Source organism: Rhinatrema bivittatum, chromosome 8 (assembly GCF_901001135.1).
Source record: "Rhinatrema bivittatum chromosome 8, aRhiBiv1.1, whole genome shotgun sequence".
Lineage (NCBI taxonomy): Eukaryota > Metazoa > Chordata > Amphibia > Gymnophiona > Rhinatrematidae > Rhinatrema > Rhinatrema bivittatum.
Genome location: NC_042622.1, coordinates 154,242,603 through 154,364,498, shown reverse-complemented (window position 1 = coordinate 154,364,498; position 121,896 = coordinate 154,242,603). Strand labels below are relative to the sequence as shown.

Genomic DNA, 121,896 nt, shown 5'->3' with positions numbered 1-121,896 from the left:
TACAGATTTTATCTTAGGCATTTTCATATTTTATATACCACCAACCTTATATCCCTCCAGTACTTTAAGTTAAAAGTGCTAGAACATTCCTGCAGATCTGTTTCACGGCTATTTTCATTAGTCAACATATGTGTCAATCTTTAAAATGTATTTTATATGTTCACATCAAGTCTATGTACCTGTCAATCTATAATTTGTATGTCATGTTGTAAACCGTTGTGATCTTCATTTGGAACAATGGTGTATAAAATCATGGCTGAATGTATGAATAAATAAATTAAATAAATATTCTGAAAATCCAAGTGGCTGTGGGGTCTCCATGACAGGGTTGGGAAGCCCTGGTATAGGGAGTGTTTTTATACTGATTATACGGTATATAAATGGTATCAAAGATAGGAAGCAATGTCTCCCAATCCTTCCCTTTCTCGGGACTACATTTCCCAACAGCTCCGGCTCTCTGTAAGGTAAAAGGTGGTGGGTGCCTGGGCGCTGACGTCAGAGCGCAGGGCTCGTAGTGTGCAGTAGCTAAGGACGCCGTCGTTGCGGGTTGATGTGAGACTCCATTCTGGGAACCCGTTACGCCTACATAACACTAGGCCTCTCCCCCTTTGAGGTAAGATCCGATACTCTATGAGGCGGGACCTGGCGGCAACGTTTTTATCCCGCCCCGATCCAGAATTCACGGCTACTGCTGTTTGCTGCATCTTCACCGCTGGGTTGAGAGCTGGCTTCTACTGAGCACCGGTGAGCTGGGATCTGGGATAAGACTACAACTCCCAGTACGCAATGGGGTGTGACTCTCTACATCCCCTAACCCGCATTAGAGAAGATGGGAAGGAGAGACCACAGCTCCCAGCATGCATTAGAGAGAGAGCAGCTACAGCTTCTAGTATGCAACAGAGAAAGCATTTATATAGCCCAGTATTAAATGGGGAGGAGGGGGGGCCACAGCTTCCAGCCTGCAAAGCTTATTACCGGTGAAGGAGGAGAGAACTACTTTTCCGAGCGTGCAGAATGGGAGAGGAAAACTATATTTCCCAGTCTGCAATGGGGTGTTTACCTTCCCAGTATGGGTACCTATATCTTCCAGCATGCAATGGGAGGAAGGAAGAGTAAGACAATACCGCCCCCTCATTACTTTCCCAACCTGTAAACCTAGCAAAGGGACTTTATCGTCCAGCGTTTAGTGGGAAGAAAATGGGAAGGGGTAAGAACGGAAGGTTTCTATTATGTTACTTTAAGCTAGTCCTGGATTTACTTTTCTCTCAGCATTCTCTCTCCACCACGTGCATGCACTTTTTGTACATGTTCGGAGGCAATTCCAGGATTGACTTGGCTTGGTCTCCCAATCTCTGTTCATTTCTAGGCTGCAGCTTTTAAAGTAGGTGAAGTGACGACATGATTCCAGGTTTTCAAGAATATGTGAAGCCTGTCCTGGGTTTGTGTCATTGCATGTGTGGCCATGTATTTTCATGCTGTTATTAGACAGAACAGGGGATGGGAACCTCTACCCCCCAGGGCTACAAATTGATTGGATTTTCTAAATTTCTATAATAAATATGCAAGAGAGAAGTTTGTATGCACCCTGCCTCAATTATATGCAGATTTATCTCATGTATATTCATTGTGGATATCCTGAAAATGCAACCGGCTGTGGGATCTCCAGGACAGGTTTGGGAAGCCATCTGTATGGTTTGTTCACATCTCGCATCATTTTAATCCTTTGTTGTTTCTAAAGATTATTCATATAGTGGAAATACAACCAATTAAAAACAAAACATGTCCTGCCTATAAAGAGAAAGTCAATTCTTGTGCTTTCACATACTTGTATATGCAAATTTATCTCATGCATATTCATTGTGGATATCCTGAAAACTGGCAGTGGGGTCCCCAGGACAGGTTTGGGAAGCACTGCCATACAATGAAGAAGATCCATTGTTGAGGTGTTATGTGCATGTGACTGAGGTGTCTGAAGATATCCATTGATTGAGGTCAATAGATGCAAGGACAGAGAGCAGGCAGTAAGCAGGCAGTAGAGGAGATGTTTACTTTTCTCTTAGATAAATCTCGAATACCATCCACAAGATGGACAATTTAAGCTTCCTGAAAATTCCCCTGCGCCCAAAAACGACAAGTCTAGAACATGGTACTCCCATATTCTTTCCATGCCACCTGCTATGTAACATTTTAAACTTTATCTCGTGGTACCCCTGACAGAAAGAGACTTTAGGACCAAAAACGTCAAAGTGAAAAGAAGGCCTTTTTCCCCTGCCCTTCTCAGTCCTACCGTGTTTCTCCGATAATAAACCCTAAAGCGTAGTTCCTCGTTTAATGTAAACCGATGTGATATCCCCAATGAATGTCGGGATATAAAACTGTTAAATAACTAACTAACCCTGAAAATAAGCCCTAGCTTGATTTTCAGGATTTTTGGAGTAGGGCTTGAAAAATAAGCCCTTGTTATAGGTGTACCAGTGCGGCATGGTTGCACCCCAAGACTTGCCCGACCCCCCCCCCAAAGACTTACTGAAAGTCCCTGGGGGGGGCCCAAAACCCGGGCAGGCAGACAGGGGGGGGTATAAAAAAGCCCAAAACAAAACAGAAACCCAAACCCACCCCAACCCTCCACGGCAAAACACGTGGAAAGGGCAAAGGGCCATCGGCGCCATTTTGATTACCGGCAGCCGATGGCCTGAGAGCGGGAGATCGCTCTCGGGACCCCCGCTGGACCACCAGGGAATTTTGGCAAGTTTTGGGGGTTGCAATGAAGTAAATTTGGAGGGTTGGGGTGGGTTTGGGTTTGGTTTTTTTTAACCGTACAACCCCAGTTTTAATTAATCAAATTGGAAGGGTTGGGGCGGGTTTCAGGTATCGTTTCGGGGTGCCGGCCTGGGGGCGTGGTCGAGGCCTCCGGACCAGTCCCCGGGTCGGGTGATGGCGCGCCAGCAGCCTGCTGGTGCGCGCAGATTTACGCCTGCTGAAAGCAGGCGTAAATCTGCCAACAAAGGTAGGGGGGGTTTAGATGGGGGGGGGAGGTGAGGGGAGGCGGAAGGAAAGTTCCCTCCAAAGCCGCTCTGATTTTGGAGTGGCCTCGAAGGGAACAGGCAGAGCTCGCAGGTTGCACAAATGTGCACCCCCTTGCGTGCGCCGACCCCGGATTTTATAAGATACGCGCGGCTACGTGCGTATCTTATAAAATCCAGCGTACTTTTGTTCGCGCGTGCGTAAATTTATAAAATCTACCCCAGAGTGTTTTACATTACCTGCAGCTGTGAGCGTAATTTACTCACCCCTGATTATTCACAAAATAAAAGCTGGAATAGTTTTAAAAATTTCAGTGTTCCTTATTGTCCCCCAGATCAATCCAGATAAATATATTTTTCTCCGCTACCAGCAGATGGAGACAGAGAAGAAAAACGTTATTGTACTAGTGGTACTTAAGAGAGTATGCCATCTGCAGCGGCTTAGTATTGTCTGTCTCCAGCAGAATTTCATGTTTACAGGGCGCAGTTTAAAAGACTTCCAGAAGGGATTAAGCTTGCAGTTGTATACCTCTCTGATATCCTCTGCCCTCAGTAGCAGGGAAAACCTCACAGACTTACCAGCTTTGAGCCAACTATCTCAGGAAGAGAGGGCATTAAAATGCTATGATCTGACTTTATTTTTTTTTTTTTTTGCAATTTTCCAGGTCACTGAAAGCCCAACGTTGGCACCCAGTGGGCACAATGACCTCACCACATGGGGCACCACGGGGAACCCAGCACAGAGGGGAGGAGAAGGAGCTGACGGGTGCAGAGAGGAGGTGTGTATGCAGAGGCACTCTCATGCCAGTCCTTTAGGGAGCTGAAACATTGTCCATCATCTGTTTATTTGTATTTAGTGTTTGTATAATTCTTGTAACTATAAAAAATTAATAAAGGTGATCAGCAACATTTAAAAAAAATTAGAAAATAATTTTTTAAGTGAAAATTTCCTAATGAATCTTTAAATAAAACATTTTTGAAAACACGATATGTTCATATTGATCAGCAGTTGCAGAAAGATCACACTTGATGATAGCAACAACTTTTATCTCAAATCATCACATACTGTAAAAAAAAAAAAAGAACACTCAAAAAATACGGTTTCTGAATGTAGGACCTGGGTAATTCTGTTGGTTTTCGTAGGATTTAGGTATAGATACAGGCTTGACTTCATGTTAATTTTCTGATTTTTCTCTTGGTTGCCATACCTTTATTGGCTTTTCGTTCTTGGCCTCCCTTTATTGTGGGCTGATTGGAGATTTGGGCCCTGCTATTTTTTTCTTTTGGTTTTTTGTATTTCTGGCACATATGCTTCTATTATTGTATCTTAAGTGTATGCTTGTGACATTTTGAAATTATAATAAAAAGTTTAAAAAAAATCTTATTTAAAAAAAAAAATATGACTTTAAATTTGTCAAACAACAAAACTTAATGGGCCCAATGTGGAAAGATATTCAGTTGAGTTACAAGAGATATTCAGTGGAACTGCTAAGCCACTGAATATGTGCGTAAAAGCTGCTACTTAGCTGAATAAGTTATATCTGGTTAAATTAAACCTCCTCTATGGCAGGTCTAACTTATCCGATTAACTTAACTGGATAAGAGCGAATATTGCTACTTATCCGGTTAAGTTAATGTAACGTCGAGCCGATCATGACATTCCGATCATGGCTGTGCATCTTATCACAGCAGGCCAAATTCCGAGATGCTGCCAGCACCACCACGTGCCGCCATGCTAGCTGACTCTCTCCTTCTCTTAGGTGTCACGCACCACTGGCCAGTTGATATAGGTCCCACGTAGTAAGGAGCTCCCGGCACTGCCACCTGATGACATCGCTGCTCCTGGGCCATTTAAACCAGAACCTTCCTCTCACCCGGCACCGCAGCAGCAGGTCCCCTGCTGTGCTTTCTGGCTGCAGCACTGGTTGCTAGTTCTTTGCTTTTGCCTTGTCTGTTCTAGTCTTACCTTGCCTGTTCCAGTCCTTGCCTTGTTGGTTCCAGTTATTGTCTTGCTTGTCCTTGCCTTGCGTGTTCCAGTATTTGTCTAGTTTGCCCTTGCCTTGGCTCCTTCCTTCCTCTGTCCTCCCTGTCCTAACTTCTTGGACTGTCTTCTGGTTTCCTGACCCTTGCTCAGATACAGACTCTGCCTGATTGCCACCTATCTTGACCCCTGTTCAAATACAGATTCTGCCTTGTTCGCTGCCTGCCCTAACCTCAGCTGTCTCCAGATGCTGCTTTACCTCTCTCGTGCTGGTTTCTCACCTAAGGTCTGCTGGCCTCTTGCGGTGGGAGAGGCTGATAAAGGTGAGGCCTAGTTTCAGTCCCGGCTTGAGCTTGTCTGTCTCTTGTCGGTGTGGGCCTAGCTGGTTCGCTGGCTGGGCTGCACCAATCATGCCACAGCCAAGGGCTCGCACTCCGTGACAGTTAACCAGATAAGCTGCGCTGCCCTGATCCACCCACCAACTATCCGGCTATCTCCTTAGCCGGATAAGTGGCAGCCACTGAGCATAGCTGGCTATTCAGCGGCTGTCACTTAGCCAGATAAACTATACTTTCCAGCTAGGTAGCACCAAATGCACTTTCAGTATCGGCCTCAGTAATGTTCAGTATTTAATATCAAAGTCCAAATAACATTCATGTAACTATCCTGCTTGTATTCCCCAACAAGAGGAATATTTTCCAAACTAATATCATAAAGTATGTCACTTATCTTATACTCATAAGCAAAAATAAATCATCTTCAGCAACTGCCTGTTTGATATGCATTTGCTCCGACATTTCACATACTTGAAAGAGAGTCTTCCTGATCATCTACAACAGCTATTTAGTCATTTTACTTGCAGCACACTTTTTAAAGCAACATGTCATATCAATTTTACATTCTCATCTATAAACAGAAAAACAGATCTATCTGTAAATAGGCATTTATGCTTCTGCACAATAATCCTTTAAGCCAATAGTCATCGCTTAATTTTATATATGCACCAGTCCAGTTTACTTAGCATTCATACGGAAATCTCCTCAAGGTTCACTGCAGAGTTGTTTAAGCAGCATGTCTCCCATCTATCTAAATATATTGTCATGTGGATCATGTGAAATCCTAAAGCAAGTCACTTCCCTCTTTATGAAAAATCAGGGTATCCTTATAAAAAAAAAAAAAGAACTCCATTCAGTCTCTTGGTTTAAATCCATGAGGCTTAATGTGTTCCGAATGGAAATAAAACCTTGTTCCCATTGAGTTAATACTCAAGAAATATCACCTTTCTTCAATAATATTTGACTACTAATAAAAAAATTTGAAGTAATCATTTGTGTGTTTATGTGAATTCCACTACTGGAGCCTCTAAGTTTAAGGTTCATATGCATCTTTTATGTTCCAACATCCAGTAGCGAATGTATCATTTACTCTGTCTTATGTAGATCTTATTGCATGGACAAACGATTACATAAATTACTTGCTGAGTGTTGCAGTCATATTGTCCAGGTAATTTATAAGGAATTTTCAAAGACAGATGATGGACATCAGTGATTTTCAATACATGAGGGCATGCAGAACATTTACCATAACTACAGGGTTTTCTATTCTGCAAAGAATATGGATGAAGTAAGGCGATCCCTCAGAGTCTTCAAACTGACAGATGATGGAAAGTCAAATGTAACCAAATCCTGATTATTGTCACCTACTCCTCTTCATCCATTCAGACCAGGCCAGACCAGTGGGTTATGCACACCAACTAGCAGATGGAGACAGAGATCAACAGGCTTGCTGATGTCACTCGTATATACTGCTGCACAGACACCAGCCTGCCAGTATTCTCTGTCTCCAGCAGATGGTTGGCAAGCATTTTATGCTGTGGGATCAGTCTGACAGGCTGAACAGATGAACTCTAGTGTGCTCCTGAAGTGAAAGATGGGTTCTTCCTTCCTCTATTAGTCAGATGAGAACCTGTGAATAAGGTTACTGGGGGCGCCAGACGTGGCAGCCATTGTTCACTCCCTCTGTTGAACTGGTGAGAGCCAGGGGGGTTCCAAAGGAACTTTCCTCTCTTCTCCTGCCCTCTCCCCCATCCTCCTTGTGGTAGAATTCTTCATTCTGCCTTAATTCTTGTACCTTGATTGCTGGAAGTCTATTTAATAAAGTTAAAAAAAAAAAACAAAGCAAATGGCTACGGCTGTCTTCAGAGGACAGTTATTAGTGTCTGCCAGTGAGAGGAGAGATTTTTTTTTCAGCGTGTTTGTGTGGTGGCCACATTGTGTTCTTGGCCTGAGGGGAAGAAGATGGCACCAGCGAGGGCACTGCATGTAATTTAAGAAAGGTGCAAATCAGAGCTGCACAATTAATTTGCCACAAATGTTCCTGGGTCTGGGCAAAGCTGGTACACTGTGATTTTGAAGAGGTGAGACGGTCAACTTTCACAGGAGAGCCAGTACTTTTTAAATTTAACTTTATATTTATTTAATTTTTTCCTATTTATCAACAAAGTATCCATTTTTTGTACAGAAGCACAATGGAAATGAATCTTCATTGAAATAACAGGAAAAAAAATACAGGAAATCATACCCAACATCATTGGTCCACCATGCTTAAAAATAAAGGAGGGAAGAGAAATAGAGGGGAAACAAAGGAAGCCTAGTTAAAGAAACTACAATTACATAGTAACATAGTATTGTTGGCAGAAGAAAACCAAATGATCTATCCAGTCTGCCCAGCAAGTTTCTTGTGGTAGTAGCTGCAGCTCTGTGTCTGCTAAAGGTAGTAACTGCGAAAAACCCAGCATTATCCACACTGACCATCTAGCCATTAAGGAGGGAGCAAGTATTTAAGCTTGCAGACTCTTGGGTCTGTGATGGCAGCTTTAGATCTCATTCTGTGGGCAAGAGTGCACTTGGTTTCTTCAGAGAGCCTTGCTTTCTAGCTGGAAGTCCTAATCTTAGGACTACTCGGTGAGGTTGTTGCTCCTGGAGTTTGCAAGGCAGATCTTGCATTGGTGGCTAGAAATTGACCACTTGGGATTTGATTTGGTGACCCCCAACTGGATCATAGTGACAATAGATGCCAGTCTGGCAGACTGGGAGGTGCACTGTCAGGAGATGTATGATCAGGGTTGATGGATTCCCGAGGAAGTGGGCTGGTCCATCAACCCTGATTATACATCTCCTGACAGTGCACCTCCTAGTCTGCCAGACTGTATGTCCCTCCTCGAATCTGTATCTCGGTTAGTGGGATAGATGATCACAGTAATGTCCGACAATGCCACGACAGTGGCATACATAAATCATCAAGGGGAACTTGGAGTCCTTAAGTGTCATTGGAGTTGGACATTCTTCTCCCTTGGACCGAAATAAATCTACAGGCCTTGTTGGTGTTACACATTGCAGGTGTGGAGAGTATGCAAGTGGATTTTGTCAGCTGCAACGTCATAGATGTATTATGTTTGGCGGCTCACATGACGCCCTGTGAGCCGCTGCACTCATCCAGGACGCTAAAGGCCTCTTCCTGCAGTTCAGCTGCTGCCACTGTGGGAGTTCAGTCTATTGCGGCATGCCACACTGGGATGCTGCCATCTGCCTGCTGTCTCTCCAGGCCAGTCTAAGTGCACACGGCATTCTCTGGTACTTGAAGAGGCTGTGATGAGTAAGCCCTTGCAGTGCCCTCTGATGAGGTCACCGGCTACCTAAGACAATTCCATGATGTCTCAGCAATGGGTCTCCTGCCTAGTAGTGTGTGTTGCCAGCATTCCTAATTCCTGCTTCTAGCCTTGTCCTTCAGCCTTGTCTTGTCCAGCCTTGTCCTTCCAGCTTTACCTTGTCTCCCTTACTCGTCTCATCCAGTGGCTTCAGTGTGTCTTCGTCCACCTATGGCTTGCCTCTCCGGATCTTATTTATTTATTTATTTATTTATAGCTTTTTCTATACCGGGGTACGTAAATAACATCACCTCGGTTTACATTCAAACAGTAATTCAGCATTGCGCTTTACAATATAACATGGTAACTGAACGAATACAATATAGTATATAACTTTGTATTAATAGAATATAAGCAATATATGAGAGATTGTGGCAGTTAGGAAGAGTAGTTGAGGATTCAGATCATTGATAGTAGGCTTTTTTAAATAGCCAGGTTTTAAGGTTTTGTTTAAATTTTTTGTGACAGAGTTCCTGGCGTAATTCAGAGGGCATGGTGTTCCATATTGTTGATCCAGCAATGATGAAAGATCGTTCTTTTGTACTAGAGAGTTTAGTCAGATTGGCTGCTGGGATATTTAGTTTGGCTAAATTCTGGAATCTCGTTGGGCGGGATTGACCTGTTGGCTGCATCTGATCATGTTTGCCTTCTGCGTGGACCTGACTATTCTTCCTAGCTGCCTGCCCCAGCCTTGGCCTGTATCTGACTTTGTTAGCCTGCCGCCTGCCCTGACCCTGGTGTGTCTCGAGATTCTAGTTATCGCCACTACCCTAGGGACCCGCCTAAGACCTATGGCTGCCAGAACCCAAGGGCTCAACCTGCATGAGATGTGGCTGATGAAGCTGCAGGCTGTCCCGCAACAGGGCATGTTTGCCAGCTGCCGGATGGGTCTTAGGGGTTCGCCCTCGGGTCTCTGTCAACTACGCCGCAGCACTAAGGGCTCACGTGCCCAGATTGTAACGAAGTTGAATCCATCTGACTGGGATCGAATGGCAAACAGCTGGATGCGAATGCACGCAGATATTTCAGCCAAAAGAGAGACACTCGTTCTGCTGGGATAGATGCCCTGGTTTAGGTGTGGCCCAAGGAAGGGGATATTATATGTTTTTCCTCCTTGGCCCATGATAGACTTATTCAGAAGATTCCCAAACATCCGGGGCTAGTCCTGTTGGTGTTGCCGGACTGGTCTTGCCAACTGCAATACATGGACCTTCAGCGCCTGCTTTGCAGCAGGACCTTGTGGCTAACAGTTCACAGGGAGCTCCTTTGCCAGAATTTATTGTTTTACAAGGAACCCTGGCAAAGATTTTGTCTTATGGCTTAGCCCTTGAGAGGGCTCGATTAGTGAAGAAATGTTACTCTCAGGATGTGATGGCTACATTGCTGAAAGCTAGGAAATTCTCCCTCCTTAACTTATGCACGAGTTTATATTATTTGAGTACTGGTTCTAAGAGCATCAGTGTGCGCCTCTTCCATTGATTTTGGAATTTTTTGCAGAGAGGTCTCATTAAGGGGTTGGCTCTTAATTCTTTAAAGGTGTGGGTAGCGGCTGTCTCCTGCTATAAGCGGGTCTTATTAATAATCAACTACTCTCTTCTCATCCGGATGTTTCACGGTTCTTGTAGAGTGTTAAGCATATTAGACCTCTTCTCTGAATCCTGGTGCTGTCTTGGGATCTGAACCTTGTTTTACGTTTTCTAGCAGGACCACAATTTGCTCTTCTTAAGGCTATCTCCGTACTTATGTTGAAGACAGTTTTTCTTGTGTTTATCTGTTCTGCTCAGAGGGTGTCTAAATTGCTGGTGCTTTCTTGTAGAGAGCGTTTTCTTATTGATTACAAGGAAAGAGTCCAGATTTATGCAGTTCCCTCCTTCTTCCCAAAAGTTGTCTCAGAGTTTCATTTGATTCGGTCAATTAATTGCCTTCCTTTAGTAGGCAGGCTAACCCTGAAGACTGTTTTCTCCTTCATCCACTGGATATAAGGAGACACTTCTTGTGATACTTAAAGATCAGTAGTGCCTTGAGATACACTGATCATCTTTTTGTTCTGTATGCTGGAGGGCAGAAGAGTAAGGTGGCCTCTAGAAGGTGATTGCGTTAGTATATGTGGATGCTGCTGTTCCGTTCCCTTGCTAAAGCAAGTGCGGGCTCATTCCACTACAGCACAAGCTGTTTCTTGGGCAAGGTTGTGTTTGATATCTCCTTTGGAGATTTGTAAGGCAGCGACATGGTTGTCCTTGCATATCTTCTCTAAGCATTATCACCTTAATGTCTTGGCTCATGGAGAGGCCTCCTTTTACATTGGCGGTGTTGCGAGGAGCTGCAGCAGCATCCCGCCCTATGAAACAGGAGCTTGGGTACATTCCACTGGTCTGGCCTGGTCTGACTGGATGAAGAGGAAGCCCAAATTACTACTTACCTGATAATTTACTTTCCTTTAATATAGTCAGTTCAGGCCAGGACCTCCCTGTGCTGCTGAGGTTTACAATACTTTATGCCTTCCTGCTTACTTTGTTTGCAGGTAGGAAGGTGGAGTTGTAGATTAGATATAGTATGTTTTTAACCTTTGTGCAGATGAGTGTTTATTGTTGAGAATTCACTTTAGCTCTGTTTCCTTGTTCTTCTGGAAGTCCACTGGTTATTGGTAAGATAAAAAAATGAGGGGATATTTTTAATCTGATATTTTTGATACTGGGTGCTATTGAGTTTGTTGATAGCTTGCTACATAAATATTGGCAGGCTGGTGTCAGCTCAGAGGTATATAAGGAGTGACATCAGCAAGCCTGTTGATCTCTGTCCCCATCTGCTGGTTGGTATGAATAACCCACTGTTCTGGCCTGGTCTGACTGTATTAAAGGTTAGCAGTTATTTCACCTTATATCGTAAGTGCATATCTGATGAAGTCTTATGGCCTCTTCTCTTTCCCTTAGCAACGAATCCAATTCAAAATGGCTGGATGCACATTATGACCCCGTGGCTAACCTGTACACATTCTCCTCCTGCACGGGTAAGTCCTTAGGGGTAGGAAAGAGATTTTTCTTGCATATCTTTGCTGTTGTAAACCAATGTTTTTCACTCTCTCTCCCCCCACCACATACACACCCTTTCATGCTTTTACAGTTAAGAGAAAAGAAACTCAAGGCAGACCTAAATGAGTTGTGACATGCAGTGCCTGGGCGATTATGATGTATCTGTTGGAAATTTCCAGTTTGCCACCTACTCCCGAATCCTGACAATGTTCCATTAAAATCTGTCAGATGCAGTTGAGCTTCTTCTGCCCTTAGTTCTTGCTGACTCCGCTGTTTTTCCCAGCAGTCGGATTGGCAGAGAAGAAGGGGTGTGTGGTTTTTTTTTCCCTGTATGGAAAAGGCTCATTGTAATTTCTGCTTTGTGTTCCAGCTCTAGCAGACCTGCACAGGGATGGAGAAGCTAAGGTGAGAATTGTGTTTGTTTTGGGGCTGTCTGATCCCCAACCCTCTTGGTTGGCCGGGGGAGGTATTTGCCTGTGTTGGGCTATAGTAACCTGTCAGGAGAGGCCTAACAAAGTGGTTACAACTCAAACCTAGAAACCCCAAGTCTAAGCCCACTTCTGCCGCCAATTTACTGTTCGCAGGAGACCTCTGTTAATGTTTACCCTTCTGTTTCCCCCAGCTGGTGGTGGGGGACCTGGGGACTGGGCTGTACAACATGAAGCTGAAGGTGTACAAGGGCACAAGCCTGCTGACTGAGAATGCCTTGCTGGACTTCCCAACTGGTGTGGTCACCTTTCTCATGGACCAGAATGAGCCCCGAACTCCTGCTGTGGCCGTGGCCTCTGGCCCATACATATATGTGTACAAGAACCTGAGGCCCTACTTCAAGTTCACTTTGCCAGCCCTGGATGTCAACCTGCTGGAGCAGGATGTGTGGAACCAGGCCAAACAGGTACTGGCTGTGATAAGTGCAGCACTTGTATGGTCAGGTCATTGTGCTGAGAGTCCCCCTTGCTAAAGTCTAATGAGGTGAAAATGCTGTCTGTTTGCTGTATTTCTGGGACTGTGCTTTTAGCTTTAGAATACACACCTTGTCGGGATAATGTTTCTGGGTCCTTTCTTAGCTCCATTCTCTTTCCACTTAATTTTTTAATTTGTCTGTGTGTAAGGTCATTAATTGGCTTCAAAAGGTTCTGTTTGCATCCTCATTTCCCACGATAGGGCAGTGTGTCATCTCCTTTCCATCCCAGAGATGGTTGTGCTTTTTATGTAGTTTGAGCTGTAAAGTCACTCTCCCTGCTGGGGATATCTGGGAATGGAACAGTAAACTTTTTTGCTCTTGTTGCAGGATATGATTGATCCCGCGACTCTCAAAGAGATGCTGGAGGGGATCAGGTATGTGGTATTCAAAATCCCTCACACACAAACTCAGGGACTATTTATTTATTGATTTTTATATACTGACATTCGTCGGAACATCATGCCGGTTTACATTGTAACAAATTAACAAGAGAGAGAAATACAAAAAACAGGGAAGGGAAGGGGGGAGCAGTAATGAAGGAGGAGAGAGGACAGCAGTAGGAAGGATAGGGAAAGAGAGAAATTTGATAGGAACATTCGAAGAATATAAATTAACAATAGACAATATGTACAGGTGGGCTGGTAGGTACCAGACCAGTGATGGCAGTGAAAGGGAGAGGTGTGTGTGTGGGGGGGGGGGGGGGGGGGGGGGAATGGTAGGGTAGGCTTAAAAGTGGGGAAGGGAAACTTATCGTATTATCGTGCAGAGCTCTGTTAGATCACGAACAGCCTCAGTCTCATAAATTACTGACATTCTCAACCCACAGGGAGTGGCCTAGTGTTTAGAGCAGTGGACTGAGACCCAAGGAAGCCAGGGCTCAAATCCCACTTCTCCTACTGACACTCCATATGACTTTGGACAAATCATGTGGTCCTCCATTGCCCCAGGAACCAATTTAGATTGTAAATCCTGTCTTGTGTACCTGAATTATAATTTGCCTTGAGCATAGATTTGAAAAGGTGAGTAATTAAATCCAAATCCAAGCCCAGCAAATTACTGACACACCCAGCTTTGTAGCACTTTAGACCAGAAAATTTTACTTCCTCATCATCCTTCTAGATCAGACCAGACAAGTGGGTTTTACTCTGCCCCCCCAGTTGATGGAGACAAGCAGACACCTTTTTCTCTGTGACGTCATCACTGGTTAACGGAAGGTGCAACCTAAGCATTTGCCAGTAGTCTCTGTTTCCAGCAGATGGTGGACACGTGTGGATTGGTGCAGGATTCCAGCTTCAGAGGGCTCTTGGCCTGTGCCTCCACCTGAAGTTGAGCAGAGGCTGGACCTTCCTTCAGCAGCAGTCTTTCCCAGGGCTGATTAGGCGTGGAGGAGTAGCCTAGTGGTTAGAGTAGTGGTCTACGAACCAGGAGACCAGGGTTCAAGTCCTGCTGTTGCTCCTTGTGACCTTGGGCAAGTCACAAACTCAGATTGTAAGCCCTCTGGGGATAGGGAAATACTTACAGTACCTGAATGTAATACACTTTGAAGCACTGAAAAAATGTGAAAAGTGGAATATTCAAAAAATACAAAATTTCCCTGTTGAACAGCGTCCTCCGCTGCGGGTTCCTTGCCCGTCTTGGAATTTGAACTTGGTTCTCAAAGGCCTCAATGCGGCCCCCTTTGAGCCTCTCAGGCAGGCCTCCTTAAAGGATTTAACTCTCAAGACCGTGTTCCTAGTGGCGATCGCGTCCGCTCGTAGGGTCTCGGAGTTGCAAGCTCTTTCGTGTAGAGAACCGTTCTTGCGTATTTCAGATTCCGGTGTGTCGTTACGTACGGTTCCTTCCTTCTTACCTAAGGTGGTTTCGGCCTTTCATGTAAATCATACAGTGGAATTGCCTTCTTTCTCGGCGACAGATCTACAGTCTTCTCAAGGGTCAGATTTGAGGCGTTTGGATGTTCGTAGAGTACTCTTGCAATATTTGGAAGTCACCAATGATTTTCGGCGGTCTGATCACCTGTTTGTCTTGTGGCATGGCCCCAAGAAGGGGCTGCAGGCGTCCAAAGCAACTATTGCCCGTTGGTTGAAGGGCTCGATCGCTGCCACGTACATTGGTTGCGGTAAGGCTGTTCCTGAGGGGCTCAAGGCCCATTCACTCCGTTCTCAAGCGACTTCGTGGGCAGAAAGTCACCTGGTTTCGAGCCAAGAGATTTGCAGGGCGGCCACTTGGAAGTCGTTGCATACCTTCACTCGACATTATCGGCTTGATGTTCGAGGGCCGTCAGCTACTTCCTATGGAAGCAGTGTAATTCGAGCGGGACTCTCGGGGTCCCACCCCATTTAAGTCAGCTCGGGTACATCCCAGCAGTCTGGACTGATCCTGGTACGTACAGGGAAAGGAAAATTAGGTTCTTACCTGATAATTTTTGTTCCTGTGTACCAAGGATCAGTCCAGACGCCCGCCCAGTAACGGTGTTTCAGGAGAGTCCGCACGGAACTGTATCTTTTACACTCTTTCAGGTATTGGTAACTTGACCCGGTAAGTGATTATTCATTCCGTTGCTGTTTGGCTTTGTTTCCTTGTTTAGCTAAGTAGTGTTTAAGCGATGTTAATGCTTACTTTTGCAGAGTTTTACTACTTGATCTAGTCAGTGGCTATTTTGGCGGAAGGATGATCCATTTCTTCTGCTTTGATATCGATTATACTGAAGGATGGCAGGTGGCACACCGGTATATCTAGGGGGTGCTTTCAGTTATTCTCTCTGACTCCATCTGCTGGAGGGGAGGCATAACCCAGCAGTCTGGACTGATCCTTGGTACTACAGGAACGAAAATTATCAGGTAAGAACCTAATTTTCCTTTGAGGCTGGTATGCAGGTATGGCTCTAGGGAAGTAGCAGTTCATTACATTTTTATTTGTACAGTGATCAATGTTGTCTTTTGTGCTCTCTTTACATTCCTTTTGATTTGGTCCTCTGAAGCAGGTGTGTGGGAGTGCTGAAACATTGTCAATGTTGAGGTTTTTCTAACTGCACTCAGCTGTTGAGTTTTTGGTTATGGTGTGACAAAACAGTCTTAAGTAGAATACTTTTTCATACATTTGAGCCTTTTGTCTTAGAGATCTTTTATTATAAATGCACTAAAAAATAAAAAATATGGAATATCAGAGAGTGTGAATGAATAAATGTGATCAGTAGAATTAATGTTACTATTACATTATCATTATTAGAATCAAAGTAAAATGATTACGAAGCTTGCCATTAGAAGAGGCCTGGCCCATGCTGCTAAAAAGCTCATAGTCAGGCTGCAACATTACAAATAGGGCAGGAAGAGTTGCTATCATTGCACTTCAAGCCTTGGCTAAAATATAATGAAAAAGAAATAGAAATAAATGTTAAGGAATATAACTTGTATATGGAAACTGTTAAAATTGTAACCTGAATTATTAGAATTCATTTAAGAGTGTTTGTCTCAGTCTCTGCAGAAATGAGGAACTTGCCAGGCAGAGCGTGAAAACTACAGGAAGCTAGCCACACGGAGGGCAATGTAAAGATAGCGAACCTTCAGACACTGTCTGAAAGGTCCCTTCTTTAAAAAAAAACGCAAAAAGTCCCTGTGATAAGAAAGGCCTGAAATAAAACAGGCTAACTAAATGAGCCAATAATTTCAGCAAGTCATTCCTCTTTGCCGAGACTGCCAAAGATGATGTTATAGAGATCCTCCCGATATGTACCTAGCAAGGCTTAAAAGAAGAAGTAAATCTTGTGTGATCAAATACTGACATCTGCTGGTGTTAACTATGTTTGTATTAATATACAATGAAAGGCAGTGCAGAAAGCACTCCTCTTTACCCCCTCCCTGCTTTGTACCATAAAATTAGGGAAGTACTAAGAAAGCAACAAGTCCCCCCCCCCACACACACACCCTTTGCTTAAGAAGAAAAACAAGCTTATCAGGAGATAACAGTAAAGTAGAAGCTTGACCGCAAGGCTTAAAAAGAGGAACCAGAGGGGTATATAAGAAAATCCTCAAGCAATAGCTAGCCCGTGCCTGCTGGTCAACACGCTCTGTGTTGGCTCCGTACGTACCCACTGGCTAATGTAATAATAATAAAAGACTTTGTTTCGCTGACAGGCTTGTCTGTTCACCGTTTTGTCTTCCTGAGAAGGAAAGAAGTGATTCATACCCGTATCAATAAACAAATACAATTTGTTTTAAAATTAAACAGTTCTTATAGTTGGGAAGAGGTAAATGAGGTGACCGAGAGTGCTTTACTAATGAAATGGGTTGTAGCCCATTGCGAGTAAGACCCTGAAGATTAAAGATTTGAGGCACATCAAAATTTGATATCATTCCCAAAAACAGGTTTTTTCTGATGAAGATTAACTAAATAGCAACAGAAATTACAAATGACGCTCTGTTAGACACTTTTCTAGTTGTTTTGCATATATTAACATAGTCTCTAAAAATGTGCAATTTCGCAAATTACAATACACATTTTTCACTCGTTTTTACATTTCCCAACCTAGATCTTCTTATTCCAAAATTTCCTTATCTGAATCTTGTTTAAATTGTTCTACAGGATCAGGTATCTTACGGCATACGTTTTGGCTATATCTGGTAGCTCAAACCTTTTGATGTAAAGTGCTCTCCTTTCCTTGTACTGCTCTGGTGCTGTTCCAAGATTTTCTTCCTTCTTTTCCTGAGAGCAGGTATAACAGAATGTGGTTGGAAAAGGGAGTCTTGCTTGGCAAGAAGACTGTTCTTTACGTTTGGAGAGCCTCCCATTCCTTAAGTTTTATGGTCTGGAAGAAAGCAATTTATGCATTGCTAGTAATGGAGAAAATAGAGGACCCCTTAGACTTTCATAGGCCTAGAAGTCAGCTTTTGAATAATCTGTTAATTTGCTTTCCTTGTTATTTTTTTCACAATACTTAAATGAAATTATGCCTTGTTTATACATATGCTGATTGGAGGGATGGTGTATGATTGGCATTCTCATATATGTAATGGACATTCTTTTATTAGACATGGTGTATACAGAACCCATAATGCTGTGTCAATTTTGTCATTGTGTGGGTTGAAATTCAATAAAAATATTTAAACATACATAAAAAGGGACTAGTTCTGAAAACTGTCTTTTGAGAGCAGGAAAAAAAAAACTTGTCATGCACAATAGAGGTGCTTCTAGTATCAGCTCCATCCAGAAGAAGCCCTGTGCAGTGATGACATTGGGGGCAGGGCTAATGCTGTCCCGAGGCGGGTGGGAGATAGGCCAGCATGGGTCCAGATAGCAAGTGGCAGGCACACAGACAATCCGGCAGGCAGGTAAGCCTGCTACTGCTGGCAACAAAGCTCCAAGGGGCTCTGAACTCCAACATTGGCTTCGTCCAGAAGAAGCCCCACGCAATGATGATGTTGGAGGCAGGGCTAATGCTATTCTTGGATGGGTAGTAGATAGGCCAGTACGGGTCCAGGCAGCAAATGGCAGGCACACAGGAGACAATCCAGCAGGCAGATAAGCCTGCTACTGGTGACAACATTGCTCCAAGTTGCAGAGCAGAATTAGGCTCATATCGCAGGAGCAGAAAACATTCAGATCCACTTTCTCAGCAGAAATGTTCAGGATCCCAGCAAGTAGGAGCTCGGCCAGGAGAATTTCCAGTTAATAGTGGATCAGTGGGGCATTCTGTTTATGGACCTGATGGCAACCCACAGAAATTCCAAAGTCAACAGGTTCTTCAGTCTTCCAATGGAATGGGGCCCCATTGGAATAATGCCTTGATTTTGCCTTGGCCAGGCTTCTTTATATCTTCCCGCCTTGGCCCCTCATAAACAAAACTGTGAAAAGGATAGAGGACCACTTTTCCACAGTGATGCTGATAACTCCAGATTGGCCAAGAAGACCTTGGTAAGCAGACCTGGTAAGACTGTCCCCTCTTGGCTATCTAACAGATGCAGCCTAGTGTGGCCCAGTTCCAATGGAGGACTCATCTCCATTTTTTCTTACGGCCTGACTCTTGAGAGGGCTTGCTTGCACAGGAAGGGGTACTCCTCTTTAGTTATTTCAATAACGCTATGAGCTTGTAAGAAATTGACTTCCTTGGTATATGTTCGGGTATGGCACCTCTTTGAGAGTTTTTGTGACTTTTACCCTACAGAGCAGACATTGCAGCCATCCTTGCCTTCTTTCAGAGAAACCTAGACAAGGGACTAGCCCTCAGTTCTCTTAAAGGTGCAGGTTGCAGTCATTTCCTGTTACAGGAGTCAGGTCAAAGGTTGCTCTGTGGCTGCACTTCCATATATAGCCTGCTTCCTCTGAGGGGTTAAGCATATCTGCCTTCCTTTTCAGTCTTTGGTTCCTCAGTGGGACCTTAATTTGGTCCTTAGTGCACTATTTTAGCCTATGAAACAGGCTTCTCTACAGGATCTTTCCTTGAAGATAGTTTTTCTAGTGCCATCTGCTCTGTCAGATGTATTTCGGAGTTACAGGCTTTATCTTGCAGAGATCTTTATCTAGTGTTTTCTGCTGAAGTGGTCATCTTTCCATTCATTCCATCCTTTCTACCAAAAGTGATGATGTCCTTTCATCAGCCTTTTATGAGAGTGAATATCGCAGTAAAGAGAGTAAGCGCCATCTTTTAGATGTCCGATACATACTTAGATATCCAAAGAGGGCAAACCCCTTTCGGAAAATGGACAGGCTGTTTATACTATTCGGTGGTCCCTGTAAGGGTGAGGTAGCCATCAAAGCTACTTTGGCCAGATAGATCAAGGTGCTCCATGTTCATTTCATGAGATGTTATCGTGGCCAGAATCCTTTGCAGATGATATCTTTAAAGTGACCACCTGGTCATCCTTGCATTCCTTTATTAAATATTATAGACTGGATGTACAAGCTAAGGCAGATGCATTTGGGACAGGCTTTTTCAGAGCAGCCCTGCCTATCTCTCACCTGGACTAGTCTAAGCTTGGGGAATTTCCATTTGTCTGGACTGGTCTAGCAGGATGATAAGTTAGGAGAAATTTAACGGTACCAGTTAATTTTCTTTCTTTGAGTCCTGCTAGACCAGTCCAAGACCCATCCAGGATTGTAGGGGCTGCACATATGTATTTCTCTCTCTCTTTCCTTGCCCATGCTTCAGGAAGCATAGGGATTTAGGCCTCTCCTTAGGGAAGCAACTGGACCTGCTCTCTGTCATCTGTCTGCTTTTCTCCTCACTTCTCTCCTGCCTAGGGGATACTGGTAGAGGGTTCCTTTCTTCTGACTATGATGAAGTATTATTGCTCCATTTTTTTTGACATAAGGTTACTGGCAAGTGCCCAGGCTGTATTTTCCTTTATCCGGTGATGAATTCATGAAAAAAAGACATGTCCTCTGTCTCTGCCATGTCCCTGCCATGCCTTGCCTGGAGGCTTCGGGCAAGGCATGGCTGGGACATACTAATTCAAAATGATTTATAACAGAATTATAACAAAATATGTAATGACATCAGCATAAAATTATATTAATTACATACAAATTTTAAAAATAAAATATATAAATAACCTACCCTTTTCCAGTCCCCCACCCTCATAGAGTGATAGGAAAATAAATATTGGTATTACCATGCAAAAGCAAATCAATAAACTCTCAAGGAAAATTGGCAGGAAATTCCTTTTCATAGAACTCCAAATATTCAGTCTCACAATTTCCAATATTCCCATTAAAACATTATGCAAAAAGAATGTTTACAAATCCACTCTTAATATTTTATCTGAATTTCGTTCTAGGGACAAAGCTGAGGTGCCTCTATCAGTTCGCTCATTAAGGTAAGGGTTGTCTGCTTAGATACCTGAGGAAGGACCCTGCATCAACCATTCTGGGGAGAATTATAGGGTCAGGTGCCTTATGGAGATTTTGGCTCAAGTTGTATAGAGATTGATATTCTTACTGTTCATGCTTTTCACTATTGTTAGGGCTGCTGGTCACATGCTTCCCAAATGCTCTGGCTCTCCTTCTTTCTCAGGTTCTTGATGCTGGAGCTGCAGGAAATGGATTCATTTGTTAATCTGCACAAACATCAGCCAATTAAGCGTCAGGTAACGATATAGCACATCTACTGATATTCTCCCTGCCTCTGTAGCTATTCATATCCAGCTCTCATATAGACCACACCCCCTGCAGGGTCTCTTTCCTTACCACACCCCATCTGGTTCTCATCAGGGATTCTCTCACTTCACAGTCTCTCTCTTGACTCTCTCCCATTGGGAAATCTCATGCACAACCTCACTTCCCTTGTTTTATCTCCCATGTCCAATCACTGCAGCCACTGCCAGCCCTCCTCTCCAGCCAGCATGCAACGCCATAATCAGTGTCTTTGCTTGAAATCTCCTGACTGTGCATGGCAGGATAGGATTCCATGCAAAGCCCTGTTTGGCACTCTGCTTTTTTTGTCCTCCTGCCATGCTTGGCACATGTCTAACGTATGTTTCCCTCTCTTCATAGACTGTCATCACCTGCATGGGCACTCTGAAGAAGAATATGGCAGATGAAGATGCTGTCAGCTGCTTGGTGATCGGTACAGAGAGTGCCGAGGTTCTTATCCTTGACCCGGAGGCATTCACCATCCTGAGCAGGGTAAGAGACCAAAGTAAAGCACAAGCTGTCTTAAGTAATCAGGGTTGTAGAGCTGTGGTATTGGAGTCGCAAGCTCTGAGGGATAGGGTCAGTGTTACCACAGGGGGCATCCCCTGCTGACCAAGGGCAGCTCTGCAACAGAAACGGCTTGCTTTCCATCTCTAAGAACATAAGAACATAAGGCTTGCCATACTGGGTCAGACCAAGAGTCCATCAAGCCCAGTATCCTGTTTTCAGCAGTGGCCAAGCTAGGTCACAAGTACCTTGCAAGGTCCCAAGGGGTAGATAGATTCCATGCTGCTTATCCCAAGAATAAGCAGTGGATTTTTGCAACTCTCCCTTAATAATTGTTAATGGAGTTTTCCTCCAGAAACGTGTCCAAACCTTTTTTAAACGCAGCTATACTAACAGCTTTCACCATATCCTCTGGTAAAGAATTCCAGAGCTTAATTATGAGTTGAGTAAAAAAATATTTTCTCTTTTTAGTTTTCACTCAACCTCCACCACCATCCAATTCAGAAAACCATGCTCCAAAGACGACCTAATTCTCTCCCTCACAGACACCCTCAATGATCTCGATCTATCCAACCCTGAATCTGCCTTCTCCAACTGGTACAACATCACCAGAGACATTGCCAACAAAATCTGCCCCCTAACAACCAAAACTCTAAACTCCTCCCGTAACTCTAGAAAACCATGGTTCACCCCAGAACTAAAAAAACTCAAACATGACCTAAGAAACTCTGAAAAGAAATGCCGCACGAATCTCTCCCCCACCCTACAGGCGTCATACAAATCCACCCTTGCCCTCTACAGAACCTCTATCCTTAATACCAAACGTGACTTCTACGCCCTCAGAATTCACAACATTCAGTACAACACCAAAGCCCTCTTTTCCTATGTTTCCGATCTCACAAACCCCCCCCCCCCCCACATCCCCGATAAGGACTCTAAAACCATGTGTGACAACCTTGCCCACTTCTTCCACAACAAAATAACCAAGCTTACATCCAGCTTTCCCACCTCCACCACCCTCTGAAACACCCCCGCTAAAATTCATCATGCGACTTTAGACACATTTGAGGCTACCGCCTCTTCCGAAATAGAAACCCTCCTAAAGAAAATCAAACCCGCAGCCCATCCCTCCGACACCATCCCCACAAAATACCTCCTTACTATCCCTAACCTAATAGCCAAACGTTTAGCTGATATCATCAACTGCTCTATCTCACTTGGTAACATCCCCACCTCCTAAAACAAGCCATCGTCAAACCCATCCTTAAGAAACCTAATCTGAACCCGTCTGAACCAGCTAACTATCAACCTATTTCAATCCTACCCTTCCTAGCCAATCTTATGGCCTGGATTGGCCACTGTTGGAAACAGGATGCTGGGCTTGATGGACCCTTGGTCTGATCCAGTATGGCATGTTCTTATGTTCTTAACTCTCTGATCACCTTGAAAAACACAACCAAGTCAATTTGGCTTCCGCAAATTCCACAGTACCGAAACTCTCCTAATCTCCCTCACTGACTCTCCTTAAAGGCATGGACAATGGGCACGCCTACATCCTTGCAATGCTAGACATTTCCTCTGCCTTCGACACTATCAGCCACAAGATTCTTCTAACCCGCCTCTCTGAAATTGGCATCACTGGCACCGCCCTTTGCTAGCTTGAATCTTACCTCCATAATAGACACTACACAGTCAAAATTGGTAACAGCGAATCTGAACCTATCAATTTAACTTGAGATGTTCCCCAAGGCTCCTCACTATCCTCCACCCTTTTCAACATATACATGCTGCCTCTTTGCCACCTGCTATGCAGTCTAGGACTCACTCATTTCATCTACGCAGACGATGTCCAAATCCTTACCCCCATTACCGAATCCATTTCTAAATCCCTCAAGATCTGGGAAACGTGCCTCGCATCAATCATCCACCTCCTCTCTAATCTAAACCTCTCCCTCAACTCCTCCAAAACTGAATTCATTATTATTTCACACAACCCCAACAACCTGAACATGACTGACATCAACACCCTCCCCCCTTCAACTCCCTTCGCCCAACACATAAGAGACCTTTTCCTAATAATAGATACCCAACTGAACCTCAAAAACTTCATAAACTCCACCATGAAAGAATATTACTATAAACTTCATGTCCTCAAAAAACTTAAACCCCTCCTCCACTTTAATGATTTCCACACTGTCCTACAGACCATAATATTCTCCAAATTAGACTATGCAACTCCCTCCTGCTAGGTCTCCCTTCATCCACCATCAAACCTCTCCAAATGCTACAAAATGCTGCTGCCAGAGTTCTCACTAACACTCGCAGAAAAGACCATATCACCCCCATCCTCAGAGACCTCCACTGGCTCCCAATCACCTTCAGAAGTCGCTACAAGAATCTCACTATTATACACACGACGCTTCACAACCCTGATGTACACTGGCTCAACGACTCACTACACTTCTACAGCTCCAATAGACCCACCAGATCTTCATACAATGGCACACTACACATACCCTCTACTAAACCCACCTGCCTTTCTACCACAAAAGAAAGAGCACTTTCCATAGCAGGACCTTCGAACAGGAATGCTATGCCATGTGACCTACGACTCGAACCCTGCCACCACAAATTTAAAAAAAACTAAAAAGCTGGCTCTTCGAACAAGCCTTTGCATGATCCAACTCACCCTACTTATATGCCTTGTAGTCTCCCTCGCTAACACCACATTGTACTTATTAACTCAGTTTATTCTCTTTGCCACCCCGATATTTCGGAGACTTCTCATAAAATCCCAGTTCTTCTTTCCTCCCGGTTCCTAAATCCAGACGTACAATGTTATAATGTTTTATGCTTTAATACCCCCTTCTCCAGCTCTACAATGTTATATTGTTTTATGTTATATTATATTATATTATATTATATGTTATGTTTTATTACTTTATGTTTATGTTATTCGTTTTATGTACTGCACAGTTACGTTTTTGATATATTACTTCCCCACATGTTACATGTAAACCGATGTGATGCCCTGCGAACGTCGGTATAAAAAAAGCTTTAAATAAAAAATAAATAAATGTATCACCTAGAAACTTCCTTGTGTGTTCCCCTCATCTTTGTACTTTTCATAAAAGTAATCAACTGATTAATGTTTACTTGTTTCATTTAATTTATTATTTTATAGACCTCTCATATCTCCCATCAGCCACCTCTTCTCCAAGCTGAAGAGTCCTAACCTCTTTAGCCTTTCTTCATAAGGGAATTGTTCCATTCCCTTTATCAACTTGGTCGCCCTTCTCTGTACATTTTCTAATTCTGCTATATCTTTCTTGAGATGTGGTGACCAGAACTGAACACAATACTCAAGATGAGGTTGCACCATGGAGCGATATACAGGCATTATGATATTCTCTGTTTTATTCTCCTTTCCTTTCCTAATAATCCCTAGCATTCTATTTGCTTTCTTGGCTGCTGCTTTACACGGAGCAGAGGATTTCAATGTATTTTCAATGATGACACCTAGATCCTTTTCCTGAGTGGTGACTCCTAATGTGGAATCTTGCATTTTGTAGCTATAATTTGGGTTACTCTTCCCTAAGTGCATCATTTTGCACTTGTCCACATTAAATTTCTTTTGCCATTTGCCTGCCCAGTCTCCCAGTTTTACAAGGTCCTCTTGCAATTTCTCACAATCCTCTTGTAGTTTTACAACATTGAATAATTTTGTGTCATTAGCAAATTTGATCACCTCATTTGTTGTACCCCTTTCCAGGTCATTTATAAATATTTTAAAAAGCATCGGTCCCAGAACAGATCCCTGGGGCAGGCCACTATTCACCTTCTCCATTGGGAAAATTTACCATTTAGCCCTACTTTCTGTTTTCTATCTTTTAACCAATTGGCAATCCACAATAGGACACTGCCACCTATCCCATGACTTTCTAATTTCCTAAGAAGTCTCTCATGAGGGACTTTGTCAAATACTTTCTGGAAATCCAGATACACTATATCAACTGGCTCACCTTTATCCACATGTTTATTTACGCCCTCAAAAAAATGTAGCAAATTTGTGAGGCAAGGCTTCCCTTGGCTAAATCCATTTTGGCTTTGTCCATTAAACTATGTTTAATGGACAAAAAAAATCCCTTTTAAACTGGCAGGCTTTCCCAGTTATTCTTCACTGTTAAATTACTATCTCCTTTTCTTCTGTTCCAAGTTGAAATATGTCCCTGTTTTATTGTAACTGCAATTTTCCCTTCTTTTAGCACTTGTTAATGTTTTTTATCACTTTATTGTTGTTCACTCCTTGTTATTTGTAAACCGGCATGATGCGATTCCCTTCGCGAATGCCGGTATAGAAAAGACTGAAATAAATAAAATAAATAAAATGTTTATCTACATGTTCAGCAATATTGTTCTTTATGATAGTTTCTACCATTTTGCCTGGCACAGACGTCACTCTCTGTGTGTAATTTCCTGGATCACCCCTTGATCCTTTTTTAAAAATTGGTATTACATTGGCAACCTTCCAGTCTTCAGGTACCATAGATGATGTTATTGATAATTTACAAATTTCCAATAATAGGTCCTCAATTTCATTTCCCTGTACGTACCAGGATCAGTCCAGGACACCTGGGTTGTGACTCCGCACCAGTAGATGGAGACAGACTAAAACTTGTGGGCGGAGCATATATGCCCCTGTGCCAGTCACAGCCCCTCAGTCTTACTCTGTCTCCAGTAGGTGGTGCAGGTCTGGTCACAGCCCTGTCGGGCCTGATTCTGGTTTTGTTGTCAGGTTCGCTTTTGGCTTTTATTTTCTATTAGGCCTATTTGGGTTTTTTTCTGCAAATTGAGGTTTGTTTAATTGTTTAGTTTAGTCCCGGTTGCCCTGCCTCCCTGGGGAGTTGAGAGGTCCTGAGGGGACTACCCTCCCCAGGTTGAGGCCGCTGCTAGGGTCGAGGACCCGGCTGGTCTAGTAGCAGCATCAGGGGTGACACCGGGGAGCCCGGTTCACTCACCCCTGCAGGACATAGGGCTTTTCAGTACCAGGGACAGCGTTTTTTTCTGTAAAAAAAAAAAAAAAGTGTTTTATTTTTATTTTCTGTCGGCTCTCCGTTTCCGGGCGTTGCGCTCCGTTCCACTCAAGGGGGGGGCATCGTCGGCAGGGGGGAGGTTGCCGTTTTCTGCCGCGGTGATTTTCTAATTTTTTTCAGCGTCCCTCATTGTTTTTCGGCGCGTACTTTTCTTTCCCGCGGTTTCAGCCATGCCGCGCGGCTCGCAGTGCAGGGCCTGCGGCTCGGCGCGCGCGCGTCTCTCCCGGGACGGCCTTTACTCGGACTGCGTCCCGGGAGACGAGGGATCATCGGGGGCACCTCGGGGGGCCCGTTCCCGGGTGGCACGATCGCCGTCGCAGGTGGGGGGAGCCCCTGACAGGCCTTCTGATCCTTTCCCGATTTCTGCGGGAGTGGCGGCCATCTTGTCCACTGGCCGGGTAGTCTCGCGCGAGACGGTGGGGGGCCTCGGTCTTGCCCCCTGAGCTATCCCCGCAGCGGGGTGCGGCGGGGGAGGGCCCCTCGGAGGGGCCCCGGTCCCGGGGGACTTCGGAAAACGATTCCTCGGATTCAGGCGAGTTCTCAGAGGTTTTGGTGCTTTTGCTGCGCAAGGTGCTCCGATATAGGCGAAGTAAGCACAGCCGGGGGGATGCCTCGCGCGGGTCCACCGGTCCCCGCCGAAGAAGAAGCCGGCCAGGAGGGCGGCGAAGGTCGCCCAGGGCGCGGACCAGAGCAAGCGGCTTCCGCGAGGGATGCCGCAGGACTCGGAGTCCGAAGAATCCGCCGGGGCGGACACGGAGGCCTCTGAGGAGCCGGGGCCGGGACGGCAGCGTCAGATGGCTCCGCGCAGCCCAGTACAGGGAAAGGAGCACAGGCCGTCGACGGGGATGACCCCAAGGTGGTGCGTTTGTTCCGTAGGGAGGAACTGTCGCCGCTTATCCCGGCCATTCTCCAGGAGTTGGGGATTGAAGCCCCTCCGGTGGTGGTCCGCCAGGAGGCAAATATGGATCCCGTTCTGCTCGGGCTCACAGGGCCGGCGGTCGCTTTTCCTTTTCATTTTTCGGCCACGGATATCCTCTTCAAGGAATGGGATACTCAGGAGTTGGGTCTGAAGGTCAGCAAAGTCATGGACAAGCTTTACCCTTTGCCGGAGGACGCGCTGGAGCTCCTCCGGCTTCCAAAGGTGGATTCGGCGGTGTCCGCTGTCACGAAGAGGTCTACCATCCCGGTCACGGGAGCAACAGCCCTGCGGGATATTCAAGACCGGAAGTTGGAGGTTCAACTCAAAAAGATTTTCGAGGTTTCTGCCCTAGGAGTGCGGGCCGCCATTTGCATGAATTTTGCTATGCGGGCTAGTCTGCGCTGGGCTCAAGTCCTTCAGGCGAATGCGGATCTCTCTGCAGAGGAGGCTTCTCAAGCAGACAGGTTGGAGGCGGCCATTGCCTATGGGGCTGATGCTCTCCATGATCTTTTGCGCACCTCAGCTCGCTCCATGGTGGCAGCGGTGTCGGCGCGGCGTCTTCTTTGGCTGCGCAACTGGGCAGCGGATGGCTCTTCCAAGGCTCACCTCGGGGCATTGCCATTTAAGGCAAATTGCTATTCGGCAAGGAGTTAGACGATTTGATGGTTTCCCTGGGTGAGAATCGAGCGTTTAAGCTGCCGGAGGTTAGGGCCCGGCCGCGATCTTCCTTCTCAGGAAGAGCCCGGTTCCGGGGGCCCAGGAAGTCCAAACCGCAAAGATCCTCTGGACCCACGTATAGACCGTCCTCCTCGCGGAACGTTCAGTGGCAGCAGTCCTTTCGGGGCAAACGTTTTGGCCGGCAAGGAGGGGCTCCGTCTGGTGCGGGGTCCAAGCCTTCACAATGAAGTTCGGCCGGCCCATCCCTCCTCGCGTCCTCGGCACGTTGTTCCAAACGTGGGGGCGCGTCTCTCCTTCTTCCTCGAGGAATGGGCCAGCATGACGTCGGATCAGTGGGTCCTCGACGTGATAAGACACGGCTACGAGTTAGATTTTGCTCGCATCCCAGCGGACAAATTTCTGGTCTCACCCTGCAAGGATCCCAAGAAGAAGGCGGCGGTGCTAGACACCATCCAAAGACTAGAAAGCTTGGGAGCCATCTCTCCGGTTCTGGCCGATCAGTACGGCAAGGGCCATTACTCCATTTACTTCATAGTCCCCAAGAAAGACGGCTCTTTCCGCCCCATTCTGGATCTGAAGGGAGTCAACAGATGCCTTCGGGTCCCTCATTTCAAGATGGAAACCATTCGTTCCGTGATCGCGTCAGTGCGCCCCGGCGAATTCCTGGCGTCCCTAGATCTCACAGAAGCAAACCTTCATGTGGGCATCCATCCAGCGTATCAGCAGTTCCTGCGGTTTTGCATTCTGGGCAGGCACTTCCAGTTCCGGGCGCTCCCGTTCGGCCTGGCGACAGCGCCTCGGACATTCACGAAAGTGATGGTGGTCGTAGCGGCGCAGTTGCGACGGGAAGGCCTGCTGGTTCACCCTTACCTCGACGATTGGCTGATCCGGGCGAAGTCTCAGAGTCTGTGTCGGCAGGCGGTGGCCAGGGTGTTACAGCTCTTGCAGTCCCTGGGCTGGGTGGTCAACTACAACAAGAGTCATCTCGAACCTTCTCAGTCCTTGGAGTATCTTGGAGCCCTTTTCGACACGAAACGAGGCAAGGTGATTCTCTCTCAGGAACGAATATGCAAATTGCAGTCTCAGGTACTACGTCTTCTGTCGCTACACCGGCCACGAGTCTGCGATTACCTGACGGTTCTGGGATCTATGGCATCCATGCTGGCGTTAGTCCCTTGGGCGTTCGCTCATCTACGGCCGCTGCAGTCCTCATTGCTTTCCTGCTGGAAACCAGTTTCAGAGGAGTTCTATCTACCTCTACCTCTCGAGGGGAAGGCGCGATCCAGCCTGAGCTGGTGGCTGGATTCCACACATCTCTCCTGTGGCGTGTCCCTTATGGTGCCCGACTGGACGGTGGTGTCCACGGATGCCAGTCTTTCCGGCTGGGGGGCAGTGGGCCAAGGGAAGTCGGTTCAGGGTCTGTGGTCAGAGTCGCAGACCCGGTGGTCTATCAACCGGCTGGAGACCAGAGCGGTCCTTCTGGCGCTGCATGCCTTTCTACCCCTAGTACGCGGACGGGCGGTCCGGGTATTGTCGGACAACGCTACCACCGTGGCTTACATCAATCGCCAGGGCGGGACAAGAAGTCCTCTAGTGGCGGAGGAGGCGCGGCTCTTGATGCTCTGGGCAGAGCGGCATCTCAGCCATCTCGCTGCGTCCCACATCGCAGGAGTCGACAACGTACAGGCGGATTTTCTCAGCCGTCACCGCCTGGATCCCGGAGAGTGGGAGCTGGCGGACGAGGCGTTTCTCTTCATCTGCAAGACTTGGGGAACGCCCCACATGGATCTGATGGCCACGTGGCACAACGCAAAGGCTCCGAGATTTTACAGTCGACGTCGCGAAAGGGGCGCAGAGGGAGTCGATGCGTTGGTGCTTCCCTGGCCGGCGGGAGTGCTTCTGTATGTGTTCCCACCGTGGCCCATGATCGGCAAGATTCTGCGGCGCATAGAATTGCACCCGTCCAACGTGATCATGGTGGCGCCGGAGTGGCCGCGCCGTCCCTGGTTTGCGGACTTAGTCCAGTTGTCGGTGGCTGCACCCCTTCGACTTCAGGGGTTCGCGGGGCTTCTTCGGCAGGGCCCCATCTGTTTGGAGGATGCGGATCACTTCTGTCTCGCGGCATGGCTTTTGAGAGGTATCGCTTGAAAAGAAAAGGCTACTCTGATGCGGTCGTTGCTACGTTGCTGAGATCCAGAAAGCAGTCTACATCCCTAGCTTATGTTCGGGTCTGGGTCGTCTTTGAGGAATGGTGCGTGGAGCGGGGTCTGGATCCCACTTCCGCTTCTATTTCCGATATTTTGGCGTTTCTCCAGGCGGGGCTCGCCAAAGGCTTAGTGTGCAATTCCCTTCGGGTTCAAGTGGCGGCGCTTGGGTGTTTGCGAGGTAAGGTCCGGGGAGTCTCTCTGGCTCTTCACCCGGATATCTCCCGTTTTCTTCGGGGGGCTAAACACCTCCGTCCTCCTTTGCGCCTCCCTTGCCCGTCTTGGAACCTCAACTGGGTGCTCTCTGCCTTATGTTCCGCGCCGTTTGAGCCCCTGAAACATTCTACGCTCAAGGATCTCACGTTAAAAACTGTATTCCTGGTGGCGATTGCGTCGGCCCGTCGTGTTTCGGAATTACAGGCATTGTCCTGTAGGGAGCCCTTCTTGCGCATCTCCGATTCCGGGGTTTCCTTGCGGACGGTTCCTTCCTTTCTTCCTAAGGTCGTGTCGGCTTTCCATTTGAATCAATCGATTGAACTCCCCGCTTTCGCGGTTGGGGAGTCTTCGGACCCGAAAACGAGAGACTTGAGAAAGCTAGATGTGCGGAGGTCCCTTCTTCGCTATCTTGAGGTTACCAACCCGTTTCGGGTGACGGATCATCTGTTTGTGTTGACTTCGGGCCCAAAGAAAGGTTCTGCGGCGTCCCGCACAACCATTGCCCGTTGGCTCAAGGAAGCCATTGGTTCCGCGTACATTCTGTGCGGAAAATCGCCGCCGGTGGGTCTTCGGGCTCATTCGACGCGGTCTCACGCTGCGTCTTGGGCTGAATCTACTCAGGTGTCGCCTCGAGATTTGCAGGGCGGCTACCTGGAAGTCGTTGCATACCTTCATTAAACATTACCGGTTGGATGTTCAAGCTCCTGAAGCTGGGGGTTTTGGAGAGAGGGTACTCCGAGCGGGACTCTCTGCTTCCCACCCTTGGTAAGTTAGCTCTGGTACATCCCAGGTGTCCTGGACTGATCCTGGTACGTACAGGGAAAGGAAAATTAGTTTCTTACCTGATAATTTTCGTTCCTGTAGTACCAAGGATCAGTCCAGGATCCCGCCCACAGTGCTGCGCTATAGTAACGGAGAGTCCGCTCATTATTGTTTTCAGTGCGCTGACCCCTTGTTTATTCGTTCTCCCGGTTGGAGAGTCTGGTTCCTGTAGGGGTGTTGGAATTTTTTTCCGTTTAAATAGCAAGTTTGTATGGTTAGCTATGGTTGCCTTATGGCTTTTCTACTTTGACATTACGTATGACTGAGGGGCTGTGACTGGCACAGGGGCATATATGCTCCGCCCACAAGTTTTAGTCTGTCTCCATCTACTGGTGCGGAGTCACAACCCAGGTGTCCTGGACTGATCCTTGGTACTACAGGAACGAAAATTATCAGGTAAGAAACTAATTTTCCTTTCTCAGTTCTTTCAGCACTCTGGGATGTATAACATCTGTTCCCTGTACGTACCGGGATCAGTCCAGACTCCTGGTTTTGCCCCCCCTCTAGCAGATGGAGACAGAAGTTTACAAACTAAACTCCACCTATATCTAGGCTGGTGCCACCTACAGTCTGGCAGTATTCTTCTGTCTCCTAGCAGGTGGAGAGGGTGCAAAACCTACAGTCTGTGTGTTTTGTTCGGCCTACGGCTTAGGAAATTGTAAAAAAAAAAGAAATAGGAAGAAAGACTATTTTTGAGAAAAAAAAAAAAAAAAGGTAGGTGTTAGGAATAGAGGGGGAGGACCGCAGAGGCTTGCCTGCTGGTCCCTGTCCCCGCCTCCCAGGGGAGGGTAGGTCCTGAGGGGACCGTTCCCCCTGGTTGAGGCAGCCGAGGAGTGGGGGAGCCCCATACCGGCATTGCAGGGCTGGGGGTGATACCGGTGGTGCCGGCTCACTCCCCCCAGCTGACTCCGGACCCGAGGTAAAGGTAAAAAAAAAAAAAAGATTTCTGTTTTGTGTTTTTTCTTCTCCGTTCCGCCGTTGTACTCTCTCTCTTGCTCTCTTCTCCGATCGCTGCGGGGAGGGGTCCGTTCGGGGCTCGTTGGAGCGCACGGCTCTTCTCTTCACGGCGATCGTGATCATGCCTCGGCAAGCAGCTTGCCGGGCCTGTGGGTCCGCGGCGGTGCGGCTGTCCAGGGACAGCCTGTGCTCCGGGTGCCTAGGAGGGGGTGAGGGAGGATCGTCATCGGCGTCAGGGGTCCGGGCCGGTAGGCAATCGCGTCCCGGGTCCATGCCGACTTCCTCAGCAGGATCGGGGGGGGTTGGTCTCGGCGGCGGCGGCGGCCATTTTGAATGATTTTTCGGCAGGAACAGCGGCCATATTGACACCTCGGGGAGCCGAGAAAAGCGCGGGCCGGAGGGAGAGCGGGGTCGGGGACGCCCTGCCGCGTTTGTCACCCCAGCAGGGTCCTGCTGGGGGGAGGATGCCTGCGTGGCCCACCGGAGGTGATTCCTCCCTGGAAGAGGAAGAAGAGGAGGGGTCCTCTGACTCCTCCTTTAATTCCCACTTTGTGCTGCTTATGCACAAAGCCTTTAAGGCCCGTCTCATGGCCCGAAAGCGGACCCAGGGGAATTCGCCCTCAGACCTGGGACCCACGACAGAGAAAAGAGCTCGGTCTGGGCCAGGGACGGAGGGCCAGGCCAGGGTCCGGCCCCTTCGCTCCCGGGGGGCAGGGGGCCAACAAGACTCCTCTACGGACTCCGAAGATCCGGAAGAGCCAATGGAGGACCAGGATTTCCCGTCCCAACCCCCGAGGGGGGTGGGATGTGACGGTGACACAGGGTCCAAAGACTCGGCAGTACCTCACGGAGCTGAGGGGGATGATCCAAAGGTTGTCCGGTTGTTTCGGAAAGATGAACTGGGGCCCCTCATTCTGGAAATACTGGGGGAGCTGGGAATACCGCTTCCGCAGGTAGAATCTCGTCTTGGACAGACTGATCCGGTTGTGTTGGGGCTCAGGGGTCCTTCCTCAGCGTTTCCATTACATTTCTCGGCGTCAGATCTACTATTTAAGGAGTGGGATACTCCAGAGTTGGGTCTGAAAGTGGCTAAGGCCATGGATAAATTATATCCTCTACCGGAGGATGTGCTGGAGCTGTTACGATTACCGAAAATTGATTTGGCGATGGCAGCGGTAACAAAAAAGACTACTATCCCGGTGACTGGCGGTACTGCGCTTAAGGATCTGCAGGATAGAAAGTTAGAGGTTCAGCTTAAACGGATTTTTGAGGTTTCGGCGCTGGGTATTCGTGCGGCGATTTGCAGTAATTTTTCTCTGAGAGCAGGGCTTGTCCTTGTCGTCAGATGAGGTAAGACAGGCAAGACTGGTGCGCGAACAAAAGTATGCGCTCGCGCTAATTTATAAAATCCGGCCCTTAATGTCTGGGTGCTTACCAGGTACTTGTGACTTGGATTGGTCACTGTTGGAAACAGGATTCTGGGCTCGATGGACCCCCAATCTGAACCAGTATGGCAACTTCTTATGTTCTTATGATTTTTATAGACCACTATCATATCTCCTCTCAGCTGTCTATTTTCCAAGCTGAACAGCCCCAGTCTCTTTAGCCTTTCCTCATAGGGGAGCCGTTCCATCCTCTTTATCATTTTGTTCGCTCTTCTCTGTACCTTTTCCAATGCAATTGTATCTTTTTTGACATGCGGTGACCAGAACTGCACACAATACTCTAGATGCGATTTCACAAGTGATACAGAATAATTTGACATTCGCTGTTTTATTCTCCATTTCTTTCCTAATAATTCCTAACATTCTGTTTGCCTTTTGTGATTGCCACCACACACCGAACCCAAGGTTTCAAAGTATGTCCACTATGACACCCAGGTCCTTTTTCTTGGGCAGTAACTTCTAATATGGAACCTAACATCATATAACTACAGTGTGCGTTACCTTCCCCCCATGCATATCACTTTGCACTTGTCCACATTAAATTTCATCTGCCATTTGGATGCCCAGTCTCAAGGTCCTCCTTCAGTTTTTTTTCCCAGTCCACTTGTGATTTAACAACTCCATTTTTTTAATTCGTGGAATACATGTAAACCGAGTTTCTAAGATGGTATTTTTAAACAATGACCATGCCTGATATAAACTATTAACCTTTGTAGCTGCCCCTTTTAGGTTTTTTTTCTAACTATTTTCTTCGTTTTATCAAAGTCTCGCTTTTGAAAGTTTAATGACAGAGCTGTAGATTTACTTAATATCCTCCCAGTCATTAAGTCAAATTTGATCACACTATGATCACTGTTGCCAAGTAGCCCCACTATTACCTTATGCCCCAAATCCTGTTTTCCACTAAGAATTAGGTCTCAAATGGATCCCCCTCTTGTTGGATCCCAGACCAAATGCTCTAAGTAGCAGTCATTTATTTCATCTAGAAACCTTACCTCCCTAGCATGTCCTGATGTAACATCCCCAGTCAGCACTGGGGTAATTGAAATCTCCTATGATTACTATGCTGCCAGATATATTAGCTTCTCTGTTAGCATTTCATAGTCTGTCTGTTCATTTTAGCCAGGCGGACAATAGTTTACCTCCACCACTACACACTTCTCCATCGTACATGAAATTTCCAACCGTAAGGATTCTACTGTGCATTTAGACTCCTGTAGAATCTTTATCCTATTGGACTCTACGCCATCACTAACATAAAGTGCCACCCTCCCCCCACCAAGTGATCCACCCTATCTTTGCAATATAATTTGTACCCATTGGTTATTCTCCTTCTACCAGGTCTCTGAGATGCCAATTATGTCTACCTCTTCATTTAGTACTATACGTTCTGTCTTACTTTTAGATTTCTGGCATTAGCATACAAACATTTCAAAGTATTTTTTTTGTTTTGTTGGTAGTATCACTTAACAGGGGTATTTTGGAATCTTTTAACTCAGGTGGTTCTTTACTTATAGGGTCATGGGCTACTAATGCTTTTATTGGAACCTCTCTATCTGAATGTACTAACTCCTTTATTATTTTAATATCCTTTGACGATACCTCCCTCTGAACTATGCGCTACTGAGCAACTGTCAGTTTTCCCCCCATATTCCAGTTTAAAACTGCTCTATTCCTTTTTTAGTGCCAGCAACCTGGTTCCACCCTGGTTAAAGTGGAGCCCATCCCTTCAGAATAGTATCCCTCTTCCCCAAAATGTTGCTGAATTCCTAATAAAACTAAAGCTCTCTTCCCAGCACCATTATCTCATCCACGCATTGAGACTCCAGAGCTCTACCTGCCTCTTGGGTCCTGCGCGTGGAACAGGGAGCATTTCAGAGAATGCTACCCTGGAGGTTCTGGATTTCAACTTTCTACCTAAGAGCCTAAATTTGGATTCCAGAACCTCCCTCTCACACCTTCCTGTGTTGTTGGTGCCCACATGTACTATGACACTTGACTGTTCCCCAGCACTGTCTAAAATTTTATCTAGGTGACATGGGAGGTCTGCCACCTTCGTACCAGGCAGGCAAGTTACTAAGTGATCCTCACATCCACCAGCCACCCAGCTATCTGCATTTCTAATAAATCACCAACCTAACCTATGATGGCCAACCTAACCTTTCCCTCATGGGCAGTAGACCTTGGAGACTCATCCTTGGTGCGAGAGGATAATGCATTACCTGGTGTAGTAGGTCCTTGCTACAGGATCACTTCCTGCTACACCAGGGTAATGCTGTCCTACCAGGTGACCTTATTCCTCCAAAGCTGCTGGCCTGGAGTTGAGACTCGGCTACCATGTCTCTGAAGGGCTCCTCTATATATCTCTCTGTCTGCCTCGGCTCCTCCAGATCTACCAAGCTAGCATCCAGAAATCAGACTCGTTGCACCAGGCGCACACATACCACCTCTCACCAGCTGGTAGATAATCATAGATGTGGCACTAGGTGCAAAAGACTGGAAGGCACTGGCACACGCCGGGGTCCCCTACAGCATAACTTTACTTCTGCTATGAACGACATGTAAGTTGTAAAACAAGAAATTCTAGGCAGATCAGTGAAAAGGTCAGGGCTAACAAGGGGGAAGGGAGGCTGTTAAACTGGGCGGGAGGGGGGAGGGGGGATGGAAGTCCTATCCCTTAACTAGGCAAACTGGGAGCAAACTAGGAAAACGGCCAATGGCGTTAGCATGCGTGGCTTTTAATATCCCCCCACTTGCGCAGTAGAACAGGCATTTGCACGCACAGGCGTTCATCCACTTAAAATTGTACGCACATGTGTGCATGGTCAGGCTGTTTTATAACATGCACACATATATATGCGTATATTATAAAATGGACGCATCCCTTGGTGCAGGCCAACGAATTTGCGCTCATTGTGCCCACACGCCGCTTTGAAACTTTCCATCATAAGCAGGAGCAGAATTGAAGAAGACTTGGGCAAAGCACAGAAGATTAATTGTGAAGGGGAAGACAGATCAGTTGGTAGCCTAATGCAATACAACAGGTACGAGATTGGGCAGACTTGATGGGTCTTACAGTTCCTGACTGTTGTTAGATTCTATTTCTGTGATTGCAGGTCTGAGCAGTCTATGGCTGTGCTGCCTGTCAGCTGTGCTGCTCACTTTGCGTAACTATTATTTTTCCTGTCACAGATGAGCGTTCTGAGTGTTCCTGCATTCCTGGATGTTACCGGCCAGTACGACGTGGAGTTCCGGATCACTGTGGCTTGTAGGAATGGCAGCCTTTATATTCTGCGCAGGTGACCTATGTACTCCATGGGCAAGATTCCTTTTGTTATCATTTCTCCCGTATTCTTTATAGCTCAGAGTGGGAACAATTTTCCAACTTTATTCATGAGTCTTTTATTCACTTTCTGAAGACATGCTCGTTCTCCGAGGACGAGCAGAATGGTAGTCCTCATGCATGGGTGACATCATCAGATGGAGCCCCAATGCGGAAAACTTATGTCAAGTTTCTAGAACTTTAACTAGGCATGCTGAGCATGCCCAGCATGCCCTATACCACGCATCCACATGGGGTCCCTCTCCAGTCTCTCTTTTTTCGCAGACCTGTAAGCCTTGCAGTGTGAGTGAGCTCACTTTTGGCTGATTTTGGAAACATTCCTCTTTCTCACATTTTCGTGGTTTTTTTCTCATTGTTCTGTTGCCAGGTCCTTCTTGGTGCCTCCCCACAGTGTTCCTAGTCAGGGTTTTTGGTGATTCTGGTAAGTTTCCTTTCATGGTCAATCCCCCGCTGTGGCAATGCCTCAGTGCCTGCCAGCCATCGCCACCTATCGCCACCCACCGCCATCAATTTTGATTTGCGCCTCTTTTGTTTTTAACCAGCATGGCCACGTCCAGTTTTCAGCAATGCCCCTGGGTGCCAGAGGACCATGTCTATCACTGATCCGCATGAGATATGTATCCTTTGTCTGGGGGCATCGCATAACATCTGGGGCTGCCGCTTATGCATCCAAATGACCCTGAAAGGACATCTGCTTCAACTCGACAAGATACAACAGCTCTTCGGGTGGCAGTTCCAGTAAACGAGATCCTTAATGAGCTGCTGCGGAGGATATGGGAGCACCCTCTCACAGTGCCTGCTGTTAATAAGAAGGCAGATGGGTTCTACCTCATCCAGAAGGTTGCTGGATTCGATAAGCTGCTGGTCGAATCCGCCCTGAAGAGGGCCAAGCATTCTTGGACTCATTCCTTGGCACCCCGGAGAAGGACCTCAGAGCGATAGATGCTCTTGGGAGAAAGGTGTTTCAAGGCACCATGCTCATTGTCCATATTGCTGCCTACCAGCTCTATATGAGCCAGTACTTGTTGGACATCTGGAAGCAGGTGCAGGAGGTGGCCGAGCAGCTGTATCAACAATAGCAGGACACCCTCATGTCGCTGGTGATTAAGGCCCTGGTGTGCAGAAAATGCAAGGTGTGAGCAACCTACGATATTTGAGATGGCATCAAGAGTCTCTGCAGCAGGAATCGGTGCATGTTGAATGGCATGACTACAGGCCTCGGATCTCCGACCAGAGGTACAGGAATGACTCACTGACATGCCGTGTACTGGGAGAATCTCTTAAGAGATAGGGTGAAAAACACCGTGTCCCAACTTCAGGACCACCATGAAACCCTCCAACAACTCTCCACCAGTGCTCTGGACCCGTCCTCCTCTTCTAGGATGCCGGCAAGACAGGGGCAAAGGAAGTCTCTCTTTCATCAAAGGAAGTCCTATCCTCCCGCCATCACTCCCAACACACCATCAGTGTTTCCATGGCCGGGATGAGCCCCAGGGATGAGCCCCAAGCCTGAGCCGGCACCTCAGTCAACTCCAGGGACGGGGTTTTGACTGGGTCGTAGGGAGCATAGGCCAGTTGCCCGTACCTGGGATGTTGGACCCTCCAGTTGGGGGCAGGCTAAGGTTTTTCATGAACCAGTGGCCCAGTATAGCCTCGGACCAGTGGGTTCTTTCCATTGTCCGTCAAAGGTACCAATTGAACCTATTGGGTGTCCCGCCAAATTACCCTCTGTGCCCATTTTGGGGGCCGGTAACCCATCAGGAGGTATTGGTAATGGAGCTCTCCTCCCTCTTAATGGCCAGGGCGATTGAGCCCATACCACTAGGGCAAAGAGGGTGGGTATTCTACTCCAAGTACTTCCTGATTCCAAAGAGAACAGGAGGACTCTGTCCCATTCTAGACCTAAGGGCTTGAACAAGTTTCTAAAAAAAAAAAAAAAAAGAAAAGTTTGAAATGGGATCCCTGGATACCTTGATCCCCCTTTTATAAAAAGGGGACTGGCTATGCTCCCTCGATCTAAAGGATGCATACACTAATATCGAGATCTTCCATGGTCACTGGAAGTATCTCCGATTTGTGGTGGGAAAATACTTCCAGTATCAGGTGTTGCCATTTGGGCTAGCGTCAGCCCCACAAATCCACATGGTGTATAGGGCATGCTCAGTTTGCCTAGTCAAATTTCTAGAAACTTTGACATTAGTTTTCTGCATTATGGCTCCATCTGATGTCACCCATGTGTGAGGACTAACATCCTGCTGTCCTCAGAGAACACCTGTTACAGGTAAGCAACTCTGTTATATCTTGCACTGGTCCAGCATCCCTGCCCCAGAGAGCATACAGTTTGCACTGGAGGACAGTAAGTTTAGCTGAAAGTTACGCAATGAAGAGGAGCATAGGGGAATAGGAACAACGTATCCTGGATTTTGACCCACACATTAATAATGGCCATAAAGGTTGCATAATGATGTTGTAACCATTACTTCTCTGAATTTTATGTAATGCCCAAAGCTATGGAACTGTCTGCCTGAGACATTACGTATTTACCTGATAGAAAGAGTTTTAAATGCGAACTAAGAACATGGCTATTCAAAAACACGTATGAATTAACCTAATACACCTGAAAGTTAAGAACCACAAGGACAGGAAGGACAACAGATAGTAATCAATCGTGTAAATAAATCCAGCGAGAGAGATAATTAATATGTAATATAAAATTCACAAGATAAATATTAATAGATAACAATACATGTACAAGAATACTATAGCTGTAAGCAATTATTGTTTGCTAAGCCATAATTATGAATGTCACTTTGTATATGGAGCGACGGTATATAAAATGTCTAAATAAATACATTTAAAAAATTGTAATTTCCCACATATTTATTTTTTGTACTTTGGTGGCAGGGATTCCAAGCGTCCTAAGCATTGCATCGAGCTGAGCTCACAGCCAGTGGGGTTGGTGAGGGTTCAGAAGAACATTGTGGTGGGCTGCTCGGAGGAGACCCTTCATGCGTACACCCAGAAGGTCAGAACAATGGCTCTGTTTCCCTATTCACCCCGTCCTCCCATTTCTGCCTCTGTCTTCCCTCCTGCCACACTCCATTGTCCTAACATAGTTGTCAGTGGAAAAGAACGATTTGATCCCTCCAGCCTGCCCATTTGTACCTGCCCTGCTGTGCTGTCAGGTCTCTACCACCTTGTTGGTGAAACTATTTCCTTACGTGCCTTTTTGAACTTTTCTCCCTTCAGCTTCTATGATGACCCCTTGTCCTCAAGTGTCTCATTCAATGGGAAATGCTGCTTTCTGGTACTTTGTATATCTTCCCTTTCCTTTCTTTTTTGAAAAAGTATATCTTTAGTTCCTTCTCTCTCTCTCTCTCTGGTTTATAATGCTATCCTTTGAATTGCTCCACTTTGACAGTGTTCTTTTCTAGATGTGGTCTCCGAAACTGAACAAAGTTTTCAGTGTGAGTTCTCACCAGAGACTTGTATAGAGTTATGACTTGCCTTTCTCCTAGTGATATCTCTCTTTCCCTGTACGTACCCGGATCAGTCCAGACTCCTGGGTTTTGCCCCCCCCCCCCTCTAGCAGATGGAGTCAGAAGTTTACAAACCAAACTCCGCCTTATCTAGGCTGGTGCCACCTACAGTCTGGCAGTATTCTTCTGTCTCCTAGCAGGTGGAGAGGGTGCAAAACCTGCAGTCTGAGCTTAGGCCTAGTTGGTGTATTAAAAAAAAAAAAAAAAAAAAGAAACTTGACTGAGGCAGGTAGTGTGTAGTTCGTAGGGGGACCGCAGTTGCTTGCCTGCTGGTCTAGTCCTGTGCCTCCCAGGGAGTGTGAGGGCCATCCCGCCTGGTTACAGAGGCCGCTGATGTATGGGACTGGTCTCACCAGCGTAGCATCCTGCCCTGGGGGTGACACCGGGGAGCCCGGCTCACTCCCCCCAGGTGGTACCGGAACCGGCGCAACTGGTAATTATTAAAAAAAAAAAAGTTTGTATTTGTTTTTCTTCCTTTGTTGTGAGTTTGTGCGCCGGAAATTTGGTTCAGTTACTTTCCGATCGTGGCAGCAGGGGGGCAGTAGGTTTGTTTTTCTGTTTCCCTTCTCACTGCGAGTTACAGCATGCCGCGGCCGGCTACGAGGAGTGGACCAGAATCACGTCAGATCAGTGGGTCCTGGAGATGATAAGTCCTGGAGATGATAAGTCAAGGTTACGCGTTAGATTTTGTACGGCGGCCCCGTCCGTGTTTCATGGTATCCCCTTGCGGTTTTTCAGGCAAACGCCGAGCGATACGGGAGACGCTGAGACGCCTTTGCGGTCTCAGCGCAATAGTGCCGGTTCCTCGTCCCGAGCAGCGCAGAGGTCGGTATTCCATTTATTTCGTGGTCCCAAAAAAGGAAGGGACCTTTCGTCCGATTCTCGATCTCAAAAGCATCATACAAGGAAATCGGAGCGGGGCACCGCGTCAAGAAGCGGGTTTAAACATCACTCGCCGGAACATCCCCTGAGGAAGGATGCATCCGTGTCCGAAACATGTACATGTTAGGATATTGACAGCTTGTGAGATCTGATATACAGTAATAAGAATAGAGTTAGTTCTCAACAAGAGAAGGATCAGAGATCATAGTTGATAGAATATCAACGGTGGTGCCGTGGTATTTGAAAACAACAAAGAACAATCTGCATCTAGTTGAGTTATTTTGCACTGGATGTCACTGGGTAATTCTAAACACAGTAAAAATTATCGAAGTTTTTTAAAACACAATATTTGCATAGAAAGGCACAAAAAAATGGAGGAGGTTGGCGGTTCTATGATTATAACATGCCAAATGAGGCAGGGTTGCCTACACGATTATATGAGACCCTTCCAAACCCTCTACAAAAATGTTTTTTCTTATTATATTCAATAAAGAGAATTCCACAGTTTGTGTAGGTGTATAAAAAAAACAAACCATTTAAAATTTTGTCCAGGCATATCATAGCCTGCAAAATATTTAGCCAGGCAGAAAGAGGTGTTCTGGGAGCAGGATTAAACCTTCCCTGTTCAGTGCTGATATTCTGATCTGTCAGGTTAAATTTATCTGGTTAACTCTGGTCAGCCAAATAGCGGACCTAAAGATAACCAGTCAACACTCCTAGCTATTATAAAATAAAAGGAAATGTATCCTAGTGCTCTGTTCCTACTTTCCTTCATCCAGACCAGTGTAAAAATAAACAAATGCAGTCTGTCTTGTGTGGCCAATACCTCCTTCCCCCGTCCCTCTCTGCCGGTCCGATTGCCAAAATAAGGACAACTTCCCTTCTCATCTGCAATCATTCACCCTCCCTCCTCCCAAACTCTACAAAATTTTAAAAAGAAAAGCTGCCGGCAGCAGGATTGTCCCTCCCTCTCTCCTGAGATACTTCCCTTGAATAAAAAAAAAAGGGTACCCCAAGCTTCTACCTATTTCACATCGTCTAAAAAAAAAGGATAGCGCTGGCCAGGGATTTCCCCCCTGAAGCTCCAGGAACAATGTCAGGAAAGAAAGGATGGTGAATGCCTGGAATGCTCTTTCCAAATGACAAAATTCCAAAAGTGTGTGAGATAAATACAGCGGATCCCTAATGTCGGATGGGAGGGTGAGCAGCTGTGGACTTGGGGGAAGGTTGCCTTATGTTTGTGATTGGGCCAGCCTTATTTTGGCAGATCAAGCCATGACAGCCTTTCTGTCTTTCTTTTTTCCCTCTAGATCAAGCAAGAAGGGCAGAAAGGGGTATTCACTGGCTGGGGGGGGGGGAGAAGGGATTTAATTTTGAGATGAGGGGCAGGAGGGGAGGGATCCTGCATTGTTGGTTTTTATTTTCAAGATCTTAGCCAGATGGTGCCACCTTTTAAGCACTAGCCAGCTAAGTTTGATTGAGGAAGCTCGGCCGCACTAAATTTAGCCTGTTAAATTGTAACCGGCTAGATTTAGGGAATATTCAGCTGAAAATCTCATGGACTAGATTCAGCTGAATATTTTCCCAAAGATAACTGCTTATTTTACTCACTGAGTTGGTCTTTGAATATTGACCTAATTTTGCCTGCAGGGAAAGAAGCTCTGGACTGTCTACCTCCCAGCCGCTATCACGACCATGAGCCTCCTGGACCAGAAGTCTCGAGGTTTCCAGGCGGTCATGGTGGGCCTGGCCAACCTGGAAATGCACCTGTACCGGGACAAAAACCTTCTGAACATCATCAGGACTCCGGTGAGGGATGTGGCACCTTCCCTCGAATCCGCAGGGTTCTCCTTCTGTGCTTTATCTGCTTTTCCCTCCTATGTCTCTTCTGCCCCTCCCTTGACACTTTTGCACCAGTATATGATGGCCACTTGAAGTTGAGTGCCCAGAATGCGAAACGGGAAGCTATCATGACCGGCAAAACGGGGAAATATAAAATCTGCTAAAGAGAAATCCTGCTGGTAGTCCCACTCTTTATTGTGTTGTCACCGGTGTTTAGTTTACTCATGGGCCAAGTGGCAATGACCTGGCTCATAGGGCAGTTGCCTTGTGCTGGAGTTTACCCTCACCTAACCACATCTTTGCAGTGTGCTTCCAGCTGGGCCTGTTTAACCTCTACGTTTTTGCAACCTTGTAGGATGTGGTCACCAGTGTTTGCTTTGGCAGATATGGCCGGGAAGACCACACACTGATCATGACGACTAAAGGTAAGAGTAAGCATCCAGCATCTCTCATCTTTCTCAGATCATCACAGATTATATTCTTTTTAAGAAAAGAATTACAGACATACTTCTTCCAATTGGCTTTTTCTTTACGTAATCTTCACTTGAGTTTCTTTTATCTTATTTTATACATTTATTTTGAACAGTTTATATTTTATTAGGTATTATATCCTGTTTTGTTGGTTTTGATTAATGGTGTGCATCTATGTTCATTTGTTCATTGTTTAATTATGCATGTATTACTGTATACCACTTAGCATGGTTGCCTTTATAGGCGGTATATAGGAGCTTTTGATAAATAAATAAATAAATAAATAAATAAATAAATCTCTTAATTTAAGAAATGATCTTATGATCTCTCCCGTTGTTCCCTATAAAAGTTTTCTGAGTAAAGGGAGATAATACCACAACCTACATATTATTTCCTTTATTTTTGGGCTGAAAGGGAAAAGTTTGCTTAAAATGAGGCAGTTGATTGGCAAGAGAGATGAAAGAACTTTCTTCCCTTACCGAGACAGTAACTTTTTGTAGCAAGCAGATCTTGAGCTAGCCCACCTATAAGAGTTCTTTCTGCTGCCGGGAAAGGCCTTTGTATAGCAACAGCCATGTTAGCATGTCTTCCTTTTCCCCCACAGGCTGACATCACTGCACAAAATGGCCACCCCCAGCAGCAGAGCAAAACGTGATGTCAGCATATCTCTTAAAGCAGACCACGGCTCCTTTTGGAACTGTGCAATCATGGACCCTAAATCTAGCCATTAGGTATTGTCTATTATTCCTTTTACCACCCCACCCCCACCCAAAATTGTGCATACTGCATCCCCAGCCCTAGCCAGCCCACGAAGTGGAACACTTGACCTGGAAGTTGAACTTGGGACCTTCACATGATACCACACAACACTGTCACATAGCTACTGGACTGGCCCTTAAATTAGAGATTTTCCTTCAGGTGGAGGCCTGATTATAAAAATCCTGAAGCGGACAGCAGTGTTTGAGGAGAAGGACACATCACCGGGACCACCGCTGGCACAAGGTGTAAAACTTAGTGTGCCCAAGAAGACCAAGCTCTACGTTGACCAGACCTTACGGGAACGTGAGAATGCTGTGGGTGAGTTGGGGGAAATGGGAACCACATAGCAAGGGATGCTGAGAACTACATAGATAAATATATAGATATATATCTATATCTGTGAGAGAGAGAGAAATATGTATCAGTGGGCGTGGAGGCATAGCCTAGTGGTTAGAGAAGCAGGCTGTGAACCACAGAAACCAGGGTACAAATCCTGATGACTTTCCTTGTGACCTTGGGAAAATCAGGTCACCTTCCATTGCTTTGGGTACAAACTTAGGAGCTCAGTCACTAAGCTGTGTTAGGCCATTTATCGCACAAAAAAACGCAGTTTTTCAGGTGGTAAATCACCTAACGCAAGGATAACATGAGATATTTAAAATATTTTGCATTCCTCTGCACTCAGGCAGGCCAGTCCACACCAATGGGTTATGCACCTCTACCAGCAGATGGAGACGGAGTAAAAGTGATGTCACACAGTGTGCACACAGCTACGCGCTCAATAAGCACCCAATACGCAGCTCAGTATGTACACAATGGCAGGCCGCAGAAGTATATGCACAAACATAGACCATGGTCCTGTGCGCACAAGGAGGCGCACACATGTTTGGATGACACAGAGTGTTGTTCATGCTATTTGTTGGAGGACTGGTAAGTGTTTTAACCAGCCCCTCAGTTTAGTGAATTTTCATTATTTTCTCTGAGCTCAGTGCTCTCTTTTGGTTGGATGCATGAGTGGTTGATTATTGATAGTCATGTTCAAGTATAATCAGTTTGTCCACAGTTTGGCTTTTCCAGAGAATACTGGCAGGCTGATTTTGGGGCAGAGTGTTATGTCTATGATGTCAGCTTTTTCTCTGTCTCCATCTGCTGGTAGAGGTGTATAACCCACTGGTGTGGATTGGCCTGCCTTCATTGGAAGAAAGGAAATTATCAGGTAAGAAGTAATTTCTCTTTATTTGAGCCCAGATAATGTGTGTATGGAAATGAGCTCATAAATACCCCAAATGGTATGTCAAATAACATGACTTGCCAAAAATGTTGCAAGCCACGTTCTTTCATTTAAAGTCAGCTACAACTCAAGAAGTGTAGCTCACTTCTACTGGGAGCTTGGGGTCATTAACACACATCCTAAAGGAGCCTGCTTAGATTCTCTGTCCATCCCCAGCCCACGCCCCCTCAGCGGCTTTAGTAAAAAAAAAAAAAATTGTAACAAATTTGAAGTGCCCTCCGACCCCTCCCCTTCGTCAAACAAATCCACCCTCTGGAGGTGGGACCCCCCCGCCCTAGTGCAGCTTACCCCCTCCCCAACTCACAAAAGTCGCATTGGTGTTCCAGTGGGGGCCTGAAGCACCCCTTGCGCTCCAGACCCAGCTGCGGCCATTTTTCAAAATAGCACCGCCCGGCCTTTGCCCCGGGGGTTGAGGGTCCCAGCTTCTGAAGGCTGGATCTTTTTGATGAAGGGGAGGAGGTTGGGGTTGGGGGAGCGGGGCTTACTCTGCCCTTTAAAGTTGGGCAAAAATATTTTTTAAACTACTGCTGTTTCTGGGGGGTGTTTAAGCAATTGCAGCACCACAGGCCTGGGGCCGCCCTTGCGTGACATTTGGGGGCCATTTACTGCCCTGGTATTTGACCACAAGGAAAAATATTGGGGAAATCAGAAAACTGGCAGGGCCCATTACCACGGCTTTGCGACTCCCTTGGTATTTTTCCCATTACCGTGGCTTTAGTGAATAAGCCCCTTAGATTATAAACCCTTTGAGGACAGGGAAATCCCTACAGTACCTGAATGTAACCACTTTGAAATGTTTGACCCGCCACAAAAGACTGAATATTTATCAAAAAATTAAAAGTTATATATATATATATATATATATATATATATACCGATATCCTTATGGGAGGAGTGTGTATGTGACATGTGTATGTATATAGATATAGGTATATCTCTATGTGGATATAATCTGGAACATAGGTTTCAGGTCCCAGCATGATTTAGGATGTTTGCCTGATCCAAGGTTTTCAGTCTAGGCTATTCCAGGCCCAGTTTTTCTTCCATCCACACTGCAAGTTGAGACTTGCCGTTTCCTGCTTTTCTTAGGGAAAATGGAGCTATGAGATCAAAGAGATCATGGATGGAAGGCAAAACCCAGACTGACTCAGTCTCTCAAGATGTGGGCTGGCCTGTATGACAGCCCTGTGAGTGACCCTCTCCAGTATCACAGGCATGAGCTCCACTTTGTCTCAGGTGGTTAGAAAGAAGTGAGACGTTTTCTTGATTGCTAGCAGAATCGGTGAGCGCAAGGCAGGCTAAAGATTGAAATCAAGGCTGTAATAGATAGGACAGGGATGAAAGGTTTCTTTGGTTGTTCTCTGTAAGTCGAGCCTCTCCCTTTGTTTCCCCCTGTGAGCGATGCACCGGATCTTCCAGGCGGACCTGTATCGTTTGCGGCTGACAGCAGCTAGAGCCTACGTGAAGGCCCTGGAGAGCAGTGTGGCACCAATCTCTTCTGTCGTGCAGGAGCCTCTCCAGATGAATGCTGTGGTGAGCCCATGCCTTTTTGGGGGGGAGGGAGAGTAATTGGGTGGGTGTCATGATGTCCAAAGGACGTTTGTTTGCAGAGGGCAAGGGAATTTGGGACTGTAGCCCATGAGTTCTAATCCCTGACTCTGAGTCTGTGAGGAGCCTCGGATAAGCCACTAATATCGCCCATGTATGTTTCAAGGAGGCAATTTTCCAAACTGTGCGGACAGGTGCAAAGTCCATGGATTTTGCACCAGTTCTCAAAGGAAAAATACTGTGAGTATTGTGAGCCATTCTGATCATCCCATCTTTAAAAAGATATAGAGGAATTAGAAAAGGTACAGAGAAGGACGACAAAAATGATAAAGGGAATGGAACAAGTCCCTTATGAAGAAAGTCTAAACAGGGTAGGGCTCTTCATATAGGAGAGAAGAGGAGATAGAGATTTATAAAATCATGAGTGGGTAAATAGGAAACTGTTATTTACTCTCTTACGGGCCGATACAGTAAAATCGCGGGAGAGCGGGCGAGCGCCCACTCTCCCAGCGTGCGCACAGGCCACTCTCCTGTGCAAGTGATACAGTATTTTAATTTATTTAAATTAGGCCCGGCGTTAAAAAGAGGCACTAGGGACACTAGCGCATCCCTAGCGCCTCTTTTTGGACAGGAGCAGCGGCTGTCAGCGGGTTTGACAGCCAATGCTCAATTTTGCCGGTGTTAGTTCTCAAGCCCGCTCAGAGCCACGGGTTCGGAAACCGGACACCGGCAAAATTGAGCGTCGGCTGTCAAACCCGCTGACAGCTGCCGCTCCTGTCCAAAAAGAGGTTGCTTTCTGAAAGTAAAATGTGCGGAGGTACAAAAAAAAAAAAAGTTTTTGTTTTCGATTCTCCGGCCTTACCACGGCAGCGATTTCTTCCCCCTCCCCGCACGGTTGTTTTAATTGTTTTCGCAGGTTTTCTTGGCAGTTTCAGACAGAGCCGGCATGCCACGAGGCACGGCCTGCACAGCCTGCAGCTCTGGTAGCGCGCGCCTCTCGCGGGATGGGCTGTGCTCAGCCTGCATCTCTGGAGGCGAGGGACCATCGAGGGTGGTTCGGGGGGTGCTGGTTCATCGGCGGACGCTCGCGGTCACGATCAGGGAGCACCCCTCGTTCTCTCCTAAGCCAGTCTCGCGGAGCGCAGGAAACCCCGCCATCTTGCCTTCGGCCCACACAGACGCGCCGATCGCGGAAGGGGCCAGGAATTCCCCGCCCACCTTTCCCCGCAGCGCCCAGTTTCGCGGTTGGCTTCACCGGCAGCGGCGGGGGGGGGGGGGGGAAGGGACCCAATACTGATAATACGGATACAGAGGACTCCTGCTCCTCTTTTTCGTCGGAATTTATTCTCGCAGTGCACAGGGCCTTTAAGGCCCGCAAAGCCTGCAAGAGACGGTCTCCCCATCAAGAGTCCCCAGGGGTCCCACTTTCGGCGGGCGCGTCTCGGCCATTTTCAGAGAAGAAGGAGGGAGCCTCCAAATCTAAGCGGCCTCTTCGGGCCCTTCCCCCCAGGGAGGACACGGAGTCCTCCGACGACTCGGACCCCGAGGATCATGGGGTCCCCTCCCCACCCCCAGTGGGGCAGAGGGAGATGGCATACCTGCGCAGGGGGCAGCGCGACAAAGTCAGACGTCCGAGGGGAATGACCTGAGGGTGATACATCTCTTCCGATGGGAGGAGCTGCCCCCCTTATTCCCGCCATTTTGGGGGAATTAGGGATCGCTACTCTGCCTGCGGAGTCTAGGCTTGGCTCAATGGATCCAGTGTTGCTGGGTTTGAGTGGTCCCCCCACCACTTTCCCTTTTCACTTCTCTTTGACGGACCTTCTCTTTCGGGAATGGGATACCCCAGACCTAGGCCTGAAGGTCACGAAGGCCATGGATAAACTCTATCCCTTGCCAGAGGAGGCTCTGGAAGTGTTGCGGGTGCCGAAAGTGGATGCTGCGGTGTCAGCGGTAACAAAGAGGACGACTATTCCGATCACGGAAAAAATTCTCAATGCAATAAGGACATTCAGAAAAATATTAGATAACTTCAAACTCAATATTTGACTGTAAATTTTTTTCGGTGACATATCATCAATTTTAAAATTTATGTCAAACACTCTCTTAAGCAAAGCTATTTCATCGAGGAGTTCAACTGAAACTTGATTCATATATTGGCTCACAAATCTATTAACATTTTGAAATAATTTGTCTTCACTCAAGTTCTTAAAGTCCCATAAGAAATCAAAATGGTTGCATATTTCTTTAACTGCAGAAAATCGACACTTAAGCCTATTAAGTACAAAGTCTATTATTTGAAGGAAGAATTCACCAGGAAGTAATTTTCTGCATGTTGTTGAGTTGAGTGTGTGGAACCAAGACGCAAATTAAAGTTAGTCAATATACCTATTTTACTTGACACTGTTTGGGCTTCTTGAAGTATTTCATCCCACTTGTCTCTAAGCTTCAGAAGATCTTCTTGTAATTGATTGATATTGTCTCTTTCTGCATCCAATGTTCATCACGACATTCCAATAGTAGATTTATCTCATGTATCATTGTTAGCACTTTAATCCAAATTGAAGCCATTGAAACACATTCAAAACTGTCCAGATACTTTTCAATACCACCAAGGTCAGCCTTACATTCTGCTGTTAAGTTTGTAAGCTTGCTCACCTCTTTTACAGCGTTTCTAATACTTCCCAAATGTCAAGCAATAGGTCGAAAACAATCTATCCTGGCTGACCACCTCGTTTTGGACATTTGATGGAAAGATACAGGAACATGTTTTTTAAGAATTTCCCATCTTTGTGAACTAGAGCTGAAGATATACATTTTTTGAATCGGTCCAAAAAATGTAATCGCTTCTTTACATGCCTCTGCACTATCCTCTCTGACTAAATTTAATGTATGGTTTGCACAGCTTGAAAACAAGCAATTCTTATTTCTTTCTTTCAATTTAGCTTGAACACCATTGTACGTGCCAGCCATATTGGCACCATTGTCATACGATGAAATCGTCGGTACAGTGAGCTGCGGCAGTCAAAAAAGCAAACTGAATGTTGGGAATTATTAGAAAGGGAATGGTGAATAGAACGGAAAATGTCATAATGCCTCTGTATCGCTCCATGGTGAGACCGCACCTTGAATACTGTGTACAATTCTGGTCGCCGCATCTCAAAAAAGATATAATTGCGATGGAGAAGGTACAGAGAAGGGCTACCAAAATGATAAGGGGAATGGAACAACTCCCCTATGAGGAAAGACTAAAGAGGTTAGGATTTTTCAGCTTGGAGAAGACGACTGAGGGGGGATATGATAGAGGTGTTTAAAATCATGAGAGGTCTAGAACGGGTAGATGTGAATCGGTTATTTACTCTTTCGGATAGTAGAAAGACTAGGGGGCACTCCATGAAGTTAGCATGGGGCACATTTAAAACTAATGGGAGAAAGTTCTTTTTTACTCAACGCACAATTAGACTCTGGAATTTGTTGCCGGAGGATGTGGTTAGTGCAGTTAATATAGCTGTGTTTAAAAAAGGATTGGATAAGTTCTTGGATGAGAAGTCCATTACCTGCTATTAAGTTCACTTAGAGAATAGCCACTGCCATTAGCAATGGTTACATGGAATAGACTTAGTTTTTGGGTACTTGCCAGGTTCTTATGGCCTGGATTGGCCACTGTTGGAAACAGGATGCTGGGCTTGATGGACCCTTGGTCTGACCCAGTATGGCATTTTCTTATGTTCTTATGATTGACCTACACAGTCATCAAAGTTACGGTCAAAACTAACGAGGACTTCAAACATTTTTTTCAGCAATTTCTTCACCAGACTTTTTAAGAAAATCGCAAAACATAATAAAGAATTCTTCAATAGAAAAGGTTGTATTTGTAACATTAACATATCTCAAGATAAATGACAGCTGCTCTTGATGAGCATAGTCACATGTTCCATCCACAGAAATAGCAAAATATTTTTCTGCTTTAACTTCTTCTGTAATTTTTTTCTGAACAAAAGAGCCACAGATTTCAATAAATTTGTTTTGAATTTGATGAGAGAGATAATGCACCTGAAGATGGGAGTTATTTTCTTGTGAATTACAAACTTGTGCAACATGATCACTCAGTACCTGGTTGTACTTGCTCAAAAGCACAACTAGGCCCAAAACGTTACCATTAGTACTCTCTCCTATTCATTCGGAAGATCCACGTAATGCAAGTCCTCTTTCAGCCAAAAAAATAATAATATCTAAAATTCGACGAAGGATCGTCTTCCATTTTTCACTTTTTGCCTTAAGCTGATTAACCACAAAATTATTGATCGTAGAATTACATGTAACTGCTTTCATTGCTTCCTTCCAAGTGATATAATTTCCTTTATGTATATTGGAATTTTCATGATTTGGTACAATGTCTTTCAGTCTTCGCCATCCTTATGCAATATCCCAACCTGGATGTTCAGCTAATGTGCTTACATTTGAAGAAAATTCGCTTTTGTTGAACAAAAAACAAGAGCACAATACAAAGAAATATTTGCTTTACTCCAACACAGCCAATCTCTTTTAGATTTTTCCCCATTCTCAAGGGTCACTGTAAAAAGTCTAACTGGAAAAGCATGATTATCCTTATCTTTAGGAACATTGGTTGGTATTTCAAAAGCTGGAACTAAAACCTTTCAGTGTGAAACTTGTTCCCCTTATCAATCAATCCAATGTCGCGTTTGATAATAAACAACTTTCAGACTCAGTTTCATTATTTTTTTCCCCTGTAGAAGACTGTTCCAATTCAATTGTTTGATTTATTTCTTTATCGAATGCTTGTGAGGAGCAGTCATTGTCTGGTGCGGAAGGTAATACAACCACTTGATTGTCTCTACTAATCTGATCGTTCCCAGCCTCTTGTGTTTTTTGGTTTTTGATCAGAAATCCTGTAATCAATGTCGACCTTTTGACTGCTTCTTCCTGTAATTTGGCTCATTTTCTTTTTGCCACGCCATTTTCAAATTTTTTTCATTGTCACCCAAAACTAAACAGAAAAAGAATTGGTACAAAATTATATAAGATAGAATATTTTATATTCTAAATTAAAAATTAGTATTACCTGATTCTTTTAAGAATACTAATAAAGAAGATGATAGTGTTTATTAATTTATTATTGTTAAAAATAAGATCGCTTCTAAATAACGTTGTGATAACTTTATTAACAATTGTAATAATTGTCTAAAACATATGACAAACATTACAGTTACATGCAGGGTTGTTACAAAGTAGAGGTGCTCATCAACAAATTGCTCAGGTAATTTAAATTTCCCTGTACATACCAGGATCAGTCCAGACTGCTGGGTTATGCCTCCCTTCCAGCAGATGGAGTCAGAGAAAAGCTGAAAAGCACCTCCCATATAACCTGGGGGTGCCACCTGCGATCCCTCAGTATTTTCTCTGACTCCAGCAGATTGAGAGGCATAACTTGCGGTCCTGATTCTCTCAAAATTCCTGGGGACTTGTCCCGACAGGTTTGATTCTACCATAAAGAGCCTTTGACTAGATCATTTTAAACAAAAAAAAAAAAAGTGTGTTAATTTAATTTGTCCTTTCTTAACCTTTTTAGCAGTTTCTACCGCAGCCAGCCACAGGCAGGCAAGGCAGGGCATTGCCCTATAGCCAATTCCCAGAGTTTTAGTGCAGTAGCCCGGTGAGCAGAGGGGGAAGATTTACCGGTAGGCCGGTCACTCTCCCCCTCCCTCAGAGACGACTCAATTCCTCTGTTCCCCCAGTGCTGCCGTTCCCTGAGGGCTGAGTAGTCAGTTTAAAAAAAAAAAATTGAAATTTAATTAAATTACAAGTAGCCATAATACCGAAACAGTTTATTTCATTAGACAGGGTTTTTACCTCAGCCGTGCCTGCCTGCAGTCTCCCTGGCCTCCAGAGGGGGTGGAGCTTTCACCAGGCTGCGATTAATGCCAAGAGGGACGGCTTGTCTATCTTGTGGAGAGCCGGGGCTCCGTCTCTCCCGCGAAGGCCTCTGCTCCCGGTGTATCCCCGGGGGCGAGGGGCCTTCGTGACGTTCGGTGCCAGCACGGGGGGGGGGCGGCCATTACAAGGCCGAAAGCATCGCGCAGCGCTCACGTAGCTGAGAGGCAGAGGCCTGGCTCGCTCCCGATTAGCGCGGTAGTGGCAGCCATCTTGCCTTCTTCGGACGGGGACGCTGTTTTCTCTGAGGAGGGAGAAGATCTCCCTCCTCCTCTGACCCGCCAGCCCTAAGTCTGCACAGACAGCGCGGGTTGCCTTCAGACGCAGCTCCTCCTCCGTCCATTCCCCCGGGGAGGTCTTCAAAGCGAAAGCATCCCGTTTTCATCTAATTTTATCTTATTATTGCATAAGGCTTATATGGAAGCGGAGACTGAGTGGGAATCCCAGTCTCCTAGCCCAGCTAAGATCCTTAAGGCTTCCATGGGTCAGGGAAGGTCGGAATCTCGCATCCCTCACTCTGACCCGGGAGATGGACTACCTGACTCGCTTGCCCTGGTGGACCCAGGGTCTCAGGATGCATTCACCCAGACCATGAGAGATACAGGTGACAATGCCACCCCGGTGGAGGAGGATGATCCCCAGGTCCTCCGTCTTTTCCGAAGGGAAGAGCTGGATCCCTTGATTTCGCACGTACTTCAGGAGCTGGAACTTCCTCTCTCACAGGAGACGTCGGATATCTCTACAGGTGATTCAGTTTTAGCGGGGCTTCGCGCCCTGCCGCAAACTTTTCCTTTTCATCCGAAGCTGTTCCAGCTTGTATCCCGTGAGTGCGAGACTCCGGAGGCCTCATTAAGAGTTAGCAGGGCATGGAAAAACTGTACCCACTCCCTAATGATTCTCTCGACCTCCTTAAAATTCCTAAGGTGGACTCGGCGGTCACGGCCATAGCCAAGCATACTACTATCCCGGTGACGGGAGGCACAGCGCTCAAGGACCTTCAGGATAGGAAGCTGGAAGTGTTGCTCAAGCGCATATTTGAAGTGCGGGCCACAGTATGTAGTAGCCTTATGCAGAGAGCTCTGCTACATTGGGTTCAACAAATGCTGACGGCCCAAGACCTTCCCCCGGGAGAGGCTGAGCAGGCGAACCGCATGGAATCAGCGATCGCCTATATGGCAGACGCCTTGTATGATTTCCTGCTTACTTTGGCCCGCACTATGTCTTCAGCGGCGTCCGCAAGGCGTCTTCTATGGCTCTCTAATTGGTCGGCGGATGCCTCGTCTAAATCTCAACTGGGGTTCTTCCCTTTCCGGGGTAAGCTATTGTTTGGAGATGAGCTGGAACAACTCATAAAAGCCTTGGGAGACAACAAGGTTTATAAGCTTGCCAGAGGACAAACCCAGGTCCTGCCCGCTCGCCCAGTAGCTACAGGAGCCGTTTTAGGGGACAGCGTCGCTTCCGGTCGGGTAGGGGTTCATCTGCGTATACCCCTAGGCAAGCAGCTTCGAGGGCACAGTCATGGTCATATTCCTTTCGGAGCAGGCGGCCTCAGCGAGCTGGTGCCCATGCCTTCGCCCACAACAACAAACCAACCCAATGAAGGGGCGCCGGCCCATTCCTCCATACCGAAGATTGGGGGCCGGCTATCCCGGTTTTGCGAGGAATGGGTCAAAATTACCTCAGACCAGTGGGTTCTAGATTTATAAGTCGCGGTTACACTTTGGATTTTGCTCGTCCCCTTCGGGATCTCTTTCTAGTGTCTCCTTGCGGACCGCCCTAGAAGCAGCAAGTGGTTCTTCAGACCTTATCTCGGTTGAGGGCTCTAGGAGCCATTGTTTCAGTTCCCCGGTCAGAATACCGGACCAGACGCTACTCCATTTATTTCGTGGTGCCCAAAAAGGAAGGGTCTTTTCGGCCAATTTTGGACCTCAAACAAGTCAACAGGGCGTTGCGGGTACCTCAGTTTCTAATAGAGACGTTGAGGTCGGTCATTGCGACAATCCACAAAGGCGAGTTTTTGGCTTCTTTGGACTTGATGGAAGCTTACCTTCACATAGGAATCCAGGAACACCATCAGCGATTTCTGAGATTCATGATCATGGATCAACACTATCAGTTTTGTGCCCTGCCCTTTGGGTTGGCGACTGCTCCCTGCGTGTTCACCAAGGTGATGGTAGTGGTGGCAGCAAGCCTACGACGGGAAGGGATCTTAGTACATCCCTACCTGGACGACTGGCTCATACGAGTGAAGTTGGAAGTCCTCTGCAGGGCGGCAGTTCGTTCGGTTTTGCGTCGCCTGCAGTCCCTGGGCTGGGTTGTCAATTGTGCAAAGAGCCAACTGATCCCATCCCAGGTGTTGGAATTTTTAGGGGCCCGGTTCGTCACCGTCATGGGCAAAGTCTCACTACCTCTCGGGCATATGGACAGGTTGATGCCTCAGGTGCGGCGGCTGCTGTCGCTCCCCACCCTAGTGGTGTGGGACTATTTACAGGTTCTTGGTTTTATGGCATCTACCCTGGAATTGGTTCCTTGGGCTTTTACGCATATGAGACCCTTGCAGAGAGCACTACTTTCTCGTTGGGATTCCAAGTCCGAAGAGTTCCAGCTTCCCTTGCTTCTGCTTGAACCTGCCAGATCCAGTCTGGACTGGTGGCTCACTCCAGATCACTTACTGCAAGGGGTAGACCTCGAGAACCCTCAATGGATAATTGTGACAACCGATGCCAGCCTATCCGGTTGGGGGGCGGTTTGTCAGTCAAGGTCAGCTCAGGGTCTTTGGACTCCGTTACAAGCGAAGTGGTCCATCAACAGATTGGAGACCAGGGTGGTTCGACTAGCACTGCAACAATTCTTACCAATGATCCGCTGCAAAGCGGTATGGATTCTCTCTGACAATGTGACCACGGTGGCCTACATAAACCGGCAAGGAGGTACAAGAAGTCGTCCCGTGGCCGATGAGGCGGATATGTTAATGGTCTGGGCGGAACGTCACCTGGCCCGCATTGCGGCGTCTCACATAGCCGGGGTCGACAACGTTCAGGCGGATTTCTTCAGCCGACAGCGGTTGGATCCCGGAGAATGGGAACTGTCCGAGGAAGCGCTGCGGATGATCTCGAGACGATGGGGAACCCCCCACCTAGACTTGATGGCGACTCGTCTGAACACGAAGGCAGCTCGCTTCTTCAGTCGCAGGAGGGACCACGGGTCCACATAGAGGACATTCTCCTCTATGTGTTCCCTCCCTGGCCACTGGTGGGAAAGGTATTGCGTCGCATAGAGTCGCACCAGGGACCGGTGATTCTGGTGGCCCCGGAGTGGCCGCGAAGACCATGGTTCGCTGATCTGATCAATCTAGCGGTGGACGGTCCAATGCACTTCAGTCACTTGCCCAACCTCCTAAGGCAGAGTCCAGTATTTTTCGATCAGGCCGACCAATTCTGTCTAGCGGCCTGGCTTATGAGAAGAGACAGTTAAGGAAGAAGGGTTACTCGGAGGCGGTTATTTCTACTCTTCTCTGTGCAAGAAAAACTTCTACTTCTTTCACCTACGTGCGAGTATGGAAAGTCTTTGATTCTTGGTGTCGCGGGTTGAGCTTGTCCCCGCGACGGGCCACTATTGTTCACATCCTGTTATTCTTGCAGGACGGCTTATGCAAGGACTTGTCGTACAGTTCGCTCAGGGTTCAAGTATCGACCTTGGGCTGTCTTCGGGGTAAGGTTGATGGTATTTCCATTGCTGCACACCCGGATGTGATACGGTTTTTGAAGGAAGCCAAGCACTTGAAGCCGCCAATGCGCGCGGTTTGTCCATCCTGGAGTTTAAATTTGGTTCTTCGTAGCCTCTGCGGGTCACCTTTTGAGCCCTTGAAGTGGGCTACGCTTAAAGACTTAACGCTTAAAGCTGTGTTTCTCGTGGCTATCTGTTCGGCTAGGCGGGTTTCGGAGCTCCAAGCCTTGTCATATCGAGAGCCTTTTCTGCGTATCTCTGATTCGGGTATTTCTCTTCGCGCAGTACCCTCCTTCCTTCCAAAGGTAGTCTCGGCCTTTTATGTCAACCAGTCGGTTGAGTTGCCGGCATTTCCTGATGAGGATAAGGATCTCAGGAGATTGGATGTCCATAGAGTCCTCTTGCGGTACTTGGAGATAACAAATCCATTTCGATTGTCTGATCATCTTTTTGTGTTGTGAAGCAGTCCTAAGAAAGGGACTAAGGCTTCAAAGACTATCATTGCCCGCTGGTTGAAAGACACTATTTCTTCAGTTTACATTTGTCATGGACAACCAGTCCTGGATGGTCTTAAGCGCACTCTCTTATGTCGCAAGCAGCGTCCTGGGCAGAAAGCCACTGTGTCTCACCCCAAGAAATATGTCGGGCGGCCACTTGGAAATCCCTGCACACGTTTGCTAAACATTACCGGTTGGATGTGAGGGATCCGAAGGTGGATTCTTTTGGTAGCAGTGTGCTTCGCGCGGGACTCTCCAGGTCCCACCCCTTTTAGGGCAGCTTGGGTACATCCCAGCAGTCTGGACTGATCCTGGTATGTACAGGGAAAGGAAAATTAGTTCTTACCTGTTAATTTTCGTTCCTGTAGTACCAAGGATCAGTCCAGACACCCGCCCATACACAGGAGAGTCCGTGCAGCTGATTCTCTTTCTCTTGACAGATTATGTTCCCGGCCTGCTCATTTCTGCAGCATAGTTAAAGTTCTAATTGTTCTTTCCTTACACATTCATACAAGTTCTATTTTTTTAACAGATTTAGCTTTAACTTGGTCTAGTCATTGGTAGATAATGCGTGTTTACGCATAACAGACTAAGATACTTTTAGCAACAGCCATTTATTCTGCTTTGATATCGATTATTCTGAGGGATTGCAGGTGGCACCCCAGGTTATATGGGAGGTGCTTTTCAGCTTTTCTCTGACTCCATCTGCTGGAAGGCAGGCATAACCCAGCAGTCTGGACTGATCTTTGGTACTACAGGAACGAAAATTAACAGGTAAGAACTAATTTTCCTATGACGATTTTATTTTATAGAAGTTCTATAAAATAAAACCGTTATATTTAAATTTAAAGAACAAAACAACTGAATCCTTCTCTTGCATAAAAAAGTTAGTACAATAAGTTGAATACATTTTTTATTTATACATGTTAGAAATAGATATATTTACCTTTTTTTTTTAATTTTGCCCAACAAAAGTAGGCCCCTTGAACATTGTAGACCCTAGCCAAATGGCCATGCTGGCATCCCCTCTCTCCTGGAGTAAATGTTTCATTCAGTAACCAAACCATATACACATTTTGTCTTTTAAACATTACAAAACAGAAAACATTCACTAGCTATTGCTTAACTGTTAATAATGGTCTAGGTCCCTGTAGTTCCCCTGTAACCTTCTTCACTTCCAACAATCAATTTGACAAGAGCAAGGCTTCAAGCTAAATTATTTCCCCTTCAACTTACTTTGTGGAAAAAGCTACAGCTGAGAAATCCAAGGCAAGTCTTCAGTGCTTTACAGAAGATCAATGCACAAACTTTCACACTGCAGCTTTTCCAGCAGTGCTTCTATGGAGAGAATAAATTACCAGTTTCCCTCTTCTCTGGCTATCATGCCTGATCCTTTTAAGCTTCAAAACAGCCACACTGATATTCACTACCGGGAGGTATTATTCCTTTCCCTGTACGTACCAGGATCAGTCCAGGACACCTGGGTTGTGACTCCGCACCAGTAGATGGAGACAGACTAAAACTTGTGGGCGGAGCCATATATGCCCCTGTGCCAGTCACAGCCCCTCAGTCTTACTCTGTCTCCAGTAGATGGTGCAGGTCCGGTCACAGCCCTGCCTGCCCTGGTTCTGGTACTCCGTCAGGGTCGGTTCTTTTTTTATTCCTTTAGGCCAGTTAGGCTACGTTGTTTTCTGTTTGGGTAATTTTCCAAATTGTCCCTTAGGTCCCTTCGCCCTGCCTCCCAGGGGGGTTGTGAGGTTCTGAGGGGACCACCCCCCCCTGGTTGAGGCCGCTGCTAGGGTCGAGGACCCAGCTGGCCTAGTAGCAGCGTCAGGGGTGACACCGGGGAGCCCGGTTCACTCACCCCTGCTGGATTAGGGCTCCAGGACCGTGGACAGCGACAGGCTTTCTTGTTAAAAAAAAAAAAAAAAAAAAAAAAAGGTTTGCTTTTATTTTCTGCCGGCTCTCTCTTGCTTCGCGGCGCCGCTCGCAGGGGGGGGCGCCGCCGACGGGGGGAGGCCGTTCGAATTTTTTTTTTTTTTTCTTCTGTTTTCGTCGCTCCTGCTGCTCCGTCTTCGCGCCTCTTCGCCGGCATGCCTCGCGGCTCGGTCTGCCGGGCCTGTGGCTCGGCGCGCGCGCGTCTTTCGCGCGAAAGTCTCTGCGCGGCCTGCATCCCGGGCGGAGAGGGGTCGTCGGGGGCGCCTCGGGGGGCTCGTTCTCGGCCCGCGCGATCGCCTCCGCGCGGGGGGGGGCGCCGTAGAAAAGCCCCAAGAGTTTTTCCCGATCAGCGCGGGAGTGGCGGCCATTTTGGCCACGGGCCGCGAAATGGCGCGGGAATCGGCAGGGCCTTCGGCCTTGCCTCCCGCGCTTTCCCCGCAGCGAATCGCGGTCGGAAGGGGTCCCTCGGGGGACACAGGGTCCCCGGGGAGTCCCGATGATTTTTCATCTGATTCGGGCTCTCTTTCGGAGGACCTTGCGCTTTTGTTGCGCAAGGTCCTAAAATACAAAAAAAGCAAGCGCGGCCGGAGTGAGGCTCGCAGAGCTCCACCGCTGAAGAGGTCCCGGAAGCCTTCGGGGGTCGCGGAGGGACCCCAGGGCACCTCGCGGGGGAAGCGGCCTCCACGTGGCGTCCCACAGGAGGCCGACACCGATTCCTCCCCCGAGGAGGACGCTGATTCCCCTGAAGAGACCCAGAAGGGGCCCGACGATGTAGGAGCGGACGGCTCCGCTACGTCCGGCGTAGCCAAAGGCTCACAGGCTGTGGAAGGAGACGATCCCAAAGTGGTCAGGCTCTTCCGTAGGGATGAATTGCCACCTCTAATTCCAGCTATTATCCAGGAACTGGGAATAAACCCCCCTCCGGCGGTGGTTCGTCAGGAAGCGAACATGGATCCGGTCCTGTTAGGCCTCACGGGTCCAGCAGTTGCTTTTCCGTTCCATTTTTCCTCAACAGACATCATGTTCCGGGAATGGGACACCCCGGAGTTAGGGTTGAAGGTCAGCAAGGCCATGGACAAACTTTACCCGCTTCCGGAGGATGCGCTGGACCTTCTCAAGTTTCCCAAGGTGGATTCGGCGGTTTCGGCGGTAACGAAAAGATCTACTATCCCGGTTACGGGTGCTACAGCCCTTCGGGACCTTCAGGACAGGAAGCTGGAAGTACAGCTCAAAAAGATTTTTGAGGTTTCAGCGCTAGGAATTCGGGCCGCCATGTGTACGAATTTCGCTTTGAGAGCGGGCTTACGCTGGGCTCAGGTCCTTCAAGCCAATGCGGACCTTTCGGCAGACGAGGCAGCGCAAGCGGATAAGTTGGAAGCGGTAATAGCATATGGCGCAGATGCACTCCACGATCTACTGCGCACTTCGTCTAGATCCATGGTGGCGTCGGTCTCGGCTCGCCGCCTCCTGTGGCTACGCAACTGGGCGGCGGATGGCTCTTCAAAGGCTCACCTCGGGGCGCTGCCATTCAAGGGTAAATTGCTGTTCGGCAAGGAATTAGATGACTTGATGGCTTCCCTGGGGGAAAATAGGGCTCTCAGGTTGCCCGAAGATAGATCCAGGTCGCGGCCTTCCTTTTCAGCCAGGTCCCGCTTTCGTGGGCCCAGGAGGGCGCGGCCTCAAAGGTCGTCGGGGCACTCGTTCAGGTCTTCCTCCTCCCGTACCCCACAGTGGCAGCAGCAGCAGCAGCAGTCCTTTCGTGGGAGGCGTTTTGGTAGACCAGGGGGTGCCCTGGCCATCACGGCGCCCAAGTCTTCACAATGAAAGAGGGTCGGCCCTTCTCCCGCAGCAGCCTCGGCACGCTGTTCCCAACGTCGGGGCGCGGTTGCTGTCGTTTTACGAGAGATGGGCCGGAATAACGTCGGACCAGTGGGTCCTCACCGTGATAAGACACGGCTACGCATTAGATTTTGCTCGCATTCCAGTGGACAAGTTCCTGGTCTCACCCTGCAAGGCTCCCGAGAAGAAGGCGGCGGTGCTAGACACCATCCGCCGCTTAGAGGACTTGGGAGCCATCTCCCCCGTTCCTGTCAGCCAACAAGGAAAGGGCCGTTACTCCATTTACTTCATCGTTCCAAAGAAGGACGGCACGTCCCGACCAATTCTGGATCTCAAAGGGGTGAACCGATGCCTACGCGTTCCTCGCTTCAAAATGGAGACCATCCGGTCCGTCATCGCCGCGGTCCGGCCAGGCGAGTTCCTGGCCTCCCTGGACCTCACGGAAGCGTATCTTCACATAGGTATCCAGCCGTCATTCCAACGCTTCCTCAGATTCTGCATTCTGGGTCGGCATTACCAGTTTCGGGCGCTCCCTTTTGGGCTCGCAACGGCCCCTCGTATTTTCACGAAGGTGATGGTCGTGGTGGCGGCGCAACTGCGCCGAGAAGGTCTCCATGTCCATCCGTACCTGGACGACTGGTTGATTCGGGCGAAATCCGAGGATCAGTGTCGGATGGCGGTGGCCAGGGTCCTCCATCTGTTGCAGTCCCTGGGATGGGTGGTCAACTTCAGCAAGAGTCATCTGACACCAACGCAGACCCTGGAATATCTGGGAGCTCTTTTCGACACAAAGCAGGGCAAGGTGTTTCTTTCCCTCGAACGGATGGTCAAACTGCAAACTCAGGTACAACGCTTGTTGTCTCTCCGCCAACCACGAGTCTGCGACTACCTTACGGTCCTAGGGTCTATGGCTTCCACGCTGGCGCTGGTGCCATGGGCGTTCGCTCATCTGCGACCTTTACAGTCATCCTTGCTTTCCCGCTGGAAGCCGGTCTCGGAGGATTTCCACTTACCACTTCCTCTAGCGGGACACGCGAGATCCAGCCTGCGTTGGTGGCTGGACCCCAGTCACCTTTCCGCCGGAGTCTCCCTCCTGGTGCCCAGTTGGACAGTGGTGACCACGGATGCCAGCCTCTCCGGTTGGGGAGCGGTCTGCCTAGGGAGCTCAGTTCAAGGCCTATGGTCGGTGTCGCAAGCCCAGTGGTCTATCAATCGCCTAGAGACCAGAGCGGTCCGTCTGGCCCTGCAGGCTTTTCTACCATTGCTGAGGGGAAAGGCGGTCCGAGTGTTGTCGGACAATGCGACCACCGTGGCATACATCAACCGGCAGGGGGGGACCCGGAGCCCCCAGGTGGCGGAGGAAGCTCAGCGCTTGATGGCCTGGTCGGAGCTACATCTCAGCAACCTCGCAGCGTCTCACATTGCGGGAGTCGACAACGTGCAGGCGGACTATCTCAGCCGTCATCGTCTAGATCCCGGAGAGTGGGAGCTGGGGGACGAAGCTTTTCTTCTCATTTGCGAAATGTGGGGAGTACCCCACATGGATCTGATGGCCACGTGGCACAACGCGAAGGCCCCGCGATTTTACAGTCGACGTCGAGAGCGGGGGGCAGAGGGCGTCGATGCGCTGGTGCTTCCCTGGCCGACGGATGTGCTGCTCTACGTGTTTCCCCCATGGCCGATGATCGGCAAGATTCTACGGCGCATAGAGTTGCATCCGGCCAACGTGATCTTGGTGGCACCGGAGTGGCCTCGCCGGCCGTGGTTCGCAGACCTCGTACAACTGGCAGTGGCGGCACCCCTTCGGTTCCAGGGAATGGCGGCCCTACTTCATCAGGGCCCCGTCTGTTTGGAGGATGCGGATCACTTCTGTCTCGCGGCATGGCTTTTGAGAGGAATCGACTGAAGAGAAAAGGTTATTCAGATGCGGTGGTGGCCACGCTACTGCGTTCCAGGAAGCAGTCGACGTCTTTGGCTTACGTCCGTGTCTGGGTTGTCTTTGAGGACTGGTGCGTGCAGCGCGGGGTGGACCCCACTTCGGCTTCCGTCGCTGAGGTTCTGGCGTTCCTCCAGGCGGGTCTGGCCAAAGGTCTGGCGTGCAGTTCCCTACGAGTCCAAGTGGCGGCGCTGGGGTGTTTGCGAGGTAAGTCTCTGGCGATTCACCCGGATATTGCTCGTTTCCTTCGGGGTGCTAAACACCTTCGCCCCCCGTTACGTCTGCCTTGTCCGGCTTGGAACCTCAATTGGGTTCTCTCCGCTCTATGCATGGCGCCGTTTGAGCCCTTGAAACGCGCGACTCTTAAGGATCTCACTTTAAAAACGGCATTCTTAGTGGCGATTGCCTCGGCACGGCGTGTTTCCGAGTTACAGGCCCTGTCCTGTAGGGAACCCTTCTTGCGTATCTCTGAATCGGGGGTTTCCTTACGGACGGTCCCTTCCTTTCTACCGAAAGTGGTCTCGTCCTTTCACGTTAATCAATCGGTGGAGTTGCCCGCCTTTGCGTGCGGAGACTCCTCTACTACTGAAGAGAGGGAGTTACGGAAGCTTGACGTGCGGAGATCCCTTCTCCGATATCTGGAGGTCACTAATCCGTTTCGGGTCACAGATCATCTGTTTGTCCTGTTTTCTGGACCAAAGAAAGGAGCTGCAGCGTCCCGCACAACGATTGCTCGTTGGCTCAAGGAGGCCATTGGTTCGGCTTACTTGGTGCGGGGCAAACCTCTTCCCGTGGGGCTGCGGGCTCACTCGACTCGTTCTCAAGCAGCGTCTTGGGCGGAAGCTTCTCAGGTGTCGCCTCAAGAGATTTGTAGGGCGGCCACCTGGAAGTCGTTGCATACTTTTATCCGGCATTACCGGCTGGATGTCCGGGCTACCGATTCTGGGGGTTTTGGAGAGAGGGTACTCCGAGCGGGACTCTCTGCTTCCCACCCTCAGTAGGTTGCTCTGGTACATCCCAGGTGTCCTGGACTGATCCTGGTACGTACAGGGAAAGGAAAATTAGTTTCTTACCTGATAATTTTCGTTCCTGTAGTACCAAGGATCAGTCCAGGATCCCGCCCGCAGTGCTGCGCTGAAGTAATGGAGAGTCCGCTCTGTGTTTTTTGATTTGCTCTGTTCCGCTTGTTCGCTCTCTCGGTTGGAGAGTCCGTTTCCAGAAGGGGTGTTTCTTTCCCCGTTAGTTAGCGGTATCTAGTTTGGTTTACTTCTCTGGTTGTGTTCTACTTTGACATTCCGTAAGACTGAGGGGCTGTGACTGGCACAGGGGCATATATGGCTCCGCCCACAAGTTTTAGTCTGTCTCCATCTACTGGTGCGGAGTCACAACCCAGGTGTCCTGGACTGATCCTTGGTACTACAGGAACGAAAATTATCAGGTAAGAAACTAATTTTCCTTTATATCAGCAGCCACATCTACCCAATTTGGTTGTAGTTATCTTCACAGAAACCAACCAACCACAGTCCCTGTCTTAGTATTTGGTGTTCATCTTTTCCCTTTCCTATAACCTAATGAAAGGACTGACCCTCAACTGTGCTGTCTACTCTGTTTAACCTAATTAACTCTCAGATTCTCATGACACACTAAAAGGTAGCTTTTAAACACAGCACCACCTTTCTAGCATTTTAGAGTTTCCAACATTGCCCAGCTCAGTTTAAACTGCACTTTTACTTTGTTCATTTGCCCTACTCCCAACACAGGTTCTATATTGAAATAATTTCTCTGTCTCACACTCAGTGCTAAAAAAGCCCTGATTCAGTGATAGAATAAAGTCTCTCTTAATAGCAAACAACGGGGACTTTGCTTAAATGCTGACACCGTTCATAAATTTGGCTCTGGCTCATCAGCATAGGGTTCCTCCCTAGCAGCTCAGCAATCAGTATCTCCCCAGCTCTAGGGCCACAGCCTCATTTAGTGCTCCCTACCCTCAATTTGGAAACCCCCACACAGACCGGGTTTCGCCACAAGGGCTGCGTTGGGAGGGACTGAACCCAAAGCTAATAACATGGCGTCGAATTGAGTTCCTTGTGTACCTGTTGGCCCAGGCAATTCAGCCCGTTCTGTCTTTCTGTTTGCATGAGCTTGCAGCTGTTTTAATTGAATATTTCATCGACACCATGTTATTAGCTTTGGGCTTCAGTTACTCCCGACACAGCCCCTGTGGCGAAACACGGTCCGTGTCGGGGGAGCGAGATCTACACATCTTTGAATAAAGTATCTGGAAATATCTCTCACTGATTATGTCTTGATTCCTATGACTTCTACAAGGATCCTATAACTTTTGGCACTATATATGGTTTGGAACATACACCTGACATTAGGAAAGTACCCTTTTTGTTGGATTGAGGAGTTTGTTTCCTCTCTGGCTGAATACAATACAAAAAAAAAAAGGAGGAGAGCGAGAGGAGCTGCAGTTAGCAGGGGGTCCTTGGCTAGGAGATCAGTGACAGGGTCCAGATTGTCCTGTGGCGCAGGATGAGAGCTGGCGAATAGCCTTGGAGCTCGGCAGCGAGGCGAGTTTATGAGGAGCTGCAGGAGCCCGTTTATCTGAATCGTGTTGTGTGGTCAACACAACACGATTCAGATAAACACAATGTGAGAAAAAAATATCCCGGTGGTGGGGGCTGTCATGGCAGAATTTTGCCGTCAGGACTGTGCTGGTCGTGTACCAGGGGGTGGGTGAGGGTGTTCCCGAGAGCTGCTGACTGGTGGGGGAAAATAATATATTGGCTCCTGAGAATGATGTTTCTGGTGGAGGGGGGAGGAGCTGATAAAACTGTCAGATGTGGCTGTTTCAGAGGATTCTCCAGGCAGTGATGTGGAAGGCAGGGCAGCCTGCATGGAGCCTCCACGGCTGTCACCTGCAGAGAAGGAGTCCTTGTCTCTGTGAGAAGAGCCTGGGGCAGGCTTGGGAGCACGTGAGGATGATCCTTCTTGGGGGAGCCCTTTTCCCAGAGCTTGTGGTGTTAATTCATTGGGCTTATTTAAATAGTCACAGCGCTGGAACAAAGAAATCTCTGCCCTTAGATGTTTCCTCTAGCCCCTCTCCGGCTGTCCCTTCCCAGGCTAGGAGGGAACTGGATCTGCATTGGGATGTTAGATTGGTAGGTTTAGCGGATGGCTCCTTGAGGGAATTTGTGTCTGGAGAGGGTTTGGAGAGCGATTCTGAAGGAGGCTTGAAGAGGGTGAGATACCTGTAGTTAGAGGGAGATGATCCCAAGGTGGTTCACTTATTTAAAAGTGAGAAACTACTGGTGATGATTACACAGGCTCTGGCAAAGCTGGGAATTAAGGAACAGCTGGTAGAACCAGTGCACATGCTGTCTCGCACACATGCTTACACGCAGGCTTATTCTCACACCCATTACATGCAAGCTTCATCTCTCTCACTCACACACACTTACATGCAAGCTCCTTCTCTCTTACACACACCCACAATCATGCTCACATTCAGGCTCCTCCTCTCTCTCTCTCACACACACACACAAACACATAAACACATATACAAGCTCTTTCTCTTTCATTCTCACTCACACACACACACACTCACGCTAACACACTGCCTCCTCACTTTTACTCACACACACAAATGCTCACACTCAGACTCATCTCTTTTGTACACAAAAACTCCTCTCATTCTCACATACAGGTTCCTTTTCTCTCACTCTCACACAGGCTTCTTCTCTCTCACTCTGTCACACATGCTAACAGACAGGGTCCTTCTCTCTCACTTTCGCACACATGCTCAAACACAGGCTTCTTTTCTCTCACGCTCACACACAGGCTCCTTCTCGCTCATTCTCACTCATAAAGGCTCCTCTCTCACTGTCACACATGCTCAGATGTAGGTTCCTTTTATCTTTCTCACACACTCTCGGACACAGGCTCCTTCTCTCTCATTCTTGCGCCCAGCCTCTTTCTCACTCATTTACAATTGCTCACAGTGGGGGGTACCTTGCCTGGACTTGATGGCGACTCAGAGAAATGCCAAGGCGGCTTGGTTCTTCAGTCACAGAAGGGAACATGGGGGGGAAGGAGTCGACGCTCTGGTCCTCCTGTGGCCTTGTGACATTCTCCTGTACGTCTTTCCTTCATGGCTGTTAGTGGGCAAGGTATTGCGAAGGATAGAAAGGCACTCTGCCTCCGTCGTTCTCGTGGCACCAGTGTGGCCCCGGCGGCAGTGGTTTGCGAACCTGATCAATTTAGCGGTGGATGGTCCTCTTCGGCTCGGTCATCTAACGAATCTTCTGCAGCAGGGTCCAGTATTTTTCAATCAGGCGGATCGCTTTTGTCTTGCGGCTTGGCTTATGAAAGGCGACAGTTGAGGAAGAAGGGGTATACAGATTCTGTTATTCCCACCTTATTGCGGGCACGGAAGATGTCTACATCGCTCACCTATGTTCGAGTCTGGAAAGTTTTCGATTCTTGGTGTGGCGGGTTGAATGTGTTCCCGCATCACGCTTCCATTGTCCATATTCTAGCATTCATGCAGGAGGGCCTGAAGAAAGGTTTGGCATGCAGCTCCCTCAGGGTTCAGGTAGCGACCCTAGGATGTTTGCGGGGCAAGATTGACGGAACGTCCCTGGCGTCGCATCCAGATGTGGCGCATTTCCTGAGGGGAGCGAAGTATATGAATCCTCCGATTCGTCCGGTATGTCCTTCTTGGAGTTTAAATCTGGTGCTCCGGGGCTTATGTGGTCTTCCTTTTGAGCCTGTGAAATGGGCCACCTTGAAGGATTTGACGTTAAAGACGATCCTACTGGTGGCTATCACGTCGGCGCGGCATATCTCGGAGCTTCAAGCCTTGTCATGTAGGGATCCTTTTCTCCGGATTCCAGAGTATCTCTTCGTACGGTTCCCTCCTTTCTTCCGAAGGTCGTGTCCGAGTTTCATTTGAATCAGACTGTGGAGTTGCCGACCTTCACGGATTTGGATAGGGATTCACCTCAGGCTCGCAACTTACGACGGTTGGATGTGAGGAGGATTCTTCTGCGCTATCTGGAATTGACAAATGCATTTCATTTGTCTGATCACATCACCTGTTCATCTTATGGAGTGGTCCTAAGAAAGGCCATAGGGCCACCAAAGCCACTATTGCCCGATGATTGAAGGAAGCAATAACCTCGACGTATGTATGTCTTGGTCACGAAGTGCTGGAAGGTTTAAAAGCACATTCCATTCATTCTCAGGCGGCGTCTTGGGCAGAAAGTCACTTTGTTTCGCCGCAGGAAATTTGCAGGGCGGCTACCTGGAAATCTTTACACAATTTTGCTAAGCATTACCGTTTGGACATCCGTGCTCTGGATGGCCACTGTTTTGGCAGTAGTGTTCTTCGAGCGGGACTTTCCAGATCCCACCCCATTTAGGGCAGCTTGAGTATATCCCAGCGGTCTGGACTGATTTTGGTACATACAGGGAAAGGAAAATTGGGTTTTCACCTGCTAATTTTCATTCCTGTAGTACCATGGATCAGTCCAGACGCCTGCCCATGGCATCTGGAGAGTCCATTCATAATCATTTCTCTTTTTAGTTTGCAGAATATTTTCAGTGAGCAGCCTTTATGTTACTTATGGAAGTACTCCCTCAATGTACATAAATTCGGAAACTTAAATAGTTTTCTTCATTTCATGGTTTGATATAGCCATTGGTTCTTATGTTGAGGTTATGCTCTGTTTTCATTTTGCTATGGTATGGATTGTACTGAAGGATCACAGGTGGCACACCAGTATAAAAGGGGGTGTCTTTCAGTTTGTTCTCTGACTCCATCTGCTGGAAGAGAGACACAACCCAGCGGTCTGGACTGATCCATGGTACTACAGGAACGAAAATTAGCAGGTGAGAACCCAATTTTCCTTTGGGATGAGAGTTGCCATCTTCACCCCCTCTGTGCTGCTGTCCTGTGCAAATATACGGCTTGTACAGTAGGTCGTTCCAGCCTTGTTTTCCAGCACACATTATTATATCCCTTTGTTTCAGACTGTGTTGTGTCCCAGGCCAAAGTTTTCTCTTATCTTTCTAATTAGCAGTACAGATTCTTTGATCCAGGCTTGGCTGAGCTGTTCCAGTTGTAGGAAACAAGGAGATATGTCTTTGCAGGCACATGTGAGAGATTATCTCTCTTGCTTAAGAATACACTTGATTGAATTAGTCATACTTCCTCCATGTTAACAATCTACCTCCATATTTTGCAGGTAGCGGTTAGATCTCTATGCTCCATGCCAAATGGCCTTGAAACTGCTGATCATGTTTCTTCTCTTTTGTGGGAACGGAACATGTAACTGTGTTCATTATGTCATCCAGGAGTCTTTTCTGCATATTTGCACAAAGCAAGGGGAATAGGCTGACCATCCTTAACCTAAATGATTAAACCATACCGACTAGGCCTCATCCTAATACTCATGTCTACCTCAGCTCTGTGCTAATCCTAACAACTGAAATATCTAAATATGTATTTCTTGGAGGAAAGGAAGGGAAGGGGGGACATGATAGTGACATTCAGGCCTTAATTTGTAGACAAAAAGGAAGTGGAACTGCGGAGGGGAAGCGGAGTGGGAGGGAGCAGGATGGGCCAGTTATGACCTGGGTGAGGGAGAGGAGGAGGGGCTGGGTGTGAATTCTGTCCTACACATAAACATGTATGTGAACACAGCCAACAGCATTCACCTTGTGTCTCTTTACCCGTTCTCATCCTCTTTCATGACCTTTCAATTGTGCCAGGAAATTGCAGTTGTGGCTGCTCTCATCTCAGGGTGAACAGCTCCAACATTCTCTGTTCTGCTTTCTGTGGGGCCTTGGTTGGGAGGACGGGGTGCGGAGGGGCTAGAAATGATCGTGCCACCACCTGCTCTGCTCCATTTCTTCAGGGAGCTGGAACTGATTTACACTGCTGGCTCTACTCTGTCTCCTTAGATCATGAAAGAAAGATGGCAGAATGCTATTTTGGATTGTTCCACCAGAAATTAAGCCCAGGATTACAGACATTAAAAGAGGCTGAATAAGCACAAGTTTGAAATGTGTGAGCTCTAGTGCTTATCAAGACCAGGGTTAAAGCCTTGACGACTGGCACTATTGCTTATAAGTTTCAAACTTGTGCTAATTCAACCCCTTTGTATGTCTGCTATCCAGGGCTTAATTTCTGGCAGAACAACAAGAAGGAAAGAGCTGGATTAGGGAGCAGAGTGGCTGTTCTCTGCTCTGTCGACTCCAGGCTCACCTTCTCTCCTCCTCTTCCCTGCAGGCTGCCTGAAGTAGAGGGGATGGAGCAGAACACCCCAACTGCGCTACCTCTTGTCTGAAAAGGTTGTTCCCCTCCTCTCCCCCACCCTCCCAAATTAAACCCTGGTAACATTTAAATACATTCAAGGAATAAATGCACAGGAGGTGGGCCTCTTTCAGTGGAGAGGAGGCTGTGGAGCAAAGAGTAGTGGGATGAGTGTAAAAAAGGGTAGACCCAGGAGTAGTCTGAGCAGTGGACACATGGCGCAACTTCCTGTGGTGTTGGTGGAAACCAGGACCATATCTGAATTCAAGAAATGATGGGACAAACAGAGAGAATATCTGAGGGAGAGGAAGTTGAATGAGAAATGTGGATGGGCAGACTCAATGGGCAGTATGGTCTTTATCTGTCGTCATGTTCTATGTTTCCATACTGCCAGGGATATGACCCAACTGCCAGTCATGGTGTGATTGCCTGTAGGATATCGCTCCTTATCCAAGACAGTTTTGTCATCTTCCTCTACTGTATTCCACTCTTCTAGGTAGCTGAGCCTGCAAAATCCACTTTAATTCATATCCAGTACCTTAACCTCCCATGTCCAACCACTAGGACCCACAATACTCCAACCAGCCATTAACACCAACACTGCTGTTATTCAGACATCCAGCGTCTCAGATCCCTATGGCCTTTCCTGACAGCTCCCTGTCACCATGCTGATCCAGTCAACACAAGGATTGCATAACCTGCCAGACAGATGGCATTTCTGGTGGGACTTCTAGTTATTATTGTTTTTGCAGCCTACCAGACAGACCCAGCTACTAATGATCATACTAACATATTAATTGGTGACTGATAAAGACCAAAATGGCCTATCCAGTCTTCCCAGTTGAGATTTATCCTCTTTTGGTAGATGTATCTATACAATTCCCAAATGCAGCCCAACACCAATTTCTCTTGGGTTTTTCACCTGATCTCTCAATCCTCCTCATATCTATGCCTCACATGGACCAGTCCTCAAACTGTTGGCCTCCCGGTGCTTTCTTGGAGCCTTGGTAAAGTCATACCACTGTTGTTTTTGAGTTGTAACTGCTATTTTTGGAACCCTAATGCATTTGTGCCACTACTGTTTTGGGTTAAAACTGCTCTGCTCTGGTTATCCCAATGTATTTCATTTCCATCCTTTTGCCACTGAGGATCCCCTGTGCTTATAAAAAAATGCATGGGATAAACCAGAATAGACAAAAGAAAAGTGCAGACACTATAAGTCCTCTGTTCTGCACTTTTCTATTGTCTGCATTATATATGAAGTGTGGACTGAACTCCCTGGACGTAAACACAGAGTATCCACAATGGCAAGAAGGTGGAAAAATGAAGGAGGCAATAGTGAAACTGTTCGTGGAGGTCATAGGTTCACAGGTGCCTGCAAGCACATTTCAAAGGGAAACTCCCCGTGTTCTCAGAGCAATGCGGGACACAGTCTGGTAGGAGGTAAGTTTTTCCAAAATAAAATCACCAGTCTCCTAACACAACTGCCTCCCGACACCGCCGCCCTCCAGACATATCAACAACCTGCCTACAAAAACGTCAGCTTAAACACCTTTGAACCGTCTCTTCCATTGAGATACAAGCCATCCTGAAAAGAATGAAACCCTCGTCTCATCCTGCAGACCACATCCCCTCCAAACTACTTCTATCTATTCCAGACACAATAGCCACATCATTGACAAATATCATCAATTGCTCCCTAGCCCAAGGAACCTTCCCAGATGATCTCAAAATGGCCTCAATCTCACCGCTCCTAAAGAAACCTAACCTTGACCCGAAGGACCCCAACAACTTCCGCCCCATCGCTAACCTCCCATTCATTGCCAAGATCATGGAAAAACTAGTGAACTCTCAACTTTCAGATTTCATCGAAGACAACAATCTTCTCTTCACCCCACAACACGGCTTCCGAAAAAATCGAGGCACAGAATCCCTCCTCACCTCGTTGACAGACCTTATCTTATTGGGCCTCGACAAAGGAAACTCTTTCCTATTGATCTTATTAGACCTATCCGCAGCGTTTGACACGGTCAACCACGCCATCCTCCTAAACCAGCTGTCGTCCATAGGAATCAGCGGCACTGTCCTATCCTGGTTCAAAACCTTCCTCAACAACAGAGGCTACAAAGTTAGACTCCAAAACAAGGAATCTTCAAGATTTGACGCCGTCATAGGAGTCCCGCAAGGTTCTTCATTATCTCCGACTCTTTTCAATATTTACCTTCTTCCTCTCTGCCAACTTCTCACCGACCTCAATCTAAAGTATTTCCTATACGCAGATGATATTCAAATCATCATCCCCATCAAAGACACATACTCTAAAACTCTTGACTTCTGGGAATCATGCCACCTGAAAATCAAACAACTACTCAACAGCCTTCACCTCATCTTAAACTCCTCCAAGACAGAAATCCTACTCATCTCTCCTGAGAACAATAGCTCTAACTCTTCTCTTCCTACCAACCTACCTACCTCACAAGTTAGAGACTTAGGAGTGATAATAGACAACCGGCTAAACTTCAAAGCACATATCAACAAAACAACCAAAGACTGTTTCTATAAACTCCATGTCCTGAAAAGGAAAAGACCTCTCTTCCATGCTCAAGACTTCAGAACGATCATCCAAGCAGTCATCTTCTCAAAATTAGACTATTGCAATTCCCTATTGCTAGGTCTGCCCTCATCCTATTCCAAACCATTACAGATGGTTCAAAATTCAGCAGCCCGACTACTAACAGGCGCAAAAAAGAGAGACCACATAACTCCCATCCTGAAAGAGCTACATTGGCTACCCGTATACTTCCGTATCATGTATAAAGCCATGTGTGTCATCTTCAAAACTATACATCAACGCATCTCCCTCGATCTTCAAATCCCCCTCCAAGCATACAATTCGACAAGACCTACCAGAGAAGTTTACAGAGGCGCCCTCCAAGTTCCTCCCACGAAAACGACCAGACACATTACCCTCAGAGATCGGGCCACCTCCACAGCTGGCCCTTCTCTATGGAATTCCATTCCTACAGATCTCAGACTAGAACCATGCCTCCTAACTTTTAGGAAAGGACTTAAGACTTGGTTATTCAAGCAAGCTTTCCCAGACACAATCTAATGACACAATCCAAGGACTCAATCCAAGGACTCCCCAAAACATTCAACCATTAACAATACCATTTGTACATAGTATTTAATTAATTTAATTTGTATTTTGTCTAACTAGTTATTCTTTCCTATCTCTTCCTTCTTCTCCAAGTTCTGTGACCCTTGTTAATTGTAACTGTTTCCTTCGATCACCACAGTTTTAGTTTGATGTGTTTAATGCACCCCGTTTCATGTAAACCAGCAAGATATGTCCTCATGATTGCCGGTATATAAAAACCTTAAATAAATAAATAAATAAATAAATAAATAAATTAAAATATCCTCATGGCTTGGCTTGACTGGGGGAGGGCTTCGGGGTGGGGAGACTTATAGGAGCTGGGGCAGTCAGGGGGGAGGAGGGCTGTGATCTCTAGTTATATTTATATTATTTAAATAGTGCCGTCAGGGCAAGCAGCTGATGGTGTCTCCTCCTCACAGAGCTTACAGTCTGAACTTAAGCATGGGAAAGTTAAGTGACTTGCCAAAAAATTAGCGGTCTTTTGGAGTCGAATGTGGAATTGGAACAGAGAGATCTTCGTATTAAGGGTATCTTTTTTTTCTTTCACCTCCAGGTTCAGGGCATCGGCCCCAAGTTCAAACTGATCCTGAACATCCAAAACACCTCAGTCAGTCGACCCTCAATTCACCTGCTCATCAGCTTTCTGTATGATGAGCACCTCTACGCTATGAAGAAAGCTTTTTTTAAGGTTCAGTATGTGCTCCAGCTTATGGTGATGGATTCTGCTGTTATTGTCTGTAAATTCAAATTATCGCTGTTTATTGCCCCTCTGCCTCCTTGGTGGTTTCTGAATCTGTTTATTGCTGCTGCTTTTCCCTTATCTGCCTCTCTCCCCTCTGCAGTTCCTGTATCTTTAGTTTATTGCCCCTGCTTTTCTCCTGTCTGCCCCTCTTTTCTCCCCTCAGCAGTTCTTGTATCTCTGTTTATTTCCTCTGCATATTAATTTAACAGAAAAGGGTCCCATTGCAGTAGTGTGTGCATAGTATGGGATTATTTCCTTATGAAATGTCCTCTCGGTCTCTTTTCTACTGTCTCCTCCTCTTACAGCCTCTGCCCCTTCTTGCAGGTCCCCCTGCTGGTTCCAGGGCTGAATTATCCCATTGAAACCTTTGTGGACTGCCTGAGTGACAAGAGCATCTCTGACATCATCAAGGTTGGTTGCTGTATGGACGAGGTTTTTCATGGATGTCCCACTTCTTATTAAAAGTAACAGTCTTGTGAAGATTCAGAGCCTTTTCAGTACCTTCACAGGCAGACTGGCCAGGGTTAAAACTATAAGAAGTACTGAGGCTGGTGCATCTCACTAAACAAGAGGTGGTTTCACTTAATACAAGGCAATGTGCTGCTACATTAAATGTACGTGTGGTGGTACTCTTATAGTATAAGAGGCACCAGCCACAGCACATCGTAACTTTGGTATAAAGGACTCGTCAATTTTTTTTTAAGACTGTTAATTTTTTTCCCAACGTGCCGCACTGGTTTTCACCTGTGCACTGTGAAACTTTTAGGAATTGGATGGGGGGGAGGGGAGGGGAGGGGATGAAATGTGCATGTCAGAAAGCAGAGCAGTTTGATTGGCTGAGTGCTCCTTACGTTCTTTATAGCAGAAAGAACACTAACTCCACCACAGTGGTTGGCAGATCCTGAGCTTAAAATTGAGGAGCAAGGAGATAAAGTGGCGAATCACCCATAATCTCACATACACAGTCAGGGGCCGATGCAATAAGACACGCATTAAAACAGGCGCTCGTATTGAGCGTCTGTTTTCCTAATGCGCGCAGCCATAGCTCCTTGGCACCCAATGCAATATTTAAATGAGCTGCTGTGGTAAAAAGGAGACGCTAGAGTAGAATTGTGAGTCCCTAGCACTCAAATGCATCGGGCGCCCAGAATTGCAAGGAGCGCTCAATAAGAGCATCCGTTTTATCCCGTTTCAGGTCACATAATGCAATGGCTTGATGAAAAAAGAAAATTCTGGACACACAATGGGGCAGATTTTCAAAGGGGTACGCGCATAACATACGCGTGTACCTCCCGAAAACCTGCCCCAAGTTCCCCCTGTGCGCGCCAAGCCTATGTTGAATAGGCTCGGCGGCGCATGCAAGCCCTGGGACACGCGTAAGTCCTGGGGCTTTCCTGGGGGGGGGGGGTGTTGGGGAACGTGTCACGGTGACGTGTCATTCGGTGGCGGGGCCGCGGCCGAGGCCTCCGAAACAGCTCCCGGGCCGGGGAATCGTGCAGCTGGCGTGCGCGAGTTACGCCTGCCTCTGGCAGGCGTAACTTTTAAAACAAAGGTGGGGGGGTTAGATAGGGCTTGGGGGGGTGAGTTAGGTAGGGGAAGGGAGGGGAAGGTGCGGGGGGTTGGAGGGAACGGAGGCAGGCTGTGCAGCTCGGCGTGCGCAGGCTGCCGATTTTGGGCAGCCTTGCTTGCACGCGCCGACCCCAGATTTTAAAGGATACGCACGGCTACGCGCGTATCTATTGAAATCCCGCGTACTCTTGTTTGCGCCTGGTGCGCGGGCGTACTTTTATAAAATCTACCCCTATATGCACGCACAATAGTAAGGCACAAAATCGGCCTGGAGCGTGGCTGTTGTGCATTAAACCATTATTCTTAAACACCGCAAGCAGTACATTTTAGTATCGCAACAATACTAAGTAAGAGGTACCACAGGGGACAGTATTTTTTAAATTTCTCTTGAGCCCTTGACTTGCGGATTGACTTAATGCCAGCTCAATGACTGGAGTTAAATTTGCCGTGTTAAAAAATGTGCGTTGGATGCCCAGCTATTTTCTGCACTGGGGGGGGGGTAATATATAATAGCCTCGTCTACATTGAATTCACACGTGATGCGTGCTATCGGCTACATGTTGTTTGGGCATGCATTTTGGATGTGCTGATCTCCCTATTGCATTGGGTGCTAGTCTAGCACGTCCAAAACATACGTCCAACCACGTGTAAATCTGTGCGCTAGGCTTTCTTGCGTTGGCCTGTCAGTGAGCCGGGGAGATAGACTCACCCCGAGGTCATTCAGAGAGTCAGTCCTGACCTCCCCTTCATTGATTTAGCTTTGGTGTCTCTGTTCTCTCGTTGTAGGTGTTTGTGCTGAAGGAAGGGAAGAGTGCTCCTCTACTGACAGCCCACATCAACATGCCAGTGAGCGAAGGCCTCGTTGCGTCATGATGCAAGAAATGAATCAAAAGGCATGTCTTCTCCGGTACCAGCACCCTCCAGCTCTTGGAAGCAGGCAGTTAGAACCCAGCAGGCATTAGGCCACAAATACAGCAGGTCCCATGCCCCCCATTTATCAAGAGCACTTTAATATTACTGCAGCCAAGGAAAACTCTAATTTCCTAGAAAGTATCTCATTTTACAATTCTTCTTTTCCTGCCCACTTGCCAGATCAGTGGCTTTAATTAGACTCTACCTGGTCTGTTTTGGTCATTAAGTCAAAACCCGTGCTTGGTTTGAGGGCTGTCTATATAACGGAACTGCCTCTCACCTCTGGGCTGGCAAGGTAGCCCAAAACTGTACAATCCACTGAGGGAAGGGTGAGGGAATGGGGGTACTGTATGGCCCCAGGTCCTGCCCCTACCTCTGTCCCCCATAACTCAGGGAAGGTGGATGGAGGTCTAAGGTCATTCTCCAAATGGGAATCCCTCAAACCCTCTGTGCAAGCTTGAAGAGGAATTTTTAGCAGTACCTCAAATAGTCCTGGTGCTGCATTTTCAAAGGCCAAGAACAGATGACTATTTCCTGTGGGGATTTTAATGTAAGCCAGCACAGGGTGGCAGATTTAGTGGGAGTCTAGTGATGTCACAGGGGTGCTTTGTGGTACAAGTGAGACGGACTTAAATGCTGGCCATGATTATTTTTGACATGAAGTTTCCACAGGGCTTTCTTGGACGAGGGATATTTTAAACCATAAGCAACCAATTCCTGCATTGTTCCACTTGTTGGCATAGAAATAAAGCTTTCTTCCTATCTTAGTGTCTTGAACTCTGTCTGCCTCTTTCCATGGCTTTGATTGTATTGTTTTGCGTCAGGCAGCTTGTCCTCCTCCTGCTGGGACTCTGCCAGGCTGTGAGAGGGAAGAAGTCATGCGACCACCCAGCTTCAAGTCTTAAGGAACAAGGCAGGGAGGCCTGCTGTGGTATTTTCTTCCTTTTCCTGGCTCCTGCATACATACAGTAGTGCTAGAAAAGGAGAAATTAATTCTTGATAATTGAGTGCAGCCAGACCATTCCAGATGGCATGGGTTTAGGCCTTTCCAATAAGGTGAAGGGGTGCTCAAAAGAAGTTTTTAAATTGCAGAAATAAAACTTTATTAACAGTTTAAGGATGGCACTGTAGTTCAAGAGAGCTCTTTCATGGCCCCCTGACACGGAACTGTGTTTCAACAAGTTCCATCGGGAGGGACCTTGGGGTTTATGCCTCCCAACCAGCAAATGGAAACCGAGACTAACCGGCTTGTTGACGTCACCCTCTTTATGTTCCCATACTGACCTCAGCCTGCCAGTATTCTATGTAACTAGCTAAGGTCAACATTTTTAATATACTAACAGGTAAATTTTTCAAAAGGTTACTTGTGCAAAAATGCCCACATAACGCATGCTTGTGGGCCGGGCACGAGTAACATGAATTTTAAAAAACCACAAAGTATGTGTGTAAGGGGTGGGGCCTAGACTTATGTGCATAACTCCGTATTTTAGAAAGGTTGACCATGGCACACGTCGGCTGGTTAATCACATAACTTTACTGCTGCTCCTGATGAGAGGAGCAAGTCTGTAGAGCTCGAGTTTTAGGGCTTACAGGACAGGGTGAGGGGTCCGAGTTATCTAGGAAGTGTGTAGGATGAAGAATCAGAGGAGTCTGGAAAACCTTGATAGTGACTGGGCAAACTGGTTGGCTAATTTGAAAAACTGGGAATGTCCTGCGAGCATGTTTTAAAATCCACCTACATACACATGTTAAAGCCAGCAAAGTCCGATAGAACATAAAAACATAAGAAATTGCCATGTTGGGTCAGACCAAGGGTCCATCAAGCCCAGCATCCTGTTTCCAACAGAGGCCAAAACCAGGCCACAAGAACCTGGCAATTACTCAAACACTAAGAAGATCCCATGCTACTGATGCAATTAATAGCAGTGGCTATTCCCTAAGTAAAATTGATTAATAGCCATTAATGGACTTCTCCTCCAAGAACTTATCCAAACCTTTTTTGAACCCAGCTACACTAACTGCACTAACCAAATCCTTTGGCAACAAACTCCAGAGCTTTATTGTGCATTGAGTGAAAAAGAATTTTCTCCGATTAGTCTTAAATGTGCTACTTGCTAACTTCATGGAATGCCCCCTAGTCCTTCTATTATTCGAAAGTGAAAATAACCGAGTCACATCTACTCGTTCAAGACCTCTCATGATCTTAAAGACCTCTATCATATCCCCCCTCAGCCGTCTCTTCTCCAAGCTGAACAGCCCTAATCTCTTCAGCCTTTCCTCATAGGGAAGCTGTTCCATCCCCTTTATCATTTTGGTTGCCCTTCTCTGTACCTTCTCCATCGCAACTATATCTTTTTTGAGATGCGGCGACCACAGTATTCAAGATGCGGTCTCACCATGGAGCGATATAGAGGCATTATGACATTTTCCGTTCTATTAACCATTCCCTTCCTAATAATTCCTAACATTCTGTTTGCTTTTTTGACTGCTGCAGCACACAGAGCTGAGGATTTTAAAGTATTATCCACTATGATGCCTAGATCTTTTTCCTGGGTGGTAGCTCCTAATATAGAACCTAACATCGTGTAACTACAGCAACGGTTATTTTTCCCTATATGCAACACCTTGCACTTGTCCACATTAAATTTCATCTGCCATTTGGATGCCCAATCTTCAAGTCTTGCAAGAAGATACGTAAAGTAGGTTGCTCAAGTTACCACTTAAATTTAGGAACATGCTGAGATGCAGCAGGCGTATTTTAAATAGTAAGGGGTAGATTTTAAAAGAAGCGCGATCAGCCTACTTTTGCTTGCGCATCAGACTCAAGCAAAAGTACGCTGGATTTTAGTAGATACGCGCGGAGCCGCGCGTATCCACTAAAATCCTGGATCGGCGCGCGCAAGGCTATCGATTTTGTATAGCCTGCGCGCGCCAAGCCGCGCTGCCTCCCCCCGTTCCCTCCAAGGCCGCTCCGAAATCGGAGCGGCCTCGGAGGGAACTTTCCTTTGCCCTCCCCTCACCTTACCCTCCCTTCCCCTACCTAACCCACCCACCCGGCCCTGTCTACACCCCCCCCTTACCTTTGTCGGGGGATTTACGCCTCCCGGAGGGAGACGTAAATCCCCGCGCGCCAGCGGGCCTGCTGCGCGCCGGGCCGCGACCTGGGGGCGGGTACGGAGGGCGCGGCCACGCCCCCGGGCCGTAGCCACGCCCCGTACCCGCCCCCAAAACGCTGCCGACACGCCCCCGAAACGCTGCGACGACCGGGCCCGCCCCCCGACACGCCCCCGACTCGCCCCCCTCCGAAAACCCCGGGACGTACGCGAGTCCCGGGGTCTGCGCGCGCCGGTAGGCCTATGTAAAATAGGCTTACCGGCGCGCAGGGCCCTGCTCGCCTAAATCCGCCCGGTTTTGGGCGGATTTAGGCGAGCAGGGCTCTGAAAATCTACCCCTAAGCGCGCAAGGGTGCACACAATATAAAATTCCAGCGCATATATGCGCACGCGTTCCTTTTAAAGTTACCCCTTTATACCTTTTCCAAGTTCCCTGTTCCAGCGCCCTGAGGAATACTAGCCCAGTCGGGCGCCATCTTCTACTCACTACCGCCACCTCTGGTGGCTTCACAAACTGTCTCTGTCCCTTCAGAGATACAGTCTCCAGAACTGAACACAGTACTCCAGGTGAGGCCTCACCAAGGACCTGTAAAAGGGGATTATCACTTCCCTTTTCTTACTCGATATTCCTCTCTCTATGCAGCCCAGCATTCTTCTGGCTTTAGCTATCGCCTTGTCACATTGTTTCGCCAACTTCAGATCATTAGAGACTATCACCCCAAGGTCTCTCTCCTGCTACGTACATATCAGCCCTTCTTCCCCATCAAATACAATTCTTTCGGATTTCCACACCCCATATGCATAAAGACTACTGTACCATCGGCTGCTCCAGTTCATTTCTCTGGAGAGATTCAAAGGACTAGAGGTTTTCTAAATCAGTGCTGCATGCATTTTGCATTACAGCCTTCTCACTTCCCCACGGCCTATGCCAAGACTACTTTATTTTATCTTATCTTGATGGAAGGGCCTTGTCTTGGGCCTCAACGCTGTGGGAACGTAAGGATCCAATTCTGCAGGATATTGACGGATTTTTGGATTTGTTTAAGTTCGTTTTTGATGATCCTGCTCGAGTGACTGATGCTGGTTCTACTCTGGTGGACCTGAAGCAAGGCAACCAACCACTGGCTGATTTTGCAATAGAGTTTAAGACTCTCGCTAAGGAACTATACTGGGATTCCAAATGCCTGAAAACCCTCTTCTTCAGAGGTCTGGATACCCACTTGAAAGACGAGCTGGCCGCTCGTGAGACACCTGACTCGCTGGATGAACTAGTGGCTTTGGCTACTAGAATTGACCACCGGCTCCATGATAAGGTGAAAGAACTCAAGTCTACCACTAGACCGGTTCAGAAGGAGGTTCGTGCTAAACCTGCACTCCAGATAGTTCCAGCAATACCTCTCGCCAGTGGAGAAGAACCAATGCAACTTGGTCGCAGTCACCTGACTTCAAAAGAGAGAAGACTTCGGAAGAGGCATGGCCTGTGTATGTATTGTGGACAGACTGGTCATGATGTCCCAACATGCCCAATTCATCCGGGAAATGGATGGGCCTAAGTCCTGTGGGAGGACTGTTCTTAGGCCTTACCATGACCACTCCTCCGCTCTCTCTCCCAGTCTCCGTGATCTGCGGACCGTCCGAAGTTCAAACTCTTGCCCTGGTGGATTCAGGGGCAGGAGGCAACTTCATACTTCGACGCCTAGTGGAACATTTGAGGATTCCCCTCACCACTTTGGAAGTTCCACTGCTCTTATCATCTATCCATGGAGAGCCTTTGCCGGGTGACGTGACCTGGCGTACCGAACTGGTAACCCTTCGCACCGGAGCCCTCCATAGTGAATTAATCTCCTTCTTTGTGTTAGAGAAGGCTATGCACCCTATCATTCTGGGGTTACCTGGTTGCAGTCGCATCAGCCTCAATTTGACTGGGCCACCTTAGAACTCTCCCGCTGGGGCCCAGGTTGTCATGGCAAATGCCTTAAGGGGGTTCCTCCTGTCCTCTGCATGCCTACAACTCCAGTGATGGCAGGACTGCCGCCTCAATACGCAACATACAGTGATGTGTTCTCCAAAGAAGCTGCTGATATCCTCCCTCCACACAGATCCTACGACTGTGCTATAAGGCTGAAACCTAACACTGAACCTCCTAAAGGACATGTCTAGCCACTCTCTGCTATTGAGAACAAGGCAATGTCAGAGAACATTGAGGAGAATTTACAGGAGGGATTCATTAGACCATCAAAGTCTCCAGCTGGCGCAGGTTTCTTCTTCGTGGGGAAGAAGGACGGTACCTTGCGTCTTTGTATCGACTATCGAGGTCTGAATGAGATCACGATCAAAGACCGATATCCCCTGCCTTTAATCTCAGAGCTGTTCGACCGGCTTCAAGGTGCCAAAATATTCTCGAAACTTGACCTGAAGGGGTCTAAAACTTAGTTCGCATTCGTAGTGGCGATGAATGGAAAACAGCCTCCAACACTCGAGATGGTCATTTCGAGTACTTAGTAATGCCCTTCAGCCTGTGCAACGCACCCGCCATGTTCCAGAACATGATGAACGACATCTTGCTGGACCTGTTGTACAAGAGTGTCGTGGTGTACCTCGATGATATCCTGATATTTTCTCAGGACCTGTCTACCCATCTAGAGGACGTCAAACAAGTACTACGAAGACTACGAGAACATCGGCTGTACACCAAGCTATCCAAGTGCGAATTCCAGATGGATCCCCAAAAACTAGAGAGTTGTTGCGGAGCGCTCGGAGAGCGATCCCACTTCCTGAAAGAGGTGTGTCCTTGGGCCGCGGCTCGACCCCAGAGGATTCCGAAGAGGGCCGCGGGAGGCGTGGCATGCCCGAGCATGGGTAGGACGGAAGCAAGACTGGAGTGATGACCAGGCGACAGGCCCTCCTCCGGGCCTGCACGCTTTGGAAGACCCAACAACGCAATGTTGGTCTTGTGAACAGTCCTCCGACCGTTCCCAGCCCTTTCGGACCTGCCGCAGGGTACGGCACAAAGCGGCAGGCCGGACAGAGGCCAGGACAGCGAAGACTGGAACATAGATTCAGACGAGACTCAGGAACAGGGTACTGGAAGTGCAGACGTAGACTCAGAAGCAGTGTACTGGGAGTGCAGACGTAGACTCAGAAGCAAGGTACTGGGAGTGCAGAAGTAGACTCAGAAGCAAGGTACTGGACGTGCTGACGTAGACTCAGAAGCAAGGTACTGGAAGTGCAGACGAAGACTCAGAGACAAGGTACTGGGCGTGCTGACGTAGACTCAGAGGCAAGGTACTGAAGGTGCAGAGGTAGATTCAGAAGCGAGGTACTGAAGGTGCAGATGTAGACTCAGGAACAAGGACTGAAGGAAGACATGAGCACAGTCCTTCAGGGCACCCTGCTCAGACCACTCCTGGGACTGAGTCAAGGGCCACCCTGTCCCACGCGTCCCCAACACTGCCTTGGAGGGCAGGTCACGGACCACGCTGAGAACGGGAGAATACAGGAGAGATCCAAGCGAAGCGAACTCCGATGCTGGGATACTGACATCCGAAGCCCCGTCAGCTGGCAGGAAGGGAAGCTCCAAAGCACAGGGACGAATCCCACCTGTTGGCCACTCCTGGGCCCAACAGGCCAGAAGGCTCAGGAGCCAGACGAAGACGAAGGGCAGAACATATGGGACTGGATCAGGAACTGGATCTAGCACCGACATCAAGGTAACAGGGAAGAAGCTGGTTTGCTGCACACCAGCAGCCAAAGCAGGATTTGCTGCACACCGGCAGCCTAAGCAGGAGACAGGGTCAGGAACAAGGACTTCTCAGAGACTTAGAAACGAGGTACATGGCTAGCGTCACAGATGGCCCTAATCAGCCCGCCCCGAGGGCTGGTCACGGACCACGGCGTGGCTTGCCGCGAGGTACCAGGACATTGGAGGACACAGGATCAAGGTGCTAGCTTTCAAGAGGTTCAAGGGCAAGGTACTTAGCTTTCAGGCGAGTTTCAGGAACAGGGTGCAAGGCTTGTAATATCTGGACTGGATCATGGATACCGGATAGGAATCAGACCTCAAGGCAGGAACAGGAACAAGCGAACATCAGGACTGGAACAACTGAAGACATCAGGACTGGAACAACTGGAGATATCAGGACTGGAACAACTGGACAAGAAGCTCCGACGGAAAACATAGAACACTTAAACCTTGCAGAAGGCTGAAACTCAAGGCAGCTCCTGGAACGAGGGTCTCAGGAGTGACCAACTCCTTGCGAAGGCAAAGACAGACTGAACGTTGAATCCTTTTGTAGAGCTGAGGTGGACAACGCCCAGGGAGGAGCCAGCAGGGGCCACACCTGGCTGGCCCTTGAAGAACAGATGAGAGGCGCGCGCTCGCGCCCTAGGAAGCTGGAGAGATGAGTGCTGGAAGCTGGTGGCGTCCTCGGCCACGTGGAGGACCCATGGAAGCAGCGAAGCAGGCCTGCCCTGGAGCTGGAGAGGTGGCAGGCTGCGGGAGCGGCTTCCAGCTACGAAGATGAAAGCAGGAGAGAAGGAAGAGAGCTGGAGAAGGCTGACTGCAGGACAAGCCGGTAGCTGTAGCAGACTGCAGGCAGAGAGGCAGGCTGGTTGCAGGGAGGTTGGAAGAGCGGTTGCAGACCGCAGGCAAGGTGGGGAGCTGCAGGCACCGGCAGGGACGGCCTCCCTGCCAGGCAAGGACCCGGACTGCAGCGACGGGCACCGGCAGGGACGCCCTCCCTGCTGGCTGAGGACCCCGGGAGCGGCAGAGCACGCCGGGGAGAGCCAGGAGAGACAGCGCGGGTCCCGACCACGAGGAAGCGCTCGCGGCGGGTCGGCCCCGCTGCACGGAGCAGAAGACGGCCGGGGAGGAGCCCGGACGCCCAGGAGGGAGCGCCGCAGCGTCAGCAGCGTCAGCGGCCCGACTGGCTGCGAGGAGCGCGGGCAGGATCGTAACAAGAGTATTAAAAATTGGTCCCAACCTACCACATAAAGACCCTGAGACGATTTTTGGGGTTCACCAATTATTATAGAAGCTTCATAAAGAATTACTCTTCTTTAACTGTGCCCTTAACTGCTATGACCCGGAAGGGAGCCAACGCTTCTAAATGGTCTGTGGAGGCCATTTCCGCGTTCGAGAGTTTGAAGATTGCCTTTTCCACCGAACCATGCCTGCATCATCCAGACCCCAACAAGCCATTCATCGTGGAGGTTGACGCCTCTAATGTCGGTGTGGGGGCTGTATTGAGCCAAACCAGAGACTCCAAAGCATTACGTCCCTGCTCTTTCTTCTCGCAATGATTCTCTCCGGCAGAGAAGAACTATGGGATCGGAGATAAAGAGCTCCTGGCTATTAAATTGGCATTCGAGGAATGACGGCCTTGGCTCGAAGGCGCTCAACATCAAATTACCGTGTTTACGGATTATAAGAATCTAGAGTATCTCCGCCATGCGCAACGTCTTAACCACAGACAAGCCAGATGGTCCTTATTTTTTAACCGTTTTGACTTTGTGCTCAAATATTGCCCCGGAGACAAGAATACCAGAGCTGATGCCCTGTCACGCTCCTTTCTCTCGGAGGATGTTCCAGAAGAACCTCAGCATATAATCAACTCGAAGAAAGTCATCTTGGGTGCCACCCATTCTGTGCCCGCTGGTAAAACCATCGTGCCTAAACATCTCAGGAAGAAAGTGCTCTATTGGGCTCACGATTCCAAGCTGGGTGGCCATCCTGGTCAACGCCGTACCCTGCTGAAGCTCCAGAAGTATTATTGGTGGCCAACAATCAAGGAAGATACATTCTCCTACGTAGCATCTTGTGCCAACTATGCCAAGCACAAACCTACTTCTGGCCAATTGTGGGGATTGCTGCAACCGCTTCCAGCTCTGGAGCAGCCCTGGACGCATATCGCTACTGACTTTGTAGTTGATCTTCCCCTCTCTGGAGGTATGAATACCATTTGGGTCACAGTCGACCGTTTCAGCAAGATGGCCCATTTCATGTCGCTGCCTGGCTTATCTTCAGTCTTGGAGCCCATATCTTTCGCCTTCAAGACCTAACGAAGCACATAGTATCGGATCGAGGATCACAATTCACGGCAAAATTCTGGAAGGCTTTGTGCAAGCTTTTCAACATCTCTCTAGACTATACATCAGCCTATCATCCTCAATCAAATGGCCAAACAGAACGGATGAATAGGACCCTGAAACAGTTCATTCGGGCCTATGTGAGTTGCCGTCAGAATAACTGGGCCGAACTGTTACCTTGGGCTGAATTCGCCATTAATTCTCATCCAGCAACATCCACTGGATCAACACCTTTTGAAGTGGTATATGGACGTTTACCATCTCCGCCACTTCCACTGAAGCTCTCAGTGACGTCCCCAGCAGCTCAATCCACTGCTGACGATATCCATCAATTATGGGCTCAAACGAAAGAAATGCTACTCAAAACAAGTGATCGAGCCAAAAGATGTTATGACACTCACCATTCCAAAGCGCCTATCTTTCAACCTGGACACAAAGTCTGGCTTTCCACTAAGCACCTTAGACTGAAGTTACCCTCCACTCGATTTGCTCCTTGCTACGTTGGACCATTTCCAATCTTCCGACATCTTGGCAACATCACTTACAGTCTGAAGCTACCACCTGGATTGAACATCCACAACACTTTTCATGTTTCACTTCTGAAACCACTCATTCTCAGTGAGCTCTCTTCAAAGTCTCAGGAACCATCTCCCATCAACGCAGAAGATGGCCTAGAATACAAGGTCGAAGCAGTTCTTGATGTCCGAAGACGATCCAAGACTTGGGAATACCTTCTTTCAGGGGAAGGTTTTGGCCCTGAAGAAAATTCTTGGGAGCCTCTGGCAAATATCCTTGACAAAGAGATGCTCCATCAGTTTCATCTCTCGTATCCTTGGAAACCAAAACCTGGTACCCGCAGAGGAGACCGCCCTTTGAAGGGGGATACTGTTGCCACCGTCGCTGCCTGACGGCTTCACTCTGCCTACCTTTCTTTTTCTGTGACTCCTCCTGCTCCCTGTGGACGTCTGGCTGCCGCGGCATCTGCCCGCCGCACTCTCCGGCATCCCCGGACCGGCTTGGGCGCTGCCTCCTGCCATGCTCCTCAGGTACCTTAGGGCACGCGCGCCGTGCGGCCCTCATTCTTATTTCCTCTATGGCGCGAACCTCAGGGGCGTCCCCCTGTGATGACGTCACGCTGCCCGGATATTTAAGCCTACGTTTGTTTGCTAGCCGTTGAGTTAGCAAGGGGAATTCTACGAATGGGATTCACGCTCCGTACCCAACTGCTCTGCCTCCAGCTTCAAGTGGACTCTTTTCTGCTAACGGGGTACCCGCTCCTCAGGGGCCTCTCTGCTTCTTTCAGGTCGCTATCAGGAACCGGTACTCGCTCCTCAAGGGCCCATGTTCCCTGACTCGCTGCCTGTGTCCATCTCCTCTTCTACTTGGAAGAATTTGTTACAGACACCATCTGTGAGTACTACTACCATCTACTCCTCAGAGCTGTTTCCCTGGAACCAGGTACTCACTCCTTGAGGGCCTGCCTCCGTTCCAGCGCCAGTGCCATCTCCTACTGGGAACTGCTGTGTGAGTACTTGCCAACGAGTCTCTGCTCTCAGGGATCTGGTACTCGCTCCTCGAGGGTCAGCTTTTACTATCTCGGGGCTTCTCCATACTGGGGACTCTGTGAATGTTCTATTGTGCTCACTTTCTCAGTTCTTCTTCCTACAGCACTGCTACTGGAGAAGCCGCTGTTCCAGCGCCCTGAGGAATACTAGCCCAGTAGGGCTCCATCTTCTACTCATTACCGCCACCTCTGGTGGCTTCACAAACTGTCTAATAAAAGATATAATCTGTGTTTGTGTGTCCGGAGCTGAGCCTGACCTGTGGCCCCTCACAGGACTTCCCCCCGTGGGCGTGGTCAGCTGCCACAGTGTCCAAGGGTCCACCCAAACCTTACAAAACATAACACTGTGCCTTATGCCTGGAGTATTATTTGTTTATTTATAAATGCTTATATTCTGCACATATCGAACTCACGCTATGCGGATTACAAGATAAATCTTCTTTACATAGATGACAAAATAAAATACAAACATACATTTAAAAAAAACTACAACAACAAGAAATCCCTGATGCTGAAAATGACTCTCTCCTCCCCTCAGCAGCTAAATCTATCCACCAAGGATCACGAAGCAGCTAGATTTACCCATGGCAAAAAGGGGCATTCCCAAGCAGTCGAAGAGAGGGGAAGTAAACTACAGGTAAGGATCTGATGTTCAAATCTCCAGGAGTACTTTCTTCTGCAGACCCTGACTAGAATTAAAGCTGATGCAAAGTCCAGGGATATTTTTATATCTACAGACCCTGCAGAAGTAAATTTTCAAAGGGAAACTAGCCACTGCTATTAATTGCATCAGTAGCATGGGATCTCCTTAGTGTTTGGGTAACTGCCAGGTTCTTGTGGCCTGGTTTGGCCTCTGTTGGAAACAGGATGCTGGGCTTGATGGACTCTTGGTCTGACCCAGCATGGCAATTTCTTTTGTTCTTATGTCCTGCTGAAGAAAAGACAGTTTAAATTTGTATCCAATAGCTAAATAGAGCCAGAAATTAATCATGTGAATGCGAATAAGGAAAATGTTTTATGACTGCTAGAAAATATTCTGTTTCCTGGGCCTGTTACTTCGCTCATGGGTAATCATGAATTGGGTTGATCATTGCTGTGGAAGAAACATTAATTACCAATATAATATCCGACCAGATTCAAAATTCTGTCGCCTACAAAGCTTTAAATGGTTTTGATTCTGAGTACTTGCAGATGCTTATAACTATTTATACTTCAACTTGCAAGTTACGCTCCTTGCAAGATGATTTATTGTGTATCCCTGCAGCAAAGGAAGCCTGTTTACAGAGAAGGCTGAAGGTGGTAGCCCTTACCCTGTGGAATAATCTTCCTAAAAAATGCTATTGTCAAGGGTGTTACTTTCACTTCGGAAAAGCAATCAAAACTTTGGTATTTCATATGGCATATATGGCAACCTAATTCAGAGCTCTGTAATTGTAGTTTAATGGTGGAGCATAGTAAGGGTGGAGAAGTGGGCTAGCGTTTTTACTTTGTTATTTTTATATAGTTTTAAGATATATTTTAATATTTTTGACTTATGATTTTGAGTAATTATTTTATTTTGTTCTACGTCTTATTTTTTTACCTATGTTTGATTGCTTATTTATTATGATGCAATTTGTTTCAAGTGCTTCATAGAAGCAATTAATAAGTGTAAATAATAAATTAGATGTCTGCCAAGTTAAGACCACAAGAACATAAGATATGTCATACTAACTCAAACGAAGTGTCTATCAAGCCCAGTATCCTGTCTCCAATAGTGGCCAATCCAAGTCACAAATACCTGGCAAAACCCCAAGCATTATATAGATCCTATGCTACTTAATGCTAGCAATAAGCAGTGGCTATTCACAATTGATTAATAGCAGTTTATGAACTTCTGCACCAGGAAATTATCCAAACCTTTTTTAAACCCAGCTCCACTAGTGCCTTAACCACATCCTCTTGCAACGAATTCCAGAGCTTAATTGTGTGATGATGCCCACATTTTTAAAGCGCTGCACACGCTAAAACCGGAGATTACACATGTGACCGGGCCGTGTGCATGCCGAGGGCATTTTAAAATTGGCCCGGCCACGCACATAAACCTCAGTACATGCAGAAGTGCTGGCCTGTCTCAAAGGGGCAGGCTGGGGGGTTTGGTCTGGGCGGGGGAGGCAGGGTGGGGCATGGCCGGGACAGCAGCCATCAGAGCCTGTCCTGGGGAGGCGTACACCGGCAGCCGGCTGGTGAGTGTAACTTCTGCTCCAAAGGAGCAGGTAAGTTATAAAACAAAAAAAATTACGGTAGGTAGGTAGGGGTTAGGGGTCAGGGAATAGAGGGGAAAAGGTAGGGAGGGTAGATAAGGGGATAGAGAAGTTCCCTCTCAGTCCGCTCCTTCATTGGTGCAGACTGGGAGGGAACTGGGGAAGGCCCTATTGCATCGCCACGTGTATGTTTTTAACATTCCTCCGTGGTGCACGCAGGAGAGGCCATCCGCCCACACATGCACGCGCAGACAAAATCCAGCATGCATGTGTGCACAGAAATCGTATTTTATAACGCATGGACACAGATTATAAAATATCTGCGTCCATGTGTGCGTGGGTTTGAAAATCGACCCCTGAGCGAAAAAGAATTTTCTCCAATTCATTTTAAATGTGCTAGTTGCTAATTTCATGGAGTGCCTCCTAGTAAGTAATCATTTCACATTTACCTGTTCAAGTCCTTTCATGATTTTATAGACCTCTATCATATCCCCCTCAGCTGTCTCTTCTCCAAGCTGAACAGCCCTAACCTCTTTAGCCTTTCCTCATAGGGGAGCTGTTCCATCCCCTTCTCTGTACCTTCTCCATCACAACTATATCTTTCTAGATATGCGGCAACCAGAATTGTACACAGTATTCAAGGTGTGGTCTCACCATGAAGTGATACAGAGGCATTATGACATTTTCTGTTTTATTCCCATTCCCTTTCTAATAATTTCCAACATTCTGTTTGCTTTTTTGACCACCACAGCACACTGAGCCGACGATTTCAATGTGTTATCCACTATGACGCCTAGATCTCTTTCCTGGGTGGTAGCTCCTAATATGGAACCTAACATCATATAACTGTAGCATGGGTTATTTTTCCCTATATGCAAAAATTTGTCCATATTAAATTTCATCTGCTGTTTGGATGCCCAATTTTCCAGTCTCACAAGGTCCTCCTGCAATTTATCACAATCCGCTTGTGATTTAACTACTCTGAATAATTTTGTATCATCCGCAAATTTGATTATCTCACTTGTACCCCTTTCCAGATCATTTATAAATATATTAAAAAGCACTGGTCCAAGTACAGATCCCTGAGGCACTCCACTGTTTACCTTTTTCCATTGTGAAAATTGACCATTTAATCCTACTTTTTCCTGTGATTTAACCAGTTTGTAATCCACAAAAGGACATTGCTTCTTATCCCATGACTTTTTACTTTTCTTAGAAGTCTCTCATGAGGGACTTTGTCAAATGCCTTCTGAAAATCCAAATATACTACATCTACCGGTTCACCTTTATCCACATAATTATTAACCCCTTCAAAAAAATGAAGCAGATTTGTGAGGCAAGACTTGCCTTGGGTAAATCCATGTTGGCTGTGTCGTATTAAACCATGTGTTTCTATATGTTCTGCGATTTTATTCCTTATAATAGTGTCCACAATTTTTCCCAGCACTGAAGTCAGGCTCACCGGTCTATAGATTCCTGGATCACATCTGGAGCCCTTTTTATATATTGGGGGTCAATAGGCCACCTTCCAGTCTTAAGGTACAACGGTTAATTTAATGGTAGGTTACAAATTACTAGAGATGTGCTTCGTTAAGCTATATCATCTCGGGCTTCGTTTCAGGGCCCCCCCGTGGGAAATTTCGTATTTCCCGTGGTTCGGAGTTGTTTTTTTTTCAGGGGGCCCTGATTTTCGTGTTAGTGCACAGTATCGGGAGTTAGTGCACGCTAATTCATGATAGTGCGTGCTAACTCCCGATAGTGCGCACTAACATGAAAAATGAATTTTTCTGAAATTTCGGAAATATTTCTTTCATTTTTCTGTTCCCCTGAACCATACCAAATTAGGCAATTTCACTGAAATTGCCTAATTCGGGAAAAACGAGTGCACATCACTACAACCTACTTGTAATAGGTCTGAAATTTCATAGAGACTGATGCTTTGTATACAGCAAACTGTGGCACTCTGAGCATACTATGTGTTTGGGATAGAAGCTTGCTCCAGTTTAGAAGAAGAAGAAGGGGTGGTCCATTCTGGTAGATTCCCTAAACAGGAAAAACAAAAGTGGATATAGGGCCTTGAAACTCCTGGCACCATCTCAGTTGTTTGTCACCTGTTGGGCTCAGTGCTGTACAGACAGACTGCAACAGCCTTGGGGTTGCTCCAATTTTGTTCTATAAACCATAGGAACTATAACTCTGTAAATACATTAGAAAGGGATGGGGGTAAGAGTCCAAACCAGATGCAGCTGCTAATTACCCAGAGCCCTCTACTCACCCTAATCTAGTCTGTGAGATAAATCACTAGAGGGATGCAAGATCCCTCACTGCCAGGAGCCACATACAGGATCAGTGTTCTCGCTTCAGGCCCAATGGCCCAAATCTTTTGGCATTTGGAGAAGGTGAGAAGAGTGTTGACAACAGGGAAGGGGTAAGGAGAGGAGGAGGAAATACAGAGGTGAAGTAAAACAGTTTGTGAAGACTCAGCTCTAGCTGTCAAGGATTATTTTGCAGCTGCAGTCTACAGGAAGAGGCCCAGCGCTAGGGTAGCAGCCTATAGTAAGTTATGGCTGAAGGCAGTGGTACTAGCTGCTAGATACCTCTAAACCACAAGGGCCAGATTTTAGTACCTACGTGCAGGTGTAGATTTGTGCGCACAACCTGGTGCGCACAAATCTATGCCCGATTTTATAACATGTGCGTGCAGCCGCGCGTATGTTATAAAATCCGGGATCGGCGCACGCAAGAGGGTGCACATTTGTGCACCTTGCGCACGCTAAGACCTAGGGGAGCTCCGATGGCTTTCCCTGTTCCCTCCGAGGCTCGGAGGTAACTTTCCTTCCCCCCCCCTCCCCACCTTCCCCCCCCCCCCCCAGCCCTAGCTAAACCCCACCCCAACTTTTGTTTGGCAAGTTGCGCCTGCCTCTGGGCAGGCGTAGGTTGCGTGCCCCAGCCGAGTGCCAGCATGCGATCCCCTGACCTAGAAGCCCTACGGAGGCCTCTGGCCACACCCCCGCCTCGGACTGCCCACGTCCTGCCCCTTAGCCCCGGGACATACGCGCATCCCGGGGCTTGCGTGCGTCGCCGGGCCTATGCAAAATAGGCTCGGCGCGTGTAACCCCCCTTTTAAAATCTGCTCCCAAGTGTCCAGCTGCTGGCTCATTTTTGGATGATCCCTAATGACTATGCATAAGATAGATCTGCATACAGTTGAGGCAGCATGCATGCATAGCTCTTATGTGTATTTATTAGAGATATTCCACCCACTCAACCAATTTGTGGTTCTTGAAGTTGTTGGATCTGGAACTTGCCCTATTGGCTCTCATGCACCATTTTTGGGTCTTTCTCCTTGTTTTCTGTTCTTTTTTTGTGTTCTTATAACTTTCCCCTATATTTCAGAATAAAAGGTATGCATTTTTCTAGTCATGCCCCTATCTAAAAAAAAATAAATAATAATCTTATTGAGTCTCACTCACACATAAAACTGCATTCAGGCTTTATATGTAGCAGCATGATGCCTGTCCGGACCTCTGTTCTTCAGCTGTCTGTGCTGTATTGATGCTGTATGTCTATCAGTGCTATAGAATAGGAAACTAATAGTCAACCTGAGTTTCTGATTCCAGTTCCTCTCTGCAGCATCCAAGAGCGATTTCAGCCTGCATACTGAGCAGGCAGGCAGCGGTGGCGCCACCCTGTTCACTGGGCACTCTCCAGCTTATCTCTGGCTCTGTTTACTGATTGCAGCCTTTCTGTTCATACTCAGGCCCTGCAGCCAGGGGAAAACAGACTGCAAAAATTGAGATGTACTCTTATCCAAGCACAGAGATCTCCTCTGCTAACCTGAGTGTGAGGGAGTTGGCCATCATCCTAGTCTGAGCTCCCATTCTCTGTTCGCTACATAATGCTTAACTTTTCCCTGAAATGGGCATTTGTAGCCAAATGTTGGGGTCAGAGCATATTGTGTGTTTCTGTAAAAATGTATGTATGCATTAGCACACAAAATGGTATAGAGGAGTGAATGCATGAGAATATGCAGATGGGTGTATAGCTGCATGTACCCATGAGTTTGTGTCCATGTGCAATGCCATGTCTCTCTGCTTGCTATATGATTTTCATCAGACACATGGCCACATCTGTACATACATGTATGGGTGTGCATGCGGATAGAAAATTCTCTTCCTTCGAGATTATTGTCCTCCCAAGTTCCAGCAGACAAACACACACATTCTCTCCTAGGCTCAGCTCGATATGGGAGCTCTGCATACATGAGTTATTACAGGGATCTAGTGTGCATATAGCATAGGACAGAAGAGTGGTGTTACCAGGGACCAAGAATGCATGCCATTGGCCCCCAACCACAGAGACCAGAGTTGTTACTTCTGCAGCATCACCTCAGTCCTGCACAGAACCATAACCTGAAGGCACTGGGATAACCTGCATGGAGCACCAGTTACTGCACCTTGCTGGGCAGACTGGTTGGACTACCTGGGTCTTTATCTGCTCTCATTCACTGAGTTACTATGCAGGAATTTGATGGGAGAAAGCCAAAACTCCATCAAAAACTAAATACAAACTACAAAAAAAATCCGAACCCAAACAGGAATGTCTGCTGAAGACCAAAGAACTCACACTAATTCATTTCAAGAACAGCAGAATATTTTAGGGTTTTGGAAAATCAAAAATAATTTTGGGGACACCCAGTCCTGTCTTTGCACATGCCACTTAGGCTGGGCAATGCGAACACAGGTCTACCAAAAGGAAACCTCTCCCAGCTGCTTGCCTGCCCTACCAAAGTCTCTGACCAATGGAAAAAACTCTCATAAGAACATAAGAAAATGCCATACTGGGTCAGACCAAGGGTCCATCAAGCTCAGCATCCTGTTTCCAACAGTGGCCAAGCCAGGCCATAAGAACCTGGCAATTACCCAAAAACTAAGGGCCAGATTTTCAAAGGGGTACACGCGTACCCCTTTGAAAATCTGGCCCAAACACCCCCTGTGCGCGCCGAGCCTATGTTGCATAGGCTTCCGGCGTGCGCAAAGCCCCGGGACGCGCATAACTCCCGGGGCTTTCCTGGGGGGGGGGGGCGTTTCGGGGGGCATGTCGCGATCCGCGTGTCGAGGGGGGCGTGACGCGTTCAGCGCATCATCCGGGGGCGGTGCCGCGGGTGTGGTTTCGTTCTGGGGGCGTGGCCGCGGCCTCCGGACCAGCCCCCGGACCGGAACATGGAGTGCGGCAGCCGGCCCGGCGCGCACAAAATTACGCCTGCTTCGAGCAGGCGAAACTTTCGTGATAGAGGTGGGGGGGGGGGGTTAGGGAGGACGAAGGAAAGTTCCCTCCAAGGCCGCTCCGATTTCGGAGTGGCCTCGGAGGGAACGGAGGCAGGCTGCGCGGCTCGGCATGCGCAGGCTGCAGATTTTTGGCAGCCTTGCGCGCGCTGACCCCGCATTTTAATGGCTACGCGCGTATCTATTGAAATCCCGCGTACTCTTGTTCGCGCGTGCGCAGATTTATAAAATCTGCCCCTAAGTCTATTCCATGTTACTGTTGCTAGTAATAGCAGTGGCTATTTTCTAAGTCAACTTAATTAATAGCAGGTAATGGACTTCTCCTCCAAGAACTTATCCAATCCTTTTTTAAACACATCTATACTAACTGCACTAACCACATCCTCTGGCAACAAATTCCAGAGTTTAATTGTGCGTTGAGTGAAAAAGAACTTTCTCCGATTAGTTTTAAATGTGCTACATGCTAACTTCATGGAGTGCCCCCTAGTCTTTCTATTATCTGAAAGAATAAATAACTGATTAACATCTCTCCCAACACTTTTCTACAGCCTCTGACCAATCGAAGACCTCTTCCAGCCATTTGCACACCCTTCCACCTCATCTGACCAATAGAAGAGTTCTCCCAGCTGCCTGAATTCTCTTACACAATCTCTAACCCAGAGCTTTCCAAAGTGTGTGTCGGGACACATTAGTGTGTCGCCTGTAGTGTGGAGGTGTGTCGCCCGGTCCACAGGGCCGGCGGAAGCAGGGAACTATAGCAGGAAGATCGGCGGGCAGTGGTGGAGCTTACATCACCACGACCCGAAGAAAAGGGTCACGTTCACTCCTCCTCCTTCCTGCCTGTGCAGCCCTGGAAGAAAAACGTTGCCGGAGCCGCATCTGCTGCGTACAGAAGAAGAGCAGCATTAATGGGCCATTGCGACGGCCCGAGAAGAGGAGGAAACCCGATAGCAGGGCCACTGCAGATCCCATGTCACGGCCAGGGAAGATCAGGGCCTCTGAAGAGCCCATCCTTCGGCAACCCGTGCAGAGGGACAACATGTGCCAGTGAGAGCCTGTGCTTGAGCAAGAGAGCATGTAGGAGTGAGAGAGCCTGTGTGTGTGAGAGTGAGACAGCATGTGCACGAGAGAGACAGTATGTATGTATGTATGAGAGAGAGGCATGTGAGAGTGAGAGCTGTGGATGTGTGAGATTGCATGTGAGTGAGAGCCTGTGTGTGTGAAAATGTGTGAGATAGTGTGTGAGAATGAGAACCTGATTGTGTGTTTGAGGGAAGACAGATGGAGAGAAAAGAAATAGAAAAAAAGACCCTGTAAAAGGAATTGGCAAAAAAACAAGAAAGGAAAGGTGGAAAAAAAAGCCTGTGACCAACCGATTAGAAAACTAAGATCAGACAGCAAAGGTAAAAAAAATAAATTTCTTTTTAGTGATTGGCACATGTAATCTTTGGGAATGTGCAAGAGTAGCACTTTCTCTATGCCAATCTCACAATGTACGAGATCAGCATGGAGGAAGTGGAAGCCTGCAAATATTTATTATGAGATAGGTTGTGTTGTGAAACATTTTATTTATGTATATATTTAAGGAAACATACATAAATTGTTGAAATACATTTTGTTTGTTTAACCTTTAACTTCTGGTTTGCTGGTAGACTGAATTACTGTGTCACGAAATTATGTTTGTCTAAAAAGTGTGTCACCAACATGAAAAGTTTGGAAAGCTCTGCTCTAACCAATAGAAGAGCTATCAAAGTCAAGATTTGGCAGTGGTTATTAAAATGGGTGTAGAGGGCGTGCGTTGAGGAATAAGAAGGCGATTAATGCACCTAAAAAAAATTTAAGGAAGAGTGCTCTGGAGGGTTCTGCACATGCCAAAAAAGGAGAGCATTCTGGATCTCCCTCAACAGACATCATGTCGCTCACCCCTCCAAGATCTCTCTGCATCAAATCATGCCCGCTCCACCAACACAAAAGAATTACATACTATTGCCATAAAAACTCTGTACATATAACAAACTGTTTCTTTCTCACTCGCTTACTCAGAGCAGCTTGGGATAAAGTATGTGTGCTATCCCAAGGTCAGGCCTGGAACAGGCAATGATAACAGGCAGGTTTCTCAGGCTTAGTGGACAAATACCCACCTCTGCTGCAGAGGGAATTCAAAACCTGGTAGAAAACAAGAAAATATTTGCAGACATCCTATAGAGAGCTAAGTCACTGAGCACAGCTTAGCTGGTGCCCTTGCTGGAGTCCCCTCACAGCTCCATCAGCTCCAGGCTATTCACACCTCTTCTGCTACCTGCGCTGACGATTCTCAGGCATTGGTACTCAGGACCATGAGTCTGCTGGTGCTGCTGTTGCTGTATGCCCTGGACTGGATGGCGTGCTCAGTCCAAGGAGCTCCGACACCTCTCGCCTCCTCTTCTGGGCTGCCTGGCAATGGGGTTTCTCCGGAGAGCCCCAACTTCCAGCTTATCAACATCACCAGCAGGTAAAAGGTTATCCAGCTTGCTTTCTCCTAGTTCTAGTGGCATTTGTGCTCCTGGTAAACAAAAGGACCCTTTGCAGGCTGTGAAGCCTCATGTTGGACCATCCACAGATGGTGGCATATGAGAAGTGTTGAGACCACGTGGGTTAGTGCCACTTTCACATGGCATTAGCTTGAGGTTGATTACATTTTCATCTGAAGGGGAGAGCCATGTGGTCTTGAAAGTTCAAGGACTCCATCATCTTTGGTGAATTCTTAATTTGGTCTAATAAAAGGCATCACTATCCACCAAAATATCTAGCATAGCCTCCCTAAGTAATGCTGACACAGGACTACAAATTCCGGCACAGATGGGGATGGGCATTAAGCCTGCCAGCAGTGACTCAATCAGAGTCCGAGCATCTGAAGTCAGCAAAAATTGGGACCTGGAATGAATGGCTAGTCACAAGGTGAGCCTGCTGCCAGAGTAGGGCCACACGCTTCTTGCATGTCATTGTCACGCTGCCCTAACAGGGAGAAAAGACAGATTGTCTCCAGATTGTCTCAGGTGGACCTGAGATAGGAGTCACAGAACAGCCAGACATAGATACTGTAACCCGAGAGATCAGCAACAGAGTCACAGGTCCGTGCAGTCACTGGAAGCCCAAAGAACAAGGATCTGGCATGGGAAGCTGGGTGTGTGTGTGTTTGGGAGAAGGGGCAGCATATGGAGTGTTTTGGGTGTCTGGTGTATGTGTATGGAGTGTTTTCATTGTGTGAGGTGTACATGGTGCAAGGTTACACATGTGTGTAAAGTTGGAATGGAGGGTATACAGGGTGTATGAGTGTGTAAGGCTGGGGCAGTGTATGTGAGGTTGTGTTTGGGGTGTTTATATGTACGAGGGTTTCAGCAAGAGCCAGACCAAGAACGCAAGTGGCTGGTAAGTCTCCCATCTCACTCAGGTCAACCCAGATAAGCTTATTCAGGAAGCTTGGTTTTGCCCCGTTGCATGCAGAGAGATGTAGTTCTTATTTTTAATAGGGAAAACACAAACTACAAATCCATGCATGCCATACGGTAAAACCAGGACTGGATCAGCTTACTCAGTGACTGGTTTCAAGTCCAGTGTTACGGGGCAGGGACAGAAAGCCAGACTGGCTGGACACAAGGCTGGCAAGAAGTTGAGTGGTTTATTTTACAGAGCCCCCACCCACCCACCGCTCCACCCCGGTGCACAACCAAGAAGAAAACCTCGTCACTCTGTTTTCCCAGCCTGCAGTTTTGATTATTTAGGCTGCAATAGTTTTAATATAAGCAAAAAACCCAAATTCATAAATATCTGAGAACAGCCAGGGCTGAGGGGATTAGTTTTTCAGTACCAGATCTAGCATTATGGACTTTTCCCCCCAAATCTTGGTTGCACCAAGCCCCCTAAAACATTCTGGGACTTATAATCTTGAGTGTGGTCAGTGACTGATGTCCTTTTCATGCAAAAATAACACAAAGCTCTGGTTGCTGGAAGGATAAAGAAAGGCTGGTTAATCCGTTCTATCCCAAGCTGTAGGGAGAAGCTGTTAGCAGGGATACGGACCAGGATGCTGCGGACACTGAGGATGGACAGAACCCCACACATCCCACCACGGGACATGAGGCATGCGAGGAAAATATGGCAGGAAAGCTTCTGGGAGCTTCCTCATGCTACGCCAGGCCCCTGGAGTGCAGTAAAGCACAGTAAGTGTTTCTCCGACAGAAAGGACTGAGGACACTGTACAGTCCCAGAGCAGTGATTGTGGTTTGTAAAGAGCCATAGGCATACAGTGCACTGTACAGTGACTGAGTACCGGGGCGGATTGCAGGAAAATATCAGGCCGGGGGATTTTTTTTCAAAACAGCCCACAACTTATCTGTCTGACTCCCTTGTGCATTTTCCCTGCAGCGCATGTGTTTCAACAGTTCCCAAAAGCACACCAAACTGACCCTTCATAGGTATATCATGTGCCCTGGAGCCTGGCAGAATTGAGCCAAAAAATCTCCAACATAAATGTCACATTTTTCCTAAATAACTAACTAGTAGAACACACCCTAGACCAGAGGTGGGCAAACGGAGCTGCGTATCCTCTTCCATCCATGCAAGCAGTTGCCATCCACCCGCTAGTCTGGTTACATCTCTCATGCGTATAGCTTGGATTCCTGGTCTGGTATTAAAGTCTCTTGCCAACCAATCAGCTCTCGAACCAGTTGCCAGGTAATGTGACAACCACACTGCCAGCCAGTCTCAGACACATACATAGTCTCTCAGGCACAAAGATGCTCACACACACACTCCTGCTCTCAGTGTATGGGTGTGTTATAGAGAAAGTGTGTGTATGGGTGTCTTTCTGTGTCAGGGAGAAAGACCCCCCCCACACACACACACACACTCTCTCTCTCTCTCTCTGAAACACACATTCTGTCATTGTGGGGCTGCTGCTCATATGCTCATACAGTGAGTACCCCCACGCCAGTACTGCCACATGATTATCTAAAAAGTTTTTGCTTGCTGCCATCCCTTCCCCAGCCTGCAGGTGCACTCACCCTCTCCTTTTCCCATTCCCACCCTTACTGTTTCCACAGCCAGCTGACCCTTTCAGGAGGAAAGCCCAGCCTACAAAAGCTTCCCCAACACTGCATAGGCACTTCCTCTTGGCTCACCCCATCCGTTTTTGTGACCATACCTTGCTTCCACTTCTCCATACCATTCCAGTGCATACCCATTGACTGAGTGCTACAGAGTCTGCTGCTTTTACAGTTCCCAAGGCTCTGCACTGCCTACCTACTCTATTACAGCAGGCCCTAAAACACCAATACACCTGATATTAGGATAAGAGAACAAGCCAAGCTGTTATAGATCTCTACACAGAAACTACACGCTAGCAGAATACCTCACCTCAGTCACACATGCAGAACACACAGACCCTCACCAAATACAGAATAAAGAAACAATAAAGTTTAACTAGAAACATACAAACAAAAACTGAAATGGAAACCATAACAAGACAGATTCTGTATGCAGTACAACAACAGAAAAACAGAAACATCACTATTTCTCATTAAACATCAAACAATAAAATCAAGATATATAAACCATCAATCATAATAGTAAAACCATACTCATAAAAAGAATAAACATTTCAAAGCAGCTGATGAATAGAACATCCAATGATTAAAAATATATAGCATTGTTTTTTTGTTTTAATTTTCCAATCAATAAAATATTTAAAAACATCAAATAACACCCAATAATTAAAACTAAGGTTAAAAAAAATCCCTTGGTCTTCATAACTGGGAACTTTAAATTCCACATTGCTATAAGGGTCATAAACACTTATAACCTTACATTTGCCCAATATTTAATTAGGTCATACACTATTTATAATTATCAATATGATCACTTGAGTACATATCTTCCTTACACTTTTTTACTTCTATACACTTTTTTATTCAAATACATATATTCAACATATTACAGCATTATTTATAATAATCTTAATTTAGTACATATATATCAAAACCATGTTATTTTTTCCAATTAGACATGCCAGAACCCTTACATTAAAACAACATCCTATACCATATTCCCACATACATTCATCCCCCATTCACACATGCTTCTACATCCCACCCCTCAATAAAACACCCTTAAAAAAAGTGTCTTTCTGGTTAACAGCTGCTTATTCTACCCCCAGTTTTATCCACTGTTTTCCTAGTTCTATGTAACCCCAGTTCTATGTAATGCTTGTTGCATTATTGTGTTACACTGTAAACCGATATGATATGTATCTTGCCACATGAATGTCGGTATAGAAAAGTTCAAAATAAATAAATAAATAAATAAATATTCCTCATAGGGATTCTCTTCCTCCTTTAATTTCATCGTATCTTTCCTTTATATGAATCCCTATACTCAAGTGATCATATTGATAATTATAAATAGTGTATGACCTAATTAATTATTGGGCAAACATAAGGTTATAAGTGTTTATGACCCCTATAGAGATGTGGAGATTATTGTGAATAGGGGGATAATATTTCTCTCTTCTATGTGGACCATAAAAACTTTAAATTCCAGTCACGCTCAGATTGTCATGGATTGGTCAGGGATAGGAGGTATGTACAAACTTTCTCCTCTTTCCTGTATATACATACTTTCTAACATATATGCTCATTCTCACACAAATTCCCTTACATTTTCTCTCACATACATGCTGACTGGCTCATATACTCTGGCTCATATACATGTTCACTGTTTTAAATAGTCCTCTTGCTCACACAAATGCTCATTGGCGTGCTTGTTCTCTCACTCACATACATGTTCACTGGCTGACTCAATTTTGCTCACACACATGCTCTGGAAAACAGAGTAAGCCTGACTATTATGCATTGCAACAATGAAAAAAAACAAACATAATTCCTCATAAAAGATTAAGCAATAAAGTCAAGAGATATAAAACATCATTCATAATATTAAAAATCATAACAAAAAAAGAAAAAATGTCAAGCAGGCAACAGCCATCAAACATCCAATAATTAAAATAACAAGTTTTTTGTAATATTTCCCAAACATAAATATTTCAAACAGCAGACACATTAAATAACACCCCAAAATTTAAATTAATAGAATTAAAAATTTCCAGCTCTCCATACCTGGATTGGGGGAGGGGACCTCACAATCTTTACCTCTCCAACACACACACATGCTGTCACACACACAGGCTCTCTCTCACTCACATATACACTGTCACATACATAGACTCTTTCACACTCCCCCCCCCAAACACACACACACACACACATACAGTCTCAGGCTCTCACAGACACATACAGGCACTCTCAGTCTATCATACATATGCAGTCTCTCACACATACACAGGCTCTTTCGCACTTTCATACACATGCAGGCTGTCTCATATACACACACCCAGGCTCTCTTTCTTATTTATTTACATACCCAGGTTTTCTCTCTCTCATACACACACACATGCAGTCTCTCTCTCATACACTCACCCAGGCTTTCTCTCTCATACACACACCCAGGCTTTCTCTCTCATACACACACACACATGCAGTCTCTCTCATACACACACCCAGGCTTTCTCTCTCTCATGCACACACATGCAGTCTCTCTCTCATATACACACACCCAGGCTTTCTCTCTCTCATGCACACACATGCAATCTCTCTCTCATACACACACCCAGGCTTTCTCTCTCTCATGCACACACATGCAGTCATTCTCTCATACACTCAAGCATATACACATATAGTTTTCAGGCCTCCCCCTTTCTTCTGGCCTTCCCTTTGTCCACTGTGGGAGGGCAGCACTACTCTTCAATGCTAGAAGGGAGGTGGAAGAAGGCCACTGCTACCCACAACTCCTGCAAGGTGGGGGGGGGGGGGAGGGGAGGGCCTCGGCTGAGGCCATGGAGGCCTCTCTTCGGGCTGTAGCAGGATGAGCTCTGCTGTGGCCGTGCATGACCTCTCCTCGGGCTATGGCAGGATGGGCTCAGCCTTAGCTCCACAGGTTTCTCTTTAGGGCAGGAAGCTGGAAAAAGCATATGATCAGAGCAACTGGCCCACCAGGGGATTCCCGATCCCCCAAGAGGCCAATCCGCCCCTGCCAAGTACTGATTATTTATAAATCTCCATTTGCTAACACAGCACTGTACAGTCTCACAGTGGTGATTATTTTTCAGTTATCATTAGTGTTCACAGCACCATATAGTCACCCAGCAGTGATATATTTTTAAAGCTCTGTCAGTATACATAATCCTCAGAGTGGTGACTGTTATTTGTAAAGGGCCATTAATGCAGTGCTTCCCAACCCTCTCCTGGAGGCACACCTAACCAGTCAGGTTTTCAGGATATCCATAATGAATATGCATGAGATGATTTGCATACATCAGTCACCTGGTATATGTTTATGAGCATGTTTATTTAGTATTTATGGATCAACTATACCATAGCCCTAGGCGACATACAAGATAAAACAAGCATACTCATATACACTGAAATAAAATATATACAAAATAAAAAAAATCATAAATTAATACATACAAAATAAAAATGTAAAACCCACACACATGCAAATCTATCTCATACATATTCATTCTGACAATCCTGAAAACCCAACTGGTGTGCCTCCAGGAGAGGGTTGGGAAACACTGCATCAGTGTACACAGCACTGTACAGGCCCAGTACTGATTATTATTTCTAAAGTGCCAGTTTATGTAGCACTGTACAAGCCTAGACTGGTAACCATCTACAATATAAATGGGCTCTGACCGACAGCCCGCAAACGCGCAGTAGAGAGCTCTGAGCGACATGCTGACGTTACGCGCAAGGAAGACAGATCGGACCAGGGTGTCACAGAGAAGAGAAAGAAAGGGCAGACCAGCCGCCACTCCGAGAAACGGCCCGAGCCTGTCCCTCTGCCGCCGGGGAAGGGGGAGGGAGTAGGGACGGCCGGAGCAGAGCTAAATCTCGCCCATTTTAACCGTCATGCAAAGGGACAACAGCAGAAGAGAAAAAGAGGGAGTGGATGAGGGAGAGGGAAGGGGTTGTGGATGAGGTGAGAGGGGAAGGAAAGGGAAGATAAGAGGGGATGGAAGGAAAAGGGAAGAGGATATGAGTGAGTAAGTGGGAAGGGTAAGAAGTTGGGGAGAAGAGAGCGGCTCTGACCGACAGAATCTCGTCCGTTTGAACGAGCCTAACAGCTTGATATTTATAAAGCACTGTACAGACCCTATGTAGTGATTTTTAAATATTTTTTTTCTTACTGTTTACTAACAATTAATTCATTATCAAAGAATGAATACAACAGATAACTAGGAAAAATATAATCACAGCGTAAAATGATAAATCAATTCAAAAAAGGTATTGAAAGAAAAGAAGAAATTTAACATTTTATGATGTAAAATTATATTCCACAAAGAATGGAGGAGAACCATGGAAAATGTACAATGGCCAGGATAAATTATTTATTCATAGTCCTTAGAGATAATCTTCCTTTAATCTAAGGCATAGAGAGTCTGGAGGGTCCAGCGGGGTCAATGAAGGCTTTGCTTTGAGAAATAATTTGAACTGCTTTTGGGTCAAAGAAGACAAACTATTACCCTGTCAGAAAGAGGTCCTACCCAACAGATGACACTAGAGGGCATAGGTATAGCGCTGCGGATGTTGTGTAGCGCTATAGAAATGTTTAGTGGAGGTAGTAGGCCTAAAAACCTTCTCTTAGTCCCTCGAGTAACTTTGGAAATATGCGGGAATACGTCCATCCTTCGCCCAAGAAAAAGAAAATGTCTTATTTTTTTTTAACATGAACCCAACACCATGTCTCTAGCCACACAGAGTATAAGGGGTGAATTTTAAAAGAGCTGCTGGCATTAAAGAGCCCATATACACGAGTATATATACATGAGTATATGGGCTGAGCACGAGCAACTTATTGTAGAACCGGAAAATTACATGTGTGTATGCCACGTGCAAGGGCAACAGAATGTGTGAAAAAAAAAACAGAGATTTGGGGCGGCTCAGGGGTGCTCTAGGGCAGGGCCAACATTTATGTGCATAAACCCTGATTTTAAAACCGAAGAACACACATCCTCTCATGCACAGGCACTCACTCTCACAAGGCCAATCTCTCGCTCTCTCACACACATCCTCTCATGCACAGGCACTCACTCTCACAAGGCCAATCTCTCGCTCTCTCACACACATCCTCTCATGCACAGGCACTCACTCTCACAAGGCCAATCTCTCGCTCTCTCACACACATCCTCTCATGCACAGGCACTCACTCTCACAAGGCCAATCTCTCGCTCTCTCACACACATCCTCTCATGCACAGGCACTCACTCTCACAAGGCCAATCTCTCGCTCTCTCACACACATCCTCTCATGCACAGGCACTCACTCTCACAAGGCCAATCTCTCGCTCTCTCACACACATCCTCTCATGCACAGGCACTCACTCTCACAAGGCCAATCTCTCGCTCTCTCACACACATCCTCTCATGCACAGGCACTCACTCTCACAAGGCCAATCTCTCGCTCTCTCACACACATCCTCTCATGCACAGGCACTCACTCTCACAAGGCCAATCTCTCGCTCTCTCACACACATTTTGGACCTCTTCATCTGCCACCGGCTCCAGGGAAAGGCCAGCGGCACCTTAGGACCTCTTCTTCTGCCGCCGGCTTGGAGGAAACCCCGACAGCACCGCACGACATCGCTTTTGCTGGTGGGGAGTAGGAGGCCCCACCAGCACATTACTTCTTGCCCACTGCGGGGCCTTCCTGTACTCCTCCCCGCCTTCCCCTTCGTGCACCACTGCGGCCCACAGATCTTCCTTCTTGGGGGAGGGAAGGAGCAGAAGCTGTGCGCGGGTGGACATGCAAGCGAGGACGCCCATCCCCGAGCGGGAAGATCAGTGGGTTGCACAGCAGCAGGCGAGGCTGCGGGCCGCCGGCAGAGCTTATCCAGCCGGCAGCCTATGGCCTCGCCTGCTGCCGCCGGCCCGTCGCCTCCCTGGGTGTGCTGCTCCGTGCAAATGCATGGAATGCACACCTGGTCGCAACGGGCCTGAAGCTATTTTGCTTCCTTTCCAGGATTGTGCAATTATTATTTATAAAGGGCCATCAGTGTACCCAGCACTGTACAGTCCAAGAGCAATAATGTTTGCAAATGGCAGTCAGCACAGAGTGGCAGTTATTATGTACACAGTACCATTCATGTACAGGGCACTGCATAGTGACAATTAGGAGTTCATACTCACTTTTCTTCTACAGATATGATGTCAGATCAACTGTTGATTGTTAGGAAGCAGAATTGTTTGGAAATCTCCTATCAAGTGCTCTTATCTGGTAAGATATTGCATCTAGCTACACCCTCAGACCCCAGGGGGATGGGGTGAGGGATTTCTGCCAGGTTTAACAGTATCGGGTCAGATGTGGGCAGTTGGGTTGAGGAGGTTAGACCCTTTTCCTGTGGCAGGTCCCGGGCCACCAATCCCAGAATGCAGCACCGACTTGCATCTTTCTGGCGTCCCGGACACAGGAGGGTACTGGGCCTAATCCCGCTGCCCTCCACTGAAAGAAGGGGATGGTGGTTGTATGGAATGCCCGCCCGGAAAAGGCAGTGAAGACATGAACAATAATGGAATTCAAAAGGGCATGGGACAAACTCAGAGGATTACTACTGGCTAGAAAATAGAAATGAAGAAATAGGGTAACTGCGGCTACACTTAGTTTACATTTCTGCTTGGGGGTAATCTGCATGGAGCAGCCTTTATTAGTGTAAAAAAACTTGCTGGGCAAACTAGATAGACCTTTGTTTTTTCTCTGCCATCATTTACAACATAAGGCCTGAAATCTGAAAAAAAGATCTCCGACAACAAATCCCATCAGCCATCCAAACTCAGAATCTTCCCTTCAAAAGGTTATCCCTCATGCACCCAGATTCAGATTCTGACCCCCATCTTCCCCTGAGATCCAGAACTTATTTACCTTCAGCACCAGTTCAGTTTTGTCCATCCTTGCTAGGTATGATATACTAATTCTGCAGTGTAGTATCTCTAATAAATCTCTACTTATCTTCTCCCACTCTTTGTTTCTTTCCCTTCCACTGGCTCTACTTCCCTTCCTCTGCACCGTCAGTGCTTCTCCATGCCTTGCTCCCAAAGGTTGCTGCCTCTTACAGTTTCTCCTATGCCTTCCTGCAGATCTCGGCTGGGAGAACTGGGTCCTTCACCCAGAGTCCTTTTTCTACACAGTCTGCCTGGGCTGCCACTTTGCCCTCATCATCCCTGAGGCCTGCAGGCTGGTGCTACCCACCCCTCAGCCAGAAGATCAGGTAATGCCTGCTACATTCTACAGGCAGATATAGCAATCTGTTCCCCCACTGCTGGGTTACTCTTCTCCAGTGACAATTCTTTTTGATGGTAACACGATTCAAATTCTAACTCCTAGCTCCTGCTCTGCCACTAGCTTTCTGTGCATGACCTTGGGGGTGAGACACTATCTCCCTGTGCCTCATTTTACCTAATAACCACCACCTTGTCCGTTACCCTTGGCCCCTTTGGAAGGGGAAGTCACCACAGCCAGACTTTAAACCCCAGTGATAAAGCAAGCTTGCTTTACCATTACGTGTGAGTGATGTCATCCAGTGGTACTGAATGGACTCATTGCTTCAGAGTAGTAGAGATTTGAGCATACACAGGAGTTGCCTTGTGAGCCTCCTCAGTCTGTATCAGAGCTAATCTAGTGCTGTAGTCAACTCTCCATGGAATAGGGCGGGTATTCCATGGCTAATTCATCCAGCCATCTATGGAAAACACCATTTAGGGTAAGAAAACTTCCTTTTTCCATTAATTGTAGGGAGGCCCAAGAAGAGGGTTGCAGCAGATGTTTAATTAGTAAGCAAGCTGCACTCCACCATGGTCAGTAGACTACTGCAAGAATAGGTTTTGCAACATTGCCAGTCAGCTCTTGAAAGATTGTACAGACAGTAGTAGATTATAAAGATGTGCACCGCTAACCATATGGCAATTTTGGACATGTCTTCAAGGGGAATTTATCACAAGTGGGCAATGAAGAAGGCCATAGCTCTCAGCTGATGAGCTTTGACTGCACCGGTAAGATCAAGTCAAGCTGCAGTACAACAGTGTTGAATGCAATCTGCTAACCAATTGGATAAAGTACATATGGAGACTGCTGCTCCTAACCTATTGGGGTTGTTGATGCTGCTGAATTTGCCTCTTGTAGTAGGCTAATACTCTTACAATCTAAGGAATGGAGGTTCTTTGCACCAACATGTGCATGCAGTCATGGAAAGAAGACAGGCAATACAATAAATTTGATTGATGCAAAAAGCCAAGACCACCTTCAGGAAGCACTTTGGATGAATACAAAGTACTACCTGGTTATGGAAGAACTGCATGCACGATGGATAGTGTACCAGTACTTAAAACTCGATAACCCTTCTCGCCAAAGTAACTGGGACCAGGAAAACCACTGTCCCATGTGAAGTATTTAAGGGGTGCCACATCCAAGGGTTCAAAGAGTGCCTACATCAACTGCACAAATACTATGTTCAAAGCCTAAGATACTGGAGGGTTTAGTAGAGGAAGTTTCATATACCACAAGTCTTTCATAAATTTCATAATCAGAGGATGTGTTGAGATACATTTATTTTCTGTGGTGACATAAGCCACTAGGGCGCTGAGATGTACTCTGACTGAAGACATAGCCATTCCCAAGTCTGACAATAGAAAACAGACAGACAGACAGACAGACAGACAGACAACAAATGCTTTGTTTCACAATAGAATGAACCTAGGCCATTTTTGCACTTTAAGTATATATTCCATTTAAAAGAACAACTTCTAGGGAAGTGTTTTCTGGCTGAAATAATATCTTCACTACTCCTGCGTCGTGATAGATCCACAATCACTAAACAGCCAAGCTGAATTGAGGGACAGCAGATTCAGATAGTAAAGCCTTGCTTCTTCCTGAATTAACAGGATAGGATCCAATTTGAAGTGGATTGGAGGACATATGGAAAGTTGTAAGGGATACGCAAATCAGATTTGTCTGGACCATGCAAGAGCTATGAGGATCATATGGGCATGGTCTTAAAGAAGTTTCTGCACAGATTTCGTGAACAATGGTATTGGCGGAAATGCGTACATGAAGCTTGTTACCCAGTCTAGCAGGAAAACATATTGAACTAAGTCTAAGATTGCTGGGAAGAATGGAGCAAAATTGGTTGAATTTCCAGTTTTGTTCAGTCATGAAGAGGTCGACTCATGGAAGATCCCTTAAGCTGAACATTTTGATGGTTGTAGATTGTTGTAGAAGATCACTGGTGAGGGTGAAACACCAATCTAAAGCGGTCCACCTATGTGTTGGATATGTGGGGAAGATAAGCCGCTTGTAGAACTGCTTGATATGATCCGCCATTGCCAAATCTTAAACACTGCATGAGAAAGTAGCCACAATCCTGTGCCTCCCTGCTTATTGACATAAAGCATTGCAACTTGGTTATCGGTTTGAAGCTGGATGATCTTTCACTGAAGATGATGTGTAAATATGAGAGCATATCCAATTGCTCCTAATTCCAGGAGATTTATCTGGAGATTATGTTCCTCAAGTGACCAAATGCCCCAAGTTCGACAGGACTGGGTATGCTTGCCCCAGCCTTTCGTGGAGGTCTTGATGAGACAAAGGATGAAGGGGAGTTCATTTCTGGTGAACACGAGGTGGCATCCACCAGCACAGTTCTCTTTTCATTTCCTGTGAAATGTGGACCTCTGATGTTAGCAACTGGGCTAGCTGGCTCCATTGATTGCGCAGACTGCACTGCAGGCAACAGATATGCAGACTGGTAAGTGGGACGACATATATCAAGCTGCCATATGGCCTAGGATGACAAGAATCTGTTAGGCTGTGGGGCATTGAGTCATGAGCAGCTTTGGAATCATTGAATGCATGATGGCTGTTCACTCTGAGGGCAAAAATGATTTCTGCTGCAATGAATCTGTCCATGCTCTGATGAACTGAATTTCTAAACTAGATCGGACTTCTTGAAGTTCACCAGTAATCTGAGGTCCTGAAGAAGATGGATCATCTGGTTCAGGGTGTGCAACATCCTCTTGGGAAAAGATGCTGTAACTAACCAATCATCTAGATATGGGAACACCTGAATCCCCTGTCAATGCAGATGGGCCACTACCACTGCAAGGCACTTGCTGAAGACTCTTGGCCCCAATTTGAAGCAAAGGTATTGCCAGTAGAAAGGGTGGATGAGAATATGTGCATAATGCATCCTTGAGATCCAGGGAACGCATTCATTCTTCTTGTTGGATAAAGGACAGAATTGTGTTGAGTGGATTCATTTTGTACTTCACTTGGTGCAGATGCTTGTTCAAGTGTCTCAAATCCAGAATAGGCTTCAATCTGCAGGAAGTAGCAAAGTAGAAGCCTTGAAGGAGGGACTGTCTCTAACGACTGCTGATGAAGTAGAGACTGCACTTCCAGCTGAAGCTATGGTAGCCAAGACTGATCTGGAAGGAGAGCAATGGTAGTGGGAGAAATGTAAATGCTATCCAGAGTGCACAATTGTGAGGATCCAATTGTCCTTGGTTCTCTGGTGTCATGACTTCAGGAGGGCTTGGACTCTTCCCCCAACTGGAATGGGGTGTTGTTTGGCATCAAAAACTAGGTCCCAACTTTGGTTGGGCTGGTTGTGATGTCTTTGGTTCACCAGAGGTTGTTCTTGCTGTTTCTAAGCCAGAAGGGGTAGGAGGTGGTACGGTCATCTCTTATAAAATGGTATCCTATAGGATAAAAAGGAATACCTCAAAGAGGTGGGTTGGTCTGGCGCTGTCCATAAGGATTGGACTACCACATTTTGTTCCATAATTTGGAAGACTGTCTCCCTGAGCTTTTCTCCGAGGTAATTGTCTCCTAGACAAGGGAGGTCTGCAAGTTTTTTGTGGATGTCCTTCTAGATGTTTATACCTGGGAACCTTTGATTTCCAGTCACCCTGAGATTGTTGCAAATGAGCGGGGGGCGGGAAGAGGAAGGGAGAAGGTGTGCACACACCAATATCAGCATGCACACAAACTCACACACACACACACATGTTCACTCTCATACTCTCTTTCACACACATACATGCTCATTCTCACAACACACACTCACTCTCATACCTCTCAATCACCCCAGACTCTCACACCTATGCACATTCAGTTCTCCCCCTTTTACACACACACTCTCCTCCGAAACAGTAAACCAAACACCCTCCACTACCAAACACTTACTGAAGTAACAAACAAACAAAAAGAACAATACCTAAAACCTTGCCATATCATACCAGCACTAAATCTCTGGACACAAATGGCAGCAACCTTATCTATGAAAAAGCAGCAATGCAACTATTATACTAGGCCCTAGAACACTAATACACCACCTACCAGGGAAATTGAATAAGCCTTAATGTTACAAAACCCTACAGAAAAACTACACACTAACAGAAATACTACACCTCAGTTACATATGCAGAACACAGACTGACCCTTACTTAAAACAGAAGAAGGGACTACAAATTAGAAATAAATATGCAACCAAAACTGAAATGGAAAGCCCAAGAAACCAAATTCTGAATGGTGGAATACTGAAGAAAGAGCAAAATACCAATATATAATGCATATTCCCAAAGATAACATAGGCCAATCAGTAAAAATCAAAATAATTTTTTTTTTTTTTTTACCTTTGTTGTCTGATTTTATTTTTCTAATTGATTGGTCCTGGCCTCTTTTTTCAATGTTCCCCTTTTCATTCTTTTCCTAATTCCTTTTTTTAGAGTCTCTTTTTTTTCTTTCAGTTTCTTCTGTCTCCTCCTGTCTTCTTCTTCCCTTCCTCCCTGAAACACACTTGCTCACACAGGCTCTCACTCTCACAATCTGTCTCCTTCACACACATGCACACTGGCTCCCACTCTCACATGCTGTCTCCATCACACACACAGGTTCTCATATGCTGTCTTTCACACACTCTCACACACACACTTTCACATACTGCCGTTTGCTCTCATACAGGCTGTCATTCTCGCATGTTCTCTAGCTCTCACACACACAATCAGGGCCCTGGCCTCCTCCATGGGCCATCGTGGGATGAGGTTCACAGCAGCCCTGCTGCTAAACTTCCTCTTCTCGTGCTGCCGTGGGATGGAGCCTTGCTAGAGGGACGCTAATTTGGTAAGCCATGGACATGGCTACATAGATGCTTCCCCTCCTTTTCTGCGTGGATCTGATGCTCTGCCTCTTTCCTGCCCACGTGGCTCCTGCAGTCTTCTTCCACGGTTGTCAGGCAGTAAGAAGCACCCAGAGTCTTTGGGCCAAATCCGGAGGGTTCTCAAGTATGCGGATGCTGCTAGCCCTAAGCCACACCATTCTTCAAGCTCCTATGGAGGCTGCTGAGGTTTGTACAACATGAACAATTTATTCACCAAACATAATATGGGTGTCTACTCTTATGGCTTCCTCCATTTCCAGTTACAGCTGCAGAGAGAAAGTGTTGCCAGTTTCAGTTCATAGAAATGGCTTCAGTTTTTATGTGCATTCATGAGTGTATTGGATCATATAAAACTGGGATTGAGTGATGTGGGCAGTTAATATGGAGCCCTGAAATACTTTCTTCCCGAAGCTATCAAGAAGTCTGTGGTCCTTTCCCGGAGAGAAATTGGAATGAAGCCTCATTTTCTTCACTTTCTTAAGGATGGCCTTAACTACTACTCACCGGTGTGGGAGTTGAACTATGCCATAGCCCGGAGACTTCTGCACTCTACAGTTGAGGTCCAGATTTCTGGCTGCTGTTATGCCAGAAATGGGAGATTCCCACATTTTCATTTGCAGAGTGTTTAGAAGCTCTTGGGTTGGAAGAGCCACAGGTTCTGATGAATTCCCAGAATCTGTAGGATTCCAAGGACTTCAAATCAGAGATCTTTGTCTTTGCATCCCGCCCATAGCCTGGTCAGCGATCTCCAAATGGGATGACTCTGCTACAGCCGATGAGGAAGAATCCTGAAGTGCAGGTTCTGATGAGGTGTTAATAGAGATTGGAGACACTGAAACCAAGATCTGGGAAACCGCTGTGGCAAAAGTAGAAAGGAGCAGTTGGAAAGTTCCTCCTGGCTCTTTAGATGGGAAGGTAAAGAAATTCTTTACCGTATCCCCAACCTTGTCGATAGACTGCCATGTCCTCTGACCTTGTGTAGGAAGTGGGACATCTTCTTTAGATATGAGAATAGACTCATGCTCAGCAATAGATGTAGTATAATGAAGCAGACTGGATCCAGCATTTCCAAGCGAAGGCCATGTGCTAACATTTGAGGAGGCCCTTGTGATTGGAGGAGATAGGGGTAGGAAATCCTCCAGTGCCCCTGGCTGGGTTGGCCAAGCTGCCTGCAGGATCTGAGTTTCCAGTTGTTTTGGAGGAGTGGAATGTTTGGAAGATACAGAACACTTCCTGTGTGATTGGAGGAATCACTTTTAGGAGCAGAAGTAGAGTGCTTCTTGGTCACATGCCTCGAGCTGGATCCAGTCTTTCTGGTGCTGTGATGTGACGGGCTGCGTGAGTCGAAGTTCTCGATGCAGCATGCATTGGGAGCATTAATGGAATTGGAGTGTACCAATGGGTCTTGCATCTAATGCGTCAGTGGGATATGCGTCATGATGCATCATGAGACAGTTGCACCAGCATGGGATTCATTGGTGCACATGCATTGAGTCCAATGCGTTGTGTCTGCGGTGGCACCCATACTCCGATAGTGTTGATGCATCCTCTTATATTTTTTCGATGCATGCACAAGTGGCCCTGCTGAGTGGTGTCACTTAGTCTTCGCTGCATGCCAGCCAGTTTCACTTAATTCAGGTTTCGGTCTGGTGTGCTGATGGGAGAGTCTTGGAGAAGCTACTGTTGAACTCCCGACCTGGTGAGGCAGATGTTGCATGCCAGGAAGAGGATTTGCTGCAGTTCTGAAGACATTGATGCAGCTCCTCTAACATGGTGGCTCTTGAACATTGAGACCATGTAAACATGCAGCCACTGGCATAGCAATTTGCCTGCTTATGGCTTGGCCTCGAGTACCGGTAAAAGAGTTTGTGCCCATCAGCAAGGAAAAAAATCTTGCCACATACGCAACTTTTAAAAGCACTGACTATAGATTTTTTTCTTGCCCGATATGGTTGAGGAGGCAAAAGGGGGCAAGATCTTCGATGGACGCCTCTTTTTTTTTTTTCTGTTGTATTTAGACATGCGGTTGGATTTACTGCAGAAAAAGCAAGGCAACCAAAAATTGAAGAAAACTAAAAAAATAAAATTGGTAAAGAGTAACAATTTAGAAAAAATGAGGAGTACACATCCATGCTTCAGCTTGGACAAAAAATGCCTGAGGAAACTCACCGTGCGAGAACTAGATTAGAGAGACAAGTACATTCAGTGCCAGCAGATAACATCACCCACCTGTAATGGCTATCACTGGAAAACTCCAATGCGGGCATATGTAACCTTCCCCAAAAAGCTAACTTTGGAGCACAGGGAGGTTATGTAATCTGAGTAACCAAATTCATACAGAAAGGGGTGGTTAGGGGAGGGGGGTTAAAAACAAACGACATATTATATTGTGCATATACTGTTTTGAAATGTGATTGATTTTACGTTTTAGTGTTTTCATTGTAAATCCAGAATGACAGTATATAAATAAATATGAATAGAGGAAGGAAATGCAGGTTGAATGGGGGAGGAAAGAGATTCTGTAGGTTTTATTCGTTTGTACTTCCCCTGTTAACCTCTTTCTTTTTCCTGGCAGGCCAGCTGCTGCCCATGGAGGAGGGATGCCATCCCCTTGGCTCTGATAGAGGAAGATGGGAGCCTGGCCCTGCGTACGGTGGAAACAGCCACACACTGCGTGGCCAGCCGTAAAACAACCGCGCAGACACTGCTGTGAGATCTCACCTTCTCTCTCTCCCCCTCCATAGGCCATCCAGGATTTTCCTCCGCTTTCAGATTGTGATTTTTTTTTTCTACACAAAATTTTTTATTTTTTTTTTAAAGCATAATATTCTACTACTTTTGAATTCCAGGAAGGGAGAGAGCAGGTGATTATTTTACTTCTGGGAGAGTCCTGCACAATACAAAATTTGGGCTGAATTGTAACTTTTCCTACAGCATTTGGGCAACCTGCAAGGGAGGACAGGAGTGGATGCTCAGGAAAGGAACTGCTGGAGTTCTCAGTATACACACACACACACACACATCACTCTCTCCTAGCCCTACCAAAAGTCAGTCCCTGCCAGCTTGTTAACCCCCCTCCCACCTTTTCCTGTGTCAGCACTGTTCCCTGAGCAGCTTTTCCCTTCCAGGCTCAGTGAATCTCAGCTGGCATTCTCTGATTCTCAGAAAAGAGCACAGGAATTTGAGGCACCGTGCAGGTCAAATTCACTGAGAGACTCATGGTGCTGGAAGAGTACAGCTGTTTCAGGTTGCATAGAAACATGCTGGCAGAAAAAGACCATACAGCCTCTCTAGTCTAGGTTGGTAGCCCCAGTGTATATCAGACCATGAGTGGCACTGAAACAGGAGAACAGGCTGGTGGAGAAGTGGCTGGGTTTGGAGATTGGCCGAGACAAGAACGGGAGAGAGGGGATGGAGTGCTGGGAGGACGAGCCCTAGGAAAGGGAGACGGCTGCATAAGTGGAGGTGATCTACTACCTTATCATTAGGGCTTCTGATTTTCAGGAATTTTAATACAGCAAGCTGCAAATCCTGAGAGGAGCTGCAGGCAGCACAGGAAAATTGGTTCTCACCTGCTAATTTTCATTCCTGTAGTACCACGGATCAGTCCAGACAGCTGGGTTTTGCTTCCCTTCCAGCAGATGGAGACAGAGAAAGTGTGAAAGGCACTACCACTTAACCTAGTGTGCCACCTGCTGCTCCTTAGTATGTACTCTTACCCAAGCAGAACAATCAAATTAAATAACCGTGTAACTCATTAACTTCCCTCTAGCCCCTGAACGAGCAGAGGATGAAGAAGAGAACTTTGAAAATGTGAACAAGGAACCTCCTTGAAACAATATAAGAGCCTATACCATTCTTCAGAAAAGGCTAGAGATAACAGTACAGTTCGAGCAGGCTCTCCCCCACACAACCTTGAAAGTACCCCAAAAGCGGGCATCTGGACTGGTCCATGGTACTACAGGAACGAAAATTAGCAGATAAGAATCAATTTTCCTTTCCCTGTATGTACCAGGATCAGTCCAGACAGCTGGGATGTACCCAAGCTTTCTTAAGTAGGGCAGGATTGCGAGAGCCCCACTCGAATGACCCTGGCAGTGAAATTGCTGGCGTCCGAATCCTGGACATCTAAATGGTAATGTCTAGAAAAATTGTGTAAGATACCAAGGTTCAATGCACTAGAATATTGTTTTACAGAGGGATTTAAATATGATATCAAAATTTCCACTAACAATCACCTCATAGAATGTCAATTTTTTTTATTGATCCTTCAAACTCTCAATTACATCTCTCTATTGGGTTGACCTATAATTTAAACTTTTATCAAAATAATTTTTATCAAAAAATATTTTTTGTAGCTGGAGAGGATAGTTTCACTCTCTGATCTTTTTACCCCCACAATCAGGTAATGTGGGGGTAAAAAGATAGTTTGAAGCGGACTTTGAGATCAATCACACTGACCCAGCATACTGTCTTAAATTTTTAAATTCACGTTATACACAAGAAATATTCACAAAAAAATATTTGGCTGGTGAAGGTTTGTTCATGATTACAAAATACATTACCCGATGGTGGGGGTAAAAAGATCAGAGAATGAAACTTTCCTCTCCAGCTACAAAAATTTTTTTTGATAAAAATTATTTTGATAAAAGTTTAAATTATAGGTCAACTCAATAGAGAGAATTAATTGAGAGTTTGAAGGATCAAAAAAAAAAATTGACGTTCTATGAGGTGATTGTTAGTGGAAATTTAGAAAAGTTGTGTAAACATTTCCAGCTATCCGCCCTGCAGATCTCCTGTGGGGAAACCAGCTGACATTCCGCCCGGGTGGAGTGAGCCTTCAGTCCGTCCCGGACTGGTCAACCACGGCATATATATGCAGACGCAATGGCCTCCATCAACCAATGAGTGATTTGGACGCCTTCTGACCTTTCTTTGCCCCATGTCACAGCACAAACAGATGATCTGATAAATGGAAACCATTGGTAGCCTCCAGACAGAGCAACAAAGCCCGGCGAACATCCAGCCGTCTCAGCTCCCTCAAATGAGGATCCTTCAGCTGTGCATCCAAAAAGGCTGGTAGTTCCACGGACTGGTTCAGGTGAAAAGTGGTGACCACCTTAGGTAAAAATGATGGAACCATGCATAGCAAAACTCCGGAAACAGAGATGCGGAGAAAAGGCTCCCTGCAGGATAAGGCCTGAAGCTCAGACACCCTCCTGGCTGAGCCAATAGCCACCCAAAAAAAACACCTTCAGCGTGAGATCCTTCAAAGTGGCTTTCCTGAGTGGTTCAAAGGGGGCTTCGCACAATCTCCGAAGCACCAAATTCAGATTCCAGGAAGGTCAGAAACTGCGAGTTGGTGGGCACAAGTGTTTCACTCCCCTGAGAAAACACACTACATCAGGATGAGTCATCAGAGAAGAACCCTGGATAGGACCCCTCAAACATCCCAGAACTGAAACCTGAGCCTTCAGGGAATTGTAAGACAACCCTTTCTCGAGTCCGTTCTGCAGAAAGGAAAGAATCAGAGTCACCGAAGCTCGTCGAGGATCCACTCTTTGAGGTTGGCACCATGTCTCGAAGACCCTCCAGACACAAACATATGCCAGGGTCGTAGAGGTTTTTCGAGCCTGCAGCAGAGTAGATATAACTGCCTCCGGATAGCTTTTCTTCCTCAACTGTTTCCTCTCAAAAGCTAGGCCGCAAGACAAAAGCAATCTGCCTGATCGAAAAATATAGGGCCCTGTCACAGGGTATCTCCAGATTCACCCCGCACTCTAAATGGCCATGGGCAAGCCACCACAAAAGACTGGATCTGGAGGTGTCTGTAAATGGTAGTGGAAGGTGAAATTGTTCTGACAGTAGGTTCCAACGGGCCAGCAACGCAGTCTGCAGAGGTCTCATATGCACAAAGGCCCATGGGACTAGCTTTAAGGTAGATGTCATGGAACCAAGGATCTGCAAGTAATCCCAGACTCTGGGCACCGAGGCTTGAAGCAAACTCCAGACTTGGCCCTGCAACTTGCGAATCCTGTCCTTAGAGGAAGACCTTTCCCTCAAGGGTATTGAAGTGTGCTCTCAAAAATTCCAGGACCTGGGAGAGGACTAATCAGCTCTTGGTGAAGTTGACCACCCAGTCTAGGGACCTGAGGTGGCGTAAGACCTCATCCACTGTTTGCGAGCATAGAACCTCCAACTTTTCTCGGATGAGCCAATCGTCCAGGTAGGAATGCACCAGAATCCCCTCCCTCCTTAGGGCCACCGCTACTACCACCATAGCTTTGGTGAAAGTCTGTGGGGCCGTGGCAAGGCCGAATGGCAGAGCATAGAACTGGAAATGTTGTCCCAGGATCATGAACCTGAGGAATCTCTGATGGTCTTAGCGAACCCCGATATGGAGATAGGCTTCTGTTAGATCCAGAGATGCCAGATATTCGCCTTTTGTACTGCCACAATTACAGAGTAGAGAGTCTCCATCCGGAAACGGAGGACCTTGAGAGCTACGTTCATCTTTTTTAAAACCAGGATGGGGCAAAAAGTTCCTTCCTTCTTTGGGATGACAAAGTAAATGGAGCAATGTCCCTTCCCGTGCTCTGATTGAGGGACGGGAACAATGGCCCCCAGAGTTTGAACTGATGGAGGGTCTGGTGAACTACAAATTCTTTTTCTGGAGATCTGCAAGAGGACACCAGAAACAGGTTTTGTAGCGGAAAAGCAAATTCTAACGCATAGCCATGTTTTATCACGTTGAGGACCCACTGGTCTGACAATCTTGACCCACTCCTTGAAAAAAAGGGTCAGCCGACCCATGATGGGGTCCATGGAGTGGGTCGGCCACAACTCATTGTATGGACTTGGACCCACTGGACCCTTGTCCTGCGCTGTCCTGGGTCATCCGAAGTCCACGATAGGACTGTGACCAAGGGACACTCCCCAAGGCTTGCCTCTGGCCCAAGTTCTGGGCCCTGCTCTGACAAAACCACCTTTGGCCGCGAAAACGGGAGCGGGTGGAGAAGAGTCACTGGCCTTTCGGCTTATCCTCCTGGAGCTTATGGACCTTGTTCTCACCTAGATGCTTAATTAGCTGCTCAAGTCTTCCCCGAAAAGGAGTCTGCCCTTGAATGGGAGCACCCCCAGCTGAGCTTTAGAGGAAACATCCGCTGCCCAATTCCAGAGCCACAGCAGCCTGTGAATGGAAACTGCTGAGACCATGGTACACGAGGAAGTGTGAAGCAAATCATAGAGGGCATCCGCACCATAAGCTACCGCTGTCTCTAAGAGCTCAGCCTGTTTCACCTCTGGGGGAGCAAGGTCCTTGGCACTTTGCAACTGTTGTACCCAGTGGAGACCTGCCCGGAGCATATAACTGCTACAAACCGCAGCACAAATGCATAGGGCAGAAACTTCAAATATCTTCTTGAGATAACCCTCCAATTTGAAATCCTGGAGATCCTTCAAAGCCGCAGCACCTGCCACAGGAATGGTCATGTGCTTGGTGACCGCCATAACAGACGCATCTACTTTTGGAAGCCTCAGCAGATCCAAGAACTCCTCAGGCAAGGGATAAAACATGTCCATTGCCCTGCTGACCATGAGGCCCATCTCAGGGGTATCCCACTCCCGGAGCATCATCTGTCTGAGCATGTCATGCAAACAGAAGGTCATAGCGGGCCTGTGCAAGCCCGCGAGAACAGGGTCCACCTTGTCTGGGCTCGGGTTCGAGGGTGATTCTGCAATTCCTAGCTCCGCAAGGACATGAGGAATCAGGGGCACCAACTGGTCTCACTGAAATAGGCGCACAATCTTAGGGTCAACCCCCTCCACTGAGGGTAATCGGTCAGGCCCAGCATCAAGGTCCGGGGTTGGCATGGGGTCCGCTGGCCCCTCCCCCAAGTCCGAATCTTCAGAGGAGGCCTCCCGGATGCCCCCCCCCCCCCTTTACTCTCCAGATCCTGGTCACAGACAGCATGTCCTCCTTCCTGCGGTTCTTAGCTGGCAGGCTCTTAGGGGTTGGGGAGTCCCCGCTTGAAAACACTACTGGCTAAAAAGGACTGGTGCATTAATAGAATAAGCTCAGGAGAAAAGACAGTGGGCCCCCCAAAATTCCCCTCCGGGGACACGTGGTCCTCATCATGGAGCCCTTCTACTGCTCCTCAGGCCACCATAGGGCTGGCACTGCCTGGAGAAAGTGCTGGGGAGGATCCCCACCCCCCACAGATATCTTCTCCATGGCACGAAAAGCACTCAAAATGGCCGCCGTTCCCAGGCTCAGGGGGAATGGATAGTCTGGGAGCTCCTGAGCAGCGAGCAATCTCCCGGTGCTCGACTGCTTCACTACTGTCCCTGCAAACGTGCCAGAGGCTCTCCCCACCGGGGAGGCACCGATCAAAGCAGCCGGAAAAAGCACGGCTCGACAGCCGCTCACCACAGACAAGCATCGGCTCGTGCATGGCATGCTGGTTCACAAGAAGCACAGGGCAGACGCTGGCAGCCGTGGGAGGGGGGAGGAAGAACCACCGGGAGGAAAGAAAAACTCAACACACCTTTCTCCCAAAGTCCCCCAGGCACCAAAATCAGTTACCCGGCACCGCCACACAGCCACCTAACATTGCCTCCTGATTCCCTGCTGAAGCTGACTAACCTGTTTTGTTTTTTTTTTAAACATTAAAATCATAAAACTGTAACAGCATAAGGGAAAATGAAGGGATACTTCCCTGAAGAGCTGGCAGAGGTTGTAGGAGGCTGGAGCTGAAGGAGGAGGGAGCTGGACCACCAGCTGTCACCCCGCTGGCAAACTCAGGAGCAAATTAAGGGTTCCCAACCCCTGCTCATCCGACACCTACAACCAGGGAGGATGGTCCTACCAGCACCTAACGACTCCCTGGGAAGCCAGAATCTGCTTTTTTTTTTTTTTTTAAATGCCTGCTTAGAATCAGAACCTCAGGTTTTTCACCACCTCCATCTGTTAGAGACAGAGAAATACTGAGGAGCAGCAGGTGGCATACCAGATGAAGAGGCGGTGCCTTTCAAACTTTCTCTGTCTCCATCTGCTGGAAGGGAGGCAAAACCCAGCTGTCCGGACTGATCCGGGTACGCACAGGGAATGAGTTTCGCAAGAGGCGGCATTTGTGGCATCATAGTGTTACAAGTACTGACTGCTGGAAGAAATGGGCACTGCCTGCAGCTCAGGCATTGCACATAGGTAAAATGAAATCCCCAACAATCCAAAGCCTTAGTTGTAGTTCATTGTTAGTGTAGCCCTGTGGGAATTCTGCAGCAAGCACAAATTCTGCATCTTCAAGAACAAACTACAATCCAGAAAAAAAGTTCCTGGTGCGCAGAATTTTAAATGCTTTGCTGCAGGA

The 121,896-nt window shown here is 47.1% G+C and overlaps 1 protein-coding gene across 5 annotated transcripts; it reads left to right on the top strand.

Moving 5' to 3' along the window:
* Window positions 1-507: 507 nt before the first annotated feature.
* On the top strand, window positions 508-77,702 carry BBS1 (Bardet-Biedl syndrome 1). Of its 5 annotated transcripts, none has more exons than XM_029612047.1 (18): window positions 508-613; window positions 3,689-3,802; window positions 11,641-11,717; window positions 12,110-12,144; window positions 12,362-12,634; window positions 13,031-13,077; window positions 20,473-20,511; window positions 20,709-20,781; window positions 21,188-21,319; window positions 36,861-36,967; window positions 39,916-40,036; window positions 43,083-43,241; window positions 43,630-43,699; window positions 44,664-44,822; window positions 47,195-47,328; window positions 74,266-74,400; window positions 74,779-74,865; window positions 76,810-77,702. In XM_029612047.1, exons 2-18 carry the CDS (start codon window positions 3,726-3,728, stop codon window positions 76,894-76,896), a joined length of 1,812 nt encoding a protein of 603 aa, XP_029467907.1. In that variant the 5' UTR covers window positions 508-613; window positions 3,689-3,725; the 3' UTR covers window positions 76,897-77,702. The 5 variants fall into 5 exon arrangements, with proteins under 5 accessions (XP_029467907.1, XP_029467908.1, XP_029467909.1 ...); XM_029612048.1 differs by lacking the exon at window positions 508-613 and adding an exon at window positions 639-744; XM_029612049.1 differs by lacking the exon at window positions 508-613 and adding an exon at window positions 760-779.
* Window positions 77,703-121,896: the final 44,194 nt, after the last annotated feature.

Coding starts and splice junctions, on each gene's coding strand:
- BBS1 (XM_029612047.1), top strand. CDS start 3,726: ATGACCTCACCACATGGGGCACCACGGGGAACCCAGCACAGAGGGGAG. Junction 43,700..44,663: donor ACTGATCATGACGACTAAAG/GTAAGAGTAAGC, acceptor ATTTTCCTTCAG/GTGGAGGCCTGATTATAAAA. Junction 44,823..47,194: donor GGAACGTGAGAATGCTGTGG/GTGAGTTGGGGG, acceptor TCCCCCTGTGAG/CGATGCACCGGATCTTCCAG.